The sequence below is a fragment of the Nyctibius grandis genome, chromosome 1, assembly GCF_013368605.1.
Source record: "Nyctibius grandis isolate bNycGra1 chromosome 1, bNycGra1.pri, whole genome shotgun sequence".
In the NCBI taxonomy this organism is placed as follows: domain Eukaryota; kingdom Metazoa; phylum Chordata; class Aves; order Nyctibiiformes; family Nyctibiidae; genus Nyctibius; species Nyctibius grandis.
The window spans coordinates 57795593-57921982 of record NC_090658.1 but is presented as its reverse complement, the minus strand read 5'-3'; the positions used below and the strand labels follow the sequence as shown (position 1 = coordinate 57921982).

Genomic DNA, 126390 nt, shown 5'->3' with positions numbered 1-126390 from the left:
GTAAGTGTATTCGGACCTGACTCATTTCAAACGTGACTATGCCATGCAGGCAGCTGATAAACAATCTCACAGAATCACACAGAATCACAGAATGTTAGGGATTGGAAGGGACCTCAAAAGATCATCTAGTCCAATCCCCCTGCCGGGGCAGGATTGCCTAGATCATATCACACAGGAACACGTCCAGGCGGGTTTTGAATGTCTCCAGAGAAGGAGACTCCACAACCTCTCTGGGCAGCCTGTTCCAGTGTTCAGTCACCCTCACAGTAAAGAAGTTTTTCCTCATATTTAAGTGGAACCTCCTGTGTTCCAGCTTGCACCCATTGCCCCTTGTCCTGTCAAGGGATGTCACTGAGAAGAGCCTGGCTCCATCCTCTTGACACTTGCCCTTTACATATTTATAAACATTAATGAGGTCACCTCTCAGTCTCCTCTTCTCCAAGCTAAAGAGACCCAGCTCCCTCAGCCTCTCCTCATAAAGGAGATGTTCCACTCCCTTAATCATCTTCGTGGCTCTGCGCTGGACTCTCTCTAGCAGTTCCCTGTCCTTCTTGAATCTCCCTGCTTTACAGTTTCACATATATATATATATGTTCTCCAAGTAGGCAGTACAAAGACAATCACGGTATAGCAATATGTTTTTCCCGTTTCTTCTTTCTAACCTTTTTTAGATTGTTTCTGTAGTTCAACAACTGCACTCTGGTTGAAGACTAACATATCTAACTATACTGAAGTGTAGGTCAGCTATGGAAAACACCTTTTAAAACTGCTCAGAGCATACGCGCAAAAGATACGGGGGCCATGAAACAGAAAAACAGGAGTGAAGTCCAGGGTTTGTAAAAGACAACACTCCACGCTACTAAGACAGAACGTCTAGTTTGCATGATAGTTTTACTGGGAGTTGTGGGTTCCTGAAACTTCTACAAAAACAAGAGCTCCGTACATTTTGAAGTACTACGTGTTCCCTGACGTGAAGAATGCTGCAACAGACACAAAATACTCCCTCAGGGTGGACATGGCATGGACAAATTTAGATCAGCGTGGTGATGCAACCATTCAAGCTGACTCTGGAGTTAAACATGTGTCCAGCTGATTGTATCACAGGCAATCACATTTAAATGATGACATTTTTTAAATTCTTTTCTTAAAAGGGTTATAAGCAAGACCATGATAAATAAATCAACTCCTAACCAAGAACATGAGGAAATTTCTTTGTACTGATAAGATATTCCTGTGCAAACCTCCTTGCATAGGAAACTTACTCTACAACTGTCCCCTGTCTGTGGCACTCAGCACTGGCCCTTTTCTTTAGTCAGCACCAGCCACAACAGAATATCGATCGGCTCTGCCGCGGCAGGTCACACAACTATGTTTTCTAGGCCAACTCTCTACAGAGAGTTAAAACAGCTCAAAATATTTACAAATTTAGGTAAACAAAAAGCAGTTAAAGCTTTATTCTACAATCTGAAATGTAAATCTCTACATAAAATAGTTGCCTATCTTAGGAGTATTCTCCATATTCCTCTTTTTCACCCGTCAGTTTTATTCAGTCAGTTTTAATGTTGGTAAGAGTTGTTTGACTAAAGTAAAAGTAAATAACATTTTAAAGGGATTAAAACATCATTTTATTTAAACCAAGTTTGTGGCTGTCAAGATACCCAAAGATCCCCCGATGAATGAGAAGTATCACTAGAAAAGCTGATATTAATATTTCCACCATAAAATTTCGTTAAAGGTTTTGTAATTGATGTGCAACAGATGCATCTATGCAAATAGTGTATTTTCCTTTCAAAAGAACAAATGAACTTATGACTGCCCAGGTCACTTAGTTTGTGTACTGACAGACTGGATTTTCAATAGCTGACCTTTATCAGATTGGCTGTCTGACAGCGATCTGGTCGGTCATTCTGTTAAAGGTAAATGTGTATTTCTTGGCCCCACAATAAAAATGGTAATTGGTTAACAGAATATCAGGCCTTATTTCAGTTCAATACCTTTTTGTTGTTGTTGTTGCTAGAATCAAGTTTATTTATCTTGGTATTTAGCTAAATCACTAGCAATAAAATTAAAGTCAATTTAAATCAATAATTACGTTCAGAAAACTTATACCAAAGCTATAAACAAAACCTAGTGCTATGGGCATTTCCAACAGTGACTAAAAAAATGCAGGCTACTTAAAGCAAATTTCTACTCTGCTAATAACTGGGCTATTCTTATTAATGCCCAAATTTTCTCAGCACAGGGAACAAGACTCCACAACCGAACTCTTTCCTATATCTACATTGATCACAGAATCACAGAATGTTAGGGATTGGAAGGGACCTCAAAAGATCATCTAGTCCAATCCCTCTGCCAGAGCAGGATTACCTAGATCGTATCACACAGGAACGCGTCCAGGCGGGTTTTGAATGTCTCCAGAGAAGGAGACTCCACAACCTCTCTGGGCAGCCTGTTCCAGTGTTCAGTCACCCTCACAGTAAAGAAGTTTTTCCTCATATTTAAGTGGAACCTCCTGTGTTCCAGCTTGCACCCATTGCCCCTTGTCCTGTCAAGGGATGTCACTGAGAAGAGCCTGGCTCCATCCTCACGACACTTGCCCTTTACATATTTATAAACATTAATGAGGTCACCCCTCAGTCTCCTCTTCTTTAAGCTAAAGAGACCCAGCTCCCTCAGCCTCTCCTCATAAAGGAGATGTTCCACTCCCTTAATCATCTTCGTGGCACTGTGCTGGACTCTCTCTAGCAGTTCCCTGTCCTTCTTGAACGGAGGGGCCCAGAACTGGACACAATATTCCAGATGCGGCCTCACCAGGGCAGAGTAGAGGGGGAGGAGAACCTCTCTCGACCTACTAACCACACCCCTTCTAATACACCCCAGGATGCCATTGGCCTTCTTGGGCACATTGCTGGCTTACGGTCATCCTGCTGTCCACTAGGACCCCCAAGTCCCTTTCCCCTACACTGCTCTCCAACAGGTCTGTCCCCAACTTGTACTGGTACATGGGGTTGTTCTTGCCCAGATGCAGGACTCTACACTTGCCCTTGTTATATTTCATTAAATTTCATTAAATTTCATTGATACATAACATAGATTGATGTTTTCATCAGGTTAAACTCACCTGGCCTTAACAGGGCAAATTCTGATTCCCCTGGAATTGAATGCCTTCAGCCCTTCAAGGTGTGGCTCTTTCCAGAGGTACATGCACTAAGTGGCCAGCCACGGCTGGCTAACGATGCTGGACTCGCTTCTTTGCATCTGATAGATGATCTAAACCAAATGGCATTGGAAAAAGCAGCTAGTTGACATATCATGTAAAATATGTCAATCCGGTAGTTCTGCGGTAGTGACCAACTCATTGAACTAGTTTGGCAATCTTTTGAAGCACCGACGGAGCATCCTCGGGAGTATGACACGAGACTGTTAGGCAGCAGCCTCCAAGTCTTGCTGCGTGACAGCTACTGCATCGGTAGCTTTTTGTCTTCCAATTCTTTTGTCTGTTCTTTATTTATACAGTCAATATTTTCCCGTCAGTTGTTCTGAATTTGCGTTGTGTCACTGACAGCTGCTGCCTACTTCCTAAATAATAGCATCATGCTGACTTTGTACCTGTTTGCTGGTTTATTTGAGTTGAAAATTCCCACAAATGTGTGCATCATCTGTGAGAATATATCAGGCAAAAGATTTCTCAGGCTTTTTCCTACACAGCCAACTCCTAAATTGTATCATGCACTGGCATTCATCTTCCTACATTATTTGTAACATTATTAGTATGTTTTCCTGTTTCACCATAGCTCTTCACACTAGTCCAGCTAGTAAAATATGACATCTGCAGTAAGTACCCATTTTAGTTTCCTGCTAGTATTTAGTAAGAAACTAAAACGTACAAGTATATACACAATGTAATATGTTAAGGAAACTGCACTTGAAATTTAAGGGATTTCGTATTTCACTTATTTTGGACTACCTAGACTTCTGAGTAGAGGAAAGAACACTTAGAAGCAGTTAAATAAGAAATCCCACAATAGCCAAAGTATTTAACTTATTGCTATAATATAATTTCCTCATTTTTAATTTGTCAGCTTGTTTTGTGGCTCTTTAAAAAGCTGAAGTGTTACTCTGCTATGGGTAAGACTTTAAAAATAACCATAAGTAAAACACTGAACTATGGCTTCTAACTGCAAAGCTGAGGATAGAAACAATACGGCAAAATACTGCTATAGCTAGTTATATTGTTGAAAATATTACCAACCTTAGACAGATCTCTGATACATAATTATGTATTTCTGGGTGGAAAAAACCTGAAATCCATCTACTTTAGTCCCTTTCTTGTGATGAATGATCAGATTCTCTCCAGGCATGTACACATCTGCCCCACTGATAGTCCTGTCACATCCTGATCACAGCCACTACCACGAGTTCATGCGACAGATTTTTCCAGCCTAATGACCATTTTGGTAAACAAGCCTGTCCTTTTCTGCCTACCAGTATGCTCTTTACCAATCTTTTTGCAAGCTGTTACCATTCCTCTGCTAAGAGTCTTTTAAAGAGAAACAAGAATTGACCGTTACTAAACGAATTGCCTTCAGTGAGAGGAAAGCATTTTAAGGTGCCACAAATTACTGAAAAATGTCATTCATTTCAGGCAGGCATTTTATCTGGAGTCCAAGAATAATAAAACACCACATAATTGATTTTATATGTGAATTGACTGTAACTGAGTTAGATATGGCAAGCATCACCTTATCCTATTTGATAAGCACACACCACAGTCTCATGACTGGAAATGTTTATGTATTAGAAAACAAACAATGACCATCATGTGACTGGATGTATATAAGCAATATACCTTATATCCATATGGACTCTTCAGTAATGTGGGTGGATCTTCTACACCAGCACCACTTTATCACTTCGCAGCCTGGTCCCATTCCCTCGTTGCACATCTCTATGCCACCAGTGTCCTGATCCCTCAGGACAACCATTCTCACCCATCCCACAGCGCTTAATAGAGGAATCAATATGCACTTACCTCCTGCTTGCTGATACTTTGGGGCTTTTACAACTCTTCTTTTCATAGATATATTTTGGGGTGAAAAATGTAACTCCTTCTTTAAATTTAACATGTTGAGCCTTTTGCATCTTTTATCAGAGCTGATATATTACATTTATGTTGTTTTTCATGTGGAATTGTGAAAACCAACATGCTCAGATGGAAAATTATGGTAAGCTTCCAGGTGGGACAAAACCAAATGTATTCTGTGGTAATAAGAAGATCTGGGATTTTGATATTTTGATTACTCTTAATTACAAATTCAAAGTCCCCTAATGTAGATTATACGCAGGTTGCTCCAGCTAAGACTGTCCCACATAGGGGAATTTTCTCTTTATTGCCAGCGTGTTGTGCAGCAGCACTGGCTGCCGGAGTGGCCACTGCCTGGCGTGGGAGCAAGGCGCTGCCCCAGCAAGGCTCATCTGCTCTGCCCGACCCACGCTGCCCTCCTTACATCCCAGAGCATCTTTCCCTCCTCTTTGAAGGTCAAGTCCCCTTGCCTTTCATCTCTTCTAATGCATTTAGCTTTTACTCCCTCACTCTCCTATTCTAGTTCTTTTATACATGTCTACTTGGCCCATTATCATCTGGTCATTAATTGCTGCCTGAATTAACCACTTCTTTGCTGGACGTGGCTTGTAAACTCCACTATGAAATGTAAACTTGCTTCCATTCCCTTTAAGGGCGTTTCTGCATGTAAATATGAAGCTTTACAAATTTTTCGGAAGACTATTTTCGGATTTAAGAATGCTTGTAATTTTTTTCCTAACATTCATCTGAGAACTCCTTATATAAACTTGTACTCATTTCAGATGTTTTGCAGATTCTTTAGACTTACCAATGCTTACAGAGTCACTTTTTACATGGTCTGGAACTCACCAATACCTATTTGCTTTTTTTAGAAATTATATTTCTCTATCATTTGGTCTCCAATTTCTTGCCTGTGACAAAGTACCTCTTTTCACTAACTGTGAATCCTGTTTCAGTTTTCTTCTCTTAGAAGAATAAACACCATTTTTTTTTATAAACTGGATTTTCTCATATCTCCTGTTTCTATTTGTAATTCCTCTGAGCCTACTGATGTTGATAAACACCCTCTGCTCTAGGATTACTTACAAATATTTGTGACAATGCTATTCAGATATTTTACAAGGGAGAGTGAAAGCAGTATTAAAATTGCTAAACCATATTCGTAAATAATTCCAATCCCCTTTCTACATGGTCTACCAAATAGACTGGAGTTTAAGTGATGGCATTCAGACTGCATTTGAGTTGAACTGTTCTTCATATGTTTCATCAAGGAATGCATCTTGTTTCAGTGAAGCAAAGATGTTGTACCTTTAGCCATTGTTAAAGTGGAGGTTCTATCGTGCTGTAGGAAGACTTGTGCTCTGTAGTAACTTCATGTCAGGAAATGAAGCTGAAAAAGGGGCCCAGGAAAAGCAGCGAAGGATCAGGTCCAGATGCTGCAGAGATGTGCAGCTCAGCAGAAGGACAGAATCAGAGGCTACAGCGATCCATTCGTCTTGTGCTTTGCTGCATTTTTCAGCAAGTTACGTCACTTTGTTGCAGTTCCTCTGTCTGCAAAGACAAAAACAATGGGCCAGCAGTCCTTTGTCAAGCACTTTGAGATCCCGTCATAGAAAGTACTATGTCAGAGCATAGTCTTATTAATAATAATTAATAAATGTAAGTAATTATTAATTATTTCTTTTGCTGCAATTTGTTATAGTTTAATTATACTTGTAGCTATTAGTAAGTTATTGTTAAAACATTTGCAAAGAAATGTTTTTATTAGAAATAAGTCAGCATTATTTTGTTATCCTCATCAATATGGCTATTATTTGGTGGACAGCACAGTATGTATTTTCTGTTCATCACATCATAGTATTTTTGTACTCTGACATTTTATTTACAATGTTAGTTTACATATAGGCAATGGTGTTAAACCTACACTTAAGGTCTGTAGGACAGGCACCAACGAAGGTAGTACGTTACCACGTCTTTCATTAGTTAGAGAGTTGCTTTCCCAGCAGGTTCTCAAAAAGTCATCAAGGCGGTTAAAAGGAAAACATTGGCAGGTGTCACACCCAAGTCCCTTGTAAACCTTTATTCTTCTCCAGGAACACAATTCCAGCTTCCCAAAGCACAAGAGGGAATTGCAGAGGCTTGGACAGTTGCGTCGCTCCTGCAATTTTTCACTCTTATTTTTATAAAAAATATTAATATTATAATGAGAAGACTTTTTCTGTTTAACATTGAATAACAAGATCACTAATGTGTGCCTAGCTGAGAAATAGCAGAGTGGTAAAACCAAAGGAAGTGTTAACCTCTGACTACAACTCTAAGACAAGCATAGTCTCATTTGTGAAATATTTATTTAAAGTGTACTGTGTTCAGAAATTTATTCTCCAAGGTAGCCCAATTTTCCACTGAAAGTATGTGGTCATCTATAAGAGACTTTTCAGAATAGCTTAAGCAAGAATTCTTTTAACATTAAAAGACTGCAATTTCGGGGATGTGAAAATTACAATCCATCTTAGAAATAAATGTCATTACATTTTATTGCAAGCTAAAAGCAAAACTAAAAGCAAATAACATAGAACGGTATTTCCAAATTTTTCTAAAGAAAAAATTCAACAAATTATAGGGAGTCTTATATGTAACCAAATATAAAATCATAATAGTCTAGCGCTTCATCAAAAATTTTAAAGAACTTTCTAAAGGTGGGTGGGCAACTGTAATTACCTTCCTTTTAAACAGAGAATAAAAACTTCAGTGCTTAACCTTTCTGGAGCTGGAGCCTTGGACCATAGAGCAGAAAGGAATGTTCTCCTGCTATAAAAAAAAATACATTTTTCTCTGGCAAAAAAATAGCATGCAAATGTATTTTGGGGGTTTAACTATGACAGAGATAAAGGCCAAAGTAGGTTAAAAAACCCATATTCTTACATATTCTAAATTGTAAAATAATTCTGATATTCACAGATTTTTGCAGAATCTGATTTATAAAAGTGCTAAGTCAAAAACATGTTGTAACTAAATATCTGGAAAACTTGCAGGATTTGGGGTGGCAAAGAGGAAATATCTAGTTACTATAGCACTGCAATTTGTAAAATGGAACAATACATGAAATTTTCCGTTTCAAAACAGTATCACAAACAGTAATTTTATGTTGTGTGAACTGCACCATTCACGCTGTTAAGGACATGTGGTAATCACCAGCAATTTTTTCTTCCTGTAAGAAGCATTAATTTGTTAAATTTACTAGTTTGTTTTGTTGAGTAGAGTCTTTGTGGTGGTATAATTATAATTATCTTTCATTGAATACACATAGAAAAGACTTGTAAAATCCCATTTCATTTAGAAACTATAAAACAAATTTCTCTGTCTGCTGTCCAAAGCTGCACTTCCTCCAGTCTTCTGGGTTTAATAATGTACTGAACAGAGATCCATCGATGAAGTGTTTCATCCAGCTGAAGCTGGGCGAACTCATTGAGACACTGGCCACAAGCCAAAGGTGACGTCTTTAAGCTCTTGCTTCTCCCCACCTTCTCCCACCACTGGAACGGGAAGGATCGGGAATTCTTCCAGTGGGGAAAAGTGACTTTTCTTCATGAAAACTCTTTTTTCATGGAAAAAGCCACCTTCTGAATATTTTGCAGATTTCCAAATAGGTTAATCAGTATTTTAGCTGTCCTTGGGACACTCATCTCCTGCAAGGGCTAAGCAGTGGAGGGCAGGCAGGGACCAGAAGCCTGGCTGGGGAGAGTCAAACCCCAGCACCCTGCAACCACCAGGTGAAACGATGGCTTAGCGACCTGTTGAGTTTTAAAGGGTGAAAGGCTTCTGACCATGGCGGTGAGAAGTGGGAGGGATTTCCCATCAATTTCTCACTTTCTCAAAATGAAACAGCTGTTGCCATTATAGTAAGCAAGGAGGTGAAAAGCACTAGGTAAGAGAAATAGAATTATTTCTCTCTTAGGGATTGCCACGTTTCAAAAACTTGTTTTTCCAGACAATTTCTTCTTCATACTTTCTCTCCCCCACTTTGACGGTATTGCTGAAGTCTGCCAGATGCAGGAGGCAGTTTATTTTAGTTTTCGTTGTATCTGGTTTTCAAACTCAATTTGCGTCCCTGAAGAGTTTCAGAGGATATTCACCAACTGATCTTTAACAGCCATTCTGGCTTCTCTGCACCTCCAAAACCCAGATATTAAAGCCCTACCGATATGCAGAATGTATGTATGTAAATGCAGTGGAAGAACTTCACAAAGACTGCACGTTTAGTCTCCTGCTGGTGTGAAATGCTGGCAGTAGTGCTGCTCGTGCAAACAGATTTGGCTCAAGACAGTCCCTGTGAGAAGCGGACAGGGAAGCAAGCAGCACTTGCCAGAGAAGTCGGCAGCATGCACTACTGCTAGAAGGCACTTGTAGTGACTGCAGTGATGCACACAAAGCAAGAGTCCCTGCACAACAAAACACTGTTTTGTGTAGTTTTTTTCCATCCTATGTCACCTTGCTTCCTCCCACTCTTCCTCCTTTATTCAGACACGTCAGTGCTGATTTTCTCATACTGTTCCTGGGTTTTCCCCTTACTGCACCCAACACTCTCAGCTTCAGTCCCTCCTCCCTTGGCTTCCCCCCTGTCCTTCATCCTGGTCTATGACTAGGAAGCTCCAAACTGCTCCCAGCCTCACCACTGCCCGCTGTTCACTTCCCAAGCTTCAGCTCTCCCAAACGCTCGTCCCTGCATCCCTACCCAGCTACTCACACCTCTATTTATTTTTACCCCTCAGCACACTTTAAACTCTCTCTCCCATGAAACTTCCTTTCTCTTCCCTTCCTCATGAAACCTGCCATAACTAGCTCCTTCCCGAGTCTGCCTCTTTTCCCTCGTGGCTTTGAGCCAGACCACTCCTTCCATTCCCTCTTGTCTCTAGTGAAAAGAGCTGGGAGCAGAGAGATATGTCAACCTTTGCTCTGGCCCAGAGCAGCCAGGAATGCTCATTATAAAGAAGGTGATTTTTTACTCTGGCCTGAATTGCTCCAAATTGCCAGATTTTTATTTATGGATATAGGCAAATTATGGGTTTTCCATTAGTCTTGTTCTTAGGAATGACTGAATCAATTTGGCTTGAATTTTCAAACAAATAAATTCTGTCAGCTGGAATGGAAGACTTCACTCCTCCTGTAAATAAAAGCAAAGGATCACATTGCATTACAGGCAATGACACTAGTGCTACAGACACATATATAAACTGAACTCCCAAACCAGTCAAGAACTTCTTAGGAAAACAACAGAGGGAACATTTTTTGGAGAAATACAACATCCTTTAAAGAACTATATTAGAAGTATTTGAAAGCACACTGCTTAAGAATAAAAAAGCTGTTGTAAAAAATTGTTATCCTAACAGGAGGGATTTTGGATCTCTGTCACTTGCTGGCACAGGCATGGCCATTCGTAGAGCTTTGTGAGACTGAAAGGAAGCTTACCTACCTTGATTCGAAAACCAGCTGGGCAGCAGTCCTTGGGCACTTTGTCAGCCCTTCTCCTGCTCCAGCTTGCCTTTTACCCGCTACACCACACGCAGATTTCCAAGGGCAACTAGCTCCTCTTGTTTCTATACTGAAGCTCATCTACAAGTCAGAAGTTTATAAAGCCTGGCAGTTAAGATTTATCAACAGAGAATTATTCTGCACAACTCTGAATCCATTACGTTATTTTCTGTTTAGGTCATTAGTCTAGATCCATCTCTGTTTACTGGTTACTTTTTCAAATATTTATTCCTTTTTGATTGCTATGCTCTCCATGGCCTGCTATCTTGAACTGTTGAGATGAGTAGTTGCTAATAGTAAAAAAGGGAAGTAATCTTCAAGCATATTTTTAGCCACTTGAATAAATCCATTTTAGCTCCGTAAATTTGTGAGATAGATCTCAAACACTCTCTGTCCCCACCTCCTTCCACAAACCCTCAGGCAGCTAAATGTCATCAACACATGCTCAGATTTGGATCCCTAAATGTTACATGAGCCACATTACTTCTACATTCCTGCTGGACACTCCCCAACACTGTTGCCTATCCTCTGTTCAACTGTTCTCAATCTATGTTCTCAAAGGCAGCCAGACCTAGCTAGCAGTGTCATGCTGAAGTGACACCATAGAAGTATTATTCTAAATTTCTGTAATAACAAACAATATCAAAATGATTACACATTGATATTATTGTGATAATCTCAGCACTAGTCTAGCACTTTTCTGTGCAGCCTGTCTTGGACTGATCTCCAAGGAAAGCTCTAAGGGACTTCTATGCCATAACCTGCAGGATTCCTTCATCTATGCTGACAGTCATAGTACTTCTGATATAAAAATTATTTCAGTCTGCTTCACAAACATCTGCACCTGCACCTCTGGTTTGTCTGCTGCCATCATTTTACCCTTGTATTATTCCTTCTTCTTCTTGCAGCTCCACCTCCCTTACCACAAACCAGCAGTACGTATCTGTACCCCTGTGGCCATATGCCTGACTTACGCTTGCTAGTTCATAGGACAACCTTTAGGTTGACCAAAACCTTACTGCTCTTTCTCCTTCCCACACGAGAGCATACTTACTGCCCCCATCCCAGCAGCTCCAGAAAGCCACCTAAAAGGGGTATGAAGCATCTTCAAGTGTCTGCAGCAGTCTAAAACACTCTGCAGTCTCACACAAGAAAGTGAGCTGTGTCTTGGTGTCTGAACTCCACACAATGCTGCAAAGGTCCAACCACAGCCTGGCTAGAGGCGCGGTGCATAGCGCTGCAGGAGGCTGCCAGGGCCGAGGGACAGAAAGCGGCAGCGGAGCAAGAGCGTGGACAGATTTCCCCAGCAGCCCAACAGAACCCGGCTGACACTGGGGCTCACTGCAGGGGACAGACTTGAAACCTCACTGGATGAAGAACGGGGCTGGCCACAGAGATTTTGCTGCAGGTAAGTGATCTGTGGAAGATCAAGGTGAGAAAGACATTGTTAATGACAGCAAATTTAACAGAGCATGTGGAGGCTAAGGAAAAATAACAAATTACTTCAAAGAACGGTCTGAGAATTGCCTTCCAGTACTATATTTCTGCTTGTCCTTTGGGACGCCTGTCACGTTAATTGTGAGTCTCTGACCACCCCTAAGAGCAAGAAGCCAGCCAGAGTGGCTGCCCATATCGATGTATACTGCATCCTTTAGCACTGTTACAGCAGTATGAAGGATACACAGAAGAAATGCTTTGAAATGTTTGTCTTCGTGCTTCTTACTTCTTCGCTGTGCTAGCTTGAGCCCAAGAGGAGCCTGGTCACCAGTTCTGACAAAAGTGCAGGTTACAGACTGCAGATGCTCCCTGTCATGACCAGAGGTGGCTTTTTGGTCTGCCCAGATTTACAACTCCATTTCCAAGGCTCTACTTAACGCCCTGCCACAGCCCGCAGAGCTGCTGTGGTCGTGCTCTTCCTCACAGTACAAAAACATGACCAGGAGGGGAAAGGGCTGAGTCAGCTCTGCTGGCATGTTGCTGCCTTCATAGCAACGCCGGGGAAGGTCTTCCAGCATCCCACAGCTACCACCACGTATTTGTTTTGTAATCAGAGCTCCCAGCACACAGCCTGACGAGCAGTACAACACCCCAGCTGGCCAGGGTCAGGGCTGAGAAGGGCACTTGGCAGCCGATGGGGAGACAGACGGCACACACCAGCATGAGCACACCCAGCCAGGCTGCCCAGACCCAGGCAGCCCTTGGCGGTGGGCTTTGCTGCCCACGTGCCTGCTTGCACAGCACGGGCAGAGGTTGGCTGCACTGCCTGGCAGGAACGATTTGCCCCGGCAGGCAGTGCCTTGATTTTGGAAGGGGAAGCTAAGCTTATTCTTTTGGAATTAATTCAGGCCTCTTAATCAGCACCCTAAATAGCATTTGTCACTACTAAGGTGTGGTAACAAGAATATTTTGTAGATCAAGGTACTTTTTTTCAGATTAAATTACATTCAATTGCCTATTTAAAAATCATATTAGTAGTAAATTGAATGTTTGGTTTGTGATCAAGCACACATCTTCCCCACCCAACACACGAACATTCAATTTCGAAAAAAAAGCCCATATCATCATTTTGTAAACACAGAATCATAGAATGGCCTTTCCTCACAGGAGAGGGGTTACGTATACATATCCAGTGGCCTAATCCTATTCAGCTTCCAGCTTGGTTATACTTCCTGCTCTCCAGTCCCACTCCCAGCGTTACCAAAGACCATCTGACAGTTGGTTTCTCTACCTGGAACCATTTGGAAGACAACAGTTTGCCCCCCATTTGCTCACGCTGTAATCTTCTTTTTCTTGTTTCTTCTACTTACCAAAGTGTAAGCAATCGAAGTGAAAAAAAATGAGAAAACATATCTCAACTGTTTCATTTATTGCCTTCTGAAATAAGTGTTCTTCTTTGTCTCATGGCTCATTAGCTGACTTTAAAACTGTCAGAAAAGTCATCTATTTTGTTCAGGCAAACTGTCTTGTTTTGTAGATCTTTCATTTCCAACTCAGTTATTCCTGAGTAATTATGAGTACATTGTAATAAACTCACCCTCCTTTTCTTCCAGAAAGAAAAGCATTGCCATAGAAGATTCTTACTTGTTTTGACAGAAGAACAAAGGAATTTGAAATCTTCCATTTGAAAATGATTATGTTTGTATTCTTTCCAATTTCTATTCTGGCAAACTACCATTTTTTGTATTTTCCACATAGTTAACTAATATTATTTTCTCTGCTTCAGTAATATCAGAAATCCCTTTCCTCTAAATTCATAGAGAACTTAATTTTGTTCCATTCCTTCCTTTTTTCTTTTTTGATGATCAAGAGAAATGGTCAGCATCTGCAGTCTTAAAAAAATAATTCTATTTCATATGAAAAAATATGGGAGAATACATGATCCAGGAGTCTTTTTCTCTAGAAATGTTCCTGATTCCCCACCTGCTTTTTTAAATTTAAAATCTGTTATGATTTTGATCATCCATATTTCCCCTCCTCTGCTCCGTCATAATATGCAAAATAATCCAGTATCCAAACAGCCCTAGGAAAATGTGGATGATGCACACATCATCCACAGAAGGAAAATGCAGAGAAAGTAAGCAAACTGCTTTACACAATAATAATAATCTCCAGAGCAACATAAGTTGAAGAGTAATTTAATGTGATCTGTCTTTATGCTTCCTAATTCTAATTCAGCAGAGCATTTTAAGTGCTTTTGCACTCAATTTATTTGAGGAATCATCGTTCTACTGCATGAATTCCTGAGTTTTGAAGAATGTATTATCAACAATATGTTGTATAGAAAAAATTCAGTTTAATATATTTTAATACACTTATAATTTTATAACACTAATTTTTTTGTTTGCATCATGATTTTATTAGTATAGTATTTGTGGCATGTACATTGTTTCATTTCAATATCTGCAATTGCAACATTTTAATTTGTTGAGTTTTGCCTTTTTATCCCTGCCAATCTGAAATAACAAAGTTGTCTTCATTGGAGTTGGTTCAGCTACTATTTGAAAAAAAACAAACATCTAGCCCCGTAACTGTACCAATCTGTGACTTCACACATAATACAATTGTCTTTTTAATATGTATTCTCTCAGTAAATCAAGAATCCTTTACCACAATAAAGAAGCAATAAGAACAGATAGCGATCTCAAATCCCATACCTTTTATTAATACAAACCCAATAAAAATAATGATCTACTGCAAGAGGGGTGTCTGCTGACACAGCCTTAATACATACTTTTAAGAGATTTCTATCCAAGCTGTCCAGTGTTGAATGCATCTTGGTTTAAAAAAAAAAGAAGAAAACATTTGAAACAAATGTTGAAAACATTCATAAACCTGTTTTTTGTTTGAGGGTTTTGGTTTGGTTTTTTTCCAAAAGGAAGACCAAGTTCAATGCTGAATGAAACAAACCTAAAAAAAGATTGCAAGTCAGTTTAAACTTTGCTCAGGGGTTAATTAAATTACATGGGTCAAAAATTACCTGAACTTTGTTCGTGTCAAACTACTTCTTTATTTATTTTTTTGTTATTTGCTTTGGCTAGGTGAACAAAAATGTCAGTACTCTTTCAAAACAAAAGCAAATACAGGGATTAAGAGTCAGCTAAAAGGTCATATTCTTTGATGAACATTAGCATCAATATTTAAAAAAAATGTAAAAAGGCATTAGAAAACCCTTACTCTACTTTCTATTGTCTTAACACACAAGTCAGTAATCAGACTTTGCTACCAACTTCATGTGAAAACCTGTCTCCTCTGAAGTGATTAGGAGAACTTTGCTAGTGGCTTCTGTGGGGCTGGAACTTCACTGCTGGTGCCATGGCTGGTCATGGGGCAATAGGATACAGGACTGCTGAGCATGGCAGGAGATTTTAAGTCTTTGCAAACATTAGGAAAACATCTCACTTAACCATTAAATATGGCCTAATATGCATACTTACTTTATGATTGGCACTCTCAGAGACTATTGAAATTATGAATGTATTATCTGGGCTGAGTGGACCTAATTTTGTAATCCAGTTTATTTAACCTGGAAAATATGGTAAAATATGCTTTGTATAATATTTATTAATGTGGATGAAGAAACGAGGTTTTGTTGTTTACTTATAACTCAAGAAGAAGAAGAAAGAAGTGCCTATAGAACCAGGAAAACACAAGGAGAAATTACTTGTATTCTCTCACGAAGAATTAGAAAATTACTACATCCTTTTCCACCCTCTAAATTCCCAACCAACATATCCTGCCTAAAAATATCTACATTTCAATCTTTTATTTTACTTTGAAATTGTGGTGCTTTCCTAAAATTTAGTCTATATAATTCAACTTTTTCCTTTTTTTCCATTTCTTACACTTTACCTGAAAAACAATGTTACATTATAAAACAAGAAAGGAAATGTATTTTAATCCAGGTAGCCACAGGAGCATAAGAATATATGATTTACCTTGTCTCCTCAAATGACTAATTTTGCAAAAGCTTGGGTATTTTTTGCTTTTTTTACTCACAAGCCACTGAGAAACGATTCTTCAGACAAGTGAAATAAAAGCAAGCTATAGTGCTTTGAGTCCCTAGCCAGATACCAATATTACCACACTTACTTGAAAAAGTCTCATTTTTCTTAAAATAGTGTGCTCAGTTTTAGAAAGTGGGTTATCATTTCCTGAGATACTGTAGAAAGTCCACAATGGACAGACATAAATAGGTAAGTCGTCTTTACTGTTCTACACACCCATATAAAATATACAATTGGAAGAGACAAGTAAAAACACAGAATCATATCTGAGTGTGCTATTAAAAGATATTTATTTTCAAATTGCTTTTAGAAATCATGAAGTTTAATAACGCTCAGAAAGGGTGATAGACAAGCAGCTTTTATGAATAAGAGATAATTCTGGACACCTCATCATTGCTTCTGAGAATAAAGACTTTAATAATTCAGCTATTTTCTGTAGTGGATAAGCATTTTAAAATAACTTTTATTAACTCAGAAGAACTGCCATTTATTTGGCCTATGGATTAATTGCCCAAGGAATACAGCAGCTACAAGAAAAAATTTCAAGGCATCATGACCAAGGGCAACATGCAATTTTACCAAATATATCTACACCAGGCACATGACTGGACCCTGTGAAAGAGACTTTGCTGAAAAAGCATAACTTCTAGATTTGGCACAAGAGCAAACTAAGGAAAACAAGAGAAGAAAAAAATCCCTTGTTCCAAAATTGTGATAGTCCTCTAACTTCCAGCTAACCGTCTTGAAGCTAAAGTCCTTTTGCATAAAAATGCAGAGAGAGGTCCCATTTTGCAAGAGGAACAGCAGTGGGACAACCCCCACTTTATTTCATCCCTGTGACCCAGAGGTGAAGCACAAGGAATGTCACTAAAGCTGACATTCATTAGCAAGTACTTCCCAAAACTGTGAACTGATCTCGGGTGGCCCATGCCTTCAATGCCTCTGCATTCCCCTGAAACTGGAGGGCTATACATTGTTCACATATTGTCTACTATTTTCATAACTGAAGTATTATGCTGCCCATGGATTTTCTGTTTGCTACCTCTAGGCCACTGGCTTTACTCTATCCATTCAGCTCAGTCTCCCTACTGAAACACTACAAATCAGCCCAAGTCAGTATCTGTAGAGCAGGAAAAAGAAATAAATATCTGTTTTCTATGCATGTCTAGCAGGAAGGAAGGCACAAAAGAAAATTTTACTTTGTTCTGTCTCCTTATGAAACGTGTGTTTCAGTGAAGAAGCTGTATGTTTCTTTGCGAGTGTTCCTCTGGTGCCCTTGCCATGTCTTTGAGGCAGACACAGGGGAAGTAGTGGTGCTGATGAGAGTGGATCAACCCTTCGAGACGCGTAATGATTTCATAGTCAGGAAGAGCCAGGCTGGCAATGTTGAGGCCCAGTATCCGTGAGACCACTTCTCGGAAATCTGCCAGCTAGAAGAGCAAACAGAAAGGAATTACTGATAAATTAAATATCAAGCAAAGGAGATGCCTGGAAAAACATATATGTATATATCCATACGTACAAACACAAGAATTTGTATTAACTGTGCAAAATATAGGAATTTCTGCTGTTGCTCAATACAGAGAGATGGAGAGGAGGGAAACAGTCTTTTGAGGTGTACCTCAAATAACAAAACAAGTAAACAGCTGAGGTGCTAAGGATCTTGAACACAAAACATGGTTTCAAGTGTTCTTTAGTATCCTTCACAGGCACGTCTTCGCTGCTGACTCAACAGTGAAGACTGAGGAAAAGATGGGAAGAAGAGTTGTATTTGACCCTAGATGACTGCAAACTATACAGACAACTGGAAACTCTAGTAGGCACATCCCACAGCATAGGCTAAAGTGCTGGTCCTGACCTCAAGCTCCTGACCATTGCCTGCCACAGGTCCCATCCACCCTGCACTTTCTTGTGGAAACCACAGCAGAAAGGAGGAAGTTAGAAGAAAGGTGGAGGTTTGGCACATCCTGCGGTCTGACTTTGACTTGGAATCAGGGTGCAGCCAAAGTTCAAGATGCAGCCTGGGAAATGTTTTTTTTTCTTCTGTGCATAGCTGATGAAAATATATCACAGGAAGGATATTTGGCAAAATATTTAAAGAAACCAGCCATCTCTCTGAAGTTCCAAATGGACAGATATCCACAAGTAATTGTCATTACTAGTGACCCCATCAGCAACTAGATTAAAAACCTAAGATCAGATGAACATGAATGCTGATCTACTCTTCTCAACTCACAATACAGATCATTGTAAGTCAAACTTCAATGCCTCTTCAACAGATAATGCATTACACAGCCCAAATGACCAATGCCTTAATACCCCTTATGATCAACACACAATTAAAAGTAGTAAATGTTCCTATTTGAGGAAATATGTTTGTCTTGCTATCTACTTGAATGTCAAGATCCCCATTCCCAAGCATGAGAGAGACTCAAAAAGTGACAGAAACATCAAAACCATCAAGAAGCCAGACTTGCGCTCTGGTGTGGCAGCATCCTCGCTCCACGAATCATGCTGACAGCCAATGGTAAGGAGGAGATAAACTCACTCCTGAAATATGTGTCCATCCCCAACAATACTGTGCAAAACTCTAAAGCAGCTATAACATCTGTGAGGCAAGCTGCAAAAACCCTGAAAACAAGGACTCATTTCCAAGCCTTTGCCAAAGACAGTTTGTTTCATTCCAGTACAAACCCTAAGGAGCTGACATCAGTTCAGAAAAACAAATATGGAAACCAAGACAGTACAGGGCAGAAGGATCTGAGAATTCAGTCCCAGCTATCTGTCTTACCAAGGCAGTGCAATGTCTTGGATGAAACGCTGGAACAATGTAACACCAAAAACCCCCAAGTTCCCATATATTCTCTTCAGCAGCAAATCAGGAGGTCAGTGATGGGGGGCTCTGTCAGTGTGCTAGGCAAGTACAATTTAGCAGAAGCTAAAAATTTTTTTAAACATCTCGATCACAGACAGAACAAGCAGGCAGCAGAGCTGGAATTTGTTTCCATACAGATTTATGTTAAAAGATCAAGGCAGCCCTCTGCAAAGATCCAGTCTTTGGATGAATTAAATCCCCCAAGACGTCTGTACGTCAAACCCAACTGATCCCCTGGGAACACATTCGGGCCTGTGCTTTGCGCCAAGTTTCTTGCTCTCATATCTCTGCTATTGCAAGCTGTTCAATATAATTACAGCAATTGTGAATAAACCAAATTGCACTACAACCATGTACCAAATGCAATCAAATTAAATTTGATGCACTGATATCAATGGAAAGCAGAGTATACCTGAAAAGAACATACAAATACATATACAAGCAGTCAACCTGGACACAACAACTCCATCAGGTAACAGCACTTTCAGTTTCTAGTGGTTTTCTTAACATGCATACACACACAGATGTCATGGCTGTGCTTGTATTTAGATTAAATATACACACACGTGCTCAGAGATGTATTTAATATCTGCATTCTCTACCTTCTACAGAGAATGAGAGAAGTCTGGTATTGTTTAGCTTCCTCAAGAAGGAAGAATGAGCAAGTTCAAAGCAGGTGAAGAACTACACTAGCTTGGGGATAAGGAAGAAATTCTCCTTGGGTAATGGTTCGGGAGAAGCAGGAAAAAAAATTCATGTGTTAATTAGTGAGAGAGGGAGAGTTTAGAACAAATTATCTGATTTAGCAACAGTAGCTTTATTTTAAGGACAGATTTTATCTAAGTAAACTGTTAAGATAGAGGAGAGTATACTATGAATATTAGTGGCAACTCTCATATTCTCAAAATGACATTACTACTCATCAGCACTGCACAAGTACCAGGTGTCAGTTTTTCAAACAGCTTTGCTCCCAGTTTAGCAGTATAGTTCCACCTGCAGGTGTCTGAAATGTTCCTGTGATGCAGATGATTGTGGATGCTGGTGAATTATAAGTTGACATTTTTCTTTCACTAACACAGAAAGCCTGAGAACTAGTGCTATGCTGTGCTTGAGCATTCTGCACTTTGTAGCCCAGTTACCTTACTTTTCCCATGTTCTTCAAATTTGTCAAACAACACTGCAACAGTATACAAATGGCTTGAAATGCCTTAGGTTCAGACAGTAAAATTCAACATTTGTGTGTTTTTAGCAAGTACTCAATGCATGACACCATGGAATAAGTTCCTGAATATAATACATACCTTCCTTTGTGTGCAAGATGCTTTGTTTCCTCACGAGACCTATGAAGAAATTAAATTTTCCTGCCAAATTTCTAACCTTCATTATAAACCAAAATAATGCTAAAGCTTTCCAGGAAGAAAGATTCCCAGGCTGTTGTTTTTTTCTCCATGTGAGCAAAACCATATTTTTCTAGACTCATTTTTTGAAATAGCATTCTTAAAATTTCATCCAAAGGCAAACATAGAGCACAAAACTTTCAGCTGGAAAAACTAACAAATTCTAAGTGGTTGGAATAAGGAATTTAAAATGACACATTGTCTGCTTTAAATAAGTGTCGCATTGTCTTTCAATAATTATGCCATCTATAATGCTACAAAACACAATATGTAGGGGATTACATACATACTTCACAATTCTTTGAAATTGGAATGGAACACATTTACTAATGTGTTTCCCACAAACTCCTTATACCCTCCCCAAGATGAGTTACCACAAAAATTTTTCTTACCTGAACAAATTTATATGTCACAAATTGATCCAAAATAGTTACATTCAGTATTAAGTCTGGTTTGTTTTGGGTGGTGGGTTTGGTTTTTTTTTTCAGTTTTCTGATCTTTTCCAACATTCTTTGAATTTATGGCCTATACACGGTAACACGCAAGTAAGTTTTATAGCTAAGATATATGGAAAAACATACCTTAAAAAGATACTAGGATTTTAAAGCATTTTCACACTTCTCCACAAGGTGATATACTATTTTGCAATGAACAAAGAAAACAATGCCTGTATTTATTATTCATTCTCTTACGTGTATAACTTGAAGAATAGCTTTGCCTCTCAGAATCACAACTGCCATGCTAGCTCACAAGCGAACACTTCCTTGTTTAATAAAGTTCACAAATGTTTTCAGCACAGCTGGACAGGTGCTCCACTGATACCACATTCTTATATTCTAAGTGACAGCTAGCACTGGCCAAATACCCATACACTTACCTGTCTTTCTCTTTTTGCTAATTCTGCAAAGGTTGTTTTAAGCACCTTCATCTCACTGGTAACTGCTTCTACCATATTTTTGGTTTTTTCTTTATCTTCAGTAGCTTTACGCTCCTTTAAAAGAAGTTCCGATTTGACAAAGGTAAGTTGTTTCTCAGCCTTTTCTTTCATTCTTTCCAATTTGCCTTGAGACTTATTGAGTTCTTCTATTGTTCTGTTCTGCTCCAAAGTTTTGATCTGCAATAACAAACAATGTAATGTTACATTTGTCACACTTTTTCGTCTAACACAAACAAATAATAAAGGTAATCAGGAGTAATCATGAGTAAGTGCTTTTATGGGGTTTCTTCTGGGTTCCTGGTGAAATCACATGTACCTGTGAACTGAAAAGTTGCTAAAGAAGACTGGCCACTTTCAACTCAATTAACAAAAGGGGTTTGTTTCAAAGACAGTTAATTCTCTGCAGGTTTTGTGAAGAGAGGTAACTGGACAGACAAAAACCCACAGAGAGAGTTCACTCTCTGCTAGCCCCTGGAAAAATAGTATGAAAATGAGTTGCAAAATGTTTTGCTGGTAAAAATCCTTTAGTTGGAACATGCAAATACTTATCTATTTCACTCCATCAGCCACAAGACACAAACTTGCATAAAATCAATCTTCCTTTCTTCCAGCTGTGGCAAGCTATCAATGACTATAAACTACTTGTTTTCACCTGAGTTAAAGCAGGTAATTTATTACTGCTGCAATATAATAAAATACAGGAAGAATAAAAATTTAGCATCTTGCCTGTTTTATGCAGAAAAACCCTTTTCCCCCCATACCTAGCAGAGCAGATCTTCTGTGAGCAATGTATGGGAAAATATAAGATTACAGCCATATCGACAGGAAAGAAAGGGATGCATGTATCACATTTTTCTTACGTCAGCCTGAAAACTTACATTGTGCTTTATAGACGCTACACAGTATATCAAGACAAATTGCAAAATACCCAAAACAATGTAATATTGTATTTGTTTTCCCCACACAAATGGATTTGAGCAGTTCTCTACGAACACATCTATTGTAAATGAACTCCAGCTGTATTCAACTGGAATAGAAGAAGGGATAGAAGCACAAATGTAACCTTCTAACTCACCTTAAGTTCATTGGTTTCAGACAGCTTGGCTTTGAGATCAGTATTCGTTTCCCTTGCCAGATCAAGCTGCCTCTGTAACCTCTCTATCATCTTATGTAACTTTCTGACAGTGAGATTGGCCTCATCCCTCTCCACAGCTAAGGCAGTCCTTACTTGCTTCTCTTCTTCCAGCTGGGTTATTTTCTGCCGCAGAAGGTTCATGTGCAGCGCTTTGCTTTCAAGTTTTTCTTTCTGAGTCTTCAACTAGTTTTCCAAACACAACAATATTTGAAAAAATATATGTGAAAGACAATAGTACTACACAGACCGTTTTGCAAATTAAATCCCCATGTTGCATATTTAACCTGAACTCCTATTCCTCTCCTGAGAACTCTGTAAAGCAGTATAAACATATATACACGAACTTGACACCTCTTTATAAACTCATTGTACCTCTCCATCCCTGAATTTGTGCACTACATTTTAGAATGAATTTACATATAGACTGCACCCTGTTTGAGCATATATACTTGAGAGACATCAGAGATTGAAACATAAGGCACTAGTCAAATGCAAGAGGTAAGAGAGATTTGCTAAGGAGACAGTGGTTTCAGTGATGGTAGTTTAAGGTATTTCCATCTTTAATCAGTTCATTAAGGCTGGTGTGAAAGAACCACCAACATACAGAAATAAGAGAGCTTTCATCCACTGCTCCAATACCAGGTCCAGCAGATTAGTTTTCTAATTTTGGTGCTCAGGGAGCTACCTGTTTTCAGTTTACCCGAGCTGAGCTGCTAGGCTTTACTCTGGAATATCTGAGGAGTATTAACATACGTACTATACTCCCTGCCAGAGAGGCAGTTGCTTCCAGAAAAAATAGTGTTGTTTTAAACCTTAAACAGACCTACTCTAAGCTCTAAACTGTTCTGATAAGCCTAAACCAAGAAGATTTCACTCTGTCATAACAGAATGGCGGAGGGTGTCTGACCAGATTTGAACAGATATGCTCCTAAAGGAGCACAGTTCTTTGCTGGAAAAGTTGAAATTCTTGATGAAGTACAACCAACGTCCTACTAGTTTCTAGAGAAGTTTGTGTAAGATGCCCCCCTTCCCAGCAGATCCTTTTAGATTTAAATATCTACAGTAGCTGTTCACAGAAGTATATTATAAATGTGTATTAAAAAGTAGACATATATACACATATAAATATGCATAACTTTATACATTTATTGAAGAAGTTGTGAAACGCAGTATCATGTATTTAACTGACTGGTGGTTTTAGTTGTTTTAATATGCAGTCTGTTTGCACAGTTTGTGAACATTTACTGTCTTCTTTTTCTGTAATGGACATCTTGTACATATACAAAGCTCCAATCTGCTGCCTCTAGCAAGCCACCATAGAAATATAGCCCTAGCAATGTTTATTTTTGAAACAAACAGTAACTGTATGTCTTTTTTGCCTACCTTCCTTCTTAGGCTATATGCCATAGTCTTGTTTTCAATCACTGCATCACCTTCCAGTTTCACTAACTGGTCTACACGGGCTAGAATCGCATCCACATTCATATCAAATCCAACCTCTGCTGCTAGGCTACCCAGCTTCATCTTCTCATTAAGTTGCTCCAGAAATCTCAGATACTAAGATAAGATGTGAAAGAGTGAGTAAAAGGATAATAAAACTTCATTAAAAGTCCTGAAGTACAATTTAAAAGCAATGCCCCCTACACCGGCAACCAACTATACATAGCCAAGTCCACTATCCACAAGAAATAATGTACTGAAAGGGAATGTTTGTAGTACACACTCCTGACACAATCGCAAATTCTCCATTTGTCCTTTTATAGTCAACATTAATTTTGTTCATAAATCCCTGGACCTACTGTATTTATCTTCTTAGAAAGACCAGATTGTTTTTTGCATCTCTGCAGTAAGAGGAGCATTAGGTATGTGTGTCTGCTTCTGACTCCAGTTCCCCTCTGTGGCTCTGCTGCTTTACATGACCATGCATTAGCAGGGAGAAGTTAGAAAGGACAGCTACATCCCAACTAATTACAAGTGCTGTGATTGCTCACTGCTGTGAGGTCTAAAACAGATAAAACTGGTACCAAGGATGCCATGGGTGAGATCTGATGTAGTCTGAAGAGACACAGGAATGTTAACATGGTCAGTCTTTTGCCCTTCTTTGGAACAGCAAGTTTTAGAGATAAGCTACTGGGTTACAAATTGCTTTAAAGATTATTTTAAATGCATGTCCATCTGGTTTACTGATGTGAACGCACACAGATATCAAATATTATTTAATCTGTTTTTTCCTTCTTCTGTCCTGCTAGCTCTTTAAAAATTGCATTAGTTCCCTGGTCTCAATTAGCCACTCTTGCAAAATGCAGAGTTCTCCTCCTCACTAAGAACTACGTTTGCCTTTATTTTCTCTTACTTCTGCTGCAGGTCATAATCTTTGCAAAGAAACCACAAAGAAAAAAAAAAACAAACAACAAATTAGTTCTATAACTGTTGCTTGAGCCCAAGATGATAAAATATAGCAAGAATCTCTTTTTGTTTCATGATGCTTCTGGTTCAAAAGGTTAAAAACAGCAGCAGCAGCAAGCACTAAAGTTGTACATTAACAGAAAAAATCACAACAAAAATCTCTTTATTGCAGCAAAATCTAGAGAGAAATTAAGAAACTAGGGCCACATGTTCTTCACAGAGGAAGCAGAGGGGAAGGAACAGCTCCATTTTCTGGTTTGCTCCCAATGTGGTGGATGCTTCTTTCATAAAAGTTATTGTATCATAGACTAATGCAAAACAGCACCAAACTTGTTGATTCTTTGTAAATTCAGTTTTCTAAGCATTGATCTTGGCCTGGTAACATGCTACACTTTCTCTGTCTTAGCTGTATTGGATGGCTGGTTTAGCTTTCCAGGTACGATGTCATTTTTCAAACTCTTACTATGCAGATGTGTTATAGACTAACAGTGTGTTCATTCATACAATTAATAAAAAAAAAAATCCTGGTAGCCTTGATGGTCTAAGGTTATAAAAGAATCAAGGACTGCAAGATCTTGAAAGACTGCAGACCAGGTGATATATTAGAGAAAGATGAGGAGGTCAGAGAAAGATTTGAGATCAGAGAATCCTTGAAGGACGTATTTACAGAAACTTCTTTTAATCTGCTTTTTTTTCCACATTAAATGGACTTTGAACTCACTAACAGCTACTTTTTCCAACTAAAATTGTTGGCCAAAGAAAAGATATTACTACTCCCTACATGATGCCTGACTTTGCTAATTCTCATTACTTGGGGTACTGTGAGTAATAGTCCAGTTGATCAGTGCAATGCAATTAGCTGTATCTTTGTCTCTAGTGACTTTTATGCAAAAGAGAACAATGCATGCAACTACTTTTTGTTTCTCAAGCTTCAAACCATCTTGCATCAGATCTACAGACAGTAATTCCTCTTCCAAGTGTTTCAGTTGATGCTGGAAAGTCTCAGAACTTTTTTCAGCTTTCCTGCTCATCTCCAGAACTTCTTGGTACAATCTGGTCTGATTTTCCAAAGCTTCAGTCAATTCAGTTATTTGGGTTTCAAGCTGTGATACCATCTATGGGGCAAGCAAACCAACAAAACATATGGGGTTAGGTGGGTGTGGAAATGTTAGAAAGATATGAAAGATGCATCCTAAAATTATTAAAAAGAGGGTAAAACATCTGTCTTTAAAATACATTTAAAAAGACAAAAAGAGAAAAATCTGCTGTAACCACCAGGAGAAAGTGACAGAAGTGGTGACACGTGAGACACCCAAAAGTGAACAGCAGAAACCGTATTTAAGATGAGTCAACCGACTAAAAGGGGCTAATAGCTATAAAAAATTAGTACAAACTAATTTAGACATAAACTTTCCAAAGATGTTAGCAAATCAGCAGTACCTGCCAGTCAACTAACATTCTTTGAAATAAACCAATAAAATCACTAGTCTATCAAGGAGCTGAGTGGAAAAAAAGAGATGAGTGATTTAGAAAATACATGCAGCATGTAGGTGAGAATGTAGATATGGATAACTAAGTCTCAGAGGAGTGCTTCCCAACTGTTAACTGTTAAAGAGTGTTTAACTAAAAGATTTTGCTAAAAACAAAAATAATAATTTCTGTAATCTAGCCAAAGCCCAAGGCTAAAAGGATAAAATCTCATAACAAGGAACTAGACTAACAATTCTGTAAACAAGCTCTACACTGTTAAGCTTGCAGCACCTACATATAATGTAATGGATTTTAAGTTGTAAATTACTTATAAATTAATTGCTTGAAAGCATCTGATTACACTGCTGCCAAATACTGACAGACAGTTCTATCCAATAAGTTGCTTGCTTCCTGCTTTCCCTCTCTCCTCTTCTTACTGTCATATATAATTATTTGATTACATAATTAACAACGTTGCATTTGTAACTCAGTGTTCAGACACTCAACTCCAAGCAGTCTCTTCATTTTAAGCATCTGCTTGCCTCCTGTTAATAAAATGAACAATAAGCACACAAAACTCCCATTGACTTTAATGGCACAGAAAGGTTTCCAACTTAGACGGCAATTAAATACAAACAATAGTTCATACCCAAGCCACCTAAAAAACACTGAGAAATTACTGCTGCTCGTACAGTGGTAGAAAACACTAAACAATAATAAACCAGCAAGAACCCACACACACATTTTATGTTTTTCTGCATCACATATCACTCAGCAGGAAAAAAAAAAGCTTTCAGTAACTTGTGCCCACAGAGACAGGCTGCTGCCACAGAACCCAGAGCCCCTTCATCAGGCTGCAGAGCAGCTCTGCACCCAGCCCAGCTGCGTGGGGCTTTTACAGGCTGCAGAGGTCCGTGAGCATGAAAAAGTGAGGGATTACACCGCAGAAGGTGAGACCACAAAACCATGAACCTGTCAGAGCATCCTGGAGTAAATTTCATCTTTGGCTTAGGGACAATCAGCAACTTAGGGATTTCCTAAAAGAGTTGCACCATTATTACCCTCCCATGCCTGTATCCAATGACTTATGAAGGCTGCATTTTTGGTCCTGCAGTTCTGACCTCCACAATTTCCTGTGCCAACGACCTGTGCAGCTTGATCAACCAGTCTGAAAAAAAAACACTTCCTGCTTTTTGTTTTAATGTGGCTACCAGATAATTTCAAACAAAGACCTTTTATTTCCTGTGTTACAAGAAGTTGCAAATACTCATTTCCAGGGCAGCTCCTACCTTGGGGACAGTAGAGTTCATCCCTGCTGCAAGTAAATAATGCTCAGTAAAATATTCCTGAACTTTATTTTTCCCTTGTGCTAAGCTTTTATTTTTTCTTGTGCTAAGAAGAGGGCACGTGCAAACACCAGGCCCAGCCCCACAGCACACCAGATCAAAAAGCAGTCTACAGCTATGTAGTTGGTAGAGCATTTCCCTCAACAGCCCAAAAGTCACAAGAGACAGGCACAGGGTGGACGCAGGATGAGTGCAAAAAAGCATCGTGTAAGATGAAGTTATAAGGTCATTCACATCATACTGGCAATTTTTTTTCCTCTTTTCCAACATAACAACTATATATTCTCATCATCTTAGTATTATCTTTACAATCAATAAGCTACACTGTTGTAGTTTAGTAAGATGCTATCTTAAACTTCCACTGTTTTCTACATACCCATATATGCACACACACATCTGTGCACCTAGTACAAATTGTTTTTAAGGTCCCTACCATCTGAAGAACATTAGTGCTGCCACATCTCTTATGATGGTGCTTACAACCTGTATTTTTTTGCTTTACTGCATTGCACTCACCATCCCAAGATGAAAAGTTCTTGTCTGTTGAGTCTTTCCTTGCATAGAAGCCTCTAGACACTCTCATGGCCCTTCCCAGTACTTTTTGAAGGCCCTTTTTTTTTGATTGAAATTATCATAACTGTGTGTGCTACTCAGAATGCAGCAGCCATGGATTTATACAGTGGCATAATTATGGTTTTCTTTTTCTTCTCCATTTTTTTCCTAATAATTTCTCACATTCTAGTTGGTTGGGGTTTTCTTGGTCAGCCCTAAGTCAGTATGATCAAGTGGGCAACCCAGCCTGTAAAGCTAGTATTAAGGAATAAGATCAGGAACAATAAGAACTAAGTAGCACGCACTGTGCATGTACTGTAGTATATCCACAGAGGCTAACAGCAGCTCAATGTAGTACGCAAATGGACTTAGCCACAACTGAATCTTACAAAAGCAGCAGGTCACCTGCAAGCATTCCCAGGAGCAAAACCTTTTTACTCAATAGCTACCAGTCAACTTAAATTTCCCTTTCTCAGCAGTTCTCAAAATAATCAACACCTCAGAGTGTACTGTATGCCAAAACATCAAATAGTACAAACATACGTGCACATGAAATTCTCATTCTGTTTCTATTTGAAAGCATTTTGCTTATGGAAGCAGTACTCAATAACATATAGCAAAACTGTAAAGAACTTCTATATTAAAAACTTGCTGCCACACTTCCAATTCAGCAGATCATTTTCAGATGTTGATAATTTTCACAAAGCTTGTTTTCATTGAAATTTGGCATACAAACCCTCAGACTAAGGTATAGGGGAGCCATTTTGTATTTTTTAACAAAATATTCTATCAAAATGCACAGGGATATTTTCAAGAGCTATTTCCAATCTTGGACAGAATACAAAACCATTTACTAACATAAAAAACTATCACATCAGCAGGAGATGCTAGAATCTTAAAATCTGGCAAGGACACAAAAGTTGGTCTTTCAGTGGCTCAGTGAAAACAGCTTTTGATTTAGTGTGTGACTTTTAATTAAATAGTCCTCGCTGACAAAATTAATATATGCCCCTGTAAGCAAGTAAGAACCTTCAGTGCAGTGTTGGGATACTGACATTGGTCAGACTGGCTCGCCTTCCTCCTGAGCTGTCCCTTCTCTATCTGTACATGCAAACACACCTTTGCAAACACTACCAGCCAGAACACCTCAAGTCAGAGCATTCGAACACCCAGCTGCCTTCCTATTGCCTTTCTCCTGGATGGCGAACAGTTACGGTTTCAACAATGTTTAACTGTAAGTGTAAAAATACTTTTTTCTTTTAGGCGCAGGTTTTGAGGATTGGAGGGAAAGAAGTTGCCTGGGGCAACTCATTAATTATGTCTGCTTTGAGAAACGGGTCGGTCCTTGAAGCCACTGTTGCAGCAAATCCAGATTTGTTCACTTGCTCCAATAAATCATAGTGACCACGCAGCCACTTTTGATGTCTGCTATGTGGCACTGAAACCAAATTTCAATGTCTTAACTGAAAGACCATTCCATGTCTTGTCTTGTTAACAGCACCTATTATTAATTTAATTTCTGACCTCTTCCTACTTATATAAAACATAGATGCTTTTCACTTACTGTCTCAAATCAAGACAATAAAATTAAAGGTTTCTGTAATTTCAAAACCTAAGCAGAAGGAAGCAACACTCTAACAGATGAATAAAAAGAAAAAGTGTCCAAAGAGAATAAATATACACATTGGGCGAGTGCAGTAGTTGCTGACTTACTATTTCTTTACTCTTCTCTTTGCAATTTATTTCTTTGATCCTCTCCAAAATTGCTTTCTCGGAAGGTTTAACTGTTGCAGATCCACTGCTGAGTAGGGTAGCAATTTGCTCTTTAAAAGCCACTAAAGAGCTCTGAGCAGTCCTGGCCTCCTCTTCGCTGCTCTTCAAGCTTCCATCCAGCTCACTGGAAGATTTCTTCAGATTGTGCAGTTCCCTCTTTGAGACATCCAAAGCTTTCTGATTAGCAGTCAGTTTATCTTGGAGGTTTCTGATCTCCATCTCCAAACTCTGTCTCCCTATAATAGCCCTGTCAAGATCCTAAAATACATGAAAGATTAAAGCAGGCTTTTAACATTTTTGGTATAACCTCTCCCCTCCACACACAAAGCAAGGAATAACTCAGAGGCAGGTACTGCAGATAGAGAAATCAGGAACCATATTGCTCATATGAGCTCAACATCAGGGCTTTGTAGGAGAACTCCCACTGAAATTGTTGAAAACCCAAACCTGCTGTAATCCCACTATAGACTAACCTCGCAGTGGCCTGCAAGAATTAATACATCAATAAAATCTGCGGGTAAACACAAAATAATTTTTTATTGTAAAACTATTGCTATCTTATTTTCTCATTCAGATAATATGACTTAGAAAACAAATGGTGAACAAGATGTAACACAAATAAAGCCAAAGACCACACCTTGGAGGGGAAAGCATATAATAGAATAGACTATTTCAGTTGGAAGGGACCTACAACGATCATCTAGTCCAACTGTCTGACCACTTCAGGGCTGACCAAAAAAATACACACAAACTCTTTGAACATAATGATAAGAGCAGAATCAGAGGTGATCCCTGAGATCAGCTTACCTGGATGTGACAAAAATTCCTGAGATTATTTACACACAGAAATGGGGAGTGAGAGGCCAAACAAAAAAAGATTATGACGTTAAGACAGCAAAAAAAGAAGGTGCCAATGATCAATTACCAGTTTCACCTCAAAGAAGAGCTCCTTAGATTGTGAAATACCCAGAAAAATTTTCAAAAAAAAAAGGGCATTATTCTGAGCTATGTCAACTTCTGAAGAAAGCAAAATCCTTATTACCATAAAGTCAAATTTTCCTGAAGAACAGAAGAAGAGCTGTGTCCTTCCACAGAGCCTACAACTGCCCCCATCTCCTGCTCATCTGGGCTACCAGTGTGCAGAAGCATGACTGGGGAAGGACTAATGAGATGGCAGTTCTATCCAGTATCCTTGTAACTTTTTTTTTTAAAGAAGTCAGTCCCTTTCATTTCAGAAGTAACACACTCAAAGACAATGTTGTCTTTGGTATGGAGACAGGGTACTGTAAGATAAGGCTACCTGGTAAATAGCCCGTAGGATTTACTGCTCAGGAACATCCTCAGATGTCTTCGGCATTTTGTCATGGTTCTCATTCAGTCCCTGACACCCATAATCCTCCCCTTCTAAGCTCAGAGCTTTTAAAAGTTATTTTCCCTTTACCTTCCAATGAATCAATATCCGGTTTGGAAAGAAGGAAAAATAGCCAGTACGTATATATCTATAGCAGTTGTATATAAAATATTGACCCAACAGGGCATAGCAAACATAACTGTGTATCCTGACCCACGAGGCAAAAGCGAATGATGATAGATTATTTTTTTCTTTATGTTTAGATGGGTTATTTTTCTTTCTCATTCAGTCATCTTGTGAACCTCCTTCCTTTCCCCACAATGCTAACATTAAGAGTGCTTACACATTATACTCAAGAATAAAATTTGCAGTAAAAACAACTAAAAGTATAGCAAAGACTAAGTCTTCATTCGTCAGGTTATTATCTGATTGATAGAAACAAATGGGAAAGAATATTACTTCACACAAGACACAAAATTATGCCAGAGGACAGCATATTTACAGAGAGTGATTGAATTTCTCTGAAGTTTCAGGTGTTTAGTAGAGGCTCAGTAAGTGGATTGATATGAACTAAGATCGTGTGCATTGGAGTTAAAGAATTGTTCCCAGAGCAGCTGTGAATATGGTGACCACTCGGGGGTCTTCAGGGTCTACATATGCTTGCTGTGTAGCACAGTAAGTCATTTGTATTAATGGAATACATGCCAATCAAGTAGTAAATCTGGGAGTATTTATGTAGATCAGCAGTGAGGATGGACAAAAAAGGAGTTTGGGAGGCACCCTTGGAAATAAAATATAAACATATGATACTAAAAATACTAAAATTTTTAAATAGCTTCAAAAAGGCAAACATGCAAACACATAAATGGAAACAAACACTGTCATTTAGGAAATTATTTGTTACTACCCCTTTCCAAAGTAATTGTAGAACTCTCTTGGAAACAAATGTTGGCATGATTCCTTGCCATTTTCTCTTTTTTATTCTAAACAAGTTCTATTAATAGAAAATTCCCACCTGTGCTGAGAATTACATTATGGTAATTACAGCAAAGAATAGAGAGTGGTTTATTTCGATTACAGTTTTCAGCAGTGTGCATTTTTTCTTTCAGGGATGCAGTGCAAAAGTAGTTTGCCAGTACCAGGGAGCTTACCTAATTACAGTCTTGTTTCAAATTGTGAACATCTGCAAGCAAACACAGTTGAATCAAAAGATCAAGGTATAAAATAAGGAACTGCAAGCCTGTTGATGCCCAAATATTTAAAAAAAAACCAAACAAACAAAAAAACAACCAAACAAAAAAACAACCAAACAAAAAAAACCACCAAGCAATTTACAGAACAAAAAGTCTTAAAACTCAAAACATTAAGATTCTGATCAATCTTCCCTGAAATCTCTCTTGAATGGAGAACATTTACACTGGCTACCTTCAACAAGGTCAGCCTGAACATTGAACAGTATCCAGAAATGTAGGGACTGCGACAGGTAAAGTTGGTATCCCAACTAGATGCAAACCTCTAAGAGCCTAAGTGATTGGTGGAAGCAGATAAAACAATTTCCACTCCCAGAAGACTGAAAGGATGGAACCACAACAGCTCGTGTTTTCTCTTTCATTCCTCAGTGTTTGTGGCTAATGTCCCATGGCTCTGAACTATATGAAGGTTTCGGTATGCAGCTTGTAGGGTCAAAAAAGCTGCCCAACAGTGACACACAACAAATTTTGAATACAGGAATAATTATGGAAATTGATGTTTGAAGAAAATAGAATTAGATGTTAGGTGGATTTCCCCAGGGTAGATGGTGTCAATGACTGTTAGACATTGTGGCAGATCTGCCATTGTGGCAAGAGGTGTGGCAGATCTGCCATGGCCGTGCTCACCTGTGGACATAGAAAGCAGCACCAAAGGTTCTTAAACTAACTGAGACCAGAGCAAAAGGGCTCATATGGCATAGTGCTGTACTTAAAGTTACTCGCTCAGGATGGGACATGTTCTACCTACGCTCATCTGCTGGCACCCTACCTGCAGTATACTAGAGAAGACGTAAGAGTACCCAGACCATTGCATACGACACTGGCAAGGCCTCCCTCGTGAGAAACCACGTGGTCCGTATTAAGTCAGCTGTGTTAACAGAGAATGCATTCACGTTGTAACAGGTGAGGAAAATTACTTCCATCTTTTAAGCAGAGAAAGAGAGGAACTCTTTTATAAGCAACAGCTGAAAGAGCTGCATTTAACACCGCAAAACAAAGTGAGGGAGATATGATCCCATTAGAGGCAGACAAACGAAAGAGGAAACAAGAAGGGATAAGAACTTTTAAGTAATAATACATATCCTCACTCTGTTATCTCAATATCTACAATGCATTTTTTAAAAACTGTGATAACTCTTCCTTAATATACTGTATTCTTTCAAATTTCTCAAGATTTCAACTAGCATGTCCTATACACATATAAGGTCTGTTGGTCTGCCATTTTATCCAATAATCCTTTTTTAAAAAGTGGTTACAAGTCAAATTATTTACTATTTCTAGGCAGTTTTAAGTCTCAGATTCTATACTATAAATAATAATTAATCTATTTCAACTCTGATGTTCTTTAGAACATCTGGGTGAACACTATGTACTCCAAAGTGATTCAGGCATTCAAACTCAGTTTTCCAGCGCTATGAATTACCTCCTCTAGTTCTCCCTTCCTAAAGGAAAAAAAAACACCCTACAACCTAAAAACACACAAAAAAACCCCACCCAAAACCAACAACAATGAAAAAAAACCACCAACCAGCACAGCCAAGCAGAATTTAGAGAAAACACAACAGAACCACATCCCAAAAGTGCTGTAGCATTTTATTATGGTTGTAAGTAAACACAAATTTAATTGCTCATTTACCTAACCATATACTGCAAAAATGAAAACCTTTATTTTCATGTAATCCAACAGATTAAAACAGGCTTTGAAAATGGTTTTTCTCTAATTATTTTACATATATGACATTACAGAAATATGCCACACCCTATTATAAAAGTCATTATTGTGGCTTTACAGGTGAGGTTATGATAATTCTGATTTTCATCTCCAGCACCAGCTTTCATTTGAACTTCTAAAGGGAAAAAAAAACCACACAAAACACAAAAAAACCCACACAAGCAAAGAAGGTACAAAAATTCTCTTTTTGTACTGAAATTTTTGGTCGTAGGAATGAATGGCTTTGTTCAATTTTAAGCTGCTGAGCAGATCTATTTTTATTTACAGGAATTTTTAAAATCTGTGTGTTTCCAATGATAAAAAGTATCCAACCACATTTTCTTGTTTGTTTACATGTTGGAATCAAGCCCAGGTGCTTACAAGTTTGACAATGTTTAGTTTCAGAAGCTCTGCAAAGGTCTTCCCACAAAACACCTGCAGAAGAGAGGATGGCATGAAGGTTTCCCTTTCCACTGAGCCCTCTGAAGAGCTATGAGATTTTAATTAACAATCTTTCAGGAACCAACAGCATTCATTTCTGACTTTCACTGTTCCTACACTCGGAGTAGCTCCTAAAACAATTTCTCATGGGAAGGGAAACTGAATCATCATTTGCTGTTCAGGTTAAAATGGAGAGGTTTCCCTACAGACTGCATGTAGGCCACAGGCACCTAATCACACGGTCTGTATTACCCAGCAGCCCTATGGACAAACTACATGGACATACTCCTCCTGAACCCTATGAATTATCTCAGCTGTGGCTAAAGCAGCGGGCAGCTGCACAAAAGATGCAGCTGAGGATCTCATTCTCTCCTGATTCAATGTTAAGTGTTGTAAAGCTTTTCATAGAAGAGTTTATCAACTAGGCAAGCCTCTAGAGCTCTTCCTTAGTTATCCATCAAAATTACAATCACAGAATGATATTTAAGTTCTGTTATTAAAATGCATTGTATTGATTGTGTGCACTGCGTGCGTGCAATTTTTTAAAATGTCAAACAAAGTTATAATTTTCACAGAAAAACTAAAAGAGAAATTACTCTTCTGAAAGCTGTTTTCTTTCTTGATATCAGCTTTGCACCTAACGTGTTCTACGGGAAATCCCAAGCCCACTTAAACTGGTGACAAAAGTTTCATTGACTTCTATGGAGTCAAGATCCCACTGTTTGTTTATAGAACAAAAGAAATCCAAAGGCACTTTTAGTAATAGTCACATTGTTATGCTGACTGTAAAGACACTGGTTTTTTTTCCTCAGATTTAAAAATAATTAGAACTTTAAAATATAGTAAGTGCAATCCAGAATTTATGAAAACGTGAAACCAAAGATTTGCTATAGGAAAAGCAAAACATTTAGCAAATAAATGAAATGCAAGTTTTTCACTTCAAATGAGCTAAAGAGAAATACAACACTCTAAGAAGGTGGATACAGTCTTGAAAGCTCAGGAGAGAGCTGAGGCTTTTCCCAGAGAGTTCAGACCTTTAACAGCGACAGATACAGTGTCCAGAGCCTTATCTGGACATTGGCAATATAGCTGTCCCACGTACAGAACTGGAGGAATCACTGATTTTTTTGGTCAAAATTCACTAATAATGACAGGGCCATTTTCTAAAGGGCTTTCATGAGATTTTATGTGAAACATTCGTACTGTATCATATAGTAGCAGCACCAGCTGTTAACGCCTTTGAATCAGGAAGTCCCAGACTAATGGAAGCTCAGAGGATATATGGCCAAAAGTATTTCTGCATGCTTGCCCACACACCAGCCACCAGCCACTCTCACAGCTTAGACAACAGTTATTTGGCCTGACATAGCAGATTCCTACATAATTGCCATCCTTCACTAGCATCTATCACTCTACAACCCCTGCCACAACCACAAGTCCATCTCCTCCATTTTATTTCTTGGAGCAGCCATGTGTTAGCTGATGCCCTTGTTACCCTTCCAGAGGAAACTTTGGGCTTTTGGGCTTTTATCTATTTTGAAGAGCAGAGTATCTATGTTAAATAATTTGAGAGGGTTTTTAGACCAGAGAAGGGATATTTGAACTTATCATTATTAATACTGGCACCTCAATCAGCATCAGGGTTTCAACATACTAAGTCAACCATACATAGATATACAAAAAAAAACCCACATTACATTAACAGTAATAATAAGGTATGAAAGAGAATGCAGGTATCATCCAGATGAACTCTTACACTAGCCACATCTGCAGTTACCACTGTTATACCACAAGGACTCTAAACTAGCTTGCTCTTATCTCCTGTCTTCTCTGATGATTCAACCTGGAAATATTTGTGATGCCTGCTGAAACCTGTCCCTAGTATGTATTTTCTTAATGAGATCTCATAAACAAAAAAAAAAAATCCAGGCTGTAACTGAGAAACTCATTATTTATCTATTGGAACAAGAAAAACCTAAAATCACTTGGTTGTGTCTCCTACAATCAAAGTGTTTGGGTATATTCAAAATGTATGCATGTTTCTCAAGTTTACTCAATTTCCTTAAATAATTAGTTTATATTTTAATTAACTATGTTTTCATACAATCTCTTGATTTGAATAAATTTATACTGATTAGATGCTACTTGGATAAATTTTATTCATTAATAATATAATTTAATACAAGTCAGTACTGAAGAGCGTTTCATGGTTAATTTTGCATCACTAGTACATGCAGATATATTTGTATTAATTAAAATTGCTTTATTACATTTCAAATATGTTCTTTAAAGACATTGCATGGCACACATCTTTGCAAAACAAATGTTTAAATTAACACTTCAGAGGAGAACACAAATATTTCCAGGTTGAATCATCAGCAAAGACATGAAACAAAACAAGCCAGTTTACTAGTTCTTGTGGTTCATCAATGGCAATGCTGTACGAAGTCAAATTCATCTGGAAGAATATATGCATCTTCTTTTATACCTTAAATAAATACTGTATAGGAATTTATTAAATACTAGACAGAAATTTGGTTAGAGCAAATAAGACATTTTATAAAGTCCTACAGACATTCTCAAAGAATGTAATCATTCTGTAATTATGATTACCATAATCAATCACTGTCTGGGCATACAGAAAGAAAGAACAGGTCTTCTGATTCTCAGTCTAGAAATCTGGGCAGCATTTAAAAGTTATTTGCCATCAAATGCAAATTTGATATCCAGCACTGCCAGAATAAAGGTATGCACAATATTTACAGAATTCCTGGGGCAAGCTCTTGTGATATTTGGTCAGAAACATGAGAAGTTCAGAATCCTGAAAGAAAAGCAATACATTACAACAAAAAAAAGTTTGATGGCTTGCTGTTGGTACTTATATTAGTTTTGAGATTATATTAGTTTCTGTTGTTTGCTGTTTGATGTTGTGATGCAGTGAGGCTAAGAGGGGAGTAGATATAATTATTGTCCACTTGCTAATGCTGCTTAAATGAAAGCCAGCTAACTGCAACAAATACTCAAGTATCAAAAATACTGAAGAACATTTTTAATTACTCTCACATACTAACCTGCTAAAATATTGCTTGAACATAACCAACCTGGCTTTCATTTTCCCAATCAAAAATTTCAGAATCTACAATCTGTTTAATTGATCATTAGATAGCTGCCTCCTCCTCGGATATAGAGGCAGGCACCTGGTCAAGAGAGGGAGTTCAGAGAAATCCCAAGGAGCGGGAGTGAAGAACTACCTAGCAAGAAAAACTGGCAATGATTCAGAGAGGTGGGAGCTTCAGGCAAACACTGGCAAGAATCACTTGTACTCAGTCTGTGCTGCGTAAACTCTGCTACAGGCAATTCCATTAATTAAAGCTCAGAAAACAGTCCAGGAACACACTGCCATGTGTGTGTGTCTTCTGGCACAGGAAGAGCATCGATTTTTGCTTTTCACCTTCACAGCGAAACACATCACAACATGTGCAACTCTGTTTCGCGTGCTTATTTAAACTGCACAGCAAAGTATATGACAAAGTCAAACCAACTTTATAGCACTGATGCCCTTCCTGTAACCTAATAAGACACCCATCAGGGGAACAGGGAATGCCATACATCCTCCTTTAGATATATGGATTTAAAGCATTTTTTGGTTTTTTACTCATTTTTTCAATACTGAATTTCTTAATATGTTTTTGTGAACACAAAACCTTCTCAACAGATTTACTCAGAATCTGCAAATTTAAGTAGCTAAACCAAAACAGCACTGGAGGATTCTGCAGCCTCTAGATAAGCCCTGATGGCACACACTTCATTTGAAAGGCAATGGTAATAATTTAGCAAGACATTTCTGTAAAATGGGTTAAATAAATTATGTATTTGGCATATGCACAGTAATCATAGGAAAATATTTTCCATACAACTAGTTCAACTTTGGAGATGTTCTGGCAGTCAGAGCAAACTTGCAAAACAAGTCACAAATGAAGCCTTCATCTTGGTGTAAAACATCTCCTGACTGTGGCTTACTTAGTGAGCAACCTACACCCTGCCCTTACTCACATTCCTGTGTTTCACGTGAAGTACAAGAACAGAATGTTCTCAAAAAGGACTTGTTGAAGTTTTTGGTACAGGCTTGCTTTCAGTCCCATTTGAGTCTTAGAAGATTTTACACAGCTTGGTAACAAGTATTTTCAGCAGTAAGTAAAATTTATGACCTGTGTTGTACCTAACATTTATCTTCCCCACAACAAATTCTTTCTTCTCCAGAGCACACTGTCAGTTATTTCTCATCTCCTAATTATTTTGCCTACCACCAAATCAGAACAATTTATCCTTTAAAGTGTATGATGGTGGTCTTCTGTTCAGGAAAAAAGTAATGCCAGGTGGGTAGGGGAAATGTTGTATTACATTTGTGAACTTACTTGCACAAGGTTGCCTTTATGTTAAAAATTTCTACAATCTCAGTCACACACAGCTCAGCTACATATTCAGCAGTCTAAGTTTCTTCTTGTTTTTTCTTAAGTTCTGGCCATCAGCTTTAACCACACTGCTCTAGCACCTGTGGGAAATTTTCATTATGGTTGAAATAAACTGCTCCCTTTCCACAGTTATCATTCAAAGTACAAAGTAATAAGCAAAACTGCTACAGAAGCTCACTTTGTTCATCCATCTTTTGCAATGTACAAAAACTCTTAATGGTGAGTTCTCCTGGAGCAATTAAATCCTTAAATCATATCCTTTTCCTTTCCAAATCATATCTAGGTGAATTTGGTAAATACTTGACTTACAACTTAACTTACATTTCTCATTTCAGCATCATCCCTGCTGCACAGATTTCCTCTATGAGTTCCCCACAGCAAAACAGTGCTTTCCTGCAAGAGCCATCCTACTGCTTACAACTTTGTGGGTATGAGTCAACCAAATATTTACAGCTACGAAATACAAGTTCATAATGCAGTGGAACAAGATAATCTAGGGTGTCTGGAAGCTAAGACACTTTACTTCCAGTTCGTTAAGAGAAAGAGAAAGAATAAAATAGTGTCCTACCAATTCCTTTCAATTTCTCATTAGAATTTTTAAAGAAACTGAGCAGAATTCTCAGAAAACTTGTAATATCACATAAAGATTATTTAAAAGAGTATTTTTTCATTGTTCCATGCTTGTGCCTCAGATATACTCATTAACTCTATATGTTTACACTGCTTTAAAAAACATTTGTTTATTTACTGTTTGTGCAAGTACAGCAAAGGCTACAACAATACGAAGGAAGTAAAAATGTAAATTTGTAAGCATCATCAGAAGACATCACATCTAAATCAGACCTATTTTACACTATATTATTGTTTAATCTCCATATATTCTCAAGCTTTCAAAAAGTTGAGAATAACCTTAGAAAATGGCCTTTTTAGGAAAGACCCTAATCACCAGAAGTCTTTCAGAAGCATTTTTTCTCATACAACTCCTATTGAAAATTAATTTGAAATTTCAAGAAAACATTTGAAAACTAGACAAACATATACATCATGCAATTATGTACCTTACTAAGTTTCTCCATGTCTTGATAGTATCCTGCTGCCTTTTTCTGCTCCTTGGTCACTTCTGAAACAAGCCTCATGATAGTTTCTCTACTAGCTTTGGACTCCATCTCATGGATATTGATAGCTTCTTGAAGAGCAGCAACCTGGTCTTTCAATGTCAGATTTTCTTTAGATATTTCAGAGACCTAGAGAAATAATTCAAATATTAGGAACTATTTTAAAGCACTTAACAATGACATATATTCATTCTAGTACGTCTGCTCCTAATCATCCCAATAAAGACACGGTGTTTCTGGTGACCTCTAGGTCAGATTTATAATTGCACTCTACTATTCCTTTCTAAAGAGTAGAAAGACAATTAAAATGAGAACCATATTTCCACCAGAAACACCACACCTTAGTGTAATGTAGTTCAGATTTACTCTCACACAACTTCCATGATCTATTAAACAGGTAGAGAGCTACTGTGGCTGCATATCTGCACTTCATATGAAGCGGCTCAGAAAATGAAAACAGATCACATAACTAACCTCATATAAAAACCAGACCATTTCAGTTTGGCTTGTTAAGATTTGTGTGTCTCATTTGGAACAAGAAACTGAAAGCTGCATTTTATGCTTGAAACTTTTTAGGCATGGGGAGATTTGAGTTAGTAACAGCTATTTCATAAGCATATTCAAGGGCAGGGCCAAATACCTGGTGCACTGCTGTTCTGAGCAGCAGACACCTTGGAAAAAGGAGTCATTTCCAGAAGGACTCTAGGGCTGTTTTGGTTCATTACACTATTTCCAAGAAGTGGAACAGATGAGTGTGGGCACTTCAAAGAGTGCATAAGGTAAAAAAAATGTACCCTGACTCCTACTGGCAAGACGTTTATTAAGATTAAGCCAGATCAATTCTGTCTTAAATAAAACCATAATGTGGAAAAGAAGGTAAATAGACATGCCATGACCCCAAACAGAAAAATGAGTTGCTAAGTTTTCCTAATGCACACTGTTTTCAGCAGAAATTAGATTTCCCAACTAGATTTATTACTACATTGTTAAAAAAAGACATCAACATATTTTTTTTTCAAACTCCGGTTATTTCCTTAACTTAAAGGATGTAAGAGTTATAGCTTAATACAAACACCTTTGCCTCTAACGACAATTAGCCAAGTTTTGTTAGAGCATCTATCACAATTTCAATGTACTTGCAATGTTATGAGGGCAAGGACTGTAAGAAATCACTGTGATACATACCTAGATATTCTTAATAAATTAAGTATTCCTTATAGCCAGAACTCTTATAAAAATACTAATATAATGAAACAAAATTTCCCAAAGTACCTAGTATGCTCCCAAGTGAAGAAAAATAGTGGTAGCAAAGACTAGACAGAATATGAAAAAAATGCATAAAATTAGTATAAATTGCCCTTCAGTATCATCGATAAAGGTTAAAAGAGTCTATGAACAATTTTCCTTTCCTAAATGGAAGCTTAGCTTTTGGAACTTCAGAAATATTCTGAAAAGAAATAATAAAGTTTTATGATTAGGTTTCAAAAACACCACACTGATTTATAGCATTTTGTTACAGGGCATAGTTAAGGTTGTTTTAGGGTATGCCATTTCAGATGTTTCTACTTAATGGTATGTCGGTTCAAGAGAAGTGTTAAGATCTAGTGTACAGTTTACATGTCACCTAGTGACTCCTGGTGTTAGTGATTTCAGGAAAGTTTTCCACCAAGTGTCTAATCAGGGTTATACTTAGGAACTACAGGTTGACAAAATATTTACGCAGATAAGACCAGACTGAGTTCACTGAGGTCTATCAGTGTTCAGCACCTTTGAAAATCATCCCAAAACAAAAATAAATCCATCTTGTATGAGAGCTATGTCTGCAAATCATTATTTAACACAAAGATTCCTGTCTTCATCACTTGCTTTATTTCTTTGAAAACCAAATATCTTCTATTAAATCTCTATACAGAAACCCTTGCCTACAAAATCACCTTTGACACTAAATGTTCCTGTGGTTTCTCTTTTTCTCTGATGTCTGTGTCCAAGAATCCGGAAAGCTGCATAAGGAGCTCTTCATACTTTCTGCTGATTTTAGAAGCTTGAGTCATGCTTTCTTCACACTCATTCAAATATTTACTAATCAGACAGAAACAAAATACACATATCAGGATGAATGTTCCCTGAAACAGAATTCTAGGCAGAAGACTTTACCCCAAGATTACTGCTAGCTTCTGTATGCCACAAAATGAGTTTTTAAAGTTACATATAATTCTCTATATCTATTATTTAATACATATAACTTTTGTTGTTGCCTTATGTGTAAACATTTCTTCATCTTTGCTTTTGATTAGCACTTCAAAGAATCCTCTATGATCCCAACCTCATTCGCAGCACAAGATTTCAATAAAATGCAAGAACCAGGTAACACCAATACACAGTGCCCTCAAGATACTAGAAATGGAGGCTGCGAGCAAAAGCTTAGAATAAGTAAGGGAGAAGAGAGCGATCAAATTACAGTAAAAATATGCTAAAAGCACTTCACCTTCCCCCTCTCTCTAATGAAACTGACAGTGCTGATCAACAAACTCCAGGGAAAGAGAAGCCCCTGCAGACTTACAGAAGCATAGGACAACCAGAGTACCTGTGAAGGGAAGTTTACCAGCAGAAGCAAATAGAGATGGGAGACACTACTTTGCTGTACATAGTGTCTTCTGCAGCGTTACACTACCCATGAACACAGGACATAGAGGCAAAGAGGGGGAAAAAAAGTGCAGACTGGATTCAGGCTAAAGGGATCCATTAAAAAAGAAAATATCAAGGGACTACCACAAAAGTATGAAGAAAAAGCAGTTTATTGTCATCAATTTTATCACTCTCAAAAGGTGCCTATCATGCAGACACATATCCCACATGAAACATCTGTTGTCAGCCTTAACAGCAGGTACTGGTTTGTCAATGCTCTATATGAACAGATAGCCAATAACAGAGTTAGTTTAACTCATTGGCATAAATGTGGTTACATCCTTCCCATTGCCAGGGACAAAGACAAGCCCAGCAAACAAGCATAGCCACCGTCTGTGTAGGTAGCAAACGTACATCTAAATCTTGCTCACAATGCTGCAATGCTGAGCATCACTCTAGAAAAACTACAAAGAAACTGATGAACAAAAATAGCCAACCAAGCAAAGCTCAAAATGACCATTAGTGTAATCTAAAGATCAACTCTAATACCTCTCAGGTAACAGCAATGAGAGAGGTACTTAATGGTAAAAATATAGTACAAGAGACAAAACTATTGAGCTTCCAGTTGAGAAACGAGGTACTTTCTAAAGCAAGTTTTTCACAAAGATTTGTAAACTAGAATAAAACGAGATATGAGGTATCACCAAACAGCTGTCTAGAGCAAATATTTTATTTAAACTCATTTGCTTATCAGAGCAAATCACTATTCTCAGTTTTCAAGGTGGGCATGCTAGCCATTTCTGGACTCATTCATTCCCATTTCTGATTTCTTCCTCTCTAGGATGGCAATCAAACAGGCAACAGAGCATCACTCCATAATCAAAAAGCAGCATGAGACTCCTATAGGAAACACATAGTGAGTGTGAACACAGGACATTAAAGAGTTATAAATCACTAAGCAAAAGAGATGGTCCATGAAAAAAATTTAAGATGTTGCTTTAGGAGGGAGATCAGCACAGTTGTCAATGCTGCAAAGTGGAAGAAAGTGGAAGAATAATAGAGGAATGGAAAACATTAATTACTGCTCTGGACAGGATGAGGATAGTTCCATGTAAAACTGCGCGGCACATACCGTGAGCCAGAAGAGCTCTGCCTTCTGCAGCACACTCTGGCCCTCAGAAAGCAAGTGCCTCAGAGCTTTCTCACCGCCAGGCACCTTCCTCTCCTCTATAGCCCCAGCAAAACTAAGCTGTGAGATGGTCACTAAACTGCTGTCCTGAGGAGGATATGTCAGAAGTTAAAAGGTATGAGACTCCAGACATGCCACACATGCAAGCCTATATGTTAGAACATTGTATGAGATTGACCACCAATCCCGCAAACTGTTCTGTGGCTCTGAAAAAAAATCGAGGCACACACACACAGAACCATGCCTGCTTCTAAAAATAAACAATCTGAAGTTCAAAGCACATACTTGACAACTCTACGAATAACCTAATTACCTCCAGTAGGGCCAAAAAGGTGTGAGCACCTAGAAAACAGGCAATCAGGTACAAAAAAGTAGAACACAGCTCTTTCACAGCTTTGCTAGCTCTTCAGAACTAATGAGCAAAGAGAAGGGGAGGAAAAAGGAAAAAAAAAAAAGCTTTTCACAGTTCAGGCTCTAAAAATACCTTGGCAATAGACCTGTTGAGCAGAAAAGCACCATTTCAATAGGAGAGGTATAGATCTTAGAAACCAATCACAGAATTCATTAAACAACTTTTACGATATCCGTATGCATAGAATGTAAATGTGCATTTCATGCCTATTGGCTTTCTCTTCCTTTTTATTAGTGGTTTTCAGTGAAAATCTTTCCTGAATACCTAATCAGGTCTAGTCATGTGCCATGTGCTACTAAGGTGGCCAGATTGAGCGACTAAAGTTCATTAAGTCAACACATTGACTAGTATTAGATGGCACATGTGACCATCAGCTGTGGATGAGAAAAATCTTTGAAAGAATACACTGTAGATTCATGAACAATCCAACATATTTTCTTCTTACAAAAAAGCAGACTCACCCTCCATTTGTCCCTTCCCTTTTGCCAGCACTTCAGTGGTATACTCCAGGTGCTCAACGAACCAGACGTGGGCCTGGTAGAGCTGGAAATTAAGCTTTTTATTTTGCTCACCTCTCACTTGGAGCAGTCCCCTGGTCCCAATCACCATGCAGCAACACAAACTCAAGTGCTGACACAAGTGTCAGCAGCCAGGACCGCACTGGGAGTTACAGTACAGATTTATGCCACGTAAAATTGATCATATCCCTGTAACGATAGACTAGTATGATACACAGTATTTTGGCAGTTTCCTCCCAGTGAGTCAGGCAAACTCAATACGAGGTTTTTCTTCCTTTTTTTTCTTTTCTTTTTTCCCCTAGAAGTAGCATTTTAAAGAATCTTAACCACCATTATCTCAGACACTGTGATGTTTTCCGTGTTGCTAGGATGCATAATACACTTCTTGGCTTAACTACCTCCTCACTTATATTGGGATCATATCTAAAATCTTTGGCGAACATCAGCACTCTCCAGTCAGGGCTTTTAGCGAATCAGCTGGTAATAGACAAGTGCACTGCAATGGATTTCTTTAGATTTTAAAAGAACTTAATTATCCACTTCTAACACACAAAGCCTGGAAGAGCTGTGCAAAATACTGATTTGGGAAATACAGACATCCGGTGAACACTCACTTTGCTCTTAACTAGACAATATTGAGAGAGACATGGGTATTAGCCTTGTGATGGTGGAAAAAAAATCCATTATAAAAGTCTATAAGGTGTCTATTAATATAATATGACTGACACCGATTTGGGAATTTTAGAGTTCAGAATATTTTCACACCAATCAGTTCTGTGATCAACATTGCTATCAGTCTCCATCCCACAGATCTGAAATATTAGCAGTTAAGCAGAACTGACAGATCAGTGCTCTGACACACTATGCTAACAGTATAGTTGAGGGTATTATCTTTTATTTAAAGTTTTATGCAATCAGTATATGCATAAAAAAAAAAACACCACCAAAAAAAAAAATCCATTCAGCAATGTCCAGAAGAAAGCAGAAGAAAAGTCAGACAAAGCTAACATTACTGAAAGCTGAACAAACATTAAACAAACATTAACATGCTCCCTTCAGGATGCTACTAACTAGGAATTATACCATATTTTCTTTATTACACTGCTCCTAACAGATAGCTTTACACTAAGGAAAAAGATCATTTGATACTGTTCTGGTTCCAGCTGTGACACAGAAGAGGGTAAAACAGACCGGAGTGGTGCAGCACTGCACAGCCCATGCAGTGTGTCAAGTGACAGGTAAATGTCTGCAAAAGACGCCACGTGATAAGGACAGACCAGGGCACTTGACAGTAGTTACAAGTACTGCCCATCAGAAGCGTGCTATGAAAGACACAAAGTTAACCTCAGTGCCATACATGGTAATAACTGAATGAGGAAACCATACGTATTTTTTCAACTGCATTCAAACAGCCCTCTGTGCTCATTTTTGTAAACGATGAGGTTACACCAAGTTGACTCATATCACCATTTCTCCTCAGAAGGACAAAATCCTCAAAACCCCATTTATGGGCTAACAACTCAAACCAAAATTCAAATTTCAGTACCTTCTACACACTCAGGTACAATGGTTGTGCAAGGCACTGAAACAGAATTCAGATCTGCAATAAAGTCTGTCCACCAACATATTTTTCTGCATAGACAACTGCACCATTCTGTCATGCCAAACAAAAATTGTTTCTCATGTCACATGAATCTTACTTAAGTTTGGCATTTTGCTCATGAAGCTTCTCCTTCAGCTCCCAGTTTTCCTTGAATGACGCCTGCGCTATCAGCTCAGCCTGGTTTTTAGAAGTGGTGAGCACACATGCCTCTTCCTCCATCTCCTGAATTCGGGTTTGCAAAGACAGGAGGCGAGACATCTGTCTAGCATTGTTTTCCTTGTAGCTTTCAGCTTCAGCCTTCAGCTCTTGAAAAGAGGCTTCTTTAGAGACCATTCTGGACCTCAGTTCAAGAAGCTATAGACAGAAAAGGAAAAAAACTCGTTAAAAAAAAGGAAGAATCATTTTTCCCAGGCTGAAATATGTGACTGCACTACAAGTTTAGTAATGTGACAAAAACACATTTTGCAACAAAAGACCCAGTCTTCTGTCACTACGAGACTGATCAGAGGGGTGCAACATTATTTTCATATAACTAGGAAAAAGCAATGGAAGAAAGGGGTTTGTAAAACCAAAAGCTGTTGTTGTGTAGTACAATACAACTTTTCAAGATAATATCTTACAGGAAGATAAATATATTTACAAATTCAGAGTTTAGGAAAAGCCCACCTTAAGTTCTGCTGCACAGCCTTAACTCACCTCCCTTATGCATCTGCATTACAAAACAGTCATTAACATCACTGTTCCCTCTTTTTTGCCTACCTCCTCCCTGCTTCCAATTCTGGTGCACAGTTCCACAGATCTATAGCTTTGGGAAGTTGTAACAGCAAAGTACCCTGTTGTATGAGGGTGCAGCCTTTTGATGATTTGCACCATCTTCACAGGCAAATAAATTTTTGGAGAGTTGTGGTGTAGGCAACCTCTTCTCAGTTTATGCAAATAGTTACTTTTTGGTCTGATAATCCAATCAAATGTAGCTGGATTTACACAGAAACAGCAAGAGCCTTTTAAGAAAGGGTGAGAGGGGAGACATCACCATCAAAAGCCAAGGACCTGTTCCAGAGATGATGCTAAAGCTTCCCAACAGTTCATGGAGTTCAGTTGTTTTTCTTTACTTTCTCCTCTCTCTTTTTATTAAAATACCATTTACCATTGAAGTATTTCTGCTACAACCTTCCCTAGAAGACTGAGCTTGAGGCAGACACATCAGGCACATGAAATTTCAGTGTGTTTTATTTTGTTAAAGGATCAAGTAATTTAAAGTGGATTTTTTGTCACAAGAAGTGTTAAAGCATGTTCCAGCTTTCCTGAGAATTCCAACTATAGGCAGCAAGATACAGTCCGAAGCATTTATCTCCTACTTCATAAAAGTAACAGGCAAATAATTAGGCCACATCAACTGCTCTTTGTGATGCTTGCTAGGGCTTTTAACTTGTGACAAACATTTTAAGGCAATAGATATTTAAGACATTAAGCTGCAATTCAGGGCGTCAAGAAATTCACGGCTCTGCCAGAGGCTTACAGTGTGACCAAACCCAAGACACTCAGAAAAATTCCAGCAGGTCAGTGAGCCAACTAAACAGCGACTGTCTTGGAAAAGAGAGGTCCTGCTTCTCCTGCTCCCAACCACACAAGCCTGTCCTCTCCCTCACGCCAGCTCTGGTATTTGTCCGACTCCTCCATAAACAACTTAACTAATGCAGCTGACAGAAAAGAATTCACTTTCTACAGAGGAGGAGGAGGAAGGGGAGCTGGCCATGTCACAGACAAAAGGCTAACACTGAGGAGTCAGGTAGGAGGATCACTCTTGAAGCAGCAGCACAGTCTGATGAGCTTATGCTTCACCTGCAGGCACTGGTTTATCAGACACTGGAACTGACATAAAGCAGCACTGATCTTGAGAAAAGCAGCTCTGCCTTCTCTCAGGCTCACAGGCTTCATTTCCATACTCCACCCTCTTCTTTGTGCTAGTAGAAGCACTTACATGGCTACGAGGTGAAATAAGATTGGGAAACTGATCCGGCTACAAAACAACCCAGAAGGAGAGGCTTTATTTTTCAATTGCATCAGTTCCCCACATCACTGTGCACTGTAAAACTACACATGTATCTGTGCCAACCCAAGGGATGGGGCAGTGTGGGGAAGGAAATGCGCAGCTGAAGGAACAATAGGATTGCTTTGTTTGGCAGCTGGACCAAGCTATGGTAGCTTAAAACGTTCACAACCTTAAAATTTCTCTGTGGTTCAACTCCCCATCTACAAAATGTGATATTTTTTCTGTCTGTCCATTGTCTTTGTGGTCAGTTCCAACAGCAGAAAAAGAAAGAATAATCCCATAGCATGAGTTTAACAGAGCACTCAGAAGAAAAGGGCTCTGACCTCAGCTGGGTCATGAAGGTCTTTATTAACAAGAGCATGAACAGCTGCTTTCTTGACTGTGCTTTCGCTTTTGCAAGCACAGTGCTGAAAGAATCTATAAATCAGTCAGTCATGCTGGCAATAAAGCTGTTGAACATTTCCAGTAATAAATTCTTTCTATGAGAACATGAGATTCTGTATGGTTTTTTAGAATTGAAATTTAAAGTACTGATCCTGGATAGCCATTAAATGCAGGGGACCTCTGCAGTAATTTCAGGATCAATTGGTCAAATTCAAGCTTAGACAATGGACACTCACCCCTGTAGTTCCGACTGGATACTGCATTAACAATTCATTCTCATACAATATTACATGTTCTTGCAGTTTCCTACATTCAGCTCTCCACAATTAAAGAAATCTTATTTCATTGATAGAGCCTTTTTTAATATTCATGTGATAGGCAAGCATATTGCAAAGTACTTTACAATGTGCAATAGAACTACACATTTGTAAAATGTACAGATGTTTAAAGTACTAGTTAGATAAATGTTCACAAGTTTCTGTCAAACTTTATGTATCTATGAATATATAAACCTAAATCTATGTATGTAAATAAATGTAAGCACTTCATGTCTCCTAAAGACAAATTTGACTCCATTTTAAAACTAACCACTGCTCGCATTGCTGAATTGGATCAAATAAATCTTACTCAGTCATATGTTAAAAAACAGTATGAAAATACAGACACTCTAAAAATTATCCTCTAATAAATCCTCTCTCCTAAGAACCACTATTCCCACAGCAGGGACAGCAGAAAAGGATGCGTGCGTGTTCTTCAGCCTCTCTAGTTACAATCAACCTCATTAGCTCCATCACAACTTCACTGGTGATGAAAGCAAAGCAAATCTGGGGAACTGTAAATTGAATAAAGTGGAAGAGTAGGTGAGGCTGGGCAGTTATGTCTTAACTCATCAGCAACAGGAGGACACCTATCAGAACTTTTACACAACCACATTTTAGACATATTAATGTTCAGGTTTAATTAAAAAAGATTGCATGATGATGATGATGATGATCAAAAGCTAGACTGCTTCAAATCTTTCAAATATAAGCTCATAATCAGTTCTTGAACACAGAAGCAAGCAGAGTAAAAAGCGCATGGAAAGGCTATGTTAGAAACAAAAGTTCTGTATCAAAAGCAAGAAGTTTTGGACCTTCTGCAATCTGTCTATTCGCTGCAGAAAGTGACTGTTGAGAATCCTCAGGTTTGGAGAAGGATTTGGAAGTATTTTTAAATGTACCTCTGACTGGGAACAATCATACTTCGCCAAAAGTGCTGCAAGTTCACTTCGAGCAGTTTCAGCTGCAGCTCGATAGTGATTCATCTGCTCTCTAGTGACAGGAATATCCAAAAGAACGTGATCATGAGATTCCTGGGAAGACAGCATAAAAACAAAACCATTAGACATCGCATTTTTTGAACATTTTTGCTTCAGTGCTCTTTTGTTTGATTAAGCTGCTCAAGGGCATCTATTCCAAATATATTATTCCCAGAGTAACTGACCCTTACTGGAAAATAAGATAAACAGTCACTTTTCTACCAGTCACCACTTTCACCTGCAAGTTCAGCCATCAACATCAGGGTTAAGTATATCAGCACGTGAAATATTCCCCCTCAAAAATCCCATGGCCTCCCACTATTTTCAGCTCCAGTTGTTTCCTACAGTTTCAATGTATTTAGCAACATTCAAAAGGTCTCTCTTCTACAAACTTATCCAGTCACTCCTTCAACCCACGTAAACTTCGACCCAAAGGGATCCCTCAAGTGTCTCTTATGCAAAGAACCACTTTAGGTTTTAGACTTCAGTTACATTGCACACCCCCTCATTTTTGTTTTGGAAGAAATGATGAAAAAAAGCAATGGGAACCAATCTTCACTGTGCCACTCACAATTTTGCAGATTTCTATCATATCTCATCTCCACAGTCTCTCTATCAGGTTGAAGAGTTCATGCCTACACAGACACTTCTACCTGCTCCTCGAAGTCACTTTTTGGCTTGCCCATTTGTGCTTTTACTTCTAACCAGCCAAGGCTGAATGTCCCTTTGAACTTTTGAACATAACTTCAGCTTTCTGAACGATGCATCCCCAGCAATCATCATACTGACTTCCTTTCATCCTTTTCCAAGCCCTTCTGACAGATGGCAAGCCCTGGCTCTGTGCTAGCACAGACTCCTTCACATCACTTGTACAACTCTTTTAGCTGTGCCTTTTAGACTATTTATAGCAAGCTTTCTCATTTTTGTGTTGTTCTGCTCTTCTACAGTAGAGCAGAAATGCAGTGGATTTCTTTGCCTTTGTTACTTAAATCTTTCAATATGAAAATTCAGATCTGAGGCCCTGATAGCAGTTTCACTAGACAGAATGTTTTTTTCAATCGATAGTGACTACAAAATGAAGAAACTGAACATCTTCAGAACAAGGTTGTGTTAAGGTGATGCTGGGAGCATGCGTGGCAGAGGAGAGAACATGAGATTTTTATTCTATCAGCTACCACAAAGGACAAACAAAACTGCAATCTTAGTGCATTTAGGCACACATTACAAAACGCAAATCTCCCCCACTAATGACTGCTGTTGAAACAAGGTATTCCACTGGAGACAGAGAGAAGATGTCTTCACTTCATACTCCTCTACGTCAGCATTAGTTTCCAGGCCAAGATAAATTACAAATTCAGCTCCTACCCATTCTAAGTAGAAATAAATGAACAGCTTCCTAAACAGGTGAACATCTAGCAAAATAAGCCTCTACCAAGAAATGCACACAGAAATCCCTGGGGAATAAGGCAAAACTACTAGTTTGGACTGTTGCAGAAGATAAATTACCTAGGATTAGTTTCTGTAATATTGTCAACTCTTTTCTTTAATCTTTCTTCAATGCACTAGTACACACTGGATTAGATCCATCAAGTTTAATCACATTAATATCCCTCAAAGACACTCAGCTGTGCTCTTTCACAAAGGAGTTGCCACTCTCATCAAGCCAGACTGATACATGTAGTACAGCTCACGGCCATGTACAACATAGCACACAATCTCTGAGATAAAAGGGCTGCTAATTTTCTCAACATTTTATCACCATTCTGAGGGAGTAAAGGAAGGCATGTGCCGTCCCTTTGCTACTTTGTCTTCCTTTTTGCTTTATTCCACTTGTTTCACATTGTACAACCGCATGAAATTCTTTGATGTAGAGGGTTTTGTTTTGTTCTGCAATACACTGAGGCTCCAAAACCATGGCTGGAGCCTGCAAACAGTAACACTGTGTATGTTATTTATATATGATATTACATTTATATTACTGTATTGAGGTATGTTTTCTTTTTCCTCCCTAAACAAACACAACCACTTCTGACTCTACAGAAAGAATACATCTCAAAACTGACGAAATAAAAACATTTCGGAGCATAGCTGAAGAAAGAAGACCCCTGTTCAGCAGCAATAATCAACAAAAGAAAACCCTTTACAGCTGTAACTTCTGAAACCTACATTTTTTACACAAATCTAGATTTTAAAACGATGAGCACTTAAAAGATGCAGACACACATCCAGAAGGATTTAAAAGAGGTTTAAATGAAGGCAGGTGCAAAAGTCAATGGGAATTACCATTTTACTCATTTACAGTTTTAGTGAGACTTACAGAAGCACATCTCTGCATCCTCCAGTGCCTTAACAAACAGGAAGGTAATCATACATGGTGACACCACACTAGGAAAGTTCGTATAATTATCACAGTTTTGACAGGGAATGTGCATGCTTTAATATTTAAGTAAATAGTTTTCTATGTTTAGCCAGAAGCTATTCACAAGTCTGATCATTAATCATACCTATAACAATGCAATTAATTGGGCATGACTCTACTATAGGGGTAAAATTTATAATGGTGATGTGGTACTTTTGTATCTCTGGAAAAATTCAGATTTGTCATGTCTCATGACTTCTGTGTAGTTTGTACTGATTACTGCTAAGAGAACAGAACGAATAAAAGTTTAAAGGAATAAAAGGCAGTAGACAGGAGAAGCCTTAATATATTATCCCTCAATCAGCTCTAAATAGTCTGCATTTGGGGTGTTGCTCTCATTCACATTGTAAACTGGTTTGATCCCTTTCCACTTATCTGCAAGAAAATGAAGTTTTCATTTCACTTCAAATGCTAAACAGAAGCTAAACTTATATTTACAATAATTAAGAGTAACAACTACTTGGACCTTTGGCTTTATTAGCAATAGGCGTTCTTTAGAAGATCAACAAAATAGAGTCACTGTTGTTACTGTGGGGGTTTTTGTTTTCATGTTTTACCAAATAACCACCTCCCCCTCCCTGGAATCTGGCCTGTAGCTGCCAAACTTCACCTGATTCAAAATCAACAGAACTTCAAGAACGTTCAACAGCTTTATACATCTCCATACACTTTGAAATCCACCAACTGCTCAAGTCGCTCACTTCCATTCTGCTTTTGTCAGCTTTTCTTTTATTAAGAAAACACTTGCCTGCTACACTTCACACAGAATCACAGAATCACACAGAATCAACCAGGTTGGAAGAGACCTCAGGGATCATCGAGTCCAACCGTTGCCCTGACACCACCCTGTCAACTAGACCATGGCACTAAGTGCCATGTCCAGTCTTTTCTTAAACACATCCAGAGATGGTGACTCCACCACCTCCCTGGGCAGCCCATTCCAATATCTAATAACCCTTTCTGAAAAGAAATTCTTCCTAATGTCCAACCTGAACCTCCCCTGGCGAAGCTTGAGGCTGTGTCCTCTTGTCCTATCGCTAGTTGCCCGGGAGAAGAGGCTAACTCCCACTTCACTACAACCTCCCTTCAGGTAGTTGTAGACTGCAATAAGGTCACCTCTGAGCCTCCTCTTCTCCAGGCTAAACAACCCCTGATTTCAACCCTGGCAAACGCTGCTACCGTTGCCACGCCCCCCCCACCCCTTTCCCAAAATATATTAAAAAATCTCTATTGAAACCAAAAGCACTTGGTAAAGTAAGTATTGAACACTACCCTGAGTGACCTGCCAATACAGTCTTCCCCTTGCCTCTTGCCCATAGCAGATCGACACTAGCCAGGGCAGGGATTTCTTCTTCTTGTTTCCAAAGTGCCAATGCACATTGGGGTTGGCATACCAAGAATAAATACTCACAAACCTTTGTCAACTCGTTCTTCCCTTGCTTCTACAGAGTGGGGGGGAGGGGAGAAGGAAGGGGGAAAAAAAGAGGTTGAAAATTGCATAGATTTTGTAATACAATAACATATGACACTCATTTTTCACAGCCCTGCTTCACTAAACTATGTCATAGGTTACTGTCAGGGAAGTAGGGCATAAAAGCAGCAATGCATGGGAAAGTTTCTCTAGTAGCCTCGGAGCTTTGCCAGCCTCCACAATATTCAAACCCACATCTAACTAAAACAGGCATCTTAGCTTTGACTTCTCTGTGTTACATTCACTGGTTCAGCTGCACAGTCAGGCTTTGTGCAGTGATCGCTTCCTTTTGCCACTGCTTTTCATGTGCTCCAAGTTTTTATTTCACCTCTCCTTTTATTCTGCATCTCTTCTACACTGATAAACTAAAAAAAAAAGTCTGAGCAATAAGCGCATTATCGATCTTAACCGTTCTAACTGTATCTTTTTTTCTGCTCAGATTTTAAGGTAACGAGTGGGCACTTTTTACCTACACATTTGTACAGGACTTAGTTCATTGGTTGGACTCAGTGAGCCATTCAATAATTTCTGTAAATCCCAGTGTCATAACAGGTCATATGCTGAAAACAAACAAAATGCGATATCCTGGATCTGTAATATTTCTTCCTAAGACAAAATAATATTCATGGACGTATATGTGCCTAAAAATCATTCTAATTTCTGAAAATACAGTGCAGTAGCACAGTTGGTCATCAGTATTTGCTGCAACCAGAACGAAGATGACATCCAGCATGAAGTACTGGGAAAAACATGCAGTTGAAAAATTTCCACGCAGAATTTATCTCCCTAAGAAATCACAAGGAAACATTAGTCCTCAAACCTGCTATTGGATCCATGGGAGGCTGAGGTGCCCTTGAAGACAATGAGGGTGAAGAGGAATTCATTTTGTATGGGCTGAACTGCTGGAAAAGGGAGCTTAAACATTATGTTTTGATTGTAACTATTTTAACTACAGCTAGAAAGTTAATAATAAGTTTGTTGCCATCCAGAAGCTAACTAGCTTAATTTTCTGATTAAACAATCAAAACGTGTTCTAAAAAGGCCATTTTCAAAACTGTCCTGTATAAATTGATTTTTAAAAGAAAAGAAAATTCTACTTCAGCATGCAGGGAATATTAATTTTTTATTTTATTTTGCAAAATAATCTATCCTAGGATAAAGACAGACAGGTTTTAGAATATCATTCTTCTCATAAGATCTGCAGGACAAAAAGCAAATCTTTATATAAATAATTACAAGTTACATGAAAATCAGGCACTGGACAGTTTTTAGAGATTCATTTCTGAGTCAAATGGAGGAAGGCAGGTAGCCCTTGGCTATTGCAGATTTTGCCTGGTAGCAGCAGCCAGCCAGCCAGCCAGCACACACATTGTTTCAGAATAGCCACAGCAGCTACACACAGCAATGAGTGTGAGGAGGGTAAGCCACTGTTATACAGTAAGTCAGATTTTGTTAACTCATGTGAAAACAGACTAAGACGATTCAGAGGCATTTAGGAAAAAAAGCAAAACAGAACCAAAAACCCAAAACTGTTCACAAATTAACCATCTTGTATGTATATTTTGGGTAAGGTTGGCTTCCTTCTAGCTATACTTTGCCCAATTTGCACTAAGAGGTCTCAAAAGGTTTGTATTCATAACAATGCTGATAACAGCAATTTCAAAACTTGCAAGTAACATTTCAAAACCATTTCAGTTTCGTCAGTTTCTCTTCCACATTATAAAACGCCAGAAATACCCAATTACTTTTGATCACTTCCCACTCGGTGAAGCCCTCTTTCCCCTCTCTCATTTCTGCCCATAACTAGGCCTAACTCACTGCTTGCAGTTTGTGCGTGCAGTTCTGAAAAGTTCTTTTTTTGTTGCTGTTATACACCTGTGGAGTTTTTACGCATTAATGTACTGTTCCAGAAACATGTAAAACTAAGTAAAGTATTCCCAACAGCTCAAATAAATTAACAAAGAGATTTTCTAAATTCTTTTCAGAAGGGTACTGCTTAGTTCTACCCTCCTCCCTTTGCAGTAATCATCGAAAGGTATTACTGAAAGATAAAAATCACTCTCTGGTGTTGTTCACCCAGTGAAGATGCCAATTTCAAGCTTGATTAATGGAGCCAAATGAAAGCTTCACAACAAAACTTTAGTCTTACCCTCTACTACTACAAGCAGCAGTTAAAGCTTTTTCATCTTTCATTTTCCTGCTAGGATGAGGTGATTTTGCATCTAAACATAATAAATGCATTTAATATGATGAAAGACGGTAGTCATCTCAAGGCAATTACAGAGACACATCACCTACTGTTAAATACCACTTAATATGTTTTTTGTTTTACCTCATCCTTGGCCTGTATGGCTAAATTGAGGAATTTGGATCTCTTCAACTCTTTGTCTCACAGCTGTTCCAAAATGAATAACGAGAAAGAGCTGCTCTGTTTAGTCTCAAAATAATAAAATGGTAATTGCTAAGACAAAATTTAAGAGAAAAAGGTGACAAAATTAAGTGCATATGCAGGGATTTTTGCAAACCACTTCTTGTTCTACTGTTTTTACTTTATCAGTGCTAAATAGAGTTAAAAGACTTTTGTAAGAGAATAGCTTAAATGAGAGATTTAAAAACAGACCATCATGCAATGCCAACACTCTTGTCATTTTCCTACAGTGCCTACTATACTTTACTACAGTCAATGAAAGGCAAGTAGTTTAGATATATTTAAGTGTGTGGATATATACACAATTTAGACTGATTAGTGCTGTAGTTTGATTTGCAATTGGTAACCCACATTTTATAAATACACAGTTTTTAATGTGCTTCTGAGTCACAAAAGTAACATCCAAAAACTCTTTGATTTCAGGTCTGTAGGATGTGGAGTGGGTTACTGTCAACTCTGTAACTAAGCAGTGCTAACGAAAACTTTGTAATCAGGTCAAAACTGTCATATTTAACATAACGGCCATCGATTTTGCCATGACTAACTACCAAAATTCTGTATTTTTTGTTTCAGAACAATATAGCATAACTACAAAATTGATGTTCAACTATTAAGGAGATACTGAGCTGTTCACACACTAATAAATTGTTTATCCTTTGCAATAGTGAGTCAAATAATGAAACTGTTACAAGTTTTCTACTATATCTGTAGCACAAACGAGTTTGATCTTTCTAAGCAATATCCTCGAGTGTCTCCTTTAAATTCACATCAAAGCCAGCAAACCAGTTTCAAAGGAAGAAGAAATGCAAAGAAGAAATTCTTAGATAACTATACATTCCTACTCCATGAAAGATACTCCCTTCTCCAACCCTTAATAAGAAAAAGCTTTCGTCCTTGAATTTGTGAAGATAAGCTATAACGATCAGCTGAAGTTCGCTGAGCTACAACTGAAGTGCATGTCTACCGCCGCGTACAGCTCTCCAGCTGCAGAAGTTGGGTTTTTTAAAAAAAAGGCGAAATTAAATTTAAATTTAAAAGATAGCTTTCAAGGGGGGTTTACCGGCAGCCTCAGTGTCAGTCACCCTCTACAGAAACAGCCGACAGAAAGCTAGTGGAGACCGGGGGTGGCAGGGGGAGGATTTTCCCAAAATCGGGTCTTTATTCTCTAATAGGGGAACTGCAAAAAAAAACACATAACAAACCCAGCCTCTCCACCCTTCCGGAGTTCCCCACCGCCCCCCTGTCACCGCCCAGCTTTGCCCAGTGCCGGCCGGCGGGGCGCGCCAGCCCCGGGGGCTCTCACGGGAGCCCGCGGGCGCCTTGCAGCGCCCGCCCCAGCCGACGGCAGCCCGCCAGGCCCAGCCGCCGAGGCCGCCCCCCTCCTCCGCGCTCGGGCTGCCTTCCCCCTCGCTCTCCCCCGGGAACGCCGTGCCGGGCGGGCCGCAGCCTCCCGCCCGCAGAAGCCGCCACCGCCGCCCCCGCAGGCGGGCCGCAGGGCCGGGCCGCTCCCCAGTGCCGCGGTACCTCCGCCGCCGCGCTGCTGCCCCTGTCAGCCCGCCGAGGGGCGGCGGAGGCCGCGCGGGGCCCAGCGCTGCCGGCCCTGGCCCCGCTCATGGCGGCCGCCGCGGTGCCGCCGTACCCCCGGCAACGCGAGGCGGGCGGTGCGGCCTGCGCCCTGCGCTGTCCAGGCGGCGGGGCCGGGGCGGGCCCCGGCGCGCAGGCCGCGGGGCTCCCTGCGTGGGCGTCGCAATGGGGTCCCCTGCTTAGGGAAGGGGGGGCCAGTACTCGGTGCCTGAAAGTGAACCGTCTTTACAAAGGAATGCTCACAGAAGTATTTTTCCACTTCAGATAGACAGTACACAACAAAACTTTATACACCTGAGAAAACTACCTCAAAATTTTCCTCAAAAAAGTCCAAACAGAGGCCAGCAGAGCGGGTGAAATTTGAACAGCAGCATACTCCTACTCAGGCAGGGTTTCCTTCTCTCCTGCGAGAGCCTGTGAAACGAGCACCTCCCGCAGCCCGGGGAAAGCAGCCTGCCTTGATTACAGCTAAAATACCTCCAGCCGAAAGGGGACCCTCCTTCTCCTTGCCTCCCCTCCAAACGGCAAGAGAGGAACTGCAGCTAGCATTAAAAAAAATTAAACCCTCACGTGTACCGGTGCTGCACATCGTTTGCTGTGGAGACCCTGTGAACTGCCTAAATGGGCTTATCCCAGCGCCCCTGGGGATGGCGGGATCTTGTACCATTTCTGTACTTACTCAGAAGTCAAAAATTATCTCACCTTTCGTAAGAACACTGACTTATTCATGTTTTCCAGAGAAGAAAATGGAAAAGCTAGGGGTAGTACTGATTTGGGTTTTTGGCCTCCTGTCTGTGTACCTGATGCCATCTCACTGCTGCTGCCGAGGCCAGAGAAGTCCTCCTGCCCAAGCAGAGGGGTGCCAGTGTGGTCATCACCACGTTTAAAATGCTACATTGCTAAAGCGCAGAGATAGGCAATGCCATACCTCGGCTGGAATCTGCCACTAAACTCATAAAGGAAAGGAGAAAAATCGCTCAACTGCAAGGAAGCAGTGCTGGGAACAGATCAGGGAAATGGAGACCCGCACGGGGCTGAGGCACAGGCAGCAGGAGCGGTGGGAACAACCCGCCTCCATCTCGGGGGAGCGTCTGGGGAAAGACACAACCGCCGTAGGTGCGTGAGGTAACGACAGCTCCCTGGTGGCACATTTCCCCTTCGTCCTCATGCGCAAAGGGTGAGCTAACAGCAACACGGGGTGGCATAGAGGGTATAAAAACGTATTACAAAAACCGTTGTTCTTGAGGACTGTCTACACAAATGCTCTTACTGTTGCTGTAGTAGAGGAGTGAAACCAGTAAGGCATTTCTGAATCAAAATTATCCAGCGCGGACAGAGCGGACAGGGGCTGCAGAGAAGGGAGTTGCGAGCGGCATGTGCTGCAGGTGTCTCTGAAGGGAGACACCCCCTGATATCAGGGGCTGCTGCCTGGGACGGAGGACCCTGGTTGTGTGGTGCTAAACTCATAAAAGGAAGGAACCAGGTGAGAAAGGGGCCAGAGAAGAGCAGACAGCTTGGCCAGAGGGGAACTGTGTGCCCAGGCTGCCTCTATATGGCTCCGAGAGAAATGCCCAGGCAATGCCTAGTTCCCAGTTTAGTTCCATTCAGTTCCCAAGCCAAAGTTTATCCAAGAGTGATACAAATCTCGACTAACACAGAGTCTTAAGTTTTATGAGGATAATGTTCCTGACCTTTTTTTTTGACTCTTCTATGTCTATTACTGTTCTATTATGTGAGGTACCTCACTGTGCTGCTGGCTAGGGAGCCCAAACAAAAGTTTTTATATTTTCAAACACGGGACTTGCAGTACTCGATCAAAGCTGCTACTGCTGCATGGTGCAAAACGCTGATCCAGTGCAAACTCATTCTGCAATTCAAATCTATTAAGTATTTTTGACAGGTTAGATTTGTCCTGGCCATCTTACATAAAGCCAGCATAAATCTGGCACAAGTTTTAATGTCCTCTGCAAATTTGGACAAAAATATCATCCTAGATTTGTCCAGCACCTGACTACAGCCTAATCTGTGCCCTTACCAGAGCAGCACACAGATGCAGGATTAAATGATCGTGAAACTTTGTTCTAACTTTCTTAAGCATGTGCTTGAGTGCATTTCCCCATCGCTAGTCCTGCAGTGCCACGGCTGGTTCAAGAGCTATACTTCAGCCACTTCTACACCCTTGGTGATGGGGAGAGAATGCTCATACAGCCGTATCTTACTGGAGATCTATAAAGTTATTTGGCTTTCCAAAAGTGCTGAATGTGATGAACTGTAGCAAGAGTAACCACAAAAGGGGCAAGGAAAAAAAAGGATTAAGAAAACCAGAAATTTCATATAGCACTGAAAAAGGATGGGGCAGTTTGAGGGGCTGCAATACCCACTCTTCAAGCCATCTGACTAAGTATCTTATTACAGGATGCTAACGCTTTAAAATACTTTAGGCTTGTTTGCTGAAGACTACAGGTAGAGTCCTCAAAAGGACTCCATGTTTCTTTAACAGGGGCTGGAAATAATGACTTCGGAAGGGTTGCTTCAGGATTTTTAGTTAAAAATAATTTCAAGGAGTCATTTTCATGAATGAGATTCTTTGTGTTGTGTTAGAGAAAATACATGCAGACATATACTTCTTTAACAATTTTTTTTCCAAGTCCTTGACAAATCTCAACCAAATCTGACAGAGGTTAAGTCAGAAAGATGCTTAATTCCTGCAAATATAGTGAAACACAGGCAGCCAAGCACAGAATGAATACTGAGATGCCCCAACTGTACAGAAAGCCTGCAGTACACTTCTGTGTATTATTACAATCTGTACTGAAGTTTGTTTGTTGTTGTTTTTTTTTGGTGTTTGGTGTTTTTTTTTCCAAATGACCCATCAGGAAGTGAGGGGAACTACACGTCTTCAGGTACCCATGAGACAGAATCTAGAGGGAAAAGAAAGTTTCGCTTCATTAATTCTACTGTTCACAGATCTTGTAATTTAAAAAATACATCATAACAATTGATTAAAAGACTGAATCAAAACGTTTGATATCAGTTTTGAAAATAGAATTTTCTTTTTTACCAACACTATAAAAAAGTTTTGTTTTTAACCTCAAGCCATTGACATCAACACCATATTGAGAAGGTGAAGTATTTGTGTTTTGCATGCACACGAATTCCAAATGATTTCCTGAATGCATATACGCATTTCAGACACTCATTATCTAAAAGCAGATAGAGCTGAGGTAGAACAGAATTGTACACTAGCAACATTAAAAATGAAGATGAGATGTATTTCTGCAAAAGGGATTCAGGCGAAAATTAGTCCACAGGACTTCATTATTGTGCTGGTTTGAGCTGGGACAGAGTTAATTTTCTTCACAGTAGCTGGTATGGGGCTGTGTTTTGGATTTGTGCTGAAAACAGTGTTGATAATACAGAGATGTTTTCGTTATTGGTGAGCAATACTGACAGAGAGTCAAGGCCTTTTCTGCTCCTCACACCACCCCACCAGCAAGTAGGCTGGGGGTGCACAAGAAGCTGGGAGGGGACACAGCTGGGACAGCTGACCCCAACTGACCAAAGGGATATTCCACACCATATGACGTCATGCTCAGCATATAAAGCTGGGGGGAAGAAGAAGGGGGGGACGTTCACAGTGATGGCGTTTGTCTTCCCAAGTAACCATCACATGTGATGGAGCCCTGCTATCCTGGAGATGGCTGAACACCTGCCTGCCCGTGGGAATTAGTGAATGAATTCCTTGTTTTGCTTTGCTTGTATGCACGGCTTTTGCTTTATTTATTAAACCATCTGTATCTCAGCCTATGAGTTTTCTCACTTTTACCCTTCTGATGCTCTCCTGCATCCCACCAGGGAGGAGTGGGTGGTGCTTAGCTGCTGGCTGGGGTTAAACCTTTTATCTACAAATTATCTACAAATTTAGCCAGATAACTAAACCAGCCACATTTTTACAAATACTTGGCATGAAAGTCATGGGCACGACTTGCCAAGGTTCTCATTTGCTTGCCTTCCAAAAGGCATCAACTCCAGAAGCACAGCAAGTCCCAACACCGAGCTGCGATCCTCCTTTGCCACCCACCCCATCCCCCAAATCACTAGTATCACATCCTGTAGTAGAGAGAGTTTTCTCGAGGAGTGCCTTATCCTCAGCTTACCTACTTCATAAAATGATGATGAAATCAAAACAGGACTTATTCCCATTTCTTTTTTGTTAGCTGACACAGAAGTCTGGCTCACAACCAGTGACAGATGATTTGATGCAGAGATCCTAAACATACGCTTGAAAATACAACTTCAGTTAACAAAGGGAGATACTGCCTCGATGGAAGTAATTTCATAACACATTTACAGACTTCCAAGGTGGAAAAGGTATTAATGCAATTATATTATCAGGAAAAATAGGCTTATATGGGAAAGTGGAAAGACAACATCACTAACATGATTAAGATGTGTGTGTGTGTAAATTGTGTCTGATACCAGTTACTGTTGTAAATCTGATGGTGGGCAAGCTTAAGGATTAACAAGCCTGTTAAGTCTAGCTGTTCCTCTGCCTAACCAAAATGGGAGTCCTGTTTTTCCCCTGAAACACTGAGTTTAACGCTGTCCTCATCCCATGTGAATTTGGACAGCTCAGCTAAACTGATGGAGAAATCTTGTGGGGTCAGTAAATCTTCTGAAGGAAATACACCAACTGGTTTTACAACCCTGGACTCCCCTCACTGGGACAAAGCGGGGTTGTAAAAATGCAATATGCATATGGGGGAACTAATCAGACTTGTGAAAGAAGTGAGATTTTAACACAGGATCTGTTGAAGCATGATTCCCCCCCCATATTTCAGGTTTGAGCAAGTCATTTCTCAGAACCATCAGGGAAAAAGAAATAACTTCTGGAGAGGTCTTCCTTAAGATCTCCTATGTGTCAACAAAACAGTTTAGCCTGCCCATGAGCAGATATTAAGTATCTTTGGATGACAAAACAGTAACCAAACATGTTTATGATAGCATTACTAGATGCCTTATCTTGTAACAGCAGAATAACCATGGACTGAAAACAAAAAGTTAATTCTGAAACACAAAGCAGACAACAATAAGGAAAATGCAAAGCTTCATGGTGTAACAAACACTGTAATTACACTCCACAAAGAATATACTCTGAAGTTTTGGAAATTACAGTTGAACTTTTTTGCTTGTATGTAAAGCATGATATGAAAAATACAAGCTGTGTTTTAGTGACGGAGAAACAAGAAGAGCACCAAGATAATGTCCATGTAAGCAAATATTTGGTTAAAAATATTTTACGCACAGACTGCATATCTCTGTCTGTCTATGCATGGAGACATAGGAGAGACAGGACACAGAAGAAAACACTTTGCATAGCTGCTTTCCAGCTCAAGACATCAGCAGTAAGTGCACAATCTTAAAAGAAAGACAAGGCAAAAAAATCCATTAAGTGATATTTGCAGCCATCGAAACACAAGTATGGTAAAAAAAAAAAAAAAAAAGGACAATTTATAAGAAATTACTCGCTTTGATAATCTAAGAATTTCTTCTTTGAAAGCTGCTGCTGATGTATTAGGTCATTTTCAGTTTGGGAAACTTAAACCAAGATATAAAGTCTTTGAAAGTTTAATTAAAATTCATGCAGTTATTTTGGAAATTCTCTGTATGTGGAACTTACTTAGGTTTCTGCATGTGTATGAAAACTCCCTGATTTGCACTGGGCAGCTAGCTCCTGCTAATGCTCCATCACAATTTAGAAAAGTAGCAGCAAAACTTCTAAGGGCCAAACCTAACGCCACTGATGCAGTCAGAGCTGCATATCCAACACATCCCAAAGGCATTCAAGTGTACCTCTAATTCCAGGTTGCCTGAAATCAAGAACACAGCCAGTTACAGAGAAATGGGGATACTTTTTGTTCATGTAAAGATAGTAGGGCCCTTGCAACAAGTTGTAGGCCCTTCTCTGCCTGGAGGAGTTTGAACTTTGTCTCCTAATTCCCTAACCTTAGGCCATGGGCACACATACTCCCTGGGTTCAAATAGGGGCATTATGCAGATAACACAAGAGTCACTCGACAGAAGGAAGAGCAGATGAAGGAATCCTTCAGCCAGCTTGAGGGAGCACTCCTGGACCCTAACCCATTTTCCAGAATTGTTTTGTATTTTACAAACATGGATCCTAGAGCAAAATAACAATTATATATGTATATAAGCCATCTAGGACCAGAACTATTTCCTGATCTAGGACAGCCAAGACATTTCCTTGGGAAGTGGAAGACAAGAGCTGAAACCTCTTCCAGGCCACAAATGGTTGTTAAAAGCCAGTTCTCAGGTTCCTGAACAACTTTGCTATACACACCACCACTGAAGGAAAGCATGGATTTACCAGTCTGCAGGCCCTTCTCTGCTGCGTTGTTTTCATATACACAGGCATTTTAAAGATTGAGCCTTGCTCAACTGTTTCAAGGAAACTCTACGTGATTACCTCCAGCACAGTACTCTATGTTAAACAAGAAAGGGGGCAGAAAGACTTTCTCTGCAGGTGCCTGAACTTCAGGGGGGAGAGCTTGGAGATGCTTCTGCGCCTCATGTCAGCATTAAGCAGCACTGCACCGAATACACAGGGTTTCTGTACAGCCACTTCCATACACAAAACAGGAGGCCTGGATGCCTTCTGCCTCTACTCCATCATCCTTTTGCCTAGCTGTCAGGCATGGTATCTCCACATTTGGTAACAACCAAGTCCTCCTTTAAAATTAATCCCTGAGAAAAATACCACAACTGTAGACAAAACTCAGGGTGAACTGCACATTGAAAGACGCAACTAACTGCATCATCAGGCCCTTTACCAATTACAGTAATTTAGAAAGCATCAGCCTTACCATGATAGTAATCAATTAGTTAGCATTAAGAAAGGAAACAAAAAAGCCCGTAATATATACCTTGATATATCTTACCTTAGTCTGCTCAGCTCTTAATCTTTTACTTCATTAAAGACTTGGAAGAAGTAAGTGAAATCCCAAGAAAGGTAAAAGAAATTCCTACAAGCATGAAAATTTATTCACAGGAAGTTTGAAAGACTATGATTATTTAGCTTACTGAAAAGTGACAAAACAAAAGCTGCATACAAGTACTGAATATGTTTATTCATTGTATATAAACATAATATGACACTTTATATTTCTTTCCCAGTGAAAACAAAGCCAAATGAGCCAAACCTCAAGAAGTGTAAATAAAATCCCTTCTCACAATATATCTGCAGAATTCACAACTGTAAAGCTGAGACAGAATGTGGATTAATTCATCTATATAAATTTATTTAAGTGGCCTTTTTATTTCCAGGGCTAATAGAAATAGAGATATATTTCTATCAGCTAGAATAAAAATTCATAGAAGTTTCGACAAACTTGTTTTAGGAAAAAAAAACCCCAACCAAACAAGAAAACATAAACAGTCCATGGTATAGGAAGTTTTTCCCCACATGCTTTCTGCCATTGCCATATTGAAAAGAAATAAAAGGACCGTTTTAACAGCACATTTTCACAGTTTTATTTTAAAATCCTTAGGTAAGTCTCAGGTGATTTTGAACCTTATATTTTTGCATTAAATAAAAATCATCCTAAACTTTTGTTCTCTAATTTTGGGTAAACAGAAGGCTTGCAAGCACACAAACTGCTTAATGAAAAAAACTAACAGTTCTGTACAAAATTCCATTTTGGATTTTGTATTTTAGATATAATTTAATTTTTTTGTACATTAAAAACAGTTCATGTGGTAATTTTCATGCAACAGAATGAACATTTTTCCTGTGCTTTCTGGCAGAGTACAAGAGATAAATATGCTTCACCTGGAACAAGTAGTTAAGTAGTTCAACCATGAATGCAAATACAGTATGAACGCTAACGGAACTATTTCAACAGCAATAGTCACAGTTTATGGGATATCAGAAAGGTGTGTAAAACAAAGTGATTTGGAAATATTTTAGTTACAGCAAGTGTAAAACTAAAATATTTCCATTTTGGCTGAGAACACATGGCATGCCTATCAGTTTGGGAAGTGATCCTGGTAACAACTCCACCAGCTGCACCAGTCTTAATAGGGAATTACCAGATACATTTTGAGAGATTCTCAATGCTTTTTAAGGTTTTGAGATTTGAACAAGAATATTGGTATAGTAACAAGGCAGAAACTTTATCAAGACAGGGAAGTATTAGGGAAGAGGAACATTTTATGATAATCCTCTCTTGCATCTCTATCTTTCAAAACCTCATTGGATAAATAAGCTCTACAGCTTTTTGTATAAAATCTCTTTCAGAGGAAAAACACTCCAGGAACTAAGACCTGAATCATTTTAAGTTGGCTTTCCCAGCCATTGAAATAGTGTAATGACGTTTGACTTTTGCACAAAATTATATAATTTATTTCAATATTCTTGCAACAGTTTCCAGTCATACAACCAACTTATTTTCCACAAGAATTTATTTTAACAAGGCTCACATACATACAGAAATATTGTATATCAAGTATTCAGACAGATGTGTGCACTGGCTTTCACTGTGCCTGCAACATTGTTTTTCCTCCTGTTTCATCACAAATGGAAGTCATCACTATCTCTCAAAAACTGATTTTCAAATACAGTTGCTCAAACGGTAGAATAAAAAAATAGAAGTCAAAAGATGTTGGTCTGTGGTGGTCCTCAGAATTACTGAAAATGCCCTTATTTTTGCTATAAATATTCAAATAGCACAGGAAATGAAAATCTCAAGAATTTGGGTATACAATTAGTAGCTCCTGAGTTATGCCGTACAAGCATTTTGGGCAATCAGTTGTAACACGTGTACAGAAGCAACTTTCTTGAATACTCAAGAAAAAAAAATATGCTACATTATAGCACATGCTACTAATTCAACACAAAGCATGTCTTATAAAACAGTAAACTCCATCTAACTGCAGTAGGCACATGCTGCCATTTCAAGAAGCTGTAATACAAAAGTAATTAACACTGAATAGCTACAAAACCATTTCCCATTTTCAACTAAACTGTAGCTAACCCAACAGCAGAGCACAGTGCCTCACCGGAGTATCTGTCTTCACTACTTCTTTGTGGCATGGGAGAATACACCACTGGCATTACAGCACCATTTTTTTTTTCATAGAATCAACTGAAATTTTACAAAAATATAGCCAACCAACAAACAGAAAAGTATGCTGCATATTCAGTTCTGTCGATTGATAGCACTTTGCAATTACAGCTACAGAAGTCAAGCAATTAAGTATTTGGAAGTTACAGCTGTGCATTCCTCACGTAACTCTGTAGTCACACTGTATATTACCATATGAACTTCTCTGCGAGAGGCAAAAGATGAAAAGTGCTCACTTAAACTGGAGAACAGAAATTTCTTTTTTTTTTTTCAGCATGACATCATGTCTTACATTAGCATTCAAATGCTAATCTAAGCATTACATGTCTTAAAGTACTCACGCAATCACCACCCTACTTCCTTACAAACATTAATGCAACAATCTCCAATGAGATGATTCAGTAATACTGACCAAATACTGCTGCATCTCTTAAGTGATTTAGCATTTTGTAGGATTCTATTTATTATAACTTCAGAATATTAATTTCCACTGATCTGCATTGTGAGTTCCCAGAAGTAACAGCTTGAAAGCAACCTGGGCACACAGAGACAGATTAACAACCAGTGAAAAATGAAACCAAGATCCTCAGCAGCTGTAAGGATTGTGTAAGACGCAAACCTATTCTTCAACGGTGGCCTCAGCAGTGAAATAATCCTTTCTCTTCTTGTCTATTCCACACTTTTAAACTTCTCCAGCAAATTAAGTCAGCACCTTACAAACAATCTGTCCACAAGCAAATTTCTTCCCCTAATCATTTTGTCTCTTTGAACATGGCAGGAAGCTTTCATCGCACATATTCCACAACTTCCATCCCTCTGTTCTTGACCCAAAGTTGTTGCTTCAAAGTGCATTTGAAACAAGTTAACAGCATTGTCAGAGATAAGAAACTGAGGTTCCAGTGCCCAGATTTCTCATGTCATTTATATTTGGTCAAAGCACCAAAGCTGGAGTCGCCCTGAGCTCTCTCCAGTCAGAGACCTTCAGCAGTCTGACCTTCAGCTCTCGACTGGATTTCTAATTTATGCAGTTCAATGAGGTGCCTAAGGATGACCATGAATTCATCCTTTACGAGTACTAAGCCAGAGATACAAAGGAGATGAGAACAGTAAACCCAGGTCTCAAAACTAGAACCCTACCTACGATATCACATTGCCTCTTGAAACTCCTAGCATCTTAATTTTTGAATACTTGACCCTGCGACTTTAAAATATTAACATACTTTCAGATATAAGAAGAACACAAACACAAATAATCAAAGTCATCAGCAGTTGGAGCATATTTGTCCACTGTATAGATTTTATTTTATGAGCACAATAAGCAGCAGCTGATCCTCTCCACTACTTTGCCAGTGATTTCACTGACCAGAAGGGGAATCCAGCTTCATTTTCAAAGCCTGAAATAGGCACAAAATACTGCCCCATCTTCTCCCTCCCACTTCTTTAGGCCTGCCAAAGCTTACCCTTGTCTTAGGTTAACTGTAAGCTCAAAAGTCTTTCCAAATCCACTTTCTACCACACAGTCATTCTAATTCCCTTGTCAGAGCACCACTTCCAGAACATACTCAAATGAGAGCACTTCTGTGCCCTCCTTTTCACTGTGTAAGAAGTATGTAAAATGGAAAAGGAAGTTTCTCTACTATCTTCTCCCATCCTCTATAACATCACCACCTTGGCTACCAGGGGCAAGTTCACCCCATTTCAGCAGCTCTAGACAAGAGCAGAACCCAGTCAGACTCTATGGGTAATTTTGCCACCATTTTCTAACAAATCTGTGGTTATCATTGCTATTACATCAGTCCCCTATCAAATGTCCTATTTCAAACCATAAAAGTACTTTAAGACTTGATAGAATCTATTTTTAATTTTTCCTTTATTAATGGGTAATGCATTTCCACTTCCATCTCACTTCACTCTGAAAAACCACTAAAATATCCCTAAATTGACCCAAAAATTCTGAGTAATTTGAGAGCAGGGTAGAAAAGAAGAAATGGGCATCCAACAACTCCAATCAGCAGCAACCTGTATGGCGTATGCTTCTCTAGCATATACTTCTCAGTGTAACTGGGTTGTATATTCCCCGTGAAAATTATGGCATCCTTCTTAAAAAAACCAGACACATTTGACAAATAGAGAGAATTATCACAATGGAAAGATGCAGCAGTACTTGAACCACAAACACTGCCGACAGGATACCTTTAAGTTCAAATCTGTATTAAATCTAAAATCCAATTAATGTAACTGGTTGGGTTGGTTGGTTTTGGGATTCTTTTTGTGTGCTTTTTTTTTGGTAGAGGTTCTTAGATAAACAGCATCTTCCATATTCTTAAAATGAGATTGTCCTTTCTCCCACTAATCTTCCTGCCAGGTGGGACAACTCCCCTCCTACAGGCAAACTGGCTAGTAACATCCACTTGTATTTTAAAATTAAAATTTCATTTTCAAATTCTAAATATTCACAAGGTATCACCCAAGAACTCTTTTCTTAATGTACAGCGAACTATATTCAAAACATCAGAAGTTATTTGTCCACAGACACAAGACACAAGTAAAAAACAATTTGTGTAATAAAATCTTGGTAGAAGTCAACTCAATCTTCAACAGTTTGAACATATGATCCTGCGATGGATTGCAAAGAATCTATCTGGAATTAATACGTGCATTCTCTAAAATATTAACTTTCATGCAATGCATGGCATGGGGAGCACAAATTATCCTGAAATAAATAAATACACACTAATGTGGGACTGGGGAAATGGTTTCTGAAGCAGATATTTCACTTGTTGGCCACAAACTGTCATACCCACTGATGAAGAAAAAAGTATTATGGACAATTAAATGTTCACCTTAAACATCTGCTGACACTGGACATTAGGAAAACAAAATACATTGCAATGTAGACTGATTTATGTATACAAAGACAGTTTGTAAACTTTTGCACAACATTGAAGTCTTTTGTGGAACAAAACCAACAAATCACTTGGGAGAAAAAAGTGCAAACAAACAAAAAAAGAATCTTTGCTGAAGCCAAGCACAGAACAGAGAAAGTAGTTAAAACTCAGACTGAATCTCTCTTTCAGAATATTAGGAACCCTTTAACTAGAGAGCAGCAAACTGAACTACCCCGTATTTTCCACTTACCATCCATTCAGGTTCAGAAGCCTGAATTTGTTCACCTTGTCCAGGTTTTAGGCCAACCTGAGTGTCAGATTTCAGTGTTCTCAAACTACAGAGAGGCGCAGGATGAAACTTGTTCAAGGCTTGATGAAATGGAACAGTATATTCCCATTTTTTATCTCCTGTTAATTTTCTGTAGTTTAGATCACCTTTGAAAAGAAGCAAGCTTGACTTCTGTAGATCAGCATACAAGTCAGGAGCAACTTCAGCCATACTGGAAAAGTCATGAGGCAAAGTCCAAAACATGTGATCACAGTAAACCCAAACTCCCTTTTTCAAATTGCCCTCCCAGTTTATCCCACATCTAGACATCCACATATGATTAGCTGACTGCAGTTGTTTAATAGTCCAGTTAAAATCATGCTTTGTGGTATCTGACACATACCATGGAATACTTTTTCCATGAAAATGGACTTCATCAGCTAGCTTTGACGATAACAGGAAGTCTGCCAACACAAGATCACTTACAAGTTCAAATCCGGCATTATCCAGGATTATGTCAACTCTAACATTACTTTTTTCTGTTTTTCTTTTCTTGGCATTTACAAGTACCGACCAAAGTTTTTCCATATCATTCACTAACATGTAAGGTATCATGTTTTCCAGGGATTGTAAAGGACTAGATTTCTGAGAGCTGTCTTCACCAGCTGAAAAAGAAAGGTCACACTTGTTGCCCCACAATGACACCTAGAAGGAAAAAAAAAACCACATTTGCTAAGTCTCACTGTAGTTACATTCTAAACGTCACACACACTGAAGATTTTGTTTGTTTTAGGGACATGAACGCTCTAACTCCACGTTTTCCTCCAAGCTTTAATAAAATTCAACTTCTGGTACCGAAATCTTAATATAGACAAGATTTTGTGGCAGACACCAAACAATGCTCTGTATTTATGCAGGCATCAGAAGTGACAAAGATGGAAGATTTACATCAACATAAATATGCTGATCACAAAGCTTAAAAAACAAATATTCTCCACACTGTAATTCCAGAAAATATCAGTGGGAACACAGAAAAAGGAGTCATAAAAGCAGGTTTATTTTTTATTACATGCAGCCAAGTAAGAACTTGTATTTTAAGTACACACTAATGAGGTCTTTATAAAGATTCATCAAATACTTAGTGTGCACTGTTGCCAGCTAATGGACTTATTTGTAATCCTGTGATATTCCGTATTCTATCCAAAGGCATTATTTTCCAAGAATAATGCAGTTATAAAGCTTTTAAACCACTTCTGGCCCAGACTGACTTACAACTTTTTTTCCAAAGAAGTCTAAAAATTTTTAGAGTGTCAATAAAATGAACTGTTTGAAAATTTTATAGTTAAATAACAAAAAGGCCATCTGGAACTTGACTCAAAATGTTTTAGAGATACTGGTTTTGAGGGAGAATAAGCTGGGTTTTCAAATACACAATGAAGACCAGCAGTATAATGAAAATGTCACATTTAATACAAGTAAACAAAATGTAAATATTTCCAGAGTAGCAGCAATACAGTATGGCTGTCAGGATTTGATCACATTTATACAAACAAAAGAGCTATATTTTAATTTCCATACGAAGTTCAGATTCTTTATAACCTCAAGTTTTTGTTTGTTACATAGGAGAGATATTTTAAATTCTTAGGTTAAGCACTACTAGTTTACCTGCAACAGCTTAAAAAGTTCCTCCTGAAGTTGCTTTTCATCTAGATCTTTGATGTTTTTAAGAAGTTCCTGAAAGTAAGTGCATACGGCAATAATAGCGTCTTGGGATTCAAAGAAATTTTGAGCCTTTCCTTCCTTAAATACATCAAAGTTGTCAATAGGTGGGCTAAAAATAGAAGGAGAACAAATATGTTAACATACTTGCCACACTTTCCATGACAGCACATGAAACACTGCACCTGAAAGTGCAAGCTCGAAGCTCAGCTTTTTTAGGCTGTACTATGGGCCCTAGTTAGATTTTCCACCTCTCATTTGTCATACTAGATTTTCACACATGTCAATAACAGCCTGATATCACATCTCACTGAAACAGTGTACAAGACATCTTTATACTTCTAGCAATACATTCTGAAAGTGAACAAGTGTTCAGTCACAACAATTCTGGGAACTGCACACGCAGTGACAATTTTGAACTGCAGTCTTCAGACATGAAGAATTAGAACTGTAACATACAAGTGAACTAACGTACTGAACTGCCAGCCCAATTTTGTGTGTTTGTGTGTGCTGAAGTGTACTTCCCATACTGAAGTCTCTTACAGTGATATGAAGTTATTCTTATGAAAGTTTTTAACTAGGACTTTAGAAAATTTACATGACAAATATGACAAAACAATTCAGTTCTTGTAATATATAAGAAATATAGATTCATCTATTATAAGAGACATATTTGCATGTACACCCTTTGACAAACGATTGAACCTCCATCCAAGCATATGCTTAAGAGCAGCTAAATAATGGAGATCAAGAAACTTAAAGGTTACTAATAAAAAGTATCTGCTCAGTTTTTTAACTGCAATCCAGCAGATCCATTTCATATTTGAAGGTTTTGCTATAAGAGTTCAAGTTACGCAATATACCAGTAGAAACAGAGCCCCATTACTGTGTTTGCGTCTCTAATGCTAAGGGCAAATCCAGGACACATGGAGCTTTCAATTTTTTTTTGGCAGCAGTGGGTACTTACACGCTCATTCCTACCCCATTACATTGTACTGGCACCCCTCCATGGTACCAGCACAACAAGTTTTTCCTGCCAAGTTATTTTTAACCCGTATCAGCTCCCAAAGTTTGATGCAACATATGGTCTGCAAACACTGCTGTAACTAAGAAGATGGCATAGAACGAACGAGGGCTGCGTAAGCTGGGTCTACTGCTGTAAGAAACAGTTCTCAAATGGTAACTACAGACTTTGAGCAGCAAAATAAGTTAGAATGCCCAACAGATTAGTGGCTCTCACATTCTGTAATTTAGGCTAACATATGTCTTAAAAGATAATTCTAGACTAACAAGCCTTTTAGAAATGCTAAATAACTTTTAGATCTCAATACACATTAGTCTGCAAGAAGGTCAAACTATACAGTCAAGCTTAAGAGGTTTCGTGTAGACCAAGTCACAGAAACTGAAGCATAAAAAAACCCTAGTAAGCTTCAAATTCTGCCACATGGAAGAAGAAAAGTATTAATTTTAAATCTGAAGTGTGAGACGAGAGAAAAGGAATAAGACAAAAGCTTAAGATTTTCCTTCATCTTACTCCCCAGCTGCCTTCCTTTCTCCTAAAATAAAAACAGGAAAGAATAATGTTTTGCAGAGTTATATACCAAGCTAGTAAATACTTACTTCTGTGCTAATGCCGCATGAATTCTTCGATACATATAACACTCTACATATAGCCAAGGGGACTGAAACCAACTCGGTTCTCCATTTCCATTTGATAAATTTCGTTGGTAGTCTAGGTATTGGTTCCACAGTGCAGCATCAGGCAGCTCATCTTCTAAAGGGGTCACTGGTTTGTCTGTTTGCAGTTCATTCCGCAGTTTGGAGAGGAAAGATATTGCTCTCTTCTCTGCTTCAACACCCTTCTGAAATAAGTGGAGAACAAAAGTTCCTATTCTGAACACTTATTCCTGTAGAGACACAGATCAATTTTTCATGAAAGAAGTGATAAGTTTTAATTGCCAAATATGAGTCCCAACAAATCAGAGCTTGATTCAATCAAACACATTTTGGTGAATGAAGCTCATTTTCCACCTAACATCCTAAAATTAATCGCTCGTGGGACTTCTTTTCAGATTGGACTTTTTGCTTGTTAGAGGGGAACAAAGTATTGAAACACTGTCATCTTCACAAGATGCTAGTCTATTAAACACTGCATCAACACAGGGACTTGAGATACTGAAGCAGTTGCAGAACAGATAGATCAGAAAAAGGTTAAACAGAAAGGTGAGTTACAAAATTAATTAAAAATAGCTAGAAGAAAGAGATAATAAAAAAAAAAAGACAAAAAAGATTCAGACAGACAAGTAATGACTGCAGTAAGAAACCAGTAAAAACAAGGCAGAGAGGGGGTCCCACAGGTTAGGGGGAAAAAAATCTGAGGCAGAAAGAGACCTTACTCTTACCTCACCATGTTCTTCAAAAAATTCATTTTTATGTCGATGCAGAGTATCAATAACTCTTGTGAGGATCTGGGGCAGCCTGTCTTTAATTGTAAAATATGCAAAGGATCTAAAAAGGAGAGGATCAAAATTTTGTTATTGAGAAGAAGTGATGAAATATCTTCTATTTTTTAAAATAAATGTAAGGTCTTAAAAGTAAGTTTATGCACCTTTAAAGCAGGGGACACCAATAAAGACCAACCAAACAAAAAAGTCTCAAATTGGTCAGGTTCTTAGGTCTACTTCTGAAGGAAATGATAAACAGCAGTCTTTTCAGGGAAGAAAACGCTAAGTGACCGGCCCTGCCAGAACAGCCCAAACTGCAGTTAATTCTAGGCCCAAGTGCATTCTCTAATTGCTGAGTTATCCAGATGTAAAGTCAAGGAAATTTAAAGTTAAAAGCATAGAGATTTGTTTGAAGTTTAAGTGTATCTTGTATCAACAAGAAAATGCACACCACTTGCTCTCCACTATATACTTGATTCACATTTTCCTCAAACGCTGTTCATACATGAGAAGGACCACGAGCAAAACGTGACCAGCCCTACAGAGAGCTTTAAGAACAGTTTTTATTCGACGGTTTCTGTCTGGCGAGTCGGAGCGCCGCTCGCAGGGACTCAGAGCTGAACGGTTACCCACCACTGCACAGCGAACCCACAGACACCGAGGAAAAACAGAAACACAACTCAGACCCCTCCCCAGACCGATGCCCGGTCAGTGACGAGCAGCGACAGCCGCAGACGTAAGCGGGGACGAGGCGAGGAAACGCCGGCCCAGAGAGGCGCCCGCCCCTCCGGCGGCGGCGGTCGGCGCGGAGCCGGCACCACAGCGCCCACAGCGCCCACAGCGCCCACAGCACCGCCCCGCGGCGACGCGGCCCCCAGCCATGCGGGCCCGTCCACGGCGCGACGCTGCCCCTGCCCGCACAAGTAAGGCCGAGAGCCGGCCCCCCGCCCGGCCCCGCCCAGCGCCCACAGCTAGGGGCCCGACCGAGCGGCCCGACGCCCGACAGCAGCCGCGCCCAGGCCGGTAGGCACCAGCCTGCCCCTTAGCTCCCTCCTGCCCCCCGCTCCGCTGCTGGTAACGAGCGCGCCAGGCCGTGACGGACCCCTTAAACCTGCCCGAGAGGGAGACCGGGAGCGCCGTTACCGCCGCCATCTTGCCCCGCCCCCGCGAGCCGGCGGGCCACCCCCGGAAGTGGGGCGAGGCAGCCGGACGTTATTGGTGAGTCAGGAGCACCCGCCGCGCGGCACGGCGACGGGCGCGCGGGCGGGGCCTGGCGGTCCGCGCGCCCTGGCGGAGCTCGGCGGGCGGTGGGCGGGGCCACGGCTCGTGCGGCGGAGAGCGGCTCGCCCCCTTCTCCAGGTCAGTGCTGGCGCGCGGCGGGAACCGCCTGGCCCCTCCCGCGGCGGCGGCGGCGGGCGGTGCGCCACGGGGAGGGGCGGGGCGGCTGTCCTTGGCGGCTCCCCGCCGCCGGTGGGAGCTGCCTGGAGCTTGTGCTGGCGGAGGGGGCTGTGTAGCCCCTGCCGGGACCCCCAGCACCGGCGGGGGGCGGCGGGCCGGGCCTGCGGGCTGGGCCTGCCGCTGCGCCTGCGCGAGGACGTGGGCGAGCCGGGGCGGCCTCGTCCGCCCTCCCGGCCGGCTCTGGTCCTGCAGCGAGTGGGAGGGCCCCGCGGGCACGGCCGCAGGCCGAGCGAGGGGAGACAGTTTTAGGGGTGAGGAAGAGCCCAGCCCGCGGAAGGGAGAGGACTGGTTTCGTGCCCCATCCCTTCCTCCGCCCCCGGGGTGTCCCTGCCGCCGCCGGAGCAGGAGGGCTGCCGGGCCGCTTCCCTGCCTCCCCCTCGTACTCAGGTACTGCGGCGCCGCAGCCCGCTAGCCGCTCCCCTGCCAAGCGCTCCTCAGCGGTGGCGCAGCTGCGGCGGGAGCCGAGCGTTACGGAACAGCGGTGACGCTGGGCCTGGCGGTGGTGGCTTCCCGCGCCCGCCAGGGGCGCCCGTCAGCCGCACGCCGCCGCGAGGCGGGGCGGGGCCCAAGCGCCTGGGCTGCCGCCTCGGGTGGGGGAGGTGCTGGCCTCGCTCTTCCTGCGGAGGCGGGGCGCTTCTCATTCCGATTGGCTCCCTGGTGGCCTGCTTCCCGCCCACCCCGGCATGCAGCCAATGGGAGCAGGGCCGCTCCGCTCCCCCGCGCTCCGGGGGCGCTGCCGGGGGTGGGGGCGGGGCTGTCGCTGCCACGGTTTCCCTCAGGGGAGAGGAGGGGCCGGGCCGGGGCAGAGTGTGCCAGCAGTGAGGCGTAGGAGAGCAGGGGCTCCTGATGGCGGGGCCCGGGGGCAGCCGGATGAGGCCCGTGCGCCTCGCCGCTGCGCGGCTCGCAGCACCTGGAGGGACCGGGCAGGGCAGGGCTGCTATGTCCGCCGGCAGAGCCGGCTGGGTTTGTTCGTACATCTTGCTGGCTCTGCCGCAGTAAGCTTGGGGTCCCGGCTGGAACGGCAACGGGCGTGAATAAAGTGTGTCTTGTATCAAAGAGACGTTGGAAGCTGAAGTGCGGGTTTGTGCTGTTCGGAGATGGCTCCCGCTGTCTCGTGGTGGCGGCTCTACATCCCGCTCGTTTCTCGGGTTGCTCTGTTCCGCGCTCCCTGGCTGGGCGCCTCTGCTGCTACAAATCTGGCCTTGTGGCTCCTCGATGGAGTTTAGTCTGTGCGATCCCTGCTTCCTTGTAACTTGCTGTAAGCCCGTACAGTTGAAAAATCACCCCTGGGATCGCTGTGATTCAACACAAGGTTTTGTTGGCTCGGAAAGTACGGATTTACCTGGGATTTGCGAGTCTTCTTTCCGCTAGTTACCCTGCGCTACCCTTTGCCCTGGCTCTCAACCATCTCGGGTTGTAGTTGCTGGTTTTTTCAGCTCTTGATTACCCAGAGGCAACAGGGCTTTAAAAAGGTAAATGTGCCTTGTCCTGGGCAGAGTCTTCTGGGCCAGTTTTTAAATACAGGACAAGTTTAATAATTAGATTATTCTAATAAGTATGCAAATAACAGGCTTATAAATTGGGCAAAAAGCTACAAGTGAAGAGCATATAAAATTATGCCCAATATCAATTACTTATTCTGTGGTAGCCTAAAGGTGGTTTATGTACTTTTTTTTTTTGTGGAATTGTATGCCTCTCACCAGAATTAGTGTGCTCCCCTTCCATTAAGTTATGTCAGGGTGAGGTTCGATTTTAGTTTTTTTCAAGTTGTGTGTGTATTGTACTGGCATCTAGGCATCCCTGTCGGAATGGAGGGCTCATTCCAGTCAGCACACAATGATTTGTTCTCACAAGAAAATGCTTATTTGAACTATTACGTTAAATGTATGCGTGGTGTTGAAGATCCTTCTTTACACAGTTTTTGAAAAATATTCTGAAATTGGCAGTTTTTTCAAACTATACAACTTAATGACTTTTTTCTTAACAACTTGCTGAAGGTGGATTTTGTGTCACGAGGGAAATGTTTTGGTTAATAAAAGCAGATGGGGGCAGGGACTTGACACTGCAATTTTCCAGCAAGCGAAACACACCCACTGAAGTATTCAGTCTCCTGTCTGTGAATGCTTTTAAACTTTATTTGATTAGCTGATATGTCGCATAAATATAATAAGCTTGCTCTTAGTCTGGAGTAACAGAATAAGGGCACTGTCGCATTTCTGTCAGCACAGGTAGATCTGTAAGCAGGCTTTGGGGTCCCTGTTGCACCAGTGTGTGCTCGCAGGATCAAGACGGTAACCTGATTGACTCGGCTCTTACTCTGCTTGTGACAGATGAATGGAGCTGGGTCCATGCTTGCCTGTTTGCGATACCGCAGTTTGAGTTGATGCTGATCAGTGTGTGTATTCTGTAGGTGACATTCCCATACAAGCCCGTAGTAATCGTTGGTTTTATTATGTATAAAATAATCATTCACAGAGTCTGATGTCCTCTTTAAGGTGTGTGCTTGTTCATGAGTAATTTCGTCAGTGGGGTTACTGAGAGTGCAGACTGCTACACAGAATGAGCAACAGAGGAAAAGATGACTGCTTACATGTTGACATAGCAACCAATTCTACTTTTTCACGGTGTGTTGCAAGCACACAGCTCAATAATGTGTTTTGATCTTAATTAGAGTATTTCCATAGCATGGAAAAAAAGCTGTTTAATCCCAACAACGTTTATTTGCTTAGAAGTACTAACACATGTAAAAGGAATATGGGTCACCTTTTAGATAAGGGGAAAATAATATTATTTCTTTCCAAAGGGTTGATGGATGATTTTGTTTGTTTGTTTTAAATACAGTTCTGAGGGAAGCAATGAGACTGAAACTTCTGCGCCTCCAGACTAGATCTTTCCACTCTTTAACAACAGTATGCCAACAAGAAAGCTTTAATAAAACTGGACGTCTGCTATTAAAGCTGGATAATGAAGTTGACAGAACAACTCACAGAACAGCAAAGTCTTGGAATTTGTATGCTCTGAAAACTGCTTCCCCTTGTGTGACAAGTCAATGTGTGCAAGTCAAGAATTGGCAGTTGCTCCAAGGAAATGTACCGGTTTTGGGAAAAAATGTTTGTTATCAGAGTGGGGAGGTTGTTTTTTCATCCTGGAAACATTTTGGTGTGGTGATGACAGAAAACTACAAGCTCAATACAGAGCGTATTATAAAGCTTTGGAACATATCATCAAGATTTTACTCGGTTGTATCAGCTGGTAAAATTATTCCAAAACACGGTAACCAGCCTGTTAAGAGGCCACCAAAGGCATCAAGGACCAAGCAGCCATCCAGAACTAACCAGCCTCTACTGTCAGACATGGAGGTAAGGTATAAAATTTACAGTCTGCGTAACATTAAGGGAACTTCATCAATTTAATTTAGATTCAGATTTTGGTTTAGATTAACATTTTTATGAAATTAACATGTTTATTTGGTGAGAAGGATTTCATTATTTACTCTAGTGTTGGAACTCTGCAAACAGAAACAAGCTTGATAGCAACTAGTGTGTCTGGTATTTTGAAGATAAAATGGAGATTTACTAGCAATGTGTAAACAAAAGTGGAGGGAAGATAAGTGGTTATTAAAGCGGAAAGATTAAATCCATTAAAAATCATTTTAACCAGTGCTCTCAAATCACATTTAATATTGAGAAACAAAGTCTAGCTTTCAGAAAAATTTAACTTTCCTTAGGTATCCTTGCTTGTCCAATTCTACCCAGTTTTTAAGGTCTCACTCAAACAGAAATCAAGATGAAAGTAAATAGTATAAAGTTTATATCCAGATTAAGTTTCAGATGGGAAACGGAGGTGCATGTAGCCTGTGTTACTTGAGGAAGATTATTCCATGTGTAGAAATAGCACCTTGATCTCCAGACTCCTAAGTCTACAGAGTAATTGCAGCAACAAACTGTTTTGGGTAAAATGAGATATGATTAAGTGGAACAGTGAACACTTGTGGCTGTTTCTCCTTAAGGTAGTTCTTTGCAAGCCTCAATACTAGCCAAGGCAGACCTCGAGCATGCTTGAATATAAGATTTCCAAGGAAAATCCTGGTGTCAGAAGTGTTACTGTTCTCCTCAAGCTATAACAACAACTGAGTTCCAGGGTATTGTTAATAAAATAGAGTTATAGGCGAGACTGAAACAAGTATTGTGCTTTCAGAAATAGCTTCCACATTGCATGATGTGTGCTGAATGTGAGCACAGAAACTGCAGTTTTAATGGCTGCCTTCTCATCATCAAAGCTTCTGTTTAATATTTTGTATGACAAGCAGGAGTATGCTTTAATGTAACATAAAGACTCCATTATAGACAATGTAGTTCCCACTTGTATTTTCCTGTTGCTTTGAAAAAAGAAAGTGAAGAATATTAGTCCTGAAACACCATGTAATGTTTCAAGCTTGTTATTCATGCTATGACATTACATTCAGAGGTTGCTTCTTTTTGTTTTTGGGTGAAGTGACTTTTTTTTTTTTTTGATTCTTGAGGCTTTTAAATGGCATCATCAAATGCAAACAGTTTCTTTGTTTGACTTTTTCATATATATGTATGCAAGTAATATGCACTGCTATTTTGACTTTCTTCCATTGGAGAAAATCCTGCCTGATATACTGAAATAATAATATACTTTCTGAGGGAGCTTCCACATGGCAAAATGCTGTGCCAGAAATCACATAAACTCAGACCTAACAAAAACATTTGCTATTTTTGGATAAACCCCATGTGATTTTGTCATATATATAGACCCATCTACAGGGGTGCGGACAGGCTGTCACCTTGACTGCAGGCTGATGGTATTTTGGAATAAGAATTGTGTTTTTTACCTCTTTGTTTATTTCCTTATAGATATGTAGTATAGAGAAATAACTTAAAGATGTAGCTGATTTCTGCAAGATGACTAACAGAGCAAATGGAGAACCCTTGAGGTTTTTTTCAGCACGCTGTCAGTTTTCCCTAAATCCTGGTGTTACGAAAAAGCTGATCTTGCCTTCCTGTGCACGTGTTAAGGTCACCAAGAGCCCTCCAGTAACGCAGGCCCTATTGCCAGGGCAGTTACCAAGGGGCAGGCTGCTGCATCTTCTCCTTCCCCGTCTGCTCTTCAGACGCCACCTCTAGGCCCACTCCTAAGGTTTTCAGTCAGATGAACCCCGAGGATCTCTGGTGTTTTGAGTATGGAAGGGCCTGACAGCTGACACCTTTCTTTTGCAGAACAGTCTGTGAACGAGGTCCTTCCCACCCTTCCCCAGCTTTCATTTTCATGTGCTGTTTACAGGCAGAGTGCTGAGCACCAGCAGTGATAAAGGGTCGAAAGACCAGTTTTTCAGGACGATGGAGGAGTTACTTGAAAGCAGTTAACTGGTTTAGTCAGTCCACCAGTGAGTAGTAACACTACTCAGTTTAGTTAATCTCATAAAGTCTGATGGCATGAAAAGCCTCTGAGCTAATTTTTAATGCTGTAGCCTTGTAGTCTAGAAAAAGCTTGAACATCAAGTAAAGATGTAGTATTTACTACCCTTAAGGTAAAGACTGATTCCTATGGTGATGTGAGGATTTAAGTTCATCCTACGGGTTTTCTTTCTTAAAAATGTTTGTATGCTTGAAATGGAAGGGATGGGCTAGGGAGAATTACAGTTCCATGAGCCTGTGCAGTTGTTGGGGGTGTAATGATATAGAAAATGAGTTGTTGAGGTACTTAGGATGGCTACTCAAATAGCTGTTGTGGTTTTCTGAATAGAATCTCAATGAAGCCCCAGCTGTAGGCAGAAAGGAGGAGGGTGGTGAGTAGCTGGAGTTTCTTTCTAGCACTAGTACAGATCTTGTATTCTGTTATTTTGAAGTTTGCAGGTGAAAGTGACATAGCAGAAAGCAGGGGATTAATGTTGACCAGCCAGTTAACACGTCTATTTTAGGATTAGCTGAATTGCTCATCAGAGTATAGACTTTTTGGCTATATCTCCACCAACTATCATGGGAGCTTAGACATCTAGAGAGCCTGTGGACACGTATATTTTAGGTGTCTTAATCTCAAATTACCCCCAATTCAAATGTTTCCCATCAAACAAGATTTTATTAAAAATTTAAGTGAAACACAACATTGTAAAAAAACCAACCAAACTAGTGCATATCCAAAATGCTATTTCAGGCATGTAGTCTTAGCAGCAAACTTCTGGTTCCAACTAAATGTGAAGTCCTTGAAACCAAAATTGCAGCAGTAAGACGGAAAGTCTGTCTTCTTGTGCATCCGCCTTGAAATGAACAATAGCACAAGTAATAAACTATGGGAAGCATAGAGCAGGATAGAGATTTTCAGATTATATACTAGCTAGTAGATAAATTTGCTCCCTTAGCTCTTGACAGAAGAGTTTCAAGACAGAGAATGTGTACTTATGATAACCAGAGCTTTCTGGAAGAATCTGAAGTACATAATTTGCATGGGCGGTTTCGAGATTGAGAATGGATTTATACAGATGAAATTGTGATAATGCATCTTTTCAAAGGTACTGCAGCAAGGGAGCTGGAAACACAATTCCGCTCCACCGTTAACTCAGCCTCGTAGCACAGTCATGGAAATATGCCTACAACATTGCTCATTGAATATTGTGGTTACTTTTAAAGTTTATTTTCTGTTAGTGATCATTGAATTAAGATTATGTGTAAGCCAAGCTTTGGAAATGATAACAGAATGTTAACATTAAAAAAGAAAAGAAGGTTTAAATGTGTGGCCGTGATTCTGATGACTGGTGAGTACAGCACCTTTTTAAGCCTTGCTGTTTGATAGTGTAGGAGCACTGAGAGAATATAGTCTGGATTTTAACTTGAAGTGTATTGTGGGTATAAATGCTTGCAGATGAGTACAGTTCTTCTGTTCATTTGTTGTTAGTTACATCCCCATTTGTATTAGTTACAAAAAGCTGGGAAGTGACTGATCCACAATGAGACGCATTGCTTTCTGGATATCTTCCACTACATTGTACTGAAAAACATTATCATGGGACATACATGGTATCAGAATAAAGAAATCCACTTAAAATGAGTAGTAGAATTTGTAAATCGGTTTATTGTGACTTGTTTGATTAATCAAGAAAATCTTTATACAGATGACTTTCTGATTTCTTTGCCATGCATGAGTCAGTCTCATTGCAAGTCAGTACCATTTTTCCAGTCATTTGTTTCAATATGGCATTTTAGTTACTTATAATTGTGGAATATTGAGACAAACTCTGGCCATTGTATACTGTTTGACTGAGGTGTTGGTTGAGACCATGTTGTTAGTGCAAGATTCAGTTCAGGGGGGACACTGTAGATCTGCAGCACCTACAGCTGGCCCAGAAGATCTGTGACTTTCTGTGCTGTGGTGGCTTGTGCCATGGGGGTTACCTGGGCAGTGAGCTTTGTGCTGGGAAGAACATGATGTTTGTGGTTGGAGCTTCTGTTTGATAAGCAGTCTGGGATAGTTGAATTCCATTTATCTTTAAAATATGGACCTTAAAGCTGATATTGGGGGTGTCTTGCTTTTGATTTCGGTGGTCAGCCAAGTATGTCATAAGCTGTAGGATGGGAGGGCAGTAGCAAGTGTAGCTCTACTGTTAAACATTTGTTTGGCATTCAGGGAAGAAGGGTTCACTTTGTGGCTCTGTCACAAGGTTTTTTTGTGCAACTTAACTAATGTCACCTGGTTTGATCTCAGTCTGTGATTTGCTTTCCCACTTAACAGGGAACAAGTAATCTCATGAGTATTTGTACACCAGGTGTACAGCATGGCAATGGTATTGTAGAAAAGAGTGAATAAATGAAAAATGTCACTCATGATAAATTTGAGGCAAACAACTGTCTTATGAACATCTTTCTTCAGCCATTCCCTAACTCAAATCTTTATTCCTTTGGCACAGAATCTGATGCAGTGCACAGCCTTTGCAACAGCAGATGAATATCATCTTGGTAATCTGTGTCATGACCTGACTTCACATGGATATGTTGAAATAACAAGTTTGCCTAGAGGTAGATTTTTGAAACATATTAAAAGCAATGTTATACCTTGGGAAATGAAATATGGGTGAGGTATATAATTTTTGTAACTTCATGTATTCTTATTCTGGTAGTACCCTGGAATATATCACACTGCCTATAAAAATATTGCTGTGCTTAAAAATTCTATTTGATTAAAAATCCCACAACTAAACCTTTCAGAATAGCAATATAACCAGCACTTCCTGTTACCCTTTGATAATTTTTCCCAAAATTACAATTACACTAAAAGTATTGAAAAATTAGATGCATACAGGAAAAATAAATTAGGAAATTTTCTGATACAAAGAATTTCTATAGAAATTTGCTAACTGAAAAAATTCTGAAAGTTTTCTTTAATTAATCTTCCAGTAATGTGATACCGTAGTGCTTCAGCTGTCAAACAATTTTGTAATTTGAAGTGTTGCCTCTTATTTCTGTAGCCACACTTGTATTAATGTGAATCACTGAGGGTTGGGGAGGAAGGCATGCAAGAGAGAGTCTTGCTGACGAAGTGAAATGAAAAATATATACACATAAATGCTTAGTTCTAGTAAAGAGAATGCAGTTGATACTTTTTTATTGGGCCAAATATATCCTGGCAATTCTTGAATGCTTCACTTAGCTAGGCTTCAGCAAAATAATTGGTTCTGGTTTCCATACAAAGTATCTCTGAAGACTTGGGTAAGTAGGGCTTGGAAGTAGCTGAAGTATACTACTAGAGAAAAACAAATGGAGCTTTTTATAGCTGAAGGAACCTTATGCCCTAGAACAGCTGTGATTTTTGTATGTTGGCAGTAGAATGCTTTTTTTTTTTTTTCTTTGAATGAAGCTAAGAGAATGACAGATAGTGTTTATGGGCATTTCAGTAGAGGTTATCAAGTATCTGGCTGCCTCTCAAACACTTAATAATCCAAGTGAAATAATATTCCAGTGTGTCTCTTTTAAACACAACATTTACTAATAATCATCTTGCTTAGAAAGGTGAACATGGAAAGACAAGGTGCTGTAGAGTATAGTTTTCATGTTCCTTTGTAGTTCTTTGTATTAAAACCAACACTGGTTTCACAGCTTCAGGATAGAAACTTTGTACAATTCCCAGCATGACTGTGAATTATTGTAAGGCAAATATTGCTGTTGCTGGTATTTTGCCCTGGGAGTGTGGATTTTGCAAGTTCTTTCATTTCTTCGTGGTGTGTTTTTGACTTTTCACAATAGATATTCTGTTTATCAAAAGTTTGGAGGAAGTAATGAAAGGATGTTGGATTGTGCCAGCAGATCTGATGGTGGTTGGCTTGTGCATGTAGCAATGGTTGGTTACCAACTCAAACATTGAATCTTGGAAAATCAAAAAATATTAGCACATAGAAATCTAAATCAGCAATTATTGTGTGGATTTGTTGCTTTGGAGTGTTCTTCCTAAGCATTAATCTTGTTTTGACCTCTTCAAAAACATTTTAGAGGGAGATCCTGTACCTTCATTCACAGTGGACCAAATTCTCTTCAATTGCCTGTGTTTTGGCGGGAGTGGATAAATAAAGATAAGGGTGATATTTGAAAAGGCAAATGAGAAAATGCAGACAAATGTTTCTTCCAAGGTGAACTCGAACTTCACACCCAAAACTTGCTCTAGTGATTCATCAAATCCTGTGTTTCTGAACTGGAATAGCAAGTGAAAGAAAAGTCTTTAAAGGAGTTCATACAGACCAGCTGTGTGGTCTCAATTCAGGTATTAGCAAAAGTGTATCCGATACTTAGTCATCTCTCTGCTGCCTTATTCTACCTGGCCTCGATGGCTTGAGCACTAAAGCAGAGAGTGGAATTCATACACAGGCTGGATCTGATGCCTTGTCCCTTGACTTGCGATCTTTCTGCAAAGGGGTTGAACTTTTTAAGGCTTAGGTGTTAGGCCCTGCAGATTCTTCTTTGTGGAGTCTCACTTTATAATAGAGGTAGGGGGTTTTGCTGATCTAGCTTCCACTAGTTCTGCAACGAAGTGAGTCATGCTGGCAAGTAACCTTTTTTTTTTTTGTCAAAACCACATCAGGACTTCTAAAACTTTATCTACATTAGTGAGTAGTACAGTGGAGCAGACCTGTAGGGAAAAAACCAAAACCCTGCTTTGAGAACCCAGCATCCAGATTTTGTAAGTTTTGGGGCATTCTACTTACACTAGCTAAAGTCTGGTCCGATGTGACAAATGCCCATTAGCGTGGAGTACCACAGGTGCGTTTTTGGAACTCCTCTTTCAGGTTAATTTAATGCAAAGAAGTACAGTTTGTGTACTCTGACGGCGTTCTGCAGTGCACATCAGAAGTGTGGTAAATGATGGTGGACAGAAGATTTGTTTTAAAAGCACACTCCTGCTCGCTTTTGAAGACTGGAGATGTACCGTACCCTCTCCTATCTTGGGGATATACTCTTTCAAGTTTCTGACTATCAAAGCAAAGTCAGCAAAATTTGAGTACAGATTAGTCCCTTACTATATAGAAAAGAGAAAGATCTTCTGGGCAAGCAGATTTGAATGGTAATTTCTCTGCAACTGTGGACAGACTTCCATAGTTCAGTCATATTGCATGTCCACTTCTGTATTCTGTTCCTGGTTATTTACTCTGCCCAGCATCAGGTTTCCCTTAAGTCTTTTGTTCTTCAAAACTGTTGCATTTTCTTAACTAAAGATTGCAGTGAAGTTCAACATAGCGGCTGAGTCTGTCTAGAGTGTGACACTTCAGAGAAGCAGTGTAGTTTGATGTTGTGATTGTTTCCTGGCAAGCATTTCCGTCCGAAAAATAAGATATGGGACTGACTGACATGTTAGCATGTAACTGTTAAACTGGAATTATATGCTTATTAGCTATCATGTTTAGAAATGTGAATAATTCTTCAATTTTTTCATTTATTTCAAACCAGATGCTGCAAACGTTTTGGTGATTGGTACTGAGAAATCTGCAAAAGAAGATGATCGTGGCATGATTTTTTTCTTCAGGTAAGTTATAAATCATGCCTAAAACATTGTTATTATTAATAGCAATGAAAGAAGTAGTGCAGCTTGCTAGATCATTGCATCATATTACCTCATGAAACTCAAGGAATAACTGTCCAATCAGAATGATTTTTAAAAAAATCAGAATTATTTAAATGGTTAAAAAAATAACTTATCTTCTCATGTTTTTTTCATTAAATTATGATTAAAAGCAACTATTGTGTAGTTTTTGTGAAGATAGTATTAAGTTTCTTGATTCACAATGACAAAAATTGCCACTATACAATTTGAGTATTGCATTGAAATACATTTAAAACAGTATAATTACACCTCACTTTTTTCTTGAATTCACAGGGAAGGGGCTGTTGTGTTTTGGAATGTGGAAGAGAAAAGTGTAAGTAAAGAAAAACATTTGTTAAAACGTCATATGCGAATGTTTTGTCAGTCCCACAAAGCCCAGCATGGTTGGGCTTTGTCTGGTAGCTTGGATCTGTCAATGAAGGAAAAGGACTGATTCTTCTCCTAATGAGTGCAGGTGCTTGCCTGCTGCTGCCCTCAAGTGTGTGGGTTTCTGATATATCACCTTTGAAACTTGACTTTCTGCACAAAATGAGCAGATAGAGGTGTAGCATACAACGTGGATAACATTTTCTACTTAAGGCCAAAAATCTGAAACCTTAATCTAGTGAGACTGACAAAAAGAAAATTCTTGCAGCTCTACATCCTGAAGAAGTAGATCAGAAAAATCAACCTGTGAATGGTTGTTTGAAAGGCACTGATGTAACAGAAAATGTGTTAGAAGAAAACGATCATTCTAGAGCCATTGAAGTTAAAACTATTCAAAACTTACTTTTGGATAACTTTGAAAGAGACAAAATTTGTAAGCAACTTTTTAATACTGTTTTGTGTTTCTACCAGTTAGCAATTTTCCTGAAGGAAGATTTTTATTGGTTGGTATAATTGTTAAAATATGTTGATATTGACACGACATACACATTATGATGATTTGGTGCTCTTTGCTGACCAAGATGGGTATGCCACAGGCATATCTATTTTTATGAATATATGTATATATTTTTTAATATATTGATTTTTATTACTGTGGTTAAATAAAACTGGATTCTAGATACAAAGAGAAAAATTATTGACCTTATCTGTAGGCAGAGTGTGTAAAATTAAATGGTGTATTAAATAGATGATATTGAGATGCACAGAAGTTCACAGGAGGATTTTCATTAAGGTAGATGAAAATACAGAGCAGTTGTTTCCAGACATGAACAATTTCTAGATTCAAGTTCACTTTTTCTGTTTCAGACCTGAAATGTTCCTGATTTCCTGTCTGGTTTGGGGGGTTTCAGTATATCAGCTGGCCTACAAAAAGATACTAGTACTCCCTTCAGACCTTGCCTGTAGCACACTTAGGATGCTATGGCTGTAACTGCGCTACCGATTCACAGGTATTACTGAAGACTAGCTGACTAACTCCTGTTGATTTTTTTGAGTTGGGCACCTCTACCCAACTGGGGTACTCTGAAAAATCTTGTTTTGTTGTACATGCTTAAGTACCTTTGAAAATTTGATACCACATTTTTCTTGTCAGTGCTAGTAACTTTAGTTGGTCCTTTGCTAGCTTTATTTATAAAAGAAGAGGAAAACTGCCTCTTTCTGCTTATTGAAATCATAGTCAAAGTTTTAACCTCCAAACAACTTGCTCAAATACAGGAGGTATTTTTATGCACGCGTTTTAATGAACTGAAACAAAAAAAACACACCACCAAACTGGTCTGTAGAACAGAAACTGAAAGTAACTCAGTAAAACAGAACGTAGAGAATCACTGTGAATGGACAAAATTGCTTTTTAAAAGTACTCCAGAATGACTATTAGGAGAAGAAAAACTCTTTTAAACTAACAGACACTTAACAGAAGAAACAATAACTACACACTGATCATGAATAGAAATTTAAAATGTAAAATACCGTTTTCAAACACCTGAGCAGGGAGGTTGTGCAACAGCTTCCCCACCAAAAACAGCAAGGGCAAAAAGCAAAGCTAGCTTTGAGGTGTAGTTTCATCTGTTTTTTTAAAAGGAAGTTGTGTGACATGGTTGCCTGTAATAGCAAGAGTTTGCATTTAGTGAATCCAGAACATCTCATTAAATGAACTGTGTCACAGGTAGGCCCGTCTATAAAATTAGGCTGGGCCTAGAAGAAACTCTAATCAGTCAGTGGAAGCCTTTTTCTTACTCTGAATAGATAAAAGAAAGCTGCCACTGAAATACCATTTCTCATTATCCAGAGCAATGGAAGAACTTTGCAAGTACACATATTACAAGACATACGAATTTCACAGAATCAGTTATGGTCTGTAAAGCTTTGTTAAGTCTTGCTCTCTACTGGCCCTGGGAAGCCTGAGCTGGTTGTAGTTCTGGAAGGGACTGTTAGTCTATTAACAGCATAATTATTACTGTATTAGTAATGACTTCACAAAGCCAGCTAGAGCACCTGGATCCAAGTGAACACACTCTTGACGTCTGGCATGTTACATCATGGACTGGCTATTAACTCTGGCATTGTTCTAGTGGGGTTTGCATTGCTGAACTGACCCTGGACACGGCATAGCTGGCTGGCCGAGCTGACTGGCCGAACCACAGATGCTTCCTTGTTTAAAAAATGAAAATAATTTTTCACACCCTTTTTTACCACAATTCTTGGAATATATAGCAGGTAGTAATCATGCTAATATTAAATTCAGGATTATGAAACAAGCAGTTGCAGCTGTAGGGTTGGGGGGTTTTTAGTGAAAAATGTTACTGTCTTACATAGATAGTATCACCAAAATTCTTGAAAGCAATGAAGAAAGCTAGCACTGCAAAGAAAATCCCTCTTGCAGATGATCCAACAGATTTTTTTTAGAGTGCTGGAGAATACGCTTCATGAACAATTTACTAGCATACAGTTTTGCAGTAAAAGATTAACTATTATCTATTATTTTGAAGAGAGTGTTTTTAAGTATGACTTAGTAGATAATTAACCTCTTTAAAAGAACTCAGGCATCAAAAGTGTATTGTGGTGTTTTGGTTTGTTTTTTTTTATTGGCTGTTGTGTAGCTAAATGCCTTTTAAAAACCTGTAGGTGAGTGCTTTTTTTAATTCAGAATTTGTTCAAATTGCAGAATGATTTGTATGAGGGGAGCCTCGTAACACATAGAAAGGAACAAGGATGAGGGATACCAAGTCATACGTCAGAGGAGAAAGTTTTGTGAGAGAAAAGTATTCTTTCTTCCTGTATCAGGTTTTAGTGTGCTGGAGAATAAAATGACAATGAGATTACCTCTGCAAAGAAAATTGCACATTTAACTGTTTACAGGGTTGAATGTGGGCAGCTGAAACCATTTTTACACGTTTCTGTAGTGGTAAAGGATTTCTGTAGTGTAACCCAGCCTCTGGTAGCTGAGACAAAACTATTGATTTTAGCAGCAAACTAGTAACTTTGGGAGAAACAGCCACCTGATGTACTTATCCTGAAGATTCATTCCCACAGTCAGACATCTGCCAAAATCTTGCACAGCTCATTGTTACAATACTGAATATGTCTGCATTGTCTTTGCTGCTGCTGTAGTTAATCCTTACCCTGTTTTATATATGCAGACATTAAATGACATTTTAGTCTTCACAGATTCCTTGCAGTTGTTCATAGCCACAAATCCTTCCACACAGATAACGGATATCTTCAGTAGTAAACTGTGTTAATAATCTCTTCATTACTTAGCACACCTATTCATTGTTATTTAAATAACTTCAGCATGAAAGCTGAATTCATCAACCTATTATACGCTAGATCTTTGTAGAGTGATAGTATACTGCATGTTAACTGTTCCTATGTGTGCATTGTCTTTTTCTTAGATGAAGAATATCATGCGAGTACTAGAACAGCATGAAATTCAGCCATATGAAGTTGCACTGGTCCATTGGGAGAACGAAGAGATGAACTACAGAATAGGAGAGTAAGTATCGTCAGGCACTCTTGATATAAAAGCTAATAGACATCTAAAACAAATCCAAGCAAAAGCAGCTAGTAAAAATATACTTTTCCTTACTTTTTTTCAAATGAGTAAAATAAGGAGAAAAGAGTAAACCTAAATTGACAAATTTTGCTGAACTGCTAAACTTGCAAGTAATGGCCTTTGTGACTTGGTTATGCACTAGATTTTGTAAATTATGAAGCTCCATCCCCACACAACTGAACATGTTCTTTAGCAATCCCAAACAGAAACTATGTACCTCATAGAAAAAAAAAATATGCATTATTGAGACAAATCTGATCTTAAAGAGGATTTTCTGCATAAGCTTTCCTTAATGCCTTCTAGGTAATTCTGCACGTACTTCACTTCCTAGGAAAGTTACCACTTGAATACTGTGGAACAATAAACTCGGCAAGTTGTCTTGCCTTGTTAAATAATGTGTTTTGATCTTGGGGAGCAAATGATCTCTACAGAAATATTTCTTAATGTAAATTATTATAAGAATTATCTGTAATTTTCCAACAGCACCAAAAAAACAGCTCCTAGACAGGACACTATAACACTAGGAGCTGAGCTAATGAGGTTTAGCTTCTTTAAGGTAACTTGATAAGAGGACAGGTTTTTGTTTTTTTCTGGCCATTTGAAAACTGCGTGTACTATCCAGTTGTGTAATTTGTGATTCCTGACATATTCCACTGTGTTTATGCAAGTTTCATAGTGAGACTGACATGATAAATTGAAGGACTCTCTTGCCCCCTTTTCTTTGCTGCTGGCCCCCTATGCAGTAGAGGTTTCAGGGAAAGTAACATCACAGCAGGGAAGGAGTGATGTTGATAAAAGTGACAGAAGAAAAGGAAGACAGAAACAGAAGGATAACACAGGCGATAGAGAGCAGGAGAGAGGCGAGCGTCCTGCTTACTCTGAATTATCTGTATGTATATAGTAGTGCTGCAGTTACCATGATAGGTTGGTGCAGTTTCATTTAAACCTAGAAAATTCGGTCATAATATTAGTCTTAGACTGAGGAACTAATTTTCAGTTATTTGTTTTGGTAATTGCCAGGTTGAACATGAGTAAAATGCAAGGATGGGGATGATATCCATATAGATATGGCATGTTTTATATAAATAACCAACCAGCCTTTCTTGCATTGTTGATTGTTCTTTAAATGTGCCTTTGCTGGTGGCTTAGTCAATGAAGATGCTTCAATCCTGTTTTAACAGAGGTCAGTCAAAGCTTCATAAAGGAGAAATCTTGTTAAATTCTGAGCTGGATAGTGATGAAGTTGTTCTGCAGAAATTTGCCTTTTCAAATGCCCTTTGTCTTTCTGGTGAGTTAATATTGTTTGTAATATCAGCCTATGCTACAGATTTTATGAAATATCATTATAAGTGTGATTTGTACGGTGACATGTTGGACAAGACTCGATGTCTGGTTTAGGCAAACTGTGCGTCAGTGGGAGGATTCATTTTCAGAGCTTTTACCTTGTTTTCTTTAAATTGGAATTACCTCATGCAATGCAAATCATCTTGAAGATGAACAAAGCACATTAAGAAACACTTTGCAAAAGACACACATTCTGCTGGGCATCCCATTCCCCACCCTTGAAGACTATTCTAGGATAGCAATGAGTGTAGAGTCCAGTATTAGAAAGCTGTCAGTAATCCTAGGTAATTCATCCTGACACCATTTCCTCTAATAGAAAAAGGTAGATGCCAGGTAAAGAAGTGATTCCCAGCTGGGGAGGTGTACCAGTGTCAAAGGTGTGGACCAGAGTTACAGGTAATGTTTTCCAGGCTTACTACCCGTGGCCGTGTGCCATAGGCGGTACTTCTGTCAGCAGTCAGTGGGAGGCACTGGGAAGTCAGGCTCAGCAGTGGTGCTGCTGCTTGAGGAAATACACATCTCTGCTGCTTTGGACCTCAGCTGAGGCAGGAAGTGGGAGTAGAAGCGAGCAGCAGTAAGGATGTCCTTGAAAAGACCTTTAAAGGACATCTGGTCTGTCTATCCCTACTGCTTTTAGAGTAAATTAAAGGATTCGTGTAGTATTTGGGGAAGTGTACCTTTAAACACAAAGGACATCAAGAAACAGAACAAGTGATACACCATTTGATCAAGGAGTACAGCATAACTAAATGGCTCTTGACTGTTGAAGGAAGAGCTATTGAGAAAAAAAGCCTTTAGTTCTCTATAGTTTTCCTATTCATAAAGCCACTGCATGGAAGAGTGATAACACATATAATGGAATTTGTTCCCAGGAGATAATTGGTACCGATTTATGTTAGTGTGAAACATGCACATCATAAAGGAAAACAGTTCAATAATGTTCAATAAAAATAAAGGATGCAAGTCTAGTCCAAGTCAAATACATGACACAGCAGAAACCAAGCTCTGTCAAATAATTGGTGATAGCTGAAATGCCTATTGGCTTTTTTTCAGGGGCTAAATTAAATGTCTTTTAAGTCACTGACTTGGATTAGGCCTGTGTATTCAAAAGATGTGAAAAATGCTCAGCATTGGATTTACTTTCAGTGTCCTGACTAGATAATACTATCGATTACTACCACGAAAGAGTTCGTTTTGACAATTAAATCTTCCCTGACTAATTTTTCTGAGTGAGTAGGGTTAATTTTTGATTTGTTACTACTTCATTCTTGTCTGGGAACCTGCAGACTAAAGAACAAAGGCCTGAGTTACATCATCTTCTTGTAGAAACATCTTTCCAGGCTCAATCCTGAGGCATAGTAGAATTTGTGTTGCCATTGCCTGTGCTGAACAGCTTCCACAGAAGAGAAGTTATATCCTCAGTGAATAGTATATTCACCTAAAAACAAAATGGGAGATTGCTTAAGTTTGGATTTAGCTTCAACAAGTACACATGGTGTGTCTATGCAAGCTAATTCTCCATGATCTGAGCATGCTGCATCAAATGCTGGGCAAATGGAGAATGAGAGTGCTGTGGGACACTAGAAATGCAGTGGAGACTCTTGAGTGGCACCACATGAAGTCAGCCTGACTCATTATCTCCAGCCTCCTTGGAATGTTGTTTGCAAAGGCGTCGTACATATAGTAGAGCACTTAAACACACAACTTTTGAGCTGAAGCAAAAACTCTCCAGGATCTGAACTGAGAGCTGCACTCAAGGTGGTTCTGCATGCAGAGCTGTGTCAGTGCCAACCCAGGCTTGTCTGTAGATGTAGGAACATAGATTGTATAATACTAATGGTAACTTGCTATGAATAACGTTTGTATGGATCAATGTGTCTTGAAGCAGCATGTTGGCAGATTTAAAGTCACAATTACTTGAAAGCAGATATACCTCTCACAGCGTTCTGCTTTGTCACCTCTGTGTTGCAGTAAAGCTGGCTATTTGGGAATCACTATTGGACAGCTTTGTGGAATCTATCCAGTCAATTCCCGAGGTGAGATGTTGTCTGTACCTCTCCTCTTCTTTTCTCCCGTGCTTTGTAAATTATCAGTCCAGATACAGCTGAGGATATGGAAAAAGCAATGGAATGCTTAACACATTTGATGGTAAAGCCATCAACACAGAGAAGCTCAGAACACCTGCAAAGTGCTGAGACAAGAAATCCTCAGTCTTCAAAGGGCTGGGAGTGGGGTTCTGCATTGGAATGTTTCCCGTGTTGTGCCACTGTCACATGTGTACACGTAGCAGGACAAGCAGCATTTAAAGACCTGGCCAAACACAGTGTGTGGCAGCTTGGGCTGAAAGTAATGTACTTTAACTTGAATATAATGAAGAGTTTGAGTGAATTACTTAAACCACAGTTTTTCATGAGACTTAAAGTACAAAGTCCGTATGATGTCGTGTATAAAAATGAGATTCGTAGGGTTCAAAAGAGAAATCATCTATTTTTTTTTTTTAATGAAGGAAATAAATGGTAACACATTGTTTGTTGTAAGGAAAAAGCCTATAAAAAGGCTAAGTAGTGGCAAGGTAAAAGAACACTGTCATGACTTAAAAATAACAATGGTAGGAAGAAAAAACAAATGATCTCTTGTTCAGGAAATCATTCACAGAAAATGCTCCAGGACTTTGTATTGATACTGATGGCGTACTCAGTGGTTTATTGAAAAACCTGGATGAAAGTTGCATGGTGATACTCTTACAAAGCTAGATAAGCAAGGCACTAAGCAAACAAAACTCAAATGTTAATAGTATGATATGCATTCAGATTTTAACATATACATATTTCAGGCTGTAGAACTCCAGACTTCTTAACTTCTAGTACATGCTACTTGATCAAGCAGTGGAAAACTTCTTAATTTGCAGATACTGAAGTCACGAAGGAAGGTGAAACTGTCTCATGCAGATGTAATGCAGAAAATTGGAGAACTCTTCGCATTAAGGTAACTTTTTTTGGTTACACCCAAGACACTGTATTACACAGAACTTAAAAATTCAGTTATGCATGATATAAAGACCAGAATACACACTAAACACAGCGGGGTGGGGTAGGAGGGAATTCTTCCAGCCTTCTTTTGGCTGGAGACTGTGTGTGCTGTTAGTTAATCAGAGGACCCCCTGGCTCACCATCTCACCACTGGAATCTCAACTATAGACGGGCATTAAGAAGCGTATTGTAAATGGCCAAAGTCCACACCCTTTGCCCTCCCCAGGTCCAGCAACACATCTCTTATAACCACTAATTACAGTAGATACTAGCATATGCAAAGGATACTAGGAGGACGCACAGGAGTAGGTAGAACTATTAACTATGGCCTGGAGTTAGTAAAACTTTTCTGAGAGTTGTTTTCTTCCCTTCACTTGCTCAGAAACTACTGCTACCTTGTAAGAATTTAATGGGAGGTTTTTTCCCTCTCAAGTGAATTGGCCGTTGGGAATACAGAGCATTACACTCTCTTTTACAAAAAAAAACCTCAAAATCAGTGAAGAAAGAGATAAATTAAAAAAGCAATTCCTATTTTAAACATTGGATTTTATATCCCTACTTGAAGGACAGTTCAGTAATGAACAATGATGTTCTAAGTGTCCAAAGATTTATGTGAGCAGTAGTTGAAGGTGGGAGATTTTAGCTCTCAGACTTTATAATGGTTGAGGCAATAGCTTGGTTCTGAAAGAGGTGCTATGCTCACATAGCCAGCGTGCAGTACCAGTCACACTTAAGAGTTCTGAGATAGATAGAAACAAGATGTTAAGGAGCTCCACAGTAACTTGAATTCATGTATTTTTTCAGCAAGCTACTAGCATAGTCAAGGACTTCTTTGCAGGTATCAAAAGGTAAGGAAGGTAACAAGTTGAGAAGGCAGTGTTGCCATAAGGCAAAAGTCTTCTGTGCTCAAAAATGTTACACAGGACAGTATTCTCAGAATAAGTTTCAGGAGATGTGACTGATTTTAAACAATCACTACAATTGTATTTTTATTATGAAAGGAGACTCTTTTCATATTTTACTTAAAATTACAGGAAAATTTTCCTGTTTCTTTTAACTATGTCAATATTTGTTCCTACATTCACCAAAAAGAAGTTTGAACTACTGTCATACCCATTCTTTTTAGACACCGTATAAATCTGAGTTCAGACCTGCTAATAACACCTGACTTCTACTGGGACAGAGAAAAACTGGAGGAGCTTTATGACAAGACTTGCCAGTTTCTCAACATAAATCGCAGAGTTAAGGTAGGTGTCTTCCTGTTGTGAGAATTTTCCACGCCCAGATCAGCTGTCTTTGGCTCAGCAGGGTTAGACTGCTCCATGAATGTCTGGTTTAATTGTAGAAACTGAATAAAGAACAATAGGATCCTGTACACTATCCCTTTTTCCATGTGTTCGTAACCCACTCGCATCTTTTACCCAGTTTAGGTTAAGAACCCTGCCTCACATGAATGGATTGCATATCTCCTGAGCCACTAAATTAGGCTTTAAATACTTATAAGAAGAGGAGATCTAATTCTTGTTCTGAAATGTGTGCAAGAAAACAAGTTAAAAAAAAAAATGAGATGTGAAGCAGTCTTCTTACTGACATGATCATTCAGGTCAGTTCATTGAAGGGTGACATAATCGTTATTGCTGAACCAGAATAAGCAGCATGAAAACTACCTCTTCTGGTGGTACAGCAACCTTAAATATTTAGTTACTTTCGAGGCATTCCAGTAAGCTGCACCTTCTTTTGCTTGTGCCTGTTTTCATGAGTAGGTATCACCCAGCAGCAGTTTAATACCTGCAGATGCATATCTAAATTTCTATTATTTTTGTGAACCTACTGAAATAACAGACTCATTGATACCAGAACTTCTGTTGCTTGTGCATGTTGCCTTACAGGACTTTCTGTTCTATTCTTTTGCAGAAGAGCATTAACACCTTTCTAGTTCTGTTCAGTGAGCCCTTCTGTGGATTGTGTTCCTTTATTTAGTGAAGTCATTCCACTTATGGAATCCAGATTTGCCATGTATTTGGAATCTCTTGCAGGTAATGAATGAAAAGCTTCAGCACTGCATGGAGCTGACAGACCTGATGCGAAATCACCTAAATGAAAAGCATGCTCTACGCCTCGAGTGGATGATAGTAATACTCATCACCATAGAGGTTGGTGGTTTTTTTCCACTATCACACTGAAAATGTAGTAAGAAGTGCAGTTTACACCGTTCATAATTTGAGAATCCAGATTATTTTGTTAATGTACTGTAGTACAAGGGGATTAGTCTTCAGCTCTTTACAAGCAACTTTTGAATTGCAGCTCGTTATTTTTCAGATTATCTCGTTTACAGCGTAAGCTGTTTTAAGGATTATTAAATTAAATAAAAACTCACGTCAATGTGTTTGCTGTTCCACAGGTTCTGTTTGAACTTGCAAGGGTAGTTTTCTGACGACACAATAAACTCAGGAAGAAGAAAACTGACAAAACCATAAAGACCATATGGCCCAGAAAATTCCCGTCTATCATACGCTTCTGGAGAATAGTGGAATCGTGTCTCTACAGATATGTACATCTTCTACTCAAATAAAAAGAAATAACAAATCAGTCTGTGAACATTATTCCCAACTGCTGGTAGAGAAGTCTTAATCTATGGATGTGCTAGTGTAAAGCTGAGATATGGAGGATACATTTGTAGGGAAGTTCTCTTGTGAATAGGCCCAGATGCCTGCAGGACTGATGCAGGGAGAGATTTAGCTTTGTCTCCTTAATAAGGAAGGACAGAAGGATGGATCCCTTCCGTGCTGACTGCATTAATTTGGTGAAGGACTCTACTGCCTTGTCCCCTTGACAGTTAAAAAGATGCTGAGGACTTAGCTACTTTGTGCATTTCTGACTGATGCTGAAATTTCGCCTCGTTTTCCCCAGCTCCTTGGATAGCCATGACACTGTCCCAGGCTTGGAAACAGCACTACTATTTGTTCTCCTTAAGTTACCTGGCATGATTTTAATATACCTGGTAGGTATATTTAATGTTATGTTCTACCCCATCACAAAAAAGTATTTACATACTTGTGTGGGAATACATTTATTTAGAAGGTATTTATATGAAAGGGGAACTAACTGAACTTTATCTGAGGTCACAGGAAGCTGTGGCAGAATGAGAAACTAAAGTAAGGTTCACAAAATTTCTCTATTACTAGACTGTCCACCTTATCCTACTACCTGATTCTTACCAGTACAAGTTGCAAGGTGTGAATTAACATAGGGTAAGATGTCTTAATTATCCTCCAAGGTAAAAGTTTCTTTTTTTTTTTTTTAATCTCTTCCTAGTCTACAGGTCTGTAGATTGCTGTCTCCAGAATGTTATCACTCACGAGAGGATGGTGGGGTTTTTTTTCCCCAGCAACTTCTCTTTCTAAACGTGTTTTCAGGAACTACTACACAACGGCTATTTTATCACCTTTTTCAAAAATCAGGTTAGCGCAGTTAGTTAGGCAATAGTCTCAGGAACATAACCTAAGAATTTCATTAAAAGCTCCCAAAGCACCATTAACAAGCCATGATGACTAAATTGAGGCTAGAAATACGATTATGTATGTTCTCTCTTCACCTGAAAGCAGTATTTCCAAGCGCAATATTAGACTCCTGTTGAATAAATCAAGGCAGAGCTAGGAAAAACATCTGACTACAAACCCATCCTTTTGCTATAAATTACGTTACCAGTGCCACAGGAGCCTCTTAGGAAGCAGCAGTGCCTCTTAAGAGTAGGCTTTCTCCTCTGAACAGGTCATACCTGGAGGTCTTCATTCTGGAACAGCTCAACTACCACTGCTCTGAACTGCTGAGAAGGTCTGAACTGTCAGCCCCACTCACAGAAGTGAATCGGTCAGCAGAGCAGCTTGGTGACAAAGTCTTAGAGCACACTGCGGAACGGCTCCTCAGTACCCATCTCCTGACTTACACAGGCTTATTATAGAAACAGTACATTAGATACTTTATGCAGTAGAAAAACTTACCAAGCACCACTTAATTCCAGTAACAGATAATTAGGTTACATTTTAATTGTAATTTTTCTAGCATGTTTTTCATCCCTTTAGACACATAGGCTTTTTTCCCCCCATGTAAGTGTAATACTTATGCTCAAGAACATAAAGAACCTCATTTGAGCTTTCACAGCACGATACAGAGAGCGGAGCCCTCCTGTGACCAGAGAGCACCTGGGAAACTTTCCCCACCTGCAATTTTTCATCTTTGTTTCTGCTTGAACCTGGAGATCCCATGGGGGTCCTGTGCGAGCATATGCACAGCCTGACCCGGGGGAAGTTCTGTGGCAGAGGCAAGATGAGACTCCAGTTCCAGAAGCAGCACAAAACTGCCTCAGCTGTGAGAACACGCCCATCTTTCATCTGCTTCGTCCACCACATACCTTCATAGTGTAACTGAAAAATTTTCACTACACAGTTTGCACAGTTCAAGTCTTCACCAAAATGGGTCTATTCTAACCAGTAAGAGTCACCTGGGGCGAGGGGGGAAGATGCAGTAGAAATAAGTACAGAATATACAAGAAAAAAACAGCAATCCTGGTGTACCGAGAACTCTAAAATTTTAACCTTTTTAACAAAATTAAGACTGAATGGCAAAATTCTGTTCATATGGAACCTTGTTAGACCATCCAACTGCACAGACTGCTTCTATCTGTGGGTTTTTTTCCATCAGATGAGGTAAAGGACAACTTATAGATGATTTTCTTTAGCAGATCTGCTAGAAAGTTGTCACAAGGCTAGCTATTTGTAAAACGGCAAAGAATGGTGAGAGTCGGGGACTCCTGACTTCCAGTCCCCTTTCTGTGGGGTAACAGCTCTACTGGCTGCAGAGTCAGTCCCTGTTCCCAGCCATGTGGTTCAGCCCATCAGCCCTGCGGGCTGGATGAGCCACTGCATATCCGTGACACCTCCCTAGATCTCTCTGCAGACGTAACTTATGTTCAGTTCAGCCAGCACACACCGGCTTCTCTGAGAAGGATGCCATTCTTGCCAACTTCAAGCGCCTGCCTGAAACAAAATGACAAGAATGCTAAAACGTGTAAGAAAGTCTCTCCTTCCTTATCCTGCCTTAGTGCTAGGAACTGAACAAACTTCAGCTCAAAGTTTCACTAACAGGGAAACAAGCCAGATACTTTGCACCCACCTAAAGGAGTTTATTTACTGATAGCTAAGTAACAAAGTTGCCTTGTAAAGTAATTACCAGACATTAAGACACACATTATGTCCTTGGTAGTGACAATGGTTGTGGTGAACCTCTTCCAATTTATGGACCCTTCATGTGTAGACCAATTTAGAAATTGCAAAAGGCACTGGTGTACTGAGTTTGCCAATTTACTTTTCTCAGTCACTTTCCCTAGACCATCAAGATACCGTCCAAGAAAAGTCCACATGCTGGAAACTACTGATCTGTGATGCACTACCTTCCTTCACCGGATGGCATTTCACATCTGCCAAGAGTCTTGTTATCCTTGGCTACAGCCTGGTTTATGATGCTAGTGTGACACCTACCAAAAAGAAACATGAAGTCTGAGGTACTCAGATACAGTAAGCAATGTGCATGGGTTTTAAAAACCAAAGCCACTGCCCAAAACACTTGTCATCTTGGGAGAAACAAAAAAAAAAAGAAAGCTTAAATATCAGTCTTAACTATCTATGAGGGGGAAAAGTGTCTTGAAATGTATATAGCCACAGCTGAGAAAAGGATTTTTAAGAGACTCTTAATTCTTTACAATCAGCAGGAAAGCAAAGATCTTTGTTAGCCTTGGAAAATCACTTTGCTGTAGCCATACACTGTACGAGGTGGTCTATTTCTCCTAATCCCCCAAGTGCCTGCCAGTGACATACTTCCTGACATCACCTGTGTACTCTGTACTACCCATAAAACCCAGGTGGCTGAATCTCAGAAAACCAAGCAATTCCAACAGTTTGGGGTCCTCCAAAGTTTTTCACAGAGTAAGAATTGGACAGACTTGGTCACGCTGGGGAAACAGAACAAAAAAATCCCCTCTCTTCACACACGTAGCATGACAACCACCCCCATTTCTGATTCTTTAAACAAACTTTATTAAACAAACTTAAAACAAGGACAAGCATTTTTTCCCTTCACTCTATTTTGAGCTGTTGAGGGCACCGCAGCTACGGCTAGTATAACTATTTCTCTCTGTTAGTGCTCAGTCATTTGCCTGTTTATGTCCATCTTCAAGCTCCAGCCATTCAAGAAATACATTTCTCAAACCAGTGAAATATGACTACTAAACGATGGTAACCACCAATTACTATTGCTCCCCCAAATACTTTTTAACACTTTCCTAACTAAGCTTGAGTCAATTCTGACTAACTCTCTATTTATTCAAAACTGTTATTAAGTATCTCATGAGCTTAAGGTCACCATTTAAATAGTATTACATAGTAATGTGAACATAGTATCAACACTATTTCACTTAGAGCATCTTTCTCTACAGAATACCTCAGCTGCATGGGCTTTAAAAATGCACTCATTACAGTTGCAGTTTGAACCCTTTTTTCTGAGGAAAACAAAACATGCAAGTACATCTTGTATTTATAGTCATGCTCCACTGAAAATGTCCCTCCAGCCAAGAATGCATAGTCGCATTTGAACTTTTCCAGTTAAAAGTGGGCAGGGCCCGTGTAACGGGCTCATCTGGGACTAAGGCAAAGCCAGAAAACAGAGAGCTCATCTACACTGCAGAAGCTGTGTCAGTTCGGTTACACCAACAACTCCTGATGGAGATGAGACTCCTGACAAGAAAAATTCCATACATACAGTTAAACCATTTCCTTAGATGACAAACGTACTAACAAAAGGATACTTTTATTATTATTACTATCTTTTCCCCTGGTCTAAATTGCAGCTGCCCACTAGCTGTGGATGAAGCTTTGTTCACTAAGTGTAGAAACAATTCCTAATTAACATATTGATACCAGAAAAACAGCTTAGCCTACAGAATGGGAAAGTTCTATTTCTTCATTTTTCACCTTATACAGCGTACACAGAAAGTGCCTTACCCACCATATTTCTCCTTCACCTCTAGGACAGCCAGACCTATTCGCAACAAAAACGTGAAAGCTCAGATCTGCTCGGGGGCTGACCACTCGCCTATCACGAATGTCCCCCAACAGCCTCCCTGTGTCACGGAAGCCAAGGTGAGAAAAAGCAGAGCCGTTCCACAACTGCGGCTGTACCCATACGTCAGGGTTTTCCCTGGGGATCACTTTTACGTGCTTTGTGCTTCCAACGCTATGTGAAAGACGAGCGAGATTTGGACCGAATGTGTGAAAAATTCTAACGGGGAGAGAGGATATCCCGGGATGAAAAGGTTGGAGACTGTCAGAGGTACAATATTTACTTGTCTAGTGAGAAGCTAGTGCAGCTGTCGTGCTTCCCACCGAGCCTTCTCACCAACATAAGCCAGAAGCAGAAGTGTTAGAAATGGCAGCTGTGCTAATAAAATGAATTTACAACATTGATGTAAACTCACATTTTACTACAGTAGCACCAGCGTGGAAGCGGTGCCCCACACCTTCAGGGAAGGGCTCTCGCCCATTTCCTGGGCCATGCAGCTCCCAGCTCCCCACGGCTCCGGCAGAGCTGGCAAGAGCAGTGGTCCTGCGGGAGCGGGTCAGCAGTGCCGCAGAGAGCGGCAAGCAAAGAGCTCTTCAGAACAGGGACCCTGCTCTCTGATTTTTCAAAAATGCAGAGAAGTTTGAAAACTCACTGAAAATCTCAGTGGTTTGAGCATGATTAACATCACTAGAGCTGTTCAGCTTTTGACTCTAACAATAAAAAAATCTGCTGTTCCACCCCAGGTTTCAACTGAACTCTACCAGAAAAAACACGCTTACAAGACTTGGGTCTGGATTAAGTGCCTCCCATTGCTCAAGTGATTCTTTCCTCAGATTAGCAGACACCGTCGTCATCCTATAAACACTTAAATCATCAGCAGTATGCTCATTTACAATGCAAAATATGATCTTACCAGACAAAATTCTGCCTTCAATTTGGATACGCACAGACCAAAGCAAAACCAAAAAACCTAGGGACTGCTCCTGTCTTCAACAGCAACACAACTAAGAATGCTCTCAGGTGTGTAGCAATATCTGAATCAGTCTGAACAGTCCTTTCAAAAAGTCATAAAACTAGGAAAGAAATCCCAAACAAGTACCTCAAGAAACTCAGGAAAAAAAATCAGCATACAAAAACTAAAAGCACAATAATACCACTTAAATGAGACAATAATAAATTTTAATTACAATTTCAGCTGCATGGGTTGTAACTGTTAAAAAAAAAAATACCTCAAAAGATGAGATCAAGTCAAATTTTGGATTCACATCTTAAGTCAGGTGTCCAAAATGCAACAGATGAATTGCTTATGGTTCCCTGCGACACTGATGATGTATCTCAGGTGTAAGTCAGCACTGACGGTGTGAAGTTCAGCAGCATTAAACTCAACACAGAAATCTTCCTACAGATTCTAGTGGACCTTGAATCAGACAGGATACTTTTAAATTAAGAATTGCATTATTGCTGGATTAAAGTATTGCAGTCCAAACAAATGTGCTTTAAAGCTGAATTATGAGCTATTAATAAAAAAAACCACATAACTAAGTTAATTTTTCTCCAGTTTCAGAGATAGCACAGAGGAGAATCCTACACAAATACCGACACAGAAGCATTCAAGTGCAACATAGAAGAGAAAAAACAGGCCATAAAGTCTGCCAGATATCTGCCAGAAACACGCTGGTTTTCCTAAGTAGCCCACTCAATTTAATTACAAACTGTATCACTTTCACCATCTTCCACGAATGAGACAAATCATCCACTACTAACTGGCTTAAATTCAAACATCCATCTACTCTCTTTACTTTGTATTTAGTTTGCAGAGCTGAAATGCAAGTGAAACGTAAAGGGAAAAAAATTGCCAAGCAGACTGGTTAAATACACTCTCCAAACTTTTGCCATGCGCTCATATAGCAGAACTCAGAGAGCCATTGAAAACGCATCCCTTGTAGTTCTGCACATCACAGGTACTTGAGGCAGGTCCTAAAAATGCAGTTCTGTTCAGCTGCTTTATTCAAAATACTGCAACAGCAGCAAACAGACTATCAGCTTTCAGCTCTGCTAAAATTAAAAATAAGTTGTTGGGCTCGGGGGTTGTTTTTTTTTAGGACTTAACTAGTTAGTTTTCAAATGCAGCTTAATTTGGATAAATAAACTATTATTCACGAGCTATACAACGCAAACAGACTCAAGCTGTGTCTATCAAGACTTCCATTAACTTCAGTGAGAGACAGCAGAGTCAGACTCGTATAAAACCAGTCTAGTCCTTGATCAATTTAGAACCTGTAAAAATAACAATGGCCCGGGATGACTGCAATCATCCATTGCTCTACAGACCAGACAAGATACAAGACTCCTCCTCCCCCTCCCAGCACACCTGCTGTCAAGACACTAAATTAAAAGAGTTTGGGCCTTTTTTTCCGTAGCACATCTTGTTTAATGTCTGTGGAAACATCATCCCAGCTACAGCTAGCCCCCTACAAGCTTGCTTAGGTAAGGACCTTAAAAAAGGTAAGAATAATCTGGACCTAATTCAAATCCTTAACATTGTGGCATATGCTGTTCCTAAGGAACCACGATAGCAGGATCAGGCCCCCGGGGCAGGGGGTGCAAAGGAACCCTCTTTAACTATTGCTGCCCAAATATCTTCCTACAAGGTTTTCAACAACAACGAAGTTTCTTTACAAAAACAGTTTTGCCCACACCACTGCTCCAGTTAGCAGATGTCACAACCAGGCGCAGGTCCGGACCATGCCCAGACCGATTCTCCCACTTGAGGAAATCACGCTCAAGCCCGATGTTGGGCTCACCTTGCCATTTCTTGAAAAAGAAGACAGCCTCCCTGCTCCACACTAACAAACTCTGAGTTACTAACTTTTGCAAGACCGACAATTTTTTCATGTATCGCAGCATCTGTTGGTGCATTTATTTGTCCAGTTTTATACACACCCATGAATTCTATAGCACGCCTTAGATTTGGATAAAACGAGGCCTGGCTACAGATGCCTTCCCTCCGCACTCCACCACGACCGGATCTGCCGTTGAGCAAAGTTGCAGATTTGATTTTTACAGAAGGCTGTTATGTCTCCCCCCTTAAAAAGCCGAGTTAAAAATATCCAGTTCCAGTAACTTGCTCACCTAAGCAGACAAAAAGCACCCCCAAGCTTTCCACGTTTGTGCTCTGAGTCGCTCTTTTTGACAAGTGAACCTGTGCCCTTGCACCTGACAGTTCGACCACAGCGCCCCCGGGGCAGCCTCACGGAGACCGGCCCTCCAGAGCCCCACGGCAGCAGGGCCGGGCCCTGCCGCCCCCCGCCCGAACTAAGACCGTACTGGAACCGACACCTGTGGAGAAGCCGGGAGGCCGCGGACGAGGACACCCGCTCATACACCGAGAGCCCCGGGACGGCTCGTTCCCCGCTCCGCTCCTGCAGCCGCCGGGTTGTCCCCGCCTGCCCCATCCCCGGGTCCCCGCTGGCTCGGCGGGAGGCGGAGGGACGCACCTGCGCCCGCCACTTCTCCCCCGCGCTGCCGCCGCCCCGAGCCTCGCGTGGCTGCCAAGCACCGCCCGGCAGGAGCCAGCTGGTGCCCCCCGGCGTCGAGGCTGGGCGCCCTCGGCGGCACCGCTCGCGCTGGCGTCGGGCAGCCTCTGCCGCCGCGGCGAGGCCGGCAGGGCGCCGGGAAGGCGGCGAGGGGAGCGGAGCGCACCGCAGCGCCGCCCCCTCCGGTCCCCTCACGCTGCTGCAGCCCCGAGCCGGGCCCGCCAGGGAGCCGGCAGCAGCCCGGCCCGTTATTCCGCAGCCCGGGCGGTGGAGGGGCTCTGGCAGCGGCAGGGCCGCCCCCGCCCGGCGGCGAGCAGAGCGGAGCGGCGCGGCGCGGGGTTGGGGGGGCTGCACCATCCCCCACCCCCGGGAGTTTTAAAGGGGCAGCGCGCCCGTCGCAGGACCCGCACCCCGCTCCGCCGGGGGCGGACGCTTTCGGCCGGGGGGTGCCCGGGAGGAGGGCGGTGGCGGGGCCGGTCCCGTCGGTGCGGCCCGCGCTGCGCGCGGCGGGCTGGGGAGGGAGGGGCGGGCGGGGGCTGGGTGGCTCCTGCTGCTGCTGCTGCCGCCACAGCGCTCGCCGCCTCCCCTCCCCCCCGGCGGGGGCTCCTCGCTGCAGCCTCTGTGCTCCGCTCTCGGTCATGTGACCCTAACGTAACCGGACAGGAAAAGCCGCCGCCGCCGCCGCCGCCGCGCTGACTCCGTTGTTGCTGCTGCTGGGCGCGGAGACGGCGGCGGCCCGCGCGGCACCAGGCGCCTCGGCGGCCAGCGCCCCCCAGGTGAGCACCGGCCGCGCCGCGCTCCGCGGGGGATCCCGGCGCCGCCCGCACGTGCGCCCGGCCCCGCAGCACCGGCCGCGGCCCGGGCTGAGGCGGCGGCGGCGGGCGCGGCGGGGCCTGCTCGGCCCTACCTCATTGTGTGCGAGGGGCGCCCGGCCGCGGGGTCCAGCCGCGCCGCGGCGGGCCGAGGGGGGCGCAGAGGAGGAGGGCCGCGCCTGGCGCCGCCGGGGCCGCCTGGTCTCCTGACAAACCCCCGCCGGGCCGGGCCGGGCGGCTCCATCCGGGACACAGCCCGGGGGGGATGGGCCCGCGCCGAGGGGAGGGAGGGGGCGGGGGGGGGCCGGTGTCGCCCGGCGCCGGGCTCGTCGCGGCCAGTTGGGGCCCGCGCGCCCGCCCGCCCGCAGCGGTGCGGCCACCCCCCGCTCCGGCGGCATCCGGCGCAGGGCAGGGCGGGGGAGGAGGGCGCCGCGCGGCGCGGGAGGGGCGGCCCCGCCTGTCTCTCCTCGGCAGGCTGGGCAGCCCTGGCGGCGGCGGCGGCGGTTCCCGTCTCGCGCGCCCTGGCGGCTCCGCTCGCGCTGCGTCTCGCGCCGTCTCCGTCAGGCCGTGCGCGCGTGGCGTGCGCGGGGGGGGGGGGGGCGGGGGGGGGGGCGGGCGGAGAGAGGGGAGGAGGGGCGGGGCTCAGCCAGTGAGAGCGGCGCGCGGCCACCCGGCCTTCCGCCCCGGCGACCAATGGGAGGCTGCCGTCACCTGTGCCACAGAGGCCGAGCGTGGCTCCGGGGAGGAGGGGGCGGGGGAGAGGGCGGGCCGCAGACCACGCCCCCCCGCCGCGCGCTACGGCGCCGGCAGGCCGCAGGAGCGCCCGAGCGGCGCGCGCCCCTTCCCTCCCTCCCCCCCACCCCGCTGCCGGCGCGCGCGCGCGGTCCCGCTGCGGCGGGCGGGGCCGTTGAGGGCCCCAGCGCAGGTCTCCGGCCGCCGCCCCCGTCGCTGGGAGGTGGGGACACGTGCAGACCCTGCCGAGGCGCTGCCGTTGCTGCCGGGGTCGCGTTTGTGAGCGGCCAGGTCCGGGCCGGTGCCCACTGCCGCCGGAGCGAGCTGGGGTCGCTGGGAGGCTCGGTGTCCGCCGAGGTGTGGGCGGGCAGGGCGGGAAGCGCTGGGCCGCGCCGGCGGCTGCTTCCTGTCAGCGCGGCCGGCGTCCCCCGCCCGAGCGAGTGCCGGCCTCTGCTCGCTTGTCTCCCTCCTCGCCCCCAGCGCCTTTCTCCTCGGCCTGTGTCTCCTCTTCCGTGGTGCGGTACCGGCGCTTTCTCGGTCTCATCCTTGACTCCCGCCCACCGCTTTTCCCTTCGCGGTCTCGGAAATAAACGTACGTGTTCGAAAGGGCTCAGCCTCGCGTGGTTTTTCACCCACCGTTGAGCAAATCAGGTAATTTCAAAAGTTGTGATAAAGCCGAGCCAGGCCAGCCCGTCAGCCGTACAATGGAAGGGCTGGCCCTGTAGAGTTTCGGGGCACAAGAAATATTTTACACAGTTGTTTAATCGGTCAGCACTAAAATATGGCCTTGCTGGTGTTAATCACAGCATTTTATTTAGCTAAGGGTAAAACTCCTGCATATATGCATTCCTGTAACATACCCTTCCATGCATAAAAAGAGACACAAGGCACTTCCCTTACTCTTTTCCTCTGCCATGTAATTTCCTTGGAGTGTAATTTTTCTAGTGCTTGCAGTTCAAAGCATTTAAATAGCTTTTAAATACACACAAAAATGTAGTGTTGCACGCGTGTACAAACACCGTTCATTTTGTGAAAAGATTAATTCAGGTCTGATGATGGGTAACAGCTTCAGCTGCCACAGTGACTGCTGTTTGGATAAGGGTGACACTATAAGCTAAACAAACTTAGGATGATAATAAGTAGAAAGAATGCCTTTCTGGCTTGGAGTTCCCTCGCATCGATGGCTTGCTCTGCCTGACAAGCCTCGCTGTCCAAGTACAAACCAGACTCCATACTGATGAATTAAAAAAATGTAGCACGCACAGAATTAAATTAAAGCTACAAAAAAAAATCTAGTGTGTTTTCTGTAACATCACAAAGTCTACCTGCATGAAGCACCTTGCAGGATAAATAATGATGAACATGACATTTGTTATTGCTGACAGCAAGTATTACCACTTTTGGAGAGAGGGAGAGGATTTTAGCATATTGTTTATACAAACATAATTATTCAAACAGTAATTTAGGGTGGAGAGGGTAGACCTGAAGAGAGTTGGAACCTGGGTTTTTTTCTCTTATTAACTGTAAGAAAATAATCAACTGTATCTTAAAATTGTGTTTGTTTATCTTTACACCCCGACTCAAACAAGTTCTGATCTCACGTGAATGCAAAGGAAAGCATTTGGACAGCCTGGATATTGGTTTAAATACGAGGGCATTCTTCACTCTCCAGCAAGTAGAAATACTTGTCTCTCCAATGACTAAACATATTGGCATAAGTGGCATACACTTTTATTCTCTTACTGTATAGAAGAAACAAGCTGTTTGCACCTTACCTAAAATTTCAATAACTTCCTATTAAATTTGGAGGGAAAAAACGCAAGACTTCTTATAAATCTACTGCTTCTGATCCACCTCTCCTGGTATCACCTTCTCTTTCTTTTCTGTTCATAGAGCATCTGCACTGTTCTGGGCATAATGTGGCCAGGTATTTTGTTGACTTCTCTTGCTGTTTTACGTGGCTGCGTACAGACCTACATTACTTCATACTTTCACTTTTTCTGCCCAAAGCTCTATTTGTTTTGGTTAAGTTTATATCTACTTGTTGATCTTACTAGCCATACATTCAACCTTCCAACCATTCGCAACTGCCCTGATGCGTTTCCCTGGCTATTTTTTTCCCAAAGTTATCAATTCTTGCTTCCAAGGCTGCCCCCAAATACTTGAGAAGAAGTTTTATAGCTTTTAGGTAGTTCTTTGAGGGCAGCCTCCAGCAGCTGGTACGAGGAAGTGGAGGGAGGGTGGGGGGCTGCGGAAGCCCTGGTTTAGGGAGACTCATGTTGGTGCCACGTTTCACCGTTAGTTATTCTACCTTGTGGCGACGGCCAGAGATGGATGGAACTGCACCTCTCGCCCCTCGGGTTTCTGGATTTGCTAGGCAAGCATGAGGCACTCCGGCACACAGGCTCCTTACAAAATGCTGTTGTAGCTGATGTCAATAAATAAACAAATAGTTGTTGAGTGAAAAGATTGGCCCCTCCTGTTCTGATAGTCCAGAGAGCTTGCCAATGCCTAGAATGAATGAATTGTTTCAGCCTGGGAAGACTCAGGTGCGTATCTGGTATTTCCCAGGAGAGGGCATCACCATCAGAAATGCTTAATTATTTAATGTTGGGTTTGGATTCAGCTGGACGGACACATACTTTTAACCTGAATTTTCAGTATCTCTATATATCTTTTACATAAAAGTTATCTAACTTGCCTTTTATTGGGTTCTGCTCTTGTGTTTCGCACCCACTTAGGTGAGGGTGACTGATACCAGAAGGGAGATTTATTTTTCCTGTTTGAATGGACAAGAGGTAGACAAAATACTTCGTTTGTCCCATTACAAATAGATGTTTTTACTGCTTATTAATATTTCTTCCTCTGCTTTAGCTATTTATGTTTCTGTATGCAAGTTCCCCACCCCGTGCCTCTTCAGAACCCTTTAGTCCTGGCTCTGCTTTGCTCTTTAAGGCTCAGCAAATCACTTGCACCGTGTGAATCGCATTGCCCATCATGAAAACAGCTCCTTGCCTATGTGGAAGATATCACTTATACAGTAGATTGGGATTAAGAGATGTTACTAAAGCATGATATATGGATATTAGAGGAAAATATCTGTTAAGAGACATCTCCTGTTGCACCCGTGCATCTACTGCTAAGTTTTACATGGAAGTTATTTGCTTTTCAGAGTCTAAAAAAATGGATTTGGCCAACCATGGACTTATTCTGCTGCAGCAACTAAATGCTCAGAGAGAGTTCGGTTTCCTGTGTGACTGCACAGTTGCCATTGGTGATGTCTACTTCAAGGCACACAAATCGGTCCTTGCTTCTTTCTCGAACTACTTCAAGATGTTGTTTGTTCATCAAACCAGGTAACTATAAAAAGGTTCACTGGTTAAATGTTGTTCAGTTAGCTCAGGTAAGGAGGTCTAGCAACATTTTGAAACCTGAAAATGTTCTTTTTGCTTCTTGCTATGACATAAGGAATATGGAATCCAGTCTTATCTGCAAACTAGAATCTCAGTTTAAAACATGTTAAAGTTGAACTGTGATTCATTAACACTAATGTTATAATTTAGCATGAGTTCTTTATCCTTAAAAAAACCCATAGAATTCCTAGAATTGAATATTTAAAGGATCCTCTCTTCACTCTTGCACTTTCCTTCCCCCACTCACTATCCACTACTCTGTCTTGGCACTATTCTTGACATTTCCTGAACATTATATACAACCCAATAAGTCTTTGCTAGGAGACTTTGAGAAATGGACTTATAAAAGAGGTTAATGTATTTCTTTTTTTTTTTTTTTTTTTACAGTTGACCCAAGTCAGTTAAATAATAAAATACTACATAGTGGTGGAAATAAGGGAGTTTGTGTTTCTTCCTTTTTTTTTTTTTTTTGCGGGCAGCCTTACATGGAGTGCATTGAAAAGATAATGGAAGCGTAAGACTGCTTTACAGGTTTTTTGGTCCTTTCTTTTTCCCAATTATTTGAACTATCTCAAGAAGTTTATGTTAAGTGAGTAAAACTCTTAACTCTTTGGCTAAGAGTTCTTAGTCAAAAGTAAACCTGAAGGACAGAAATGCATTTGCACTCCTGAGACAGGAGTGCGGGCAGTTGTATCAGTCTTGATGCTCTGTCGGGAGCACACAGTCGTCTCTGGAAGAGAGCATTGCAAAGTTTACTTTTGAGTCATCTAGCTGAATTCAAAAGCAGTCAGAAAGTGAGCTCAAGAAGGGTGCACCTCAAGAAATGGAAGAATTGGCTGTAATTTCCTCCTCAGCTTGGTAGCCTACTGTGGTTAGAGCATTCCGACCGCAGTGCACAGCCATGTCCATTTCTGGATTTCTGTCTTTTATTTGATGTTTGTTTAATGTAAGAGCTACAAATAACTCTGAAAAACTATTAGAATCACAGATCCTCTCCTGTTAGCTAACTGGCCTAACCAAGATGTTCCTGATTTTCTTTCTTCTTCTGTGAACCTTGCATCTCTTTCTGCACAGAGACCCGGCTTCAACCAGAGGAGTGGTGGATGTTTCAGTCCAGAGTATCCTAAAGGTTGATGCATAGGGCCTGCTCTCAGCTGGAGGATGGTGTTGGTTTCAGTCCTGTTAGGCTGAAGAGGGCATCACAGCCAAAGCATCTCCCTTCAGTGAGCACTCTAACCAAGGGACTGTTAGGCTGACCAGGCGTAGCACTGGTGCTACTGTTTCTTCCTCCCTGTTCAAGGAAAGAAGCTGCCATTCTGCTTTGGAAGGAGCCTGGCCTCCATGGGTTAGATGTGCCCAGGCTACACCTGTTGCATCAGATCCTCAGGGGATTCACACCCTGTCCTGCATGGTTTCTGGATCGTCATGCAGTTGAGTCAATGTGATACCACACATTTGCACCACACATTTGCAGAACTGTAGCTGTAAACAGTGGTAGGCCATAGAAGCCAAACAGGCAAGTGCCAGCTGAATTTTAGGTGTTTTCAGGGCTAAGTACTGAGAAAAGTTTAATGGACTGTGAATTAGACTCCAGTGCTAGCAGGTTTTAATTTAGGTACAGACGTGTTTGAATCCAACCAAAAAAAAAGAGGAAAAATATCTTTGCCACTTACAAAATATATTAATATGTGACGACAAATCTAGAACATGACAGCAATTTAGAAAGGTGTAGATTCACAGAATCACAGAATCACAGATTGCAATAGGACAGCTTTGTCTTTCAAGCCAGTTCCTTTACTGAGGAAAAAAATGTCATTTTTCAAGTGGCCAATAAGATTAGCTCTTTTACGTTAAAGCGTTTCTCTATATTTATTGCATATTCTGTCTTTTGAATTTAAGTAGATGCCTCTGATTTTTATCAATGCTTGAATAACCTGGATCTGGTAAAAAAAGATTTTCCTTATCTCTTATTGATCATTTTGTTTCACCTTTCAGTGAATGTGTCCGTTTGAAAGCGACTGACATACAGCCAGATATCTTCAGTTATCTCTTGCATTTGATGTACACTGGGAAGATGGCACCGCAACTCATTGACCCAGTTCGACTAGAACAGGGAATAAAGTTTCTGCATGCATATCCACTAATTCAAGAGGCCAGCCTTGCAAGTCAGGGAACTTTTTCTCACCCGGATCAAGTTTTTCCATTAGCATCTTCATTATATGGCATTCAGATTGCAGATCACCAGATAAGACATCCCACTAAGGTTACATCAGCGACTGACAAACTCGGGCGAGAACCAAGGCCACAGACATCACGGATGAACCAAGAGCAGGTTTCTGAAGGCTCGCAGCTCTCGCAGTTAGCTACAACCCTGCCACAAGTGACCCGGACAAACATGTCTGCTTCTGACCCATTGCCATCTTCCTTATCTCCAGAACTGGTATCTGCTGCTGGTAATAATTCACCTGCAGGAGAAGAGGCCAACATGGAAGCATCTTCTTCAGATGAACAGCCTGCCTCACTCACAATAGCACATGTCAAGCCAAGCATTATGAAAAGGAACGGAAGCTTCCCAAAATACTATGCCTGCCACCTCTGCGGTCGCCGGTTCAATTTGCGAAGTAGTTTGCGTGAGCACCTGCAGATCCACACGGGAGTTCCCTTCACCTCTAGCCAGCAGGGAGAAAGTAATATTTCTTTGTCTCTCTGTAACAACACAGCTGATAAAGATGCTGTGGAAGTGCCTGAAGCAGGGATGATCAGCGACAGCGAGCTGCAGCAGATCTCAGACTCCCCAATAATTGATGGACAGCAGCAGTCAGAGACACCGCCCCCCTCCGATATCGCAGACATAGACAACTTGGAGCAGGCAGATCAAGAGCGGGAAGTAAAAAGACGGAAATACGAATGTTCCATCTGTGGTCGCAAATTTATTCAGAAAAGCCACTGGAGGGAGCATATGTACATACACACTGGCAAGCCCTTCAAGTGCAGCACTTGCGACAAAAGCTTTTGTAGGGCTAACCAGGCTGCCAGACACGTGTGCCTAAACCAGAGCATGGACACGTACACGATGGTGGACAAGCAGACTCTGGAACTCTGTACTTTTGAGGAAGGCAGTCAAATGGACAACATGCTAGTACAGACCAACAAGCCCTACAAATGTAACTTGTGTGACAAAACGTTTTCAACTCCCAATGAAGTAGTCAAACATTCGTGCCAAAATCAAAACTCTGTCTTTACGCTAGAAGAAGATCGCTCCATTCTGCTAGGTGGTGGGGACACAGAAGCCACAGAGACTGATAATGCAGTTCTAGCTTCCATCAAAAAGGAGCAGGAAGCAGTGTTGTTAGACTGAATGTGAAACCTATATCAATTTTTTAAAGTTTCTTTACTCATTTTTTATTAAATCAATTTTTTCCTCCCTTGCCTCTTACCTCACCTACCCTGCCATCTTTTCCACCAGCCTCCTTCCCACCCTGTGTCTTCAGCAACCAGAACTGTACTGGCACGTTAGGAGATTGGATTTTGCCTCTCCCACCAAAACAAACAAAAAAGCTCTTGCATCAAACCACAACATAATTGATTTTAATACAAAGGAATGCCTGAAAAAAATAATCCAGCTAACTATATGTTGATAGTATTAGTTAATCCAAATTTAATAGATTTTAAACAAAATTTAGATTGCTTAAAAGTGTATTTAGATACAATGATGAGTGTAATGAGAAACAGAGTATCAGTTTGGTAAGCAAAGAATATATATATATATATATTAGTTTCCCTGGTAAAAGGCATTTCGAGAACATCTGGCAAATTAAACACCATGCTCTTTAGAAGTCCATGTGCAAGATGATTAAGGTTATAACTTAAAACCCTCAGAACTTTTCTCAATGAATGTGAAAATCTCTGTTCAGTGAGTTAAAAAGAGCTGAGGGTGTTGGGTTTCTTTTAGCCTTATGTTTTCCTTCAAGCATGCCTTTGGGTATCTGTTTCAGATAGCATCATTGAGTCAAGCGAAGTAGTTACTTAGTCAAATTTTGACTTAAGTAGCTGTAATAATAATGTGATGGCAATCTTTATATATATATATATAAAATACTGTATATGTATAAAGATATATATATATATATATAAAGTGTTTGTGTGTATATTTGGTACAGGTAAATAAATGCACACATCCTTTTTAAGTAACTGGCCACCTACTCGCAGATTCAGCCCAGAAAGTCTTTTAGTTGTTTGACAAAATTAGTCATTGCACAGGTTATTTTTAATCAAATTTAAAACGTCCTGAGCTGTGTGCATTTTTATTGGCCTGTTGAAGAGAAGCTAATAGGCAAGTGTTGTTACCCACGCTACAAAGGAAACTAGGGAAGTGGCACACTGGTGACCATTGTACCATCATTAGTGCAGAACATGCATGTGTTGTTAGCAATAGGTTTGAGTCATTCTGGATGAAAGGAGAGACAAAAGCTTTATTGCCTTACCCAGGCAAGGAATGTCCATGATTTCATTTGGTCTAATGGCATGAGTTAAGAGGAAGAAAAAGTGGTGCAGAGATGTTCTACCAACAGGGGATCATGGTTGTTTTAAAGTGAGTCTGTAGTGCTGACAGGCAAATTCTGCTCTGTGAGAGTCCCGTTATTTTCAAAGCCAAGACAAAGTCTGCAAAAACTGACAGGGTGAATTCTGTAGTTTTAGTTACTGCTGATGGTAGCACTGCATCTTTGTGTTAAAAATCAAGTTGCTGATTCTTATTATTTTATGTAGGTGCCCAGATTTTTTGCTGGTAGCCTAAAAACCTAAACTGACAGCAGCCATGAAGCCCACCAAGCAATTACGGGGCCGACAGAAGGTGTAAGAGGACAGCATAAGCGCCCCATCATGAATGGAGACAGTGTGTGTTTTGGCGGGAGGGACAGGAGAGGGCAAGTCACAAACCACAGCTCTTTGTGTATACGTTTAAACTGAATATCATCTTTTTGTGTATAGTTAAGTTCTCAGATTTGTAAGTTTTTATACATCATTTCATTGAATAAAAAACTAAATGAGATACGATTTATTGAGTTGAAGGTGAAAGGTTGTTGGTTTTCGATCTTCCTGAAAGAGCTCCTACTGAATCGGTTGAAAAGCCAAGCAGTGTATTCTGTGTATCATCAGACTAAAACCTCCGTCATACAGATGAACAAATAGCTTACTAAAGCTTGAAACAGTGGATTTGGCACAAAGGGTCATTACGTATTCGTTTTTTCCACTTTATTATAACATGACTATTATTCTAAAGTTTACTGTCAGTGGTGTTGAGTTTATCAACTCTCTTGTGTTAGAGTAATAGATCTAAAATCAATTGATTTTACTTCAAAGTATAAAAGTGTTTTGAGATAAAAAAAGTAACATCTTACAGAATTATTTAGTGTTGCCAATTCTAAAACTTTTTTAGGATCTTCATTTACCAATGTAATTTCTTTAAATGTGTTTTTCATTTCATCTGACTTAGTCTGAAATGCTCTTAGAGCAGGAAAAAAAAGAAATCTTTCCTAATTCAGGGTAAGGTTGGCTTTTGAGGTAGCTGTGGTTTAGGGGACAGTCACAAGTTCATTTCCAAAATTACTACAGCTGCTAAAGGTGCTGCCAGCTCAGCTGTTAGTTACTGCTTACTCTTCTTTTTCAGAGCTCCAGCTCTGCTCCAGTGCAGAGTACAACAGTTAGCTCAACTCCCCAGGTGGCTGGCTTTATCAGAAGGGTACAGGTGGCCACATCATTTTTTGTGAGACACTCAGCAGCCCCGGGTCCTCACCTTATTCCTGCTCTCACCTCCCCTTCTCCACTGTTTTGAGAACACATTTGCTCAGTTACATGTCAAATGGGCTCAAGTGAACTGATTCCATTGAAAAACAACCAGTCTTAAAAAATGCTATTGTTCTGGCAAATCTGTTCCCTATTTCAGCTCTGCAGAGGGCTTCAGACGACTCACGAGTTGTGCGAGGACAGAAATGAGCACAGAGGCGGCTTACTGAAGCCAACGTTGCTGCTGGCAACATCCAGGGTGAAGAGGGTGGGAAGCAGTGACTCCCACGTGGGCAGGTCCCTCACCTGGTGGGCAGTGTGGCCTCGCAAGCTGTGTACTGCCCAGAAAGAAGGGGTGGTGTAGGGCAGGGAACAAGCAGCCGGGGAAGAGGTTGGTTATGACAGCACTGTTGCTGCAAGAAACATGAAACTGCAGGCTCAGCAGAGATACTTTCACCTGTTCATATTTATTCTTACGAAATAACACTGTCAGGTAAAGAGAAGAAAAATCACAATAAAGAGATTATTCTTATATGTGTTCAGCTATCATAATGGTTTATTTTAAATACCCTTTATTGTCTGATGCTCCGTAGCGATGCTTAAGTCATTGCTGCTCACTGCTTGAGAAGTTTTGTTCCTCTACAATGGATTATACAGTATATTCTGGTTTTTAACAACTGCAGCAAGAATTTGAGTAATTACAGCACAACTATAGTTTTGTTCAAGCATCTTCGTTAAGTTACAGTTAGAGATAACTTCAGGCTTTATCTTTAAACTTTTGACTCAAGTTTGTGACCAAGTTGCTCATTACTCATTCAGTTGCTCACCTGATGAAGTTGTGAATTTTCTACCAAATGAAAGAAGACAGCTTTGCAGGAACTGCTGAATCATCAGTGAAAATCTGTCATCATTCAAGGCTGTGCGCTGGACCTTCAGCCCCAGTATATTTCCAACGGAGTAACTTCAAAGTTAATTTCCCAGGCATGTCATTTGACAAGACACCTCTGCCTTGACTTCAGAAGTACAAAACCCCTACAAATCTATATGCTCAATAGAAATAACAGATTATTATCGCTTCTGAAAGGGAAGATTGCAGTCCTCTGCAATCAATATTTTTTGTCAACTTTGTATCAAGTATCTTCTTGGTTACTGGTCTGATAATCATTCTGCTTCTGCTGGAGGAGAATTTATTAGAAGATACTAGTGTTATAAACATTGAATTGTTCAAACTGTGCTCCTGCTTACACTGCAGTGCCTTAAGTTGCTGTCTTGATGTTTAGAAAATCTGCTTGCTGGCTTTTCAGCTCCAAAGCCCATAAAATAATAGCTTCAGTCACAAGAAAAAAAAAAGTAGATTTCTTTCTGTTTGGTTTAAATAACTTCTTTGACATTACAAATACTTTTTACATTCATTAAAGGAAACCTAGTTAGACAAGAGCAGGTTCTATGGTGCCCGGTGGCATCACAATCCCTTGCAATGGTGTTTCCCAATCCACTTAACAGCAGGATTGCCTTTTTTAAGTACTTTGCCTTTTGGAGAATAATATAGTTCTTTAGTTCTCTTCAGCTCAAGCAACTGAAGACCAAATTGATTCATTCTTAACCAAGTTAATTTTTCCCTGATTGTATTTCCACACCTTAAAAAGTAAACATAACTAAGGGAGAGTTCATTTTGGAGGTCTGTCATTGACTCTTACTTCTTCCTAAAAGTTGACAAATGTTTCCATGTGGCAAGATACTTCATAGCTATGAATGATTAGGAGTATTTAGGCTACTTAAAAAAAAAACAAATTCCATTTAACATTCCTACTTCAACACTGTAAATATTACACTTAGTTACAGCAGAATACCTTTGCAATGAAATCTAGGTGATACACTACCAGTGGTGATAAAGGATGTCTGTTTAAAAAGCCCAGCTGTTGCCCTGCCTGAGGCAGTATGTTTCCATTTCTACAGCTCTTGTTTTGTTCATTTGTTTTTGTTTGTAAAAATGCCTGATGTTGTCACTGGATAATGAAATCCCACTCATACCAAAACAAAATGCAGAAAGAAGCAAGCAGTCTTTTGCAGCACACCTCGTTAATATATATTTGCCAGATGATCCATAAGAATCTCTAGAAGAGAAACTCACTGGCCTTAAATATGGGCTTCTATCAAGTCTGCCATTAAAAAGGACATATTTTAATGAAATTTAGCCAAAACCATGAAACGCAACTCCTCCGCAGTACAGCCTTGCTGCTGTGCTGTCTATGCATCGGTGCTTTTGAACAGATCACGCATACCAAGATGCAGAGCTCAGCGTGGTCTTTGCACAGCTGTCAGTAACTGCTGCCGCTCCTTGCAGTGCCGCTACTGTAGCCCTTGTGCCAAAGGAGCTGGCCACAGCAGGACTCCCTCATGGTCAGTCCATGTCTCTTGCCTTGGCCTAAAGTGAAGCTTCCCTGGAAGCTTATGAAATCTACTCAGGGAAGAGAGCAGCAGAGCCACAAAATGCACGTTAACACAAATGTACACTTAGTGTGCTGCTCTGCAGAGCACGGAGGAGGTACCCCGCCACTCCAGCGTGCCTCAGCATGGATCCACAGCCTGTCTCCAGGCTGCTGACTCTGTCAGGCCTGGTTTTGGAGCAGCCCCTACTCTGTCTAAGGGAGCTTCCTGATAAATCCATGTTTCCTTGAATCCTGTTCCTTAATCTCTCAACCACACGGTTAAAGCATTTTCCATTTTGTTACTGCTGTATTGCGTAAATCCAGTTTCAGCAGTGAATTATTTGCTGGATTGTCACAGTTCATTTGGGTCACTCAAATTCACAGGGCAAGGTAATCTGTGAATCAATCTTTATGTCATGAGCTTATTTGGTAAAAATCAAACAAGGGCTCAATCCCCTTTTGACAGACTAGTCTAAATTCTCAATTCTCTAAATTGTTGCTTCAGCAATTCACATGCTCCTTAACTCACAAAGTCACTAACCCACACACTTATGAGCAAAAGAGCTGCCTGGCTAAGGATGAGGGTGCTCATCCTTCCTCCTCCGTCACGCTGCAGGTGTCCCCTCTACCACCCCAGGAAGCAGGAGAGCCTCAGCAGCCCGGCTGCTGGTGGATCCACTACCAAAGACTTTTTGGGGGAAGCTGGCATAATCCTGCCTTCCAGCTTGGAAGTCTGGTCTACACCTTTCCTATGGCTTGTTGCAGTTACTTCTGAAGACTTTCAGGCTTATCAGAAACTACCAGTTACTTCTGCAAGGCTGCAGAGACAGCAGACCTTCTCTCTCTCTGGCCTCGGTATCCAGCGTCCATGCCGCTCTTTCTGCAGCCACATGATGCTGCTCCCCGCACACATCACGCCTTCGCAGGAGCTGTGCCTTGGGGCAGCACCTGAGCAGGAGCCCAGCGAGCAGCCGCTGAAGGTCTGGGCCTTATTTCTGCTGCTGCCTTATCGGTTCCTGACTTGATTCAGGCTGGCACCGAGTACAGCAGCAATCTAGAGCTGAATCTGCATTTTCCCTTCAGAGCCCACTGAAGCAGCTTAGTATTCCGCATGTGCGTGTTGTGCACACACATCACTGGTGCAAGCTAGCGCTGTGCCATGCTTGTTCCTCTTTAACGCTCTCCAGGCTGGATGGAAGCTCACCTACCAGGGAAGACAGCGGCTACAAGAAGCTGCTGCCTTTGCCACATCAATTTCTCCAGCTTTTGGGGTGTTTATGAAACAGGCAGTATGGTTTCACACGCACCAAGAGCGCAATCCGTGTCGACTTGTGAGAACCCAGTCGAGCCTCCTTTCGGCTGATGGGCCGGCGGTGAGTTTGCAGGAGGCAGCACTAGATGGTGCAGTGACACCAGTGCAATCACCCAGGCGTCCGGGCTGGCTGTCCCGCAGCCCTTCACAGGGGCAGGCACTGCGCACCCCAAAGAGCATTTCTGTAAAAGCACTCCTATAGCGAGGGGCTGCCCGGGAAAGCCCAAGGGGGGCAGGAAGGACTCTCGCAGCCCTGCCTTGCCCCAGAGAGTGGAGCCCTTTGCACAGGAGGCTGCAGAGCACTCAAAAGCACAAAGCCCCAGAGCAGGAGGTACACACGGGAGGACCTTTATGCATCTTCACTAATGAGAAAATATGTCATTTTAAATATTATTAAATTTTATTCTTTTTATATATATATTATACCGATGCATCTGCCATTCAGGACTGACCCAAGACCATTTCCCCTCAACAGGAGTTGACTCCAAACTGCATCGATTTTGTGGTGGCATAGTTACCGTCAGCTCCTGCAAGTGCTGCCCTGGATGCGGACAAGCGCATGCTTTCAGGCAGCCCTGAACACTGACCCTGGTCACCGCCTCTGTGCTGCTGTTAAACTGCCAGTGTGAGCTTCCCATCCCAGCAGGAGCAGGTCATTCCTGGCTACTCTACAAAAGGGTAAAGCCTGGAAAACTGGGAGGGCTACACACACACTGCGTCAGGTCCTTCCACTCCAACAGCAGTACTTGGAGGACATGAAGTGAAATAGTCACTCAAGGCATGTGATTTGCATGCGCTGATGAGGAAAGGAAGGTTATGCCCCATCACCAAACCACCACTCCAGTTGCTGGCACACAGGCCACCGCACACAGACATGTACACAGAACACTGAATCATAATTGTTCAATAGTAATCTTATTCTTTGATATGACTGCGTTCTTATGCAGAATTTTTTTTTAAAATCTCATTTTGAGGCATACCTGAGACATCTTTGGCAATACTGATGCAGGAAAGAGACCCAGAACAAGACCTGATTTGTGTACAAGAACTGAAAAAGAACCTTCAGAGAAACTTTACCCTTGTTTGCGGAGTTTAATAAAGTTCAAAGTTTTCCTTCCCTACCTATTATTTTTCAATAAAGCTGTAGTACGATCTGCATTTAAAAAAACCATAGCGCAGGTATGACTTGAAGGGTGTGAGTGTCGCTGCGCACCACTCCCCTGTCACACAGGAGGTTTGTGGAACACGGTCCTTCTCCCTGTAACGTCGCGCACCGACAGCCGGGGAGACAGAGCAGCGACCCACACGCGGAACTTCAGCGCCGAGAGGCCAGAGCGTGCAAGTTCAGCCGCCGTAACGGGAACTTAACGCGGCGCGTCCCCTCAGCCGGCAGGGCGGCGGGGACCCCCCTCCTCCGGGCAGGGCGGCGAGGACTGCCGCAGCGAGCGAGGCGTGACGGGCAGCAGCGGGCCCGCAGGCCGCGGGACTGGGTGGCGCGGCCCGCCGCAGGCTGGCACTCACGGCTCGGCAGCGTCCGGCGGCGCTCGGCACTTCGGGCGGGCGGGGCGTGGGGCCGCTGCGGCCACCGCGGGCATCGATGCGGGCCGCGGCCGCCGGGCCGGGCCCACGGCAGCCGAGCGGCTCCCTGGGGCGGCTGTAAACGCCCCGCCCCGCGGCACCACGCGAGCGCGGCGGGGGCGCAGGGGACGGGGGCGCCGCGCATGCGCGGGCCGGGAGGGCGGCTGTGGCGCTGGGGGCGGAGGGCCGTTAGTGCCGCCCCACGCCGCCGCGCGTGGGTGTCGTCCTGGTGCCGGTGTCGCGGCGTGTGTGGGCGCAGGGTCGGGCACACCCGGTGCTGGGGGTCTGAGGAGCCCCGTGGGCCTGCCCCACCCGGAACCTGCTACTGGCGCGGGCAGCGGGAGCGGAGTCCTCCCGGTTGGTTTCGTAACACCACGGTTTTACTCGAAACCGGAGTGACCGGGGCATTATCGCATCTTTGCCGCAGGCCAGAGGGCTCTGAGGCCGGGGCAGAGCTGCCCTGGGGAGTCCCATGGGTAAAGGTGTGTCCCAGAGCGGAGGGCCGCCATGTCACCGGCCTTTCCTGAGCTCTACCTCCTGCACGCGAAACAAAAGCAAAAACCGGCCGAAGGAACCGGCTGAGATCCGGAGCCGCCTCCGCCTGCGTGCAGGGCGGTGCCGCGGCGTGTGGTGCGACAACAGCTCAAACCGAGCAGGGAGAGAAAGAGAACTAAGCAGTTACTCAGGAAGCAGCCACCTAAACTGTGACCGTGCCTCTAAGGGCACCACCTTTCCTGTTTTGGGGTGGGGGTTGGTTTTTTGTTTTGTTTTGGGGTTTTTTAACATGCTGTTAACTGCTTCCTCTGGGAACGTACAAGGAATAGAAGTAACAGTGAGGTATTTCACGTTTATAGAGGATTTTGACATTGCAGAGGTTTCCGCAATAACTTCACAAGATAGATGTGTCACTTGGGCAGCTTGCAAGGACAACAGTTTTCACTATGCAGTTGGACCATGCCCCCATCTTAGAGCAAGAGTGGAAGCAGGGGCTTCTGCCTTTGAATGTCTCTCCCAGACAGGATTGAGAACACATGGTTTCTGCTCTGCCAGCCTAGGGGTAGTAGCACTTGAATGACAGTGCTCCTCTTAGGGCTGGTGCTTCCCCCTTGTCCCTGCCAGCCTAGCAAGAGAAGGTGCTACCAAATGCAGTATACTTGGCCTGGAGAGTGGGAGCACCACCTTCACTTCTCATTAGATGGAGGGTCAGAAATCTCTTAGCATGGGATTTGTATCTGTGTCTTAAAGAGAAGAGCATACTCAAAACGTGGAGTTGATGATTGTATTGATGCTTTTTCCCCTTCAGAAACTGCAAGAGATGGATCCTCTTACTCCTTAAAGGAGTCGCTTTCTGCTCTAAAAAGAAGTTGTCCTACAGGAATTACAAGTTTTCAAGACCTGTGTTTGTGTATCAGCACAAGTCCTTGGTAGACCCATGAGAAAGTCACCTAGTGTTGCAATGTCATATAAAACATCTTCCTGCTTCTGATACACCTGAAAGGGAGGGTGAGGTGATGGTTCACTCTGCGTCTGGCCACACCCTGCTGATGGTCTCCTCCGGAGCACTTACAGGGGCTGAGGTTTTGCATGGTGAGAGCAAACAAGTGCAGCTGCTGCTGCCCAGAGGATTTATTTGCTCTGGCATGTAGCTGCTGGTAACGGTACTCAGTGCAGTGCCACACCTCAGTGGTAACTCTTATGTGAGAAATGAGCACATTTATTTCCTATTGCTATCCAGGAACCCGATTACACATGGCTCTGAGGACCAAGAAATAGGGATACAATGCCACCAGCACTTAGCACTGTTGTCTCTGCCACTGATCATAAGGGAGAGAGGTCATCTGCAAAAGACTAACGCTCCAGGATTTAAGCTGTCTCCTGGATAGCGTTGAATTGCTCTGATTGAAGCAGGCGGTTTTGCAGAAGCGTCAGCTTGGAGGCACTATAGAAGAGGGCAGTTCCTCATCTTGTCTTTAAAAAAAGCTACCAAGTGAGTGGCAAAATCCTTCTTCAGTGTCTGATAGGACCAAGAGGGTGCATTTCTTGATATCATCCTGCAGTAAGAAATGTATTGAGATTACACAGGCGAGTTGCTCCAGCTACTCAGAAACCCAAGAGAGGCTGCAGGGAATAACCTGAGCAAGTCCAACACCTGCTGAAGAGACAGTTAGGTCCAGGAAGGACACTGCCTCTCTAGCTGACAGGGGTGTTTGTGGCTAAGGCCTACACTGCAGCCAGCCACCCTGGACCTGTCAAGAAGGCCACAACCCCAGCGCTCGCTTGGACTGCAGTTTTGATGCAGAAAAGCCACAACCCAGAACAAGTCATCTAAATGTGACTGAGGGGCCACAGTCTGCCCTCCCAAGGGTTTTTCACCTTGCGCCAGGGCTGGGGGTTTTGGATAAGGCTCAACTGGCAAATAGGGTGTAGGTTTAGGATTAGGGTTGGGACTGGGAGAGAAACAGCAGGAGCCTCTCACTGGAGTAGGGCTGCAAAGGAGCTGCAGAAGGAAGGGGGAGGCTGCAAAAAGTCTGTGTAACAACTGGTGGAGAGTGCGGGCACAAGGCGCTGCCTTTTAGGCTGGAATGACACCAAACGAGTATTTCAAGCATTGCAGCACTGAACAGAATGCGTTTCTCTCCCCTTCTTTCTTTGTCTTTTCTTCCCTAATTTCAGCTTCAGTTTACCTTTCACCTGAGAGCACGTGCAGGAGATGCCCCTGTTTCTGTCCCTGTTTCCTCATACACAAGGGGACAAGGAGGTGGGAGAGTCCTTGCTGCTCCCCCTGTGAGAGGAGTGGGTTGAGATATCTGCCAAGATCTTGGGGCAGTTGTGCAGACCATTGCATGGAGCACATGCGTAGCTATACTGAGCATTAGAGGCATTGCTTTTCAATGACCGTGACAAAAAGGTGAAGTCTTCAAAAGAGCAACTATTAGCATCCCTGAATTAATCCTCGTAGATAAAGCTCCTGGCTCTGCCGTAGCCTTGGCAGTTGCTCTCTAAGACTGGCATCTCTTCAAATGGCACATGAATGCTTAGCACATCTGAGGGAAAGAAGACAATTAAAAAAGCTTTATTAATGACAACTTACTCTCTCAAGAACGTCTTATTTTCCCAAGCAGTTCTCAGAGATGGAGATAACAAAGGTCTCAGTTAAGCGAGTGCAGTAAATAGTCTAGGGAGAGACTATATCTATCATCAGGGGGCAACTGCCTCCCTGAGCCAGTAGACAGGGCCAGGGAGAAGAATAGAACGTCTATAATTCAAGAGGAAGTAGTTAGTGACTTGTTGTGCCACTTAGACGCTCACAAGTCTATGGTACCGGACGGTATCCACCCAAGAGTACTGAGGAAGCTGGCGGAAGAGCTTGCTAAGCTGCTCTCCATTATTTATTATCAGTCCCGGCTAACCGGGGAGGTCCCAGATGACTGGAGGCTGGCCAATGTAACACCCATCCACAAGAAGGGCCGAAAGGAGGATCCTGGGAACTACAGGCCTGTCAGCCTGACCTCGGTGCCTGGCAAGGTCATGGAACAGATCATCTTGAGTGCGATTACACAGCACCTAGAGGACAACCAGGGGATCAGGCCTGGTCAGCATGGGTTTAGGAAAGGCAGGTCGTGCCTGACCAACCTGATCTCTTTTTATGACCAGGTGACCTGCCTGGTGGATGAGGGAAAGGCTGTGGATGTAGTATACTTGGACTTCAGCAAAGCCTTTGATACTGTCTCCCACGGCATTCTCCTGGATGAGCTGGCAGCCCACGGCTTGGACAGGTGCCCTCTTCGCTGGGTTAAGAACTGGCTGGATGGCCGGGCCCAGAGAGTGGTGGTGAACGGTACTGCATCCAGTTGGCGTCTGGTCACTAGTGGTGTCCCCCAGGGCTCAGTACTGGGACCAGTCCTGTTTAATATCTTTATTGATGATCTGGATGAGGGGATCGAGTGCACCCTCAGTAAATTCGCGGACGACA

At 41.2% G+C, this 126390-nt stretch overlaps 3 protein-coding genes across 6 annotated transcripts; 2 read left to right on the top strand and 1 right to left on the bottom strand.

The window, feature by feature from the left end:
* Positions 1–16383: 16383 nt before the first annotated feature.
* On the bottom strand, positions 16384–75968 carry LOC137671010 (coiled-coil domain-containing protein 170-like). 2 transcript variants are annotated; one of them, XM_068414239.1, is made up of 15 exons: positions 75895–75968; positions 74751–74856; positions 73969–74210; positions 72295–72460; positions 70612–71334; positions 50351–50482; positions 46792–47048; positions 42282–42426; positions 40291–40476; positions 29948–30265; positions 25781–25981; positions 23844–24017; positions 22401–22643; positions 21266–21502; positions 16384–17546 (listed from the first exon to the last, which is right to left on the bottom strand). In XM_068414239.1, the coding sequence occupies exons 1-15, from the start codon at positions 75942–75944 to the stop codon at positions 17346–17348; spliced, it is 3381 nt and encodes a 1126-aa protein (XP_068270340.1). In that variant the 5' UTR covers positions 75945–75968; the 3' UTR covers positions 16384–17345. The 2 variants fall into 2 exon arrangements, with proteins under 2 accessions (XP_068270340.1, XP_068270333.1); XM_068414232.1 differs by lacking the exons at positions 70612–71334; positions 72295–72460; positions 73969–74210; positions 74751–74856; positions 75895–75968 and adding an exon at positions 58271–58376.
* Positions 75969–76066: 98 nt separating this feature from the next.
* On the top strand, positions 76067–98297 carry RMND1 (required for meiotic nuclear division 1 homolog). 2 transcript variants are annotated; one of them, XM_068414250.1, is made up of 12 exons: positions 76067–76151; positions 79092–79609; positions 84175–84283; positions 87200–87275; positions 87627–87666; positions 91175–91275; positions 92517–92623; positions 94651–94715; positions 95588–95664; positions 96835–96955; positions 97745–97861; positions 98110–98297. In XM_068414250.1, exons 2-12 carry the CDS (start codon positions 79106–79108, stop codon positions 98140–98142), a joined length of 1350 nt encoding a protein of 449 aa, XP_068270351.1. In that variant the 5' UTR covers positions 76067–76151; positions 79092–79105; the 3' UTR covers positions 98143–98297. The 2 variants fall into 2 exon arrangements, with proteins under 2 accessions (XP_068270351.1, XP_068270358.1); XM_068414257.1 differs by lacking the exons at positions 97745–97861; positions 98110–98297 and adding an exon at positions 97134–97295.
* An 8711-nt stretch (positions 98298–107008) lies between these two features.
* Positions 107009–116369, top strand: ZBTB2 (zinc finger and BTB domain containing 2). 2 transcript variants are annotated; one of them, XM_068401392.1, is made up of 3 exons: positions 107009–107133; positions 111074–111257; positions 113310–116369. In XM_068401392.1, the coding sequence occupies exons 2-3, from the start codon at positions 111085–111087 to the stop codon at positions 114670–114672; spliced, it is 1536 nt and encodes a 511-aa protein (XP_068257493.1). In that variant the 5' UTR covers positions 107009–107133; positions 111074–111084; the 3' UTR covers positions 114673–116369. The 2 variants fall into 2 exon arrangements, with proteins under 2 accessions (XP_068257493.1, XP_068257503.1); XM_068401402.1 differs by lacking the exon at positions 107009–107133 and adding an exon at positions 112615–112744 and having other exon boundaries at positions 111181–111257.
* Positions 116370–126390: the final 10021 nt, after the last annotated feature.

What these genes read in the sequence shown, in the direction of transcription:
- LOC137671010 (XM_068414239.1), bottom strand. Translation starts at nt 75,944, where the DNA reads ATGGCGGCGGTAACGGCGCTCCCGGTCTCCCTCTCGGGCAGGTTTAAG. An exon ending in GAGCAAAATGCCAAACTTAA is followed by an intron (nt 42,427 to 46,791) that starts GTAAGATTCATG and finishes CTGTCTGATTAG; the next exon opens with TAAATATTTGAATGAGTGTG. An exon ending in AGGAACATTTAGTGTCAAAG is followed by an intron (nt 40,477 to 42,281) that starts GTGATTTTGTAG and finishes TTATTTCTCTAG; the next exon opens with GTCTCTGAAATATCTAAAGA.
- RMND1 (XM_068414250.1), top strand. Translation starts at nt 79,106, where the DNA reads ATGAGACTGAAACTTCTGCGCCTCCAGACTAGATCTTTCCACTCTTTA. An exon ending in ATGAACTACAGAATAGGAGA is followed by an intron (nt 91,276 to 92,516) that starts GTAAGTATCGTC and finishes CTGTTTTAACAG; the next exon opens with AGGTCAGTCAAAGCTTCATA. An exon ending in TAATACTCATCACCATAGAG is followed by an intron (nt 97,862 to 98,109) that starts GTTGGTGGTTTT and finishes GCTGTTCCACAG; the next exon opens with GTTCTGTTTGAACTTGCAAG.
- ZBTB2 (XM_068401392.1), top strand. Translation starts at nt 111,085, where the DNA reads ATGGATTTGGCCAACCATGGACTTATTCTGCTGCAGCAACTAAATGCT. An exon ending in TTGTTTGTTCATCAAACCAG is followed by an intron (nt 111,258 to 113,309) that starts GTAACTATAAAA and finishes TTCACCTTTCAG; the next exon opens with TGAATGTGTCCGTTTGAAAG.